Source organism: Sylvia atricapilla, chromosome 5 (genome assembly GCF_009819655.1).
Source record: "Sylvia atricapilla isolate bSylAtr1 chromosome 5, bSylAtr1.pri, whole genome shotgun sequence".
NCBI lineage: Eukaryota > Metazoa > Chordata > Aves > Passeriformes > Sylviidae > Sylvia > Sylvia atricapilla.
The window spans coordinates 60107907-60252085 of NC_089144.1; the positions used below are offsets into that span (position 1 = coordinate 60107907).

The 144179-nt window shown below is 40.5% G+C and overlaps 1 protein-coding gene and 3 long non-coding RNA genes across 4 annotated transcripts; 2 read left to right on the forward strand and 2 right to left on the reverse strand.

The window, feature by feature from the left end:
- The first annotated feature begins 23873 nt into the window (after positions 1–23873).
- LOC136361636 (uncharacterized) lies at positions 23874–25323 on the forward strand. Its single transcript, XR_010743664.1, has 3 exons — positions 23874–23981; positions 24812–25087; positions 25197–25323. It is a non-coding gene; the product is annotated as an uncharacterized lncRNA (long non-coding RNA).
- A 952-nt stretch (positions 25324–26275) lies between these two features.
- Positions 26276–84276, reverse strand: LOC136361635 (transcription intermediary factor 1-alpha-like). Its single transcript, XM_066319684.1, is given in 20 exon segments — positions 26276–27095; positions 27097–27264; positions 28278–28427; positions 29645–29719; positions 30685–30817; positions 33801–34096; positions 34633–34801; positions 36105–36177; positions 37257–37392; positions 39366–39545; positions 41050–41214; positions 41827–42092; positions 43374–43491; positions 46853–46999; positions 47692–47806; positions 48824–48940; positions 50299–50431; positions 53069–53216; positions 61789–61907; positions 83767–84276. Coding segments are annotated over 20 exon segments (3132 nt in total). The 5' UTR covers positions 84149–84276; the 3' UTR covers positions 26276–27053.
- Positions 29140–31043, forward strand: LOC136361637 (uncharacterized). Its single transcript, XR_010743665.1, has 2 exons — positions 29140–29231; positions 30738–31043. It is a non-coding gene; the product is annotated as an uncharacterized lncRNA (long non-coding RNA).
- A 12473-nt stretch (positions 84277–96749) lies between the features above and the next one.
- On the reverse strand, positions 96750–110919 carry LOC136361639 (uncharacterized). Its single transcript, XR_010743666.1, has 3 exons — positions 110794–110919; positions 103627–103739; positions 96750–100044 (listed from the first exon to the last, which is right to left on the reverse strand). It is a non-coding gene; the product is annotated as an uncharacterized lncRNA (long non-coding RNA).
- Positions 110920–144179: the final 33260 nt, after the last annotated feature.

Genomic DNA, 144179 nt, shown 5'->3' on the forward strand with positions numbered 1-144179 from the left:
GTCTGTTGAAGATATCTCTGTTCACTGCAGGGAGATTGGACTAGATGACCTCTGGAGGACCCTTTCAACCCAAACAATCCTATTGTTATATGATTCTATGATTCTATGATTCTATCAACTTGAGTTCTATTGTCCAGGCACTGTAGAAATAGATTTTATTTGTGAAGGAGGACACTGAATTTAAACAGAAAAGACTGAGATCAAGAACAGCCTCAAAGAAAGACCGAAGCACTTCCTTAAATTGTGTAAGATTCAGGAAAGACAATATAACCAAACTCTTTTTCTGTAGATCTCAGAGCAAGATTTTAACAAGCTGAGAACCACAGGAACAGGGACTCAAATTGGAAAAGATGTTTTTATAGCATTTTCAGTCTTAAATATAATCTTGTAACTGGAAATTATTGTAGTCTATAAATCTGGGAATTACAATAAAAATTAGATTCACAAGGTTGTTGGGAATGTAAAACTAGGAGAAGGTATAAAATACAAAAATGTTTTTGTGTCATATCCCTCATAATTTTTAAATAGTTATTAAAAATATATACAAGAATATGCATATTAAGTATGTATTTAATATATAGTACATATAATACATTTGTGTACTACACATATTTTGTATATTTGCATATACTATATATGTATAATATAATCACATGGAATTGTCAAAGCTTTAACTCCCAAACATCATGACATACACATTTCTTAGTAATTTTAAAATTACTATTACTATTAGCTATCTTTACTCTGTATTTTATGTCTTGTCATAAATTAAGAGTTGTTTAAATCCTTATGATAGGTGATTCACACAGTAAACCTTAAATATATATAAACCTGTTATATTTTGAGAATTTCCCATTTGAATCTCCAGCTTTACCAAGGAGAGAGTGATTTCTTTTTTTCTATGGATCCAAAATGAATTTACCCAACTTCAGGGTTCAAAAGCAGTTTTAAGGTGGTACAGTGGAAATATCACAACAAAATAAATTGAATGAGCGTCACTCTGGGGTGACAAAGTCACTGACCTCTGATTGCACATGTCACCTGAACCAGATGAGCAGAAGCTTTCTACTGGAAGTTACAATGTTGTAAGTCTCTCTGATGCCCTGTACTTAGCTGAACACTGGGGATGGCCAATCCCTGCAGAGAATTGCAATTTTGGGGCATTTTCAGGAACTCCTAAAAGGAGGTATAATAGTGGTGTGGTTGAACAAGGTATATGAGGTCTTGTTTTGAAGCTGAATTTCATTTCTGGTATAAGCATGCACCCACATTTGGAAAACTTGAAACTGGGCAATTCCCAGTCAAGCTTTGCTTTCTTCTTGATTTTGTTGGTTTTTCAAATGTTGGTTTGGCAGATTTTAAAGCACAAAACCCCCCTTGATAACAGCTGATGTAATTTGGCATTAATAATTTGAAGCAGGTGCCAGACCTACCTGCACGATGAATAGGGCTGTGGGGGACAATGGTGGCAGCACCTGCCAGTTTTTAGGAAAACAGCCTGACATTCCATTTGTAGGCCCATTTCTTCAGTTCAGTCTGAGACACTGCTCAGTGCCCCATCCAGCCTCATCCCCAGTGGACTGTGGAGCACATTGTCCTGAGGAATCCGAGGGCTCTGGGCAGATGGAGCGGTGATGTCATCCAACTTTTCCATTTCTACTTCCTATGAACGTTTGCCTTATTCTTGCATGCCAGCTCTTTCTCGGCATGTTTTAGACTAGAAACATTTTTTTTTTCTGGGTGTAGAGAAGGAATCACTTCTTTTTGATTTCAGACAAGATCTGGCAAGTGAGCTCTTGTTGCTAGTCAAAGAAAAAGCCTTAAAAAAATTAACACAGAATCTGTGTTTAGCAAAGTGATTTGCATAAGCTGTACACTTGGTTCTTAGAGTTGGAACAGTTCTAACCTATGACAAATTCCTCTGTCTGGGCTGTCTTCCAAAATCATTTTCATCTACCCTGGCAAAAGAACTGAAGTCTGCGTTCTGCACTAATTAAAGGCCTTCAGGAGAAGGGCCCCAGTTGAAATGCTGACACACTTTGTACATGCTTTATTTGTGAAAGGGGATACTGAGCCCATTTGATGGCGCCTCCTGCTCCGTCAGGCTGTGCAAAATTTTAAGTGGGGAAACAAAATGGGCACAGTTATGTCTTGTAAATGTTCTGAGTTACTAAAACACTGCAGTTTTTTCTGTTAAAAAGCATGATATGGAGATTTTTTGATCTTCGAATAACACTAATAAGCAGCAAAAAGGCTAAAACCCATGGCAGTTCCTTAATGAAAATGAACTGACATTCCCAACTTTTATGAAGTACTACGGCCTAATGCAGCTGAGTCTGTGTCTCCCTAAATATCTTCATTTTGGAAACAGCAGAATATACACCCAACATCCCTTTTACATAAAACTGGGAACTGCTGAAAAGGGAAGCCAGGGAGAACAGCTGTCCCAATAACTCTGTGAATTCTTCCGGCAAGACTACCACTCCAGTAGGGATGCTTTCCATGCTAGATCCATGACAAGCTTCTCAGCTTTTTAATATTCCCAAAGTATACAATGGAAGTCAGAATCCTTGACTGAGGAAGGCACCCAGAAAGTCTTTATTTCTGAAGTTGTTGTCCTGAGTATTCACCACCTGTTTTCCAACACACGTGCTTGGGCTGAAGAGAGATTTTAACTACTCTGGATGTTAACTACTTTATCCAAGTGCCCAGCAGGAGGCAAGGAAAGAAACTCCTCCTCTGTGGGGAGTCTCACCTAGCAGGAAGTGTGCTCTGAAAACATGGATTAGACTCAACTCCGCAGCTGAACTACACGGAGAGCTCCTGCAGAGACTAACAGAGCTTAACCAGGGTTCAATGCACTCACCCTGGCCAGGGAGAGGAGGGAAGTACATCTATCCAGCAGCAGATGTTCGGATGCTTAGTGACCTGTGGGAAAACACTTGGGAGAGGCAAGGGCACTTAGGCAGCTGCATGGTGTTTGTGGAATTTAAGGAATCCCAGCCCATGTCCTAGGCTTTTCTCCTTGCTCTTTTGCAATGAGTGAAAAGAAAAAAAAAAAAGGAGGAGCAGGAGGATTTCTCCCTCAGATATTCTTTCAGCATTCCTCAGGCATCACCCTGCTTGTCTGCTGTAGCCCTCACTAAACTATTTTATTGTAAAACAGCAATGCAGTGATTTCATAGCCTCGGAGACATATTCAGGGGTTTTGCTAGCAAATAAACTCATCAACATTCTTTATGAATCCTCACCCTTTCCTTAGGAGGATGAATTTCTAGCCTGTTTTCTGTGAACCTTAAATGCAAAGTTTCCACAAGTGCAAATGCTCCAGTATTTTGCTGCCTTCTTGGGCACAGGGGACAATCCTGTCTTGTTTTTGTCCCTAAAAGTATTGACTGTATTAGACACTGGGCACGTGCTTTTGAAAGAAAAGGACCATGAATGCTTACATGTCCCTGTATTATCGGCCACGTGCTCCATCCCTGGGAGACAAACGGGCCACTGAAATGCGGCTGGCCTGGACGTCCCACATACCAAGCAGATGCAAGCAGAATGCCATAGGGAAATAAGAAACGCATTGTATGTGATTTAAAAGGCTTACAGCTATGGAATATCCCTCTGAAAGCCTAATGAACATCTCCAGCACATAGACAATCAAAGTACCAAATGCGCTCTGCATCAGGATACAAAACCACGGAACTGGAGATAATCTCAGAAGAGACTCACAAAATAAATCTACTGACAGCAGCACCTATAAATCATGCAACTGCAGCACTTGGCTTGTCAAAATGGCTCCAAGCTCAGGATTTTCTGTGGAGAGGAGGCTCCACACAGATCTACACAGATTTTTTTCTTAATTTTATGCCTTCTGTTTGCCTCTCAGGTGAGCTTGTGTCCTGGGGTTGGGGTTTGTCTTTGTTTTGCTTTCTTAGATGCTAATACGACCCAGACTGACTGACAAAGTTAGTGATTAGAAATTCAGATTTCTTACCACAAAGCTGGAAAAAAAATTATACAAACACTTGTTCAAGTGACTGAAAATCACATTTTTAACCTGATGACTGTTGGAGCAATTGGATCAACATTTGGATATAATGGGGAGAATATCTAGGAAAAAGGAAGAGGGAAAGGGGAAAATCTCTCAGAATTAATCTTCTGGAGTTACTTTTTTGCATGGAGCTCTCTACTTATGACACATAGGAGCTCTTGGAAGTACATTTGCAGAGTTTCCACCAAAACATTTGGCAAAGGTGGCAAATGTGGCAAGGGCATGGTGAAAGTGGTTAACAAGATAATGTCATCCCTCATTCTCAAAGGGAAACACAGCTCTGAAACAATTCCTTCTAGAAATGTGTTAATTCCTGATTTTTCCCAGCTGCTGTAACAAGTGGAGGAATAGCTGGTGTTAAACCTGTATTATGAGGTGAGAAGCAGCATTAAGCAGGCCTGGCTCAGTGGCTTTTTATCTACAAGATTAATTGTAACAAGAGCTTAGATTTTCTACTCTGCAGTTTGAATCCAATATATGTAAATAGCCTTGGTTGTGTTATTTTCCTTATCCCTGTGTCCATGCCTTGGACAGAGGAGCTATAACACACCTCAAGGAGCAGAAACTATTCCAACTCTGCTCCTGCATAGACTGCTGAAAGCTTGTAAGACTTTGGAGCACACACAGTGTAACATTTTTGTATGCAAATCCTGGAGGGTGTCTCAACACTGGGGACAAAACTCTGGGAAAACAACACCATAAAAATAGCACAAAAACAACAACATTCCCCAGGCTGGTCCTGCATGGACGGATGATCAAGACTGCCAGGAACAAATTATGCACTTTCACACACACAAAAGAGGAAGAATGATGACAGATAGACAAGGACTAGGCTGAGACTCAGGAGACCAGGCTGAGAGACTTCAGCATTAACTTCTGCTCCGCTACTGAACTGCTGCAGGACCTGGGAAACTCAGATTGCTTCTGTTTTCTTGCCCATTCATAGTATAAACTCCTGAGGGTGATGACTGTCCCTTGCTGTACATTTAAACTACTCAATTGGAGCTCAGTTCAGGCCTGTTGCTGCTACTGCAATTGAAATAATAACTTGTAAACAACTTACACAAACCAACCAAATCAGCTGGTGGAAGAGTGCAGATGGGCATAAAAAGAGATATGGGTAAAAGAATGTGAAGGAGCAGAAAAGACAGCGAGAAAGAATGGCCTGAAATAAAAATTAATAAATAAATAAATAAACGAGAAAATAGTTAACAAATAGCAGAAAAGCACAGACAGAACATGGTCATTCCAAAATGAGCTGATGCCTGCCGTTCCCTACTGTCCACAGGGAGGTTTGAAAGAGGTTTAAACAGAGAAAAAGGTGAGCAGGGAAACCATCCTGCCCTTCACCAGCCCTCTGCTAACCCCAGCTCCCAGTTCATGAACTCCTAAAAAACATTCAGTAATCTGAACTTGTAAAACAATTGGTTTAAGGCAGTGGAATCTCTCCTTAAGGACCCAGCACAACCATATCCCCAGCACACCACTCTGCCAGCATTTATTAGTCCTCCAGGGGTCATCTCTGACCTGTGCTAATGTAATCCTGCTAAAACCTCCTGGCCGTCTTGGGCCTGGCTGTCTTCAGCAACACACCGGTGGGAAATATTTATGGATTAAAATAAAATTAAAATGCCATTTTCAGGCATTTTGAGAGGAAGTTTTTAGCTCTACTTGTGGCTAAGTGATAGACTCTAGAAGGTTGCAAGTAACAGCTCAGAGGCTCAGAGTACTGTGATAGAAGGTGAAATCCATGGAGAGGCCTGAGCTAATGCATTTTCAAGTCAATGGAAAGATTTCTCTGTCTGAGTGTTGAATTGGTCTGCGAGGGACTGGATGAGATCCAATTGAGGCCCATAGTTACCAGAAGTTGCTACCAACCAGTGACTATTCAGGGGGTCACATTAAGCAAAAAGATGGTTGCAGTAACATGTTTAGTGACCAATGGCTGCAGACACAAAATATTTTTCATTCTTCAGAGTGGTCTGGGGTCAGAAGATCAGCGAGGAAAAGGCATGAAGGCAATAATAATGAATTTATCAGTCCACACCTGCTCCCACTGAGGGGTCTGGAGGAACAGTGAGACATAAACCCATTCTGTTTCCCAAAAGATCCAGGGAGCTGCAGGCTGGAGTCGCTGTGCTGGTCAGGCTGACTCTCTTTACCAGCACTGAACTGCTGCTTTAAAATAAACATCCAAGAATTGACCTATAACTACTACACTGCCAAACATAACTGAGATTTCTTAGAATCTGCTCTCACTGTGAGTTTTGTGTAAAATGTTTCCCAAGATGACTTTGTGTGGCTATTAGTTATTGCAGTTGATATGCTGTGAAAGATTTTAAATGGCAAGTCAGAGTGTTTCCTTGAGAACTTTTCTGTTAGGAACATCTCTTAAGTTAAACTGGGAAAACAGAACATCAATAACAAAAAGCAATGATGAGACTGTAAAGGAATGGGAATTATTCCTGGTTTCACTGATAATTAGTCAGAAACACAGACTTTAGGTTCAACCTGAAGGAAGACACTGGAAAGAAAACTGCTTAAGACAATGGATCAAAATGATTCTTCAGCCATTTTAAATCTTTCAGGAGAAAGCAAAACTAAACACTGCAACACTTTTTCAGAATAAATTGTCTAGAGAAATAATGGAATTTTTTATTTTGGAGAATTCTAAGCAAAGACCAGACTAATGCTTGCTAGGAACAATTTAGGTGGTGCTGATGCTGATGGTGGAGAAGGGGAATAGACCAGGAGATCTCTTCAGGTCTCCTGTAAATTTATCTTCTTGGATTCTGTGCCTACAAACAGGAGTGTTAGCCAAGAACATGCTAAACTTGGGAAGGTGTGCAGTAATGTTTTAAATCCATTTATATACAAACTAAAGTTTAAGAAAATATACATATGAGATGAAGAACTGCAAATGAAAGATGACAGAGAAATAACATGGAAGCATTTGAAATGTGGGCCGAAAATAAAACAGGATTCAGCCTGGAAAATGCATGCTAACATACTTGGGGAAATATAATCCTAAATAATATCCTCAGTGGGAAAGCAAAACCTGGAAATCATTTATTTTACAAAGGAATCTTCAGGCTGATTGAGGACAGTGAATCAGATAGATGTGTTTTAAGCACCACTATAACAGCTGGAGCTCAGCTGGGGCTTCCAAATTCAGGTTTGCTGCTGCTGCAACCTGAGGCACACAAATAAATCCTCCAGCACTCATGGTAAAACTCTATCAGCTGATTTATACCTTGGTTGAAAATGTGAGTCTCTGAAGCTTCAGCTGGAGACCATCAGCTGTGCCCAGAGATATGGCCTGATGACAATCAGGCTGAACACTGTTTCCAGCAGAGCAAGGCAGCAAGGCACCCCTTCACCCCTCCTCTATTTACATGTAGTTAGGCAGTTTGAGCAAGGTCTTGACTCCCTGACATTAGTAAAGATTAAAGTTCCTCTTGCTGGCTTCTAGAGACACAGAATTGTACCAATACTGGATATTCAAAATTTTTGAGAGTAGTTGGAAGAAAACACTAGGCAAGTAAGAGGAAAAGAATTCAAGTGATGAGATAAATCACAGAAAGCAGCATGAAGAACTGGCAAAAAACCCCACCACACACACAGATATTGACAATAATTCTTGCAAGTTATTAGAAATAGTCTTTTTTACCTGCCTTGGCTACTAATTCTTTTCCCTACCTGTCTGTTCATAAGGAAATCAAAAGCCATTGAGGAAAAATCCTTCACCACCCAATAAGAGCAATCAATTCCAAGGCCCTTGCAAGGAACCCTAAAATCTGGCACGGGAGAGATGACAGAAATCCTACACCCCACCTGCTATATGGATGGCAGCACTTTTTTACCCAGTTACAGAGAAAAATAACAGTCTAATTTCAGAGACTTATTTCCACAGAGTCCAGGAGCAATAATTTTAGTGTCAATGTTTTCTTTAACACAGTTTTCCATTCTGTCAGTGGCACACTCAGCAGCTCCTGCCATAAGCACAAGTCCAAGCTGCTGATGGCAGCAAAGGGAAAGTCTGTGTTTGCTCTGTGGGAGATCTCTGGATTCCCACAGCGAATGTTCGTACTTTAGGCAGGAGTTCAATGGCCATTACCAGACATTAAAATAAGCTTGGTTCTCTCTGCCTCCAGGACTCTGTGGTTGTTATGCTCTTTCCTAACCACTCCAGCTGGATGTTGCTATGGACTCCTGACAGCTCTTACCTGTCCATGTGGACCCACTACAGTCTCAGGTCTGTCGTGGAGCCCTTTAGGGTGCAGAGGGTCAGTTTGTTTACTGAACTCATTAGAGCCATAGGATCATAGAATGGGTTGGAAGGGACATAAAATCATCTTGTGCCATGGGCAGGGACACCTTCCACTATCCCAGCTTGCTCAGAACCTCATCCAGCCTGGCCTTGGACACTGCCAGGGATGGGGCAGCCACTTCCCAGCTTCTCTGGGAAACCTGTGCCAGGGTCTCACCAATATGATCAGAGGTATGGAACACCTCTGCTACAAGGAAAGGCTGGGATAATTGGGATTGTTCAGCCTGGAGAGAAGGCTTTGGGGTGACCTCAATGTGGCCTTGCAGTGCCTGAAGGGAGCCCACAGGAAAGATGAAAAGAGACTCTTGACAAGGGCCTGGGGTTACAGAAGAAGGGGAATGGCTTCACACTGACAGAGAGGAAAGTTATGAGATATATGGATATGAGGAAGAAATTGTTCCCTGTGAGGGTGGAGAGCCATTCCAGATTTAATGCTAATGGAAACATGTTCAAACAGGGGCAAATACACATTCAGTAGGCTGTAAGGAACAGAAAGGTGTGAACTGTCAATTCAGTGGCCTTCTTTGTAACCTTAACATTTACCTCCTGCCTGTGCAAATGTTCATAAAACCGAACAGATGACTGGCCAGGATCAGTTGCAAACTATACAGATATAAATCTTGATGAAGAGGACAATTATTTACTGCTATTTACTTTACCTGTGTTATTTTACTTATGCTTTCTAGTACATTTCTAAATAAATGCCCTTCTTGCTTTAATATCTAAAGATCTCTTGCACAAGCAGACAGGATTTTATATGTCTATTCATATGAAATCTTGTGGCCTGTAGGTATATTTCTTCATTCAAAAAGATCACGTCCTGTAGACCTCTAACATGTCTTCTAAATTCATTGTTTCAGTATTTCTTGTAAAATAGTTTCTTGGACTAGATTTACTGCTCAAGGAGCAATCTTTGTGATTCAATGACTCTGTGAGTTGGGTACTTGGAACCCATAGCAAATCAGCAACATGGGTAAAAATGTTGATGAACAACTCAGAATATTTAAAATGTGAATATTTCTTTGTTACATGAAATGACTGTTAGAATGTTTCAAAAACGTTTCTGAATGTAAACATCTTAATTAATGCAATAAATGTTAAAAGCAAATATACTTGTTACCTTTAAAATTAGACCCAGTGAATTACATAAAATAATTTTATAATTTTATTCACCTTTGAGCTGATCTAAAGTGATGTATTTTTCTGTACATTTTTCTTCCTGTTAGCTAGGGTGGACATTAGGAAAGAAGCACTGGAACAGGCTTCCCAGTGAAATAGTCACAACCCCAAGGCTACGAGAGCTCAGGAAGTGTTTGCCAACACTCTCAGTCACGGGGTGGGATTGTTGGAGTGTCTGTGCAGGGCCAGGTGTTGGACTTGATGATCCTGACAGGTCCCTTCTAACTCAGGATATTCTATGATTCTCTGATGCTTCACAGGATTACTCAGATAACCCAGTATGTCCCCTAGTGGGTTTTTGCCAGTATTTTGGTTTATTTCATCAGCAACTAGATCTCCAGACCTTCTACTTTGCAAAGAAAAAAACCTCTTCTGACATTACTAATGTGAATTAGAATTAATGCACCACTAGACATGTCTTTTTTGGGCTTCTGCCTTTCAGGTTCTGATTTGTATGAATCTGGTTCTTCAGCTTTTTTTTTTGGTGGATATTGACATAGTTTGGAAAATGTTTGATAAGTGCTGTGATGGGACCCCTGATACAACAACCCGAAGGCAGTGGGACCAGCTTTGTCAGCACAGCAACTTCCTGTTACTTCCTTGCTGGTATTCTTCTGCTAGATTAGTTGACAATCTATGGGCAATAATGAAAACACAATTAAGCCCACCAATCCGGTAACAATATGGCTACATCCCAAATTTCTGAACTCCAGGGCACATCCTTTGGTGATCTTTTTTCAGTTCCCTTCTTGCTTGTGATTTTGAGCACTGGATGCATTGCTTATGGTGTTCAAACCCTTGATTAATAATGTAGTTACCACTGCACCTGCACAGCTCATTTTTTTTATTTTGGCAGCATTTCAGTCTTTGTTGCTGCAGACCTCAGTTCTCAGCCTTTGCATCAGTTCTTGAACCTGTTTTCACAGAGGCATCTCTTAGGTGTTATCTGCTTCTGGGTTTTGCTCTGTCAAGGTAGAATGAAAATGATGCATCATTGCTTGTAAAATTTCTGCAACCCCTTGCCTGGGGGGAATAGAGTTTGCTTTGCTGAAGAAACAAAATCTGAATTACTCAAGAGCTTGTCTGCTATGTCACATAAGTTTTTGGTAAGGGAATCTACAAAGTCTGAAACCACAGCCCTAGTAATGAGTTTTCAGCCCAATACAAACTATAATTGAGTCTTTCCTGACTTCATGGTCTTCCATGAGACCACTGTGAGTGGAAACCTCATTATTTGCATAAATTAGTATCTCTTTGCTTAAATTATTTGCAAAATTCGCCTTGGCCAAAACATATTTGTGATGGCATTTTTCCTTCTCTTGTTGTCCTACCCTTCTCTTGTATAAAAGCTCATTTCTATTGACAGACTGGTTTATTGCTTTATAAAAATGTCTTTTTGGAAGGTGGAGTCTCTTCATATTTAGTCTCTTTTATATTGACACAAGTAACATTTGCTGATGGCCTATTTTTATCTTTATTTGTACCCATTCCAAGAGATTTATGACCAGGCTTTCCAAGAACAGTAAAACATGGGTCAGGGCCATCTGACTTTTCATTAGTCTCTTTATGTGCCATTGCAATGACAAGGTTACAGAGTGTGCTGGCATAAAAGGAAACCTCTTCTAACTCTCACTTGCCTCCAAGCAGTGGCCTCATCCTCTGTGCCCTTTGGCTCCTTTGGATTTGAAGTGATTTCTGTGTTCCAGTGAAAATCTGGTGGCATCCACACTAACATATTCACCACAAACACTGAATACTCCTGGTGACCTGCTGCACTGTTGGAAACTGCCCCTCAGGAAATGGTTGTCCTGAATTTCCATCACTCATATGCTTTTCAATGCTGAACGAACACCTTCCAGGGTGCTTTTGAAAGCAGCTCAAGAATTGGAGTTCATCAGATTCCTGAATCAGTCTCAGAAAAAAATAAAATGGAAATGCATAATTATTCCTTATCCACATCTCTGTGTCTTGGTACAAAGCTCTTTCCATGTTAAGAACGTCTGTGTGAGTTCCAGGTGAAATTCTGATTGGTCTTGGATCAGTGAGATATTCATCTCAGAGATGTGCTGTCAATGATAACAATTAGCCCCACCAGTGGCATAAATTACTTGAATATGAAAATGAATAAAGATTAGGTGGGTTCATCATCATGCCACTAAAGCTCGCCTTGTTTTTTCCTGTTCAGGATTAATAAGCATTGGTTACTGCTACTTGATAGGCTCCAGCAAGGAGCAGTAATCCAGGAATCCAGCAGGGAGCAGGAGAGGATCATTTTCCGTCCACTAGCTCTTGGTGAAATCCTAATAATGAAGGTCGAAGGAAATGATTCATTTGTTATTAGGTTTGGAATGAAAGGTGCTATTCCAGAGGGAAATATTCACCTGTTAAAATTCTGTTGGATCAAGGGAAAGAGGGAGGAAGCAGCTGGGAATGAGCAGGTGGTTTTTTGGTGGATATAGGAGAAAGATGTGGAAGGGGCTCTTAGGTAAAATACACGTCATGGGTATACCACCAGGAAAAGCCCAAACAGCCTATTTTTCCAAGCTCTGACATTCCAGAGGAGTAAGCAGTGGTTAGAACATCCATTTCTGTATTCTTGGATGCCCAGTGCCTTGTTGGGAAGAAATTATATTTGGAAATGAACAAATCCAGGGATGTAATTCCTGATAGTAAAGCTCTGGGGGCCCAGGTTTTGATATTCTTCCAGCAACCAAACTCCAGGGAATACTGGAGGATGTGAAAAATGCTGTCCCTCCATTGGTGGAATTCCTAGGAAATGGAAAGCAGCAGAAGCAGTAAGAACAGATTCCAGCCAGGTAGGGCAGACACCAAATCCTTTTGGAATTAGAACTGGGTAGGGTTGAGAAGAATTAATTGCTAAATTTCTACCTCATGGATTCCTGAGCAGGATTCCAGCAGGGACTTTTCCATAAGAAGATCCAGACTGGGGACTGTTACCAGATGGAAACAGTGAGCCTTGGAATGGTCTGAAGGACAGCACAAGGATCAGCTGACAAACATGGAGATGTTATCAGACAATTACTCAGGAGTGTTTAGTTCCCAAGGCAAGTCAAGTCAATCTCCTGCTTTGTGAAGCTCAGAAATCTGGGAAGACCCCAAGTACTGTAGGGAATGTCCTGGCAAAACTGCTGGGGAATGGTAGGGGGAAACATCCTAACAGAGGGACTCGTTTTGTACAGGAATCATGCAAAAATTGTCCAAAAGAACAGGAATCAAATTGCATTGGCATATTCCTTGGAGACCACAATCCAGTAGGAAAGCTGAGAGAAGGAAACAAAGCCTAAAAAGACAAATGAGCCAAATCTCCCAAAACCCTCAAATGGCCACGTTCCCTGGCATTGCTGAGGAATTCAGCCAAACTCCATGAAAAAGGTGAGCTTGTATGGAATCCTTTATGGGAGACCATATCCAGCTGTGACTCTTCCTGAGGAAAGTCATGGGATAGGTTATCCCAGTTTTGGTGAATATGTTATTTCCTTGGGAAAAATATTTTGCATAACTTTACTGTTTTAGCCTAACCAGTAACCTGAGATATCTAAGTCCATCCTCCCCAGTGGGGAGCCTGGGACATGGTGAATTTCTGGGAGAGCCTTGGAGAAGAAAGAAGGCTTCAGCTTTGCAGGTCTGTGTCATAACCCATTCTGTCAGCCACTCCTGTTTTATCCCAGTGGATTTGTCCTCTTGTATTTAACCTCATCAGCACTAATTGCTTGGAATTAAGCAGCCTTTGGTACTTCTTTTCCATAAAACCTCTCCATCCTACCCTTCAATCCTGTTGTGCACAGAGGAAAAACCCACTCAGCTCAGGGTAGGACTAGAGCAGTTTTGGAACCACCATGGATTCTCCCAAGATTTGGTGTGAGGAGCTGCATCTTAGGAGGGGCTGGGAATTTAATTTGTGCTGTTCTGTTTTGGTGGTTTTTTTTTTTTTTTTTTTTTCCTTTTTTTTGCCCTGTTGGGCCACCTCAGAGGAAAAGCTGGAAACCAAACCAACTGAAGGGGATTCCCAAATTCCCTTCTAGACCTTCAGAGGAGACCCAAATCCACGTGGAGCTGAGAAAACGGATATGAGGAGAATGGAAATAACTGAGCCTCAGGACTCTGCACTTCATTCTTTTACTGTGTTTGGAGGTGCAGGAAATGCCAAATCCCAAAGGAATTCTGTGTCTGTAACATCAAGTGCAACCTCTTTAAAGCCAAGTCCTTGGTGTGGGATTTTCCTCAGGGTAAATCCAGATGTGACATGGAAAAGCCTCAACAAGGATTTCCAACCTAGACTACAGAGCTTTTGGAAAAGTTTAGTAGCCAAACAATATCAAATTTATATCAGATTTGTATCAAGTGTGGTGTTTATATCTGGGACCACTCAGTTCCGTGGGTGTGAAAGTCCTTCAAGTAGCAAAGTTGAGCTGCTTTTGAGAATTCCAAGTCTTGTATCCCTAAGGTTCTTAATACAATATTTAAATGATTAATATTTAATTGAGACAATACAAAGTAGATTTGTTAGAGTGGCAGAAATGTTTTTTCACCTGGAAGCGTGTTGGGATAACCAACATTCTTTATGTCAGAATTAACTTGCCCTCCTTCTTTTCCTTTCTTTTCTTTCTAGATTGTGGATAATTGGGGAGAATATTTAGGATAAAAATTGAAATGTATGAGGGAAGTTTCATGTTCCCAAGGGAATGCTTTAGGAATGTACAGCTTCTGAACTGCGCAAATAAGTCAGGCTCCCACAGAAACCTTCCAAAGTTGGAAGGGACAGGGAAGAAAATTCCAAGAGTAGTGTGGGAAGTGCTTTCTCCCAGGTCTGGACACCGCTGAGGTTGGAATGACTTAAAAATATTCATTGTCCCTCTCTTGTTCCCAGCCCAGGTCTAAGCTGGTGTTCCCTGAGGAGCTGCCATTCCCTGGATGCGGAGGGAGGAGGTCTCTGCTGGAGAGTGGGAGAAATGTCACTGCTGGTTGCTGGGTCCTTGGTGGGCAGAGAAATCTGATCTTGGCAAGATGGGTTTGTCAGTACTGAATCAACCCTACCTCCTTTTTAATGAGTTGTTTTAATTAGTCATCACCAGGGATCACTTTTAGACAGCTTTAGTTAATTTTCTTTTTCACAGATTTCTTGTTGTTTCGAGGATGAAATCACCAAAACTTCAAGTTTGCTAAATTAACCCTGAAAAGGTTCAGTAAACAAATCCTGAGGGAACTGGGGATTGGATATCTTGAATCTTAAGGCCCTTCAAGGACATGCTGGGTTTATCCACTGATTTTGGTTTCAAGGGAAACTCCAAGTTAAAAATAATCAAAATATGAATCCGTTCTCATGAAACTCAGCTTTCCAAAACTTTATTTAGGATAAAAAAAGATGGGAATGCCTTTGGCAGAAAAGCACCTGTGAAGCAAAGCAGACTTGAAATGCCTGTAAGAACATTACAGAAAATCATCATGTGTAGATAGATATATATATGTATACACATATATACACACATATATAGACAGATATGAAGTAGATATTTTATAGCAGTTGCAGGTTCAGTGTCAGGGTTAGATTTTGAAATATTTTTTAAACTGTAAAGTATTCTATAATTATGCATGTGATTTTTAACACTTACTATACAAGAATACTAAATCTCTTGCTGGTTTTAGAATATTGCATTGAAAGCCTATGTGGTTTCTCCTCTTTCCCTGTTCCAGGAGAGCTCTTAAGAAACTTCTGTTGTCTATAAGAAGGTTGTAACACTGTAACTGCTGATTTCGGTACCTTTATCTGAACTTGATGTATTACCTGTATTATTGTTTAGATGCATTGCTTGAGACAGAACTAGGGGGCTGGAAGAGAAAATTGAAGGAAAAGGTTGTAGAGAAGGGGCAGAGAAAGAACGTAGGGAACGTAATTTAGGATAGAAATCTGTCAGACTGCTGGTTCAGTCTCCTGGCAGGACGTGGTGAAGGACACCGGTCGGTGTTGAACACAAGTGTTCTGTGGGTTTGTCCCAGCCAGACAAGGGTGTGGGGGACACTCTTTACCCCAGCCAGGGCAGGCAGGGCTGAGAGGGACAGGGACATGTCCCCAGCCTGCTGGGAGTGGTGTCACACGAGGCAGGTGCCTGCAAATGTGCGTTGTCCTTACAGAGACAGGCCCATGGTGTCGGTTTGCCGTGTACCCGAGACCCTTGGCATGGGTCTGTGTCTCATTTTGTAAAGGGTGAGTGTTGCTCAGAACAATTCTGAATTATAATTTGGGATGTTGCGCGCTGGGGGTTTTGGGGGACGCTTTTTTTGTTTTGAATGGTTCACACTGGAAAGTTTCAAGTATAGGTGACTGATCTGCGGGGTTTTGTGCTGCTTCTCCCACTACAAGCTCTGAGCAAAGAAAGGACATGGCAGCTCTCTCACTGAGTTGGCATCCTTGGCCTGAGCAGTTCTGGAGCAGCAGGCAGGTTTCTTGTCTGCTGAATCACTTCTTGTGGTGTTAAGGCTAACATCCAGTGCTAAAGAAAATTCCTCTCTTTTCATGTGACAGCAGCACTGACAGGAGAGAGAAGGACTGGGGCAGAGTACTAAAAAACTCAGAGTTTCAGATGTGACACAAAAGAAAGCTAAGAGTGCAAAAAAGGGGAATGTGTGCCCAGATTGCCTTGAGGCAGTTTTGCTGTCTGTTCTCATGCAACCGTGTCTTCTGAATATTAGACCATTTTATTCATTGTGCTGTGCAAAACACTTCTCATAGGGACAGGAAACAGATGATACTAAAACTCGAAGGAATTTGGATGTGTAAAAACAAGCTATTCTTTCTTCTCCAGTCTGAGGTGCTTGATGTTAGGAAATACTGAAAAGCAGGGAAAAGGTTATAATTGAGTTGGTATTCTTTATTTATTATTTTTAGTAGTTAAAAACTCTTGAAATGCATTTGTTCATGACCAGTGAAAATGCTGTATGACAGGCAAGGAACAAAGCCAGGAGCAGGTGATGCATTAATTCTTGCATGGAGATCAACCTGTTATCCACAGTGGGGAAATTTCTCTCCCCCTTCAGAGCACAGGGACTGAGTTTGTGTTGATTTGAACCAAGGCAGCCCAGGCTTTCCCTGCCTGCTCAAGTGGGGCGGCCACCAGCTTGTGACACCAAAGCTGGGGAGGAACTTCAACCCTTTTGAGGGCTGCCCCCCTTTATTTTTCCAGCAGAACCCTTTTGGGGGGACGTACACATGTAGATGGCTTTGTTAAAGCAATGAGCTGCTCTCCAGGGCAGTTTGACTCACCCTTCTTTGGGGGTGAGGAAAAAAGTCTGGGGGAGGGTGGTGGAGACTTGGGGGCTCTGATGTCATTCGGGGCACCCCAATGTTCCTGGGAGAGCTGCAGTGCAGGAGCAGGGGAGTGGGGAATGAGGGTGGTCATCCTCAGTGCCCAAAGGGACCCAGAGCTGCTAGAAAATTCACAGGGAGGGGCTGTGTGAATACTAAAACCTGTCAAGTTTTTCATTTTTATGTATATTGACAAGTAATACTAATTTATAGATAAATTCATTTCGAAATAAACCCTATCTAATATATTATATACAGGAACGTCAGAAACTCTGAATAGAGATATATTTGAAAGTCATGACCTAACTTTTTAATATATGGATGAAACAAGTGCCTGAAAACATAGGAAAATACGATGGGGGCGAAGGAAATAGAAGGGCTGTATCCCAACCTTCCTGTCCGCCCTCTCCCCGCCCCGAGCTGCGGCTCAGCTGTGGCTGGGCTGTGCGCTGCTGCCGCTGCCTGGTGACAGAGCGCGGCACTGCCGGCCCCGCCACGGCGCCCTGACCCTCCCCGGCCGGCAACACCGGCGGCCTCCGGGCTGCCGAGCGCGGCAGGGCGAGGGCCGGGACCCAGCGAGGCCATGGCTGCCAACAGAGCGGAGGGATGAACGACAGTTAGGAATGCAAACTCACGGCCAGCAGCGGGGCCATGGCGATAAAAGAAGTGGCCGCCATGCGGGGCGGTGACTGAGAAGCATGACAGCCGTGGCCCCGGTTGTGCCGGGCGGCGGAGGCGCGGCCGCACCGCGACACGGGCCGCGGACATCGGGCGGGCGCAGTCTGCATAGAGCTGCCCGTGTGCCACTCCTAACATGGCGGCGCGAAAAGGGAGCAGCAGCTTGCCACTCCCAAGATGGCGAAAGCACAACAATCACGTGACAGAACACCACATATGGCCAGTCGGGGTTGAGCCACACTCAAAATGGCGGGACCGTGACAGAGGCGTCCCCCTCTCTGCTGCCGCTCGCGCGGCTCCTGCCAGCCCCCGGCGCCATTGACGCCACTACTTGTGTCCCCCACACTGGAAAACGCCCCGAAAAATCCCGCTGAAAGGGCTGGGTTCGCGTCGGAGTTCGGGGGAGAGGGGGCGGGGGCATTTCAGGCAGCCGGAAAGACAGACGCCTGTGGGAGGACGGGGGAGGAGGCCTTTATTGTACCACACCAAAGATGGCGGCTTAGCCGGAAACCAAGCCAGCACCCAAGATGGCGGCAAAGGGCAGCAGTCATGTGATGCCACACAAAAGATGGCGGTATGGCATGCCACTTACTGGCCTTCCAAAGATGGCGGCCTCTTGCGCATGCGCCTTGGGTAGGAAAGAGTGGCTGCCCGAATTGACGGCGCTCCGTGGGAGGTAGGAGATGAGCGAAGGGGAGAAAGGGATTAATGTGAGGGGTTGCTTAGACACAGACAAATGTTCTTCCTCTTTTTGAGGAAGATTTTCAGCCCTTGGTTCAGTGAAATCCCTTGGGGCTGGGAACAAACAAGCAAACCAAAGCTGTGGGGTTTGGGCTGGGGCATTCCTGGGGGCTGTGGGGCAGCTCTGGAAGGGCGGAATGAAGAAATGCTGCTGTGCAGGGCTGGCACAGCGGGACCCAAAGGCTCCAGTGGCAGCTCGGGGGAGGATGAGCTGTGGACCGAACTCTGCCCACTGGAAACAAATGCCCCAGATGCCAGGACAGGGAGAGCCAAGGGAAGGGGAACTGAACATCCAAGCAGGCAAAACTCACTGGAAATATGTGGGGTTTTCATCAGTGTCAAAAACGAGTCCCACTCTCTCTTTTAAAATTTTGTAAGTTTAATTAAAAAACTAAGAAAATAGACAAATTAGGAGACAGAATAAGCGAAGCCTCTCGGCCGAGGGGGCTTGGCACAAGATCCACCTGTTATAAATGCCTATTATAAAATTGGCTTTTCGCAAGATGTGTGCTATATGATTAATAACTTTGTGGTAAGGATATAAGTTTTTATTTTCTGCTGTTAGTAAAGAAAATTAGGCATAGTGGTAGCAGTGATATAGTATGCTTAAACTGTCTGTTTGGCTGGGATAACATCCAGTGAACATGTAAAGAAGACCCTCGTTTTTCACACACCCGAAAGCCCCCTCACCCATTTAAGACTTCTGTCTTTTAGAAGCACTGTGTTGAATATTCAATAGATGTTAATCAAACATTCTTCTTCTGGTCAGTTTTAAGTATTCCCGATCATTTTATCTAATACATTTATTTTGTGGGTGGCTCCACTCAGTCTGGTTACATGGGTGTAATTTTTCTTCTGAGGTTTTCTGGTTCTTTTCAGTTGGATGAGAAAACAGAAAGTTAACAGATTTTTTTATGGAGGGTCACAAGGTGACCCCCCCTCCCATAACTTCTGGCTTGGTGGTTTATATGTTACAAAAAAGAGATTAAAAAAACCCAACCAAAAACCGAGTCTTAACCCTCTGGTATAATCAGAAAATATTCATTCATTACCCTTGTAAACTCTTATTAATAAAACATAATACAGTATAATTATACATATAGTAGTCATGTTAATATTTGTGAAAAGCCAACTATATAATATGCATTTATAACAATCAGGTAATGCTGAGCTGCTGACACAGAATTCGGCAGGTTCCAAGGAAAAGTGAGTTCGGATGTTTCTATTTTAAGATGTATTTGGGGCACAGGGGAAGAGAAATGCATTGATGTGTTAGCTTGGGACACCAGAATATATGGTTCTCAAAGTTGAATTGGCTTTTTGTTTGAAGAGAGACAAAATTAATATGGTAGATTGTTGAAAATGTTGAAAAAGTGGAATGAAGGGTTCTTTTTGACCCAGCCTGAAAAGGTTTTATTTGTTTGTTTTGTGTTGCTTGGCTTAGGGAAATTTAGCAGATCTCACTTTTTTCTTCTCCAGCCAAGTGAGCACTGCAGGGAAAATGTCTGTCCCAGGGCTGTCATCCTGGCAAATTAACAATTCACTTGGATTTTTTTTGTTCTTATATGTTACCCATCAGGAAAATTTGCTGTTGAGGATGTGAAAGGCAGGGAAACAGGGACAACATCTATCCCAGGAGAAGAGAGATCCTCCTCTCCTCGCCTGTGAGCTGTGCTTACACTGGCTACTGTCTGTGGAGATGCCACCTTGGGAAAAAGCACCTGGTAATTTCTGTTGTAAGATTCCTTCCTGCTGTTTATGGTTTGCCTGTGCTTAGAGAAGTGAAAATGTTTCCCTGTGAGTGTTGTCTGCCAGTCACTAAAACCAGACTCCAGTCTTCTCATGTAAACGAAATTCTCCTTATTTTTCCCAACCTCACCAAGAACATTGGAACTGGAATTTGAGAAATGATCCTAATTCTTTCCCTGCTCTACTCTGCATCTGTACCACTTGATGGTCCCACCAGGACCTGTGATGACGTGCATGAGGAAAATAAATTATTTTGCTTATATAATTGGATTCTAAGTATTTTGCTGTGGATTTGAACTCTTTTATAGTAAAGCTTATAAATCCTTTAGATTAGAACAGAAAGCCATGGAAAAACAGCCTGTCTTGAAGGTTGTAGCAGACTAGAGTTTGCTACAGAAAATTGGATGGTCAAGTGCTTTGCTGTCTGTACTTCCAGTTTTGAAAGATTAGAAGCTGAAAACTTCGTGTTTCCTCCAGCAGAGGATTGATTTGGAGTTTGGAAAGAGTTGGTTGGAACTTGGAGATGTGACAATTTCCAAAGTGTGAGCTTGTGTACACAAGGAAGCACGTGGAGCCTCTGAACACTGAACTAAAAGTACTTTGATGAAGGTTTTGTGCCACAGAGTAACTGGTGATGGAAAAGGAGCGTTGAGGCTGTTGAAAGGTCCATCTTTTTCTTGGAAGAACCCCCCCTGAGGCCAAGGTATGGCCTGGTTGGTTCTGGGTCTGGAAGTGAACTTTCCAAGATTTGTGAAGAAAGGATAGGGGTCTTTCCTCATTTTTTAGAATCTGTCTCATTAAGAACAGTTATCTGAACCTGGCACCCTGTCAGTTCCCAGCAGGACTGGAATATATTGTTTTATTCAGCCTCTAATCAGTGGGTTTGCCTTTGGTTGTGCCTAAAGCAAGCAAAGGGGGAGCTGCTGTCTCATTCCTCACCTGAAATGTTTTCCAGCAGCGCTGGGAGCTCGGGCTGCTCTTCCCTGGCCCTGTGTTTCCAACAGGGCAAGGTTTGCGTGTGCCCTTCCCTTAGGGCAGATTCCTCCTGTAGGCAACTTCTGTCTGTGCAACCTGTGGTGGCTTTGGGATGGATGGAGAGAGCCTCAAGGGAATCCAGAGGAGGCCAGGAAGGGCCAGGAAGTGCTCCAAGGGCTGGGGCACTTTTGTTACATAGACAGCTGGGGGAGCTGGGAATATTCAGCCTGGAGAAGAGAAGGCTTTGGAGAGCCCTAAGAGCCCTTTCCAATGCCTAAAGGGGTTCCAAGAGAGTGGGAATGAGACCTGGGGGAAGAGCCTGCACTGACAGGACAAGGGGCAATGGCTTCCCACTGCCAGAGGGTGGGTTTAGATGGGATATTGGGAAGAAATTCTTCCCTGTGTGGGTGGTGAGGCCCTGGCACAGATTGCCCAGAGCAGCTGTGGCTGCCCCATCCCTGGAAGTGTCCAAGGCCAGGTTGGACAGAGCTTGGAACAATCTGGGATAGTGGAAGGTGTCCCTGGTCATGGCAGGGGGTGAAAGTGGATGATCTTTAAGGTCCATTCTATGATTCCGTGATTCCAACATCTCTACACATATGGAGTGCAGCATCTTTGGCACCTGATCCTTAATGTCACTTTGGTGGGCTGATTTTGGAGAACAAGACCTATGGATGGACTGGTGAAGTCAGTCAATATTTTTGCCTCCTGTGGTGGAAAACACCTGGGATTCCTTTCCTTACAGAGGTGCTGGGGCACTTTTGCAGTGCTTATGGGAATAATCCCTGGGTTGATCTTTATCTTCTCTTGGTGGTTATTAATAAGGGCAGGGAGTTGTCTCCAGGATTCCCAGTGTCACTGTATTTGTCCATGGGTTCACAAGGTTCCAAGGTGGTGGGAGCCAAAGCTCTGGGGATGTGGATCCATTCCCTATTTCCATGCAGAGGGATGTTCTGGTGGAAGGCATCCCCAGCCTGTGTCTGCTCAGCTGTCTGGCCATGCTGGAGTGAGGGGTTCCAGTCGGGATATCCAGTGGCTGAGGAGAGCTGGAAAGGCAGACGTGGGGTGAGTGTTACCAGAAGGGGGAAAGCCGATGGGAGAGAAGGAGAGGGACAGTGTAGATGAGTGATGGCCTGGCAGAATTTTGCTCAGAGGTTCTTCAGGGAAGCCTCTGTCCCTGGAGCTCATTGTAGGGCCCTGCTGCCTTGAATCAGGAGAGGCTGATTATTGCTTTTCCAGCCTCATTTGCTTTCCGTATTTAACTGCACTTGGTCCAGTTACAACGGAGTTTTGAGCCAAGTTCTTGTTACACACCACCACACCCCTCACAGCTCCATCTCTCTGGAAAACGGGGAGAGGGAAGAGAGGATCCCCAGGGACACAGGACTGAGCTCCTCTTGCAAGTGGCTGATATCTCTTCCCATGGAGCTGTGACAGGGATTTCTGTGGGCAGTTCCCAGCCACTGTGGAATTTGGGGATGGAAGTGGGGATGTTCATGTCTCGGGGCCACCACTCAGCTCTAGGACTCAGAGTGGGAATATGAGGTGACATTCCCAAGGAATGTGTCCTTGAGGACACATCAGGGAGAAGCAGGAGCATTAGGGCGTCCAAGCATCCCCTCTGCCTGGGGAGATGGCAGCTCTGTCCTCCCCTGGATCTTTTCCATGTCTCCCCCAGGCAATCCTAGAGGTTTCTCTCTTTGGGTCAAGTGTCCTCTTAGGAAATCTGTGGTGTCTTTAGAAGGCAGTGGGCTCAGGACAGACCAGGCCAGCTCGGGGCTGCCACAGCTGTTGATGATCTGGGTCACACACAAATCACATAAAGAGGAGAAAACATGCAGGAAATTATCAAAATGTCAAACCAGGGATACACAGAGAAGCAGGAATCAGAGACAAAGCTGATCCTTGGATCAGCTCTGTCACCTCAGAAATATCAGCCTAAGTCTTTGAAGGAGACTGGACAGTTCAGGGGCATGTGAGAATTTTTTGGATTGGAGTCAAAGCAAAGTCTAATCTACAAATGAATTGTTGTTAGAGACCTTACAAGCTGGCACTTTAGAAAATGGAAAATACCTTGCTATTCCTGTGGGCTTCCTGGCTCCTTTTCCAAGTTGAGATTTGTGCTTCCTATTTTCAGTGCAAATACTGTTCTGTGTTTTCCTGAAGGTAAAACCAGGCAAATTCCCAGTGGGAACCCCAGCTGGCTGCCCCTTTTATTCACAGTAATGCTTTTTGATTGGGTGGAAAGATTCATATATGCTGGGGTTTCTGTATTTACTTCAAGCTGCAAATTGGATCAGAGGCCAGGAACAACCAGCATCGCTTCTGGAAGTTCCTGAGAAAGCTGTGGCCAGACATAAGCAGTTTTCTAACCTTTCTGCACAGTCTGCTTGTGTGAACTAGAAATAAAAAGTGAGTTCCCAATGAGACTCGTGAATAAGATTTCCCAGTTCCAGTGTCCCAAATAGGAAATGCACCAACTCCAAAGTGCGTGGATTCTGGATGTGCTTCCTTAGGTTGGCCTGGAAAAGAGAAAGGAAACACAGTTTAACCCTAACCTGTGTGAGAGGCGGGGCTGCGAGCGATGGATCCGGCCCCATCCCGGGCGGGGCGCGGCTCGGGGGGAGCCCGGGGTGGAGCCGGGGCTTGGTGGGGCGAACCCTTCACACCTGTGCCGGCCCCGCCCTTCACACCTGTGCTGGCCCCGCCTTTTACACCTGTGCGGGCCCCGCCCTCCGCACCTGTGCGGGCCCCGCCCTTCACACCTGTGCCGGCCCCGCCCTTCACACCTGTGCCGGCCCCGCCTTTTACACCTGTGCCGGCCCCACCCTTCGCACCTGTGCCGGCCCCGCCCATAAATCCCGGCCGAGCCGCGCCCGCTCCCTTGGTGCGGTGGATGCTCATCCCGGGGTGCGGCGGGACCGTCGCTCGGAGCGCTGTGCGGAGCCCAAAGCGCTGAGGTGGGGCCGGCACCGGGGGCCGAACCCGGAGATCGGGGCCGGGTCCTGCCGGTGTCTGCTGGGGGTCCCGGGCGGAGCCGCTTGTTTCTCGGCGAGCGGCGTGTGGGATGGGAACCGGGAAGGCCGCGGGCGGGAGGAGCCGCTCCGGGACGGGCGCCGGGGTCGAGCCCAGCACTGCCGCTCCTGCTTCGGCCGGGGCTGGGCTGGGTCCCGCCGGGGCTCCGGGCACGGTCCCGCTGTGGCCGCGGGGAGCCGGGCACGGTCCCGCTGTGGCCGCGGGGCTCCGGGCACGGTCCCGCTGTGGCCGCGGGGAGCCGGGCACGGTCCCGCTGTGGCCGCGGGGAGCCGGGCACGGTCCCGCTGTGGCCGCGGGGAGCCGGGGCGGTGCCGGTGCCGGGCGAGGGCGGCGGGTCCCCGGAGCCGGGGCCGGATCCCGGCTGGAAGCCGTGCGGGGCGCCGCCTGGCGGACACGGAGCGGGGTGTGAGCAGCGCCCCCCGGCGGGCAGGGCCGGCCCCGCGGCCCCGGGGATGGGATGGGAAGCGGCCCCGCGGCCCCGCCGGGAAGAGACACCGGGGACTCCCGCCCGCCGCGGAACGAGCGGGGCTGCATCTGGGCGGGCGCTGGGGCCGAGCCCGCCGCTGCCGCTCCTGCTCTGACTGCGGCCGGTGTGGGACCGGGGCTCAGTCCTGCTCCAGCCTCATCCGGCACCTGCCGGGGGAGACTTGATGCTGTCCCTCTTCTCCCCCGCTTTCCTTGTGGCTCTCAGTCTCTAACGGAAAAACCATTGGGTTTTAAAAGCCAGGGAAAAGTGTTTAATCTTTTTTTGCAGAGCACAGGAGATTCTGAGTTGTAAAGAGCCATGAGGATCATCAGGTCAAAGGGTGGTAAGTGATTTGATTTGCCCATGTGGGGATTGAATTCAGAATCTCGGCCTCCTGATCACCCTTCTCCAAGTACCTGAGCCAGTCTCAGGGCCCTGAGGGGAAGGTCCTGCCTGGGATGGAAACGGCTGCTACCAGCAAGGAAATTCCTATGCAAATGCAGCTCCTTTCCTGCTGATGCCGCCTTACACACCAGCCCCTAGAAAGGCTCTAGAGCAGAACTGGTTGGTACCTGGCATGACAGCACAAAACTCTTCTAATAGCCCTGGTTTCATGCCCTTTCCAGAATTTACCCAACAGCTGTAAAGGTGCTCATTCCATGTCCTTTTCCAGGGAGAAATAAGCAGGACAAGTCCTGAGGGTTCACTTGGTCCATGGTCAAAGTTCTTCTGCAGAGTGTCAGGGCTGGTGCTGCCTGCAGAGGGGCGTTTCCTGCAGGTGAGTGTTCACAGCCCAGAATCACAGCAGGTGCTGAGGCTGGGGCCACTCTCCTGGCCCAGAGCTGCACAGAGCCCTGGGTGACTCCTGCTCACTGCCAGGAGCGTTCCTCGGTGTTGGCTCCGTGTGTCCCAGCTGGCTGGGAACACGGGCTGGGAGGAGGCCGGGAGCCCCAGGAAGGGAACCAGCCCCTCTTGTCCTCGGTATTTGCAGGGGAGGAGATGTGCCTGCAGCGTCCGGCCCGTGGCTCACAGCGTGCCAAACACATCCCGGGGAGGGGCACTGGGATTCCTAGGCAGTGCTCGGATGGACATGGATAAAGGGCTGCCTGCAGCTCCTCAACCTGGGGCTGCTCTGAACAGGCACTTGGAGATGCTTCAGCCTGGACAGGCCCCACCCACACTCCAAAATTACCCCAAGGAACAGCCGGCGTTACACGGGAATGTTGGCACTGTGTGTTGGGAGGGGCTCAGACAGCAATCACCGGTGCTGACCTCCTGGAGCTTCTACACACTCCCAGGTATGTCCCAGCCACCCCAAATCCCTTCCCTTCCAGCCTGGGGACATCATCCATCAGCAGTGTTGAAGCCAAGGGAATCTTCTCTCACAGAAATTAAACCCCAATCAATAGCCCTCAGAGATGCCTTAAAATAAAAGGTTAGAGTCAGGTGAAGTTTTGTTTGGATTAAGTTTGGAGTTTTTTAGGGAGCCAACTAGAACTACAGAACTGATGGAAAACTTTCACAGGTGGGTCCCACTGGAGGTGTATTCTGAGGGCAGAAGCAATTCCAATGTTTTTGTCAGAGCTCCTGGAAAGTAGGTGGAACAAAATAAGGTAACTCATCCTTATTTTGTGGTGATCAGGGAAAGATGGAAGGCTTAAGAGCAATATCTTTCTCTTCAAACTTGTGTACGCCCAAGTGAATACTGATTGTATTCTGACATATTTAGAAATATGAGAAAAGAACAAGAGATTGTAGACAGAAAGGATGCTTTTTCTCTCTTTAAAAATTCACAAAAATGACTGGTTTTGCAAACAAACGTTTTTCCACTCAAGACTTTCCCACCAACTTCATTAAACAGAGGTACATCACACTTGAGATACCTGTTAAACAAAATGGTACAGAAATACATTGTTTCCTGCTGGTGGTGAGAAAAATGGTGCAAACCAAAATATTCTGTCCTTTACTTTATCCATTAGAAACTCTCACACAATTTCCTCTTTTTCCTTTTCTTTTAAGTTATTTTTAATACCCTCTCCCTTACAATTTAAAATTTCCAATATCTTCTTTGGGGGCAACTACACTTTCATTATACCCATCAGTATTGCAGGACAATAACATTACACCATCTTTTTTCATGGCTTGTGTTAAATACAGTACAGAGAGATCAAATTATGGCCAGCCACATGCCTTTGGTAAATTAGAAGTCTGGTGAGATCACATTTTCTTCAAACTCAGCCACATGTTGAACCCATGTCATGTTTTTGAAGTTCAATTCTATACAAACTTCTTCTTCAAAGCCAAGTTAAACAGCTGTCACCCCACGCAAAAGACAATTTCTGAACTGCTCCAGAGAGATGAAAGGTTTGAACTGCAGAGAAGATCTTCACATGCCTTGATCTCCATTAGATTTGTGTGTCAGACGGGGTAGAAAGGCTAGTAAATATTCACAGACCTACAAGTCAAAACAGTGATTCCAGTGATGAATACCCTCAGTTTTTAAAAAACTTTCTGTAGTAACACACATGGCTCATTTAAGCAACTGACGGTCTTCTCCTTTGAGGCGTTTTTTTCCGAGGCTGTACAAAGTCGTCGTCCGACTCATCGGTAAGTTCTGGATTATCTTTGTCACTCTGGCTGTTTGGCTGTGCTGGGAACTTTCTGTCAGGATAAAGGTTCCTCAGAAGGTCTTCAAAGTAGGCTTCGAGTTTCATGCCAGCATCAGCCACTTCTGAATTGGGCTGTTGGGTAAATTAACAACATCAGTGCATCGTGAAATAGCTTTGTACTTGGATCTCATTAGGTCTTTTTAGGTACAAACTACAGAAAACCAACACTCAACAGCAAGAGTGGCTATGGAGCACAGGGCCTCCAAGAGCACAAAAACAGAGTGAGAGCAGACCTTCCAGCCAACCACCCCCAATAATTTTTTTTCTCTGACACAAAGAAGGTGGTGACCACAAAAGCCACACTGCCTGGGTTCTCAAAGCTATATAAGGATTCTGAGAACTCTTAAATCCTGATAGAGGTGGGAGCAGGGGGACAGAGCTGTGCTGTGAAAGACATGGCTATGCCTTCAGGGTGTTGAAACTTCTCTACCTTACAGGATCTTTTTGCTAACAGTGAAAATGTTACTTGGTAGACAATGACTGTAAAGTGAAAGACTGAGCAGTCCTAAAGTCATCCACAGCTCTCAGTTTCCTGAAGCAGAGATCACCAGTGCAGGAATAACTCCTAGCTATTGAGGGTGACTGGATGGGAACCCCTTAGAGAAGCCTTTATTCGCACTGTAATTCTCTCTCATTTTGTGATCCACTCAGAATCTGCATCCCTATTTCACCATATGTTCCCTTACGTGCAGTAGGGGATAATAACAGTTACTTTACATGCAACTTGAAATCATAAGGGTGAGTACAGAGCTCCCAGATGAAAATCCCACTGAATTTAAGATCTGATACATGGAGGACTAAAACAATTTTCAGGTCATAATGCCCACCATTAACCTGTACAATGAAAAACTGTCCTTTACCTGCTGTCCTGCCATTGAGCTATGTTTGTCACCATCCCCCTCCCTTCTATGGAAAGATCTCCACTGCAGAGTTACCTCAGAATACAGCAGTCTCAAATCTGATGTATGTTTTCACTATAGTCTCATAATCAAATTAAGTTTAATACGTTAAGTTCTACCCCCATTTACAACTTTCCTGAAAGCAACTAAACCAACAAAACCTGATAAAATATCAACTTCTCTAACCTCATTAAATTCAGCACAGTTTTGGAAAATCAGTCTGAAATCAGCCACAAAATCTTCTGGCTTGGTGTAGAATGAATTGCTCACTTCAAGTCTTTTCTTGATGGTTGATAAGTCCATAGGCTTTTTGATTATTTTGTAGTAATCAGGGACCTAAGTAGAAAAAAAAAAAAACAAACCTCCAAAATGCAATGTTCAGCATTTATTGTTTTATAAGCCTTTAGATTTGAAGGAGTGGGCAAGATTTAGTCTCATCTTCAAACTACAGCTCAAAGATACAAGAATTGCACTTCTAACACACATGCAGACAGTTTCTGGAGTAAGAGTGATGTATGACAATGTGTTGGCTAGAATATACTCCTTCCAATGCCTATTTTAAAATCAAAGTTTAATTATTTATTATTTATTTATCATTTATTTAAAATCAAATCATAAAACCTCCACTAACTAGATATAATAGAGCCAATGAGTTGGTTTGGAGTTATTTTCAGGTGTAGTCAAATAAGCTATCTATTTATTAAGTTTCATTCTCAAGATCACCATATGAAATAAGTCCTTTGAAATGGTGGCAAATTGCAGAGGTATCAGTGGTTTTCATACCCAACCTTTTGCTGTAGGATTAAAGTGTTTTTTCTTTAGAAAGAATAAGAAAGTAAGAAAGAATGAAAACCAGTGGTAATATATTAGTATTTTTTCCTACTTTTTCCTAAGTAGATGCACATTTTTAATACCTGAATTTAGTAACACATGACCATGATATGAATAATCAATATCTTGTGTCATTTCTTATTAAACTCTCTGGAATGTTCTTCAGAATTCTTATTCAAATGGCATAAAAGCTGCATAAGAACATAGTACTTTCAATTGACTCTTTCCCCACTGACTTGTCTCGAAGAACATCTTTTTATCTGACCACAGTAGTAGCTCTTTGTATCCTTGGACTTCTAATGCATCTAGGTACTGTTTACCATTTTAAACTAACAAATTTCAAGTCAATAAGAAATTCAATTTCATATTAGTATGATGGAGTACACCCCAATTCTCAAAATCAGGTAATGTTTAAAACGCCCAAATATATCCCAATTTACCTTCTCAGTGATGCAACTCAAGATGTGAAGTTAGCAGTGTTAGAACTTAGTTTTGTAACTATTTTTGAAGTATTAAGACCAGTTATTGTGGAATTTTACTTGTAAAGCCCCTGCCAACCCAATGCTTTAACTTTTAACTTCCCTCTTCAGACAGTCTGAATAAAACAAACAGGTTTAATGCACTGAATGTGGAGTTTGACTTACGATAATGGACTTTAGAAAGCCATTAGAAAAATGGCAAATATGATGATAACATAAAATAGAAAGAAGTGAGGTACATACTGTGGGAGAAACTGGATCTTGAAAGGCAGGACTCATTTCATGACAGTAGAGGTAGAGCAGCAGTCTTTCACACTTCTGTGTCAAGAAAAAAACATACTCAAGAAACTCAGGAATCCTACATGGCTTAGTCTAAAATCACAAACTACAAAAAATACAGAATTCAGTCTTCCCCCTTTTTCTTTGTGTATACAAATATATTAAACTGGATCTTGAGCCTTGAAAGAGATTTTAAAATGGTTCTGTGTGATTTTATGCTTGCTGATCCCTTATCAGAATCCTTACAGGGCTTATAACTTCCATTTAATGCAAAATACAAATAGAGCACATGTAAATAATGGTGTAACAGAGTCTGTCCTCCACACACATACACTACTCTTGATGGGCAATATGATCTGGCCTAAGGTAGGATTTGTGGGAATTGCAGGAGGAACTGTCTGGATGCTTGCACAATTAATGCATTCCAGAGATGGGGGAGTTGTGATGGCTGTAATTGATCTTGGTACACGTGGGCCTGCAAAAGGGTACCAAATGCTCCTGGAGACTGGAGCTGATCTCCAGAGGCTGCAGGGCGGCTTCCAGGTGGATCCCACCCCAGCAGGGACACCTGCAGGGTACATCCAGCCTGAGAACACTCAGTTTTGGACAAGTGGAGATAAAATCCTGAAGTAGCTCCATGGCTGCTTTGTTGCTTTGCAATTGTGCTTTCTGCAAGCCTGCACATTTCCAGCTGAACCCATCTATGCTGTAGCCTTTCAGACCTGCTAATATTATACACTGCACTGGTAATATTTAGATACTGTGTTAGCAATAAATCTCATCATCATCACCCACAGAATCAGTCTCATACATCGTGAGCTTGGGAATCTTCTACTACTCTTCGATGAATGGTTCTATATGTAGACTAAGACCCCAAATAAAATATTAACTTCAACATATTTATACGAGTTGCCAACTGAAAACAGGTAAAATACTGACAAAAGTTTCTAACACAGTTCAAAACTGCTTCAGCTTAGAAGTTTTAAATAGTATTTTATCCTTACCCTGCGGTCTATGGGTGCCAAACCCATGGTGTCTTCCAATTTTCTTTTTTCAGAGCTGTGAGCAGGTTTATCGCAGTCATACTCAACTTCTGGCTTGGACAAATCCCGACAGAATGTACAAATCCACTCTCCACTAAAGAAAACAAACAGACACATGGACCTTAGTGAGGGAGCACTCCTTTGCCAGATGGCTTTTCCTCATATTTCTGGGTAAATCCCCCATCTGTGGGGTGGGTTTGCTCTGCATCTCTATTGTTCTCTTGGTGGTACAAAAGGCTGTGACAGCTGACAAAAATGCTTTACTACAACTTTATTTCCTTTTAGTGGCACTGGTGTCATTAATTGTGTCTGTGCAGAAAGGTACAGGTGGTCTCTACTTTTGTCAATGCTGAATTTTTTCACTTGAGCTCACAGGATTTAAGGATAGCACTATGAAGAGCCCTGTACAACCACAACTACAGAGAAGACTGAAGGAGTCATACAGGCTGAAGAGCAGGAAAAGTGTAAACATTATATGGTGAGAACTACAAGCTGGATCTACAGCCCATTACTGATCTACAGAGATTATCATAGACAGGATTCTTTGTAAAACTGAAAGTATTTCACTCCTGAAAACTTTCAGATGTTCATGATTTTACCGGTTTGTATAAGGCAATACTGGAGATTTAAAGGTCAGCATAAGATTGTAAGATAATTAGTTCTGCAAGCTATGTCCACTGTTGAACACAATTTATAAACCTGAAAGTTTAGAAAAAACTATGAAGAGTCTATGTTTTCAATATAGTCCTCTACAAAAAAAAAGAAACCTGCATACTTACAGACAACCACCAGAGGGCTGAATTATCACACAATAGACAGAATCCAGCAATAACAAGTTATAAGATCAACTTCATGTATTTACCCAGAGATATGTTATTATGAACAGTGTCTTCATAAATGGGGAATAGTTTCTGCAGCACCCTTTACTTTATTTCAGTAGTAAGGCAGAAGACTTCACAAATTTAAAAATAAAATCTTACTGTTTTCTATTCAGTGATCCAAAGATTTTCCCCATCTGCTAGTTTTAGCATGCAGTGGTGAATGATGGCATTTTGCTTCAAGAAGTTTTACTTTCTACTGTCTTAACTTCACAGAGTGATTTTTGACAGTGTCACCCATGTGCCTGGACTAGCCTTACAGAAATGATGTGGCAGATACACAAAAAATTGATACAGGCCATCAAAAATAAAAATCTTTAGGGGATACAAGAAAACAAAGAACAAATTAAAGACAGAGGACTGATGCATAAAAATATCCAAGAATCAAGAAGAACGTGGTAGGTTGGAATGAAGGAAAAAAGATGCTGTGGCCTTAGGACTCTATGTGGGAACATAGTTTTAAACTGAAAGAGGGTAGATTCAGACTGGATACAAGGACAAAGTTTTTTACAGTGAGGACTGTGAAACACTCAGCACAGGTTTCCCATAGAGGTGGTGGATCCCCATCCCTGGAAACGTTCAAGGCCGGGTTGGATGGCGCTCTAAGCAATCTGATCTAGTTGAAGATGCCCCTCAGCATTGCAGAGGGATTCAAATTAGAGGCCCTTTAAAGGTCCCTTCCAACCCAAAACACCCTGTGACTCTATGAAACCTGTGAAATTTCACCTGAAACAGGAACAAAAAGCAACCATGAAAGCAGCAGACTGACACAGCTGACACAATAATAATAAAATTATTTTGTGTGTTTGAAGGAACTAATGCTAAGAGACTGAAGTTTGTTTGGCAGACTTCCAGCTGAGGGGGGGAAAAAAAAGGGTAAGTGACCCCACAAAGATGAGAAGTCAGGAGGAAACCTCAAATAACTGTGCTCTGGAGCCTAGGAACACAATGCACCTGAAGTAAAATGCACCTTTACAGATCTAAACACCTGCTATCAAAGTGGCTTTCAGCTCCCTTGCCCTCAGACATCATTACCTCCGTTTCCACTGAATGATCCACTAAAAATGAAGCATTTTAAAGACTTGTTATTGACTATTTAATTTTAATAGAAACCAAGTCCTGTAATGCATAGTTATCTGCCTGCTTCAAGATTACTTTTTGTTTCCTTGCCAGAAAGAATATTCATTAAAAACGTGCTTACTGTAACCTTACTGGGTTTTCCTTATGGCATAAAGCTGTAACATAGCATTGTTTTAATAATAATAAACAACAACCCTGGAATTTGAAGTTTCAAGATGTAAGAGTGACATTTAAAGTAAAAGTGACATTTAAAAGAAAGATAGACTTCCACAAGTATGCATGTTCAGAGTAGCACAGAGATATCAGCATGCTAATCTAAGTTGCTATCCAAATGTTTTACACCAGTAAACTATGCTGATATTTAATCAGAAAACCCAATATTTATAAAAGCATTAACCAGTGAGCATGTTATGACCAATGTTTTTATCCTTTAATACAAACAAGCTTATTGCATGACATTTCCAAGCTGGGGCGTTGCAAAATGCCGTTTATTTTAATCACAGACACTAATTCCAGAAGCAAACACCAGTAATGCTTATAACAATAATCTATTTAAGACTCTATTTTGAAAGTCAAGAAAGTGAGCAATGGTTTTGTAACAGCCAATCAAGAAAGCTTAATGCTTGTTTCAACACTGACTGAAATCTTATAAAAGATGTCAGTCACTACACATCCCATGCTTGGAGTCCAGCCATGTTTAGCACTGAAGTAATATATTTAATGCTATACTAATTCACATTTTTCCTGTAGACATTTCTCAGTTTTGTTTTGTTTTTTTAATCATTATTATTAAAAAATATAACTATTTTCAGTCACCCTTAAAACATTTTATGACAGATTGGTAATTCTGTGTCCCAGTTTAATAACAGATGCCCTAGATGTGATCTTGCTTAACAGTCAAATAAGTGAAGAGTTTTACTAGATTTTGTAGAAAACTATACAATTAAGCTGAAGTTTCATGAAAATTCACATTTTCTTCAACTAATAAAACTCCTGGATACAAGACTTTAAAAAAGACACCTCTCCTCCTCTGACACTGAAACTTCTTACCCTGCGTTTCACAACACAAGTCTAATGTCTTTTAGTGCAGTTTTAGATGGAACTGAAATAGTCAATTACCTTGGAAAGCTCATCAGTGTAGGGACATGACAAGAAAGATGGAATACTTTAGGACACTTCTCACAGCAAAGGAGCTTCCCTCCATTTTGACACACAGCACACCAATCTTCATTGGGATCATCCTCTTTTCTGCCCTCGCCGGCATGGGAGGATCCCATCCATCCTGTTTTCCCAGGGAATGTGCTCTGCAGTACCCCTGGCTGGTCATCTGTGCTGTCTGGTGCATCTGTTCTTAGCATAGCTTCATCAGAAGTCGAACTGTGATTGGTATCCAGCAGCAAGGAAGTAAGTATTGACTGCAGGAAGAAACAAAGGAAGTCAGATGACAGCATTTATGTGAATTTACATGACCCTGACAATGTGCAAACTGACCTGAATAACAGATTTACATGCCAGCAGCCATACAGCTTGCAACATGCATGCAGAAATCACTAACACACTCTAACACAGGGAAATGAACACAAGAAATTAGCTATGAAAGGCTATTTACTGCTCCACCAATAAAAAACCTAATCTCTGATGGCCCAAAAATCTAGTACATTGTTTATGGATATTCCTGGAAACACTTCCTAGTAGCACTTGAGAATTTCATCTCTGCAAGCTATTTCTGAATTTCCCAGGTTTTCAATGGATAAAAGCAGTCTGATCACACCCATTAATTTAACTGGCAGTAGGGCTAGTTTGATTTTGAGTTTCACCTCTTCCTTTTATTTAGCTTTTTTAGTTTTCCCCTCTAATAGTTCCCAACGGAATACAAGTAAATTATTTTAGTCCCCATAAATACAAAATGCCCCCCAAAGAGAAAGGAGATGTCTGTAGCTGTAACTATTACATTCCGAGGCCGGGGTTCCTCCTCCATCTCTTGCTTCACTACAACAATCGGGAAATCAAAGTTCTCGTTTGATGCGCTTGGCTCCTGTTTAATCCTGATTGGTTCCAACATAACAACAGGGACTTTGTGTGTAGAATCAGCTCCTGGTGGCCTGCTGGAGGAGCCAGAACTGTAAGTGACAGGAAGAGGCAGGAAAAAAAAGGAAATTAGGATTCAGAACTGGACACCTTTCGTACACTGATGCTTTCCAAGACCTCACGATGTTAGTCTGCTTTGTTTCTTTGAATCCTGAGTAGTATTCCCTTTATGGAATGCAACACTCAGGTTTATTTCCTTTGATGATAAAACTGAAAAAGCATTACCAAATGGGAAAATTTTAATGGTGTAACCCCAAAACACTCATGGTTTGACCCATTAGTGCAGAATTTGCCAATAATTTCTGTTTCAGATCATACACAAAAAAAGCACCTCCACTGAACATTGTGGAGTTCTGAATATAGCAGATAAAACACATATTCACATTATCTTGGAAAACTTTCTTAGAGCCTTGCAGTTCTACCAAAACCCGGACCCTACTTTTAGAACTAGATCTGTCTTTTTTTATGTATTTAGTCCTAAGAGGATGAGAGTGGATAATCAAACTTTAAAAATACCTGCTTATATTTTTAAATAAAAATGAAGATTTTAAATCTAACAAAATTAATTCAAGCAGCAGCATACCAAATCACATTTTTAAATGCAAATAAAAACTCTTCAAACAACCATTTAAACTGTTCATTTAAACTGTTTATAAGAGTCCTTCAGAGAATTTGCCATGTAAATGGAATAGAGCAAAAGGTATTTCAGATTAAAAAGCACCTGCATTTCCAACTCAAGTAGGATGAATGTAATCTGATTTTTCTCTGCATGAAAAATTAATCTCATGTCAGACGTATACTATAATTTATTGCAACGCATTAATGGATCTGCACTCTTCAAACAACACTGTGTAAATATATTTGTTCATTAATATTCCATCAGTAAGGGATAAAAACATTTGTGTAGACTCTCAGTAGATATCCAGTGCTCAGTTAACTGTACTGCAGCAGAAAATTCTTAGTAACCCTCTTTGTAACATGAGTTCCTTAAATCTGAAGTAATTTACAGTTCCACAAGGGCTTTCAATACACAGCATTTTACTTTAGCTGATTTTTCTGAACTTAAAATCTAATTTATAAATGGTATTCTTTTAATAATGCCAACCCAGTCATCATTTACAGAGTTAATACATCTTCAGATGTTCTATTAATACATTACAAATTAAATTACTGCTTTTAGAATGCAAGGAGTGCTGTAACAACCATCGGGCCTGACCTGTTAACAGAGAAGGTGAGACAAATCGACATCTTTATGCATTAAAAAGAGAAGAAGAGACTGAGGCAGGTTCTGTGGAGGTGGAAGTTACATTTTCTTCTCTCATACACTTTCCTTACCTCTCTCTGCTCCCGACACTGGAGGCACTGGGTGAACGAATTGGAGGGTGTACATTTGTCACACTGATTCCTCCTAGGACAGAACAATCAGATTAGAACAGAACACAGGTCTGTGCCAAGTCTGAGATACAACTCAGAGAAGTACAGACGTTTTGGGGAAAATTTCTCTTGAAGTGATAAATACCTCATTAAATACACTTCCATGAAAGGATGAGAGGCATGAGGTAACAGAGGGAAAGAGAGCACTAAGAACAGGCCCATTACATGCAAGCAGGCTGATGGGTGAGTACCTCTGCCTGGCTGACCTCTCCACCTGATACTGCAGCCTGCTCTGTCTTACTACATTCAAGTGCATCTCTCAGAACTGCCAGGAAACTTTGAGCTGGTGAGCAGGAAGAAGTCTGGGGCCCAGACATGAGAGAGACCAAAGGTCTGGGGCCCAGAGAGCCGAAAGCCTTGTGAAGCAGACTGCTGAGCAGCAGCCCTGAGCAGCCTAAATGGGCTGTTTGTGCTGCCTGTGAAGGCTGCCTGCTGTCTCTGCTATCCCACAGGAATGTGGGACCACCATGCGAGCACATGAACATTGCCTGAGTGCTCCCTGGGAATTCCCATCTCACACAGCCTTCCCACAGAGCAGGTCAGAAACCGGGAACAAGAAGAGCTGCTGTGGGCCACCAACATGGTGACAGCAATCCCCTGGATCCTCCAGGTCCACCACATTCAGCCACCCTTCACAGTAACATCTCTAGTCATGCTGTGTCAGTGCTGCACTACCCACCCAAGGCACCATTCTAGTCTTCTGTTACATCCTATCTCACTTTCTCAAATACTTGTCCCTTACCACAGCTGCCAGGTCATAATCTGGTTGTACACTTGGGAGTGTCACTTTCCTATGGATTTCTATCCAATTTGCTAAAATCTACCCATTCCCCCTTCCCTGTTTTTAAGAACTGGATGCTTAACTTTTGATCACAATGCTAAAATATTATCTCAACTCTACCTCCTCCTAGCAGTTCTACAGCTTTGTCTTCATTTTTTTATTTCTCATCTTTAATATAAAACAGAATTAATTCTGATGTCAGTGTTAACATTGCCACATTAGATTTTTTCAATTGCACCACTTAAACAGAAAATTGCATCACATTCAATTACCTGAGAGGCCTGGTGATGGTACCGAGGAATTTGGTGACTGCACAGTCCTGTTTGAAGGGGGTTTTGGCTGATTCTGCTCTCCAGTGCTATCCTTCCTTACAGCATTATCCAGTGTTATGTTTCCTGAACAATCAATCTAAAAGGGGGGAAGCAAAGGGAAGCAGTTAGTGCTGGGAAGGGAAAAAAGCCCTGTCCAAAACAACAAAAATCAAACAAAACCAAAAAGCCTCTGCCGTGCTGTTATTTTGAAAGTGAAGACCAAAATGGCATTTCACCAAAGTTTACTCATCCAAAAGTGAGATGGTTCCTTTAAAACATATCATCTTAGTTTCCCTAAAAAGAAAATGAAACAGCCAAATCCAAAGAGTGATTTATTTTAAGAGCAGATGATTCTGTGTCAATTTTTCTCCACAGGCTACAGAGAAGGCTTAAATCAAACAGGGAGCTTTCACACACTGAAGTAAGTTTATCTCCCCACTTTCTTTGGACATGCTCACAATAAATACTCCTGAAAAGATGATACACTATACACAAACTACCCCTCAATCCACTGGTGTTTTAACAGGACTGGAAGAAACACACAGGATACTCAATCCCATCTGTCCCACATACCTTCTGGACAGGAGCCATGCATATTGACTCAAAATGGAAACAGCAAACCAACCCTTGTTCTTTCCACCATGGCTCAGACCAGATAACTGAACTTTATTCTAGTGGCTCCCAATGCAGCATTCTAACTTTTCTGTAAAACCTACACGTTCTGGTTTGATAAGGAGAAATGACTTCTTGAAATGTTTGGTTTCTTTCAATATGTAAGATAATGTCTGATAATATGTGTCCAAAGTGGATGCAGCAGCTTTGGCAAGGTGAGCACATTTACAGTGATTTAAGCCATGTACCTTAAAAGTGTAAACTCAATCACACACAAGTAGAAGAGTTCATAATACTGTGCACAGAAATAACTCTGCTAAAATGTCTCACAGACTCAGTAGTTTTATGACCATGCTGTGTAGTTGCCCCTTTAAGTCTGACAGATACTGTGATTCTGTAGTCTATGTACTCCATTTTAATAAAGAGAACACACAGTATATAGGTAAAGACAAAGCACAGTGGGAGATAACAGCAAGCTATTACTAGAAAACATGACACTTTGGATTTCTACAAAACTTAGACCACAAAAACCAGGTTAGGCAGTTATGTGGAAAAATAAAGTCATGTGACTAAAACTCAGTAACTAACCGGTGGCAAACACATACCATTAAGAAGAAACTATGAAAGAGAAGCTTAGAAGGTTAAGAAATTATGATCTTACTATGCTCTTTCTATCACCAGCTCACAGGCATGCTAGAGAATATATGAAGAAAAGAAGTACCAAAAAGAAAAGATATAAGGAATATATCCAGTAGGCTGACCATTAATACCTACCTGAGATAGCTCTTTCAGTAAGTTAAAAATAGATTTCAAAAATGTTATAAATCTAGCAGAAATGCCATCAGCAAACCACGGCTATGTATGGACACTGGTAAACAAACTAAGCTAACACATTTTTGTAAGGATCATGATGAGGGCTACAGAAAAATGGTGTCACTAGACGGACAGGAAAGAACTACACTCACACCGTCAGGGTGTCAGGGCAGAAAGAGAGGTGTTCATTTCTTCTTCTGGGTTTATTTAGACTTTGGACAATGTCCTGAGATTGGGGGATGAGGCTGACTCTTCTTTGACCTCACTGGTTAAAAGTCCATCAAATGTCTCTCCTCCAAAGAGGAATGTGAAAACATCACTTTGTTTATGTTACAATGCGTGAGAAACTCCAATACAAAAATGTAAACATCAGAAAGCTAAAAAAAATCAAAGCAATAATATGGAGCATACAAATAAGTCCAATTACAACTACAACTTGTAATCCTACTTTTCTTAGTTGTCCTAACAGCTATCTCCCAAAACAGTTCTGAGTATTTCCAGCAACCTGCAGGCAACTCTGCATTGTTTGTTTCCTAGAACTCTCATTTTGACAAACAGAATTCCAGTCTAAAAGGTTTCTATTCCTCACAAACATTAAGACTTTAAAATAGAATCCATAAAACATTGCCTCCATGTTACACTTACATCAGGGAGAGATGGCAGATTATAGGAGCTACCCACTGGGGAACTCAAATCTATCACGGGGGGACCATAACTCTTCCCATCACACCCAGCAGCACTGGTGACTGTGGGGCTGGATGGAGTCGATGTCGTGCTGCTTGCAGTTGAAGACGTGGTTGAAGTTTGTCCACTACTGATCTGCCACTAAAAAGAAGAGATGAAAATCCACAATTCAGCGTTTTTTCTTCTTTGCAATAGGTCACATCTACTGAATATACTGACAAAACCAGCAGCTTAGTTCAGGAACCTGAATTCAAACATAAAATCCTGATTGATTCTGAAGTTATCACATTTCAAGAACCAATCTCACAAGACAACGGAAGATGACAAGTACTTGAAAACTATGAATAGAAAAAATGAATGCAAATTCTTAAATTCAAAGCTATAGTGTTAAGTATCTATTAATATTTCATGCTTCACTGACAGTGTTGTGGAAGAAATTTAACAGTTTTTGTGAAATAAAGCATTACAGGTAATAGGCTGAATGAACAACTGTGCCAGTGCTTTACCAAATAAATGGCTACAGTGTCACCTGGATGCCTTGAACTCTTTGATGCTGTGCATCCCTTAACAACACAAGTCATTAAGAATTTGAAAAGCTGACTGGATCTCTATCCACATATACATTTAGCATCATGATATGAAGTGCACAGTCAAGACAAACAAAATTTCTTTCTCATTTAGATGTATGCAGTTTTCAGTGACTTTAATGGAATTTCCTGGCAACTGCAGGCAAAACCTGACTCTTCTCAATTCCTTTTTTAGTCAGTTATTCTATTTACTGGCCTCTAGTTTCAGACAGACATTACTGAATAATAAAGTATCTTGAAAGACAGACTTGTAGACAGGCCAGTCTTCTTTTCAGAAACACAGAATAAAAGTGACTTTTTAATCTCACAAGCTCTCTTAGATATTGTACAGCTTTCTTCCATTTAGCTGAAATTAGTTCTGACATCATAAGCACTGCAAACATAACTGATATTACACCACTTTTCAGCTCAGAGATTTGATTCTTTCCTGCTTACCTGCACCCAGCAACTGATGTGGTAATAATATGCTTTTTAATGAATATGAGCATTCCTAAAAATCCAGAACACGTATGATGTGCTTGCCTCTACCCCAGTTCAGCTGCTGATCAGCTGGGCATTGATCAGTCTCAGCAGAGGTCCCACAGCTGTGGACTCTTTTCTCCCCTCACCTGCAAGAGTTCAGATTCACCATACTCTGGGGAACCATGGCATCTCTAGCTTTTTAGTCAAGGTTTTACCTGGTTCCTGGTGAAGTCACTATCATCAAGCTAAACTGGGATTTTCTGATTTGCCTACTCACTGACTGCAGTGTGCAGACCATGGCCACATTAAGTTTTGCATAAGTGGTCAGAAACCACAGCAACAGCAAGTAAGAGAATGAAACACCTACAGAGCACACACTGTGGCTCACTTCCCTAATGCTTCAGCTGCTTAGAACTGTCAAAATGAAAGCAACTTGACAGTTACCTCATTAAAAAAATTATGAGTACCTTGTCATAGAAAAATAATGCAGTCTGTTTTAATTGAGAAGCACTCGAGAAGTATAGTACAAAATATGATATAAGGCACATTTGATGTTTAATTTCTAAATGGAGTGTGAAAAGGGAAAGATACTCTACCTGTTTTATAGCTTGCTGCGCCAAGAATGCCATTTGCAATGGATTGGGCTTTACTGCTGGCCTTGGTGGGTTCTGGTTTTGGGGAAATCTCATCTGTTGTGCAGGAAGAGCTGAACCATTGGGCTTGGGATTGTGATTCTGAAAATGAATCAAGCGTGGAGGTGTCTGCATAAAAACAATAAAAACAGTTCTGCAAGTCAGCTGAAGTCTGTTCTATATTCCACACATTTTTTACTTCATGGTCCTTTTAAACTTCTGAAACTCCTCATAAATTATATGCAAACCAATAGTACCACACCATTCATCCGAATGATCAAATACATTGAATTTCAGTGTTTAAACCTAGTAGACAGTTTTGAATTATTTCAATATATGAAGAGAGACAGTGAGTGTTTCCGACTTTGAAAGATACAGCAGAGAATCACTGGATATTGTGCAAAATAGATGTAGCAAAAAAAATTAATGACATTAACTTTTTGATCACTTGACGAAACAACAAAAATGTGTTAAACACTTTATACAGACACAAGATTTTATTTGTTTTAAGAATAAATATGGGTTGGGTGCTATCATGCATTTTGCAAGGCAAGTTTAAAATGCCCATTCATTTCTTAGTAAAGAAAATGTCCTCTAACCATCTACATAGCCAGGTGCTGAAGATTAAGATATGTAAAGTTATGTATCTAGATTTAATTTCTTTCCTTTTTTTCCTGTCTTACTTTACTCTCTCCTTCAGTGCTATGGAAAAAAGAGAATCTGAAAACAGTCCTAACTTACCTGATGAGAAGCAGGAGGTTGTTGCATGGCTCCTGGCATTCTTGTGTTTGGTTGAACTACTGGTCCTGCTCTGCGCTGAGCTTGCTGTCTCTGAGCCATGACCTGCTGCTGCATGTGCTGGAGGCGGAGCTGAGCTAAGCTGATCTGCGTTGGGAACTTGGAGAGCTGGTTGGGAGGTAAACTGCCTGGTGGCTGTAAGTTTGGTTCCATCACAGGGCTCTTGGGCATATGTGGTGGAGGTTCCTTATCTTCAATTACCAAAGAACCTATTTTAAACAAATTAAATAAAATCAATACCAAAGTATGGCAGTCAGCAGAAACGCCATCACACTGTCAGCGACATGTGCAGTCTAACTAGAACTCAAACCATTTCCAAAGTAACTTGTTTCTTTACTCAGATTTTATTTTATTTTTCTTCACTGGTTCTTATATCTAGCTTATCTACAGAAATTGAACATGTCTGATCATAAACAAAATGGCCTAAAGGCCACTGTGATTTCTGAAACTAAAAAAACATGATAACATAAACACAAACATGATTTGGTTTTATCGATCACTTAAACTCTTACAAAAACCCCAGTGCTGGTCTATACAGGTACCATTTCTATTCCAGCACTTTTCAGAATGTAAGGGACTGAATTTCAGAAGTTCATTAAAAAAACATACACAAAAAAAAGAGCCCACCAAACATCGGAAAAAGTCAGGTCATGAGAAGCATCTCAGCTGAGCAGCAGCTCAGAAGTTACCACCACACAACCTGACAGCTGGTTTTTGCAAATGCATTTCACTCTCAATTCCTGTCTCTAAGAAAATTATTTATAAAGAAGGAACTTGGAGAATTCCCTTGCTACCATTCAGTGTCCTCATATCTAGGAAAAGGAGCTTGTTTGCCTTAAAGAACTGCCATAACACTTTCTTCCTCTGACATTGCAGAGAATCATACATTTGCATCTCTGTACACAGAGAGAGCACTTTCTGATGAAAGGCAGAAAACGTCCCACAGATATCTCACAAAGCCTTCTGCACATGACAGAAAAACAAAAATGCCCACCAAGATAACAGTGGAGAGAGAAAGGAAGCACAACAACAAACAAAATCCTGAAAGACCTCTAAAACCTTTAAGTTCTCCTGCTAAGGTGTTGAGTTCTAAGGGTGCTTATCATTGTGGCTGAAAGCTGTCCCATGGGAAAGGACCTGGGAGTGCTGGTGGACAGCAGGAACCCTTTCTTTGGATGTGACACGGGGTTAAAAACTGTGTTCCCTGTTCCAGAAGGCGGAAGTTAGAAGAATTGACCATAAAACTGAAAGCTGCTATTTTCACCATCACTTATACCATTCAAACAAGGTAAGTTTGTTAATACTTTATTATAGTATCCATAAATAATACTTTTCCCCATGCACTGCACTGATAATGTTTTTCACAGTCAGGGAAATCAATTTAACAGAGTAAATGAAGATATGAATAGCGCAGAGGCTATCATCACAAAAAGACAGCTGCTTTCAAAATAGGATCAAGACATCAAAGGGCCAATAAAAATTTATCATACCTAGATTGAAAATATTCTGAGCCCAGAAGCTAGGATCACAGTGGAACTGGATGGTATTGTTAGTGACTGGGGAAGGATCACACCTTGCTCGGAGGAGATACCGTAGTCGATATGTAATCTAGAATAAGAACAAAAATAAGGGTTTTTTTCTCCTCTGGGGCCAGAGCCATGTATCTGAACAGCACAAAAAACTCAAAACCACACACTAACACCCCTACCCCCACATCAAACAAAGCAATCAGTCAAAAAAAAACACCAACAAAAACACCCTGAACAAGGTCCTAGAGAACTGAGGTTAAAGATAGAGAAACTTGTCCAAGCTACAAATAAAGAGATATTTTTAGTATCTTTTTCTTAGTCCTAAAGTAGTTTTAAAAGAAGTTAACTACAGCCTAAATAAAAATAACAATTCTTCCCTGTAGAAACACATATTCTTCAAAAAACTTCGCCATTATATTTAATTACTTTAACTACTTGCAAATGAAGTTCAGATTTACAGAGCCATTGATGTTTTTTCCCCCATGAATCTATTTTAGCCCATTCATTTTTCTTTCCAAGTATGCCATTCGTTTGGCAACAAGTATGATCACAGGGAATTTTCTTTTGTACTAAATTTAAGTTTTCTTCAGACAGCCAAAGAACAGATTTTTATAAACTGTCTTTGAAAACTCAGATTCACAGATATTTTCAGATTTTTCTAATGCCTTGGTTCCAAAGAACTGGACTGTGATTACACAAGAGAATATTCTACCAAATGCTCACAATTTATCTAGTTGCTAGAAAGAAAATGTTGTCTTGCAGTTGTTTCACTAGAAATTTCAGGAACTGATACACCAAAATATAACAGGCACTAATTTTAGAATCACACACAGAAGATCCTGGAAAAAAATTTGAGGAGTTCAACCATTGTTGTTGGTTTTTTTTTGTTTGTTTGTTTGGGTTTTTTTTTGGTTTTGTTTTTATTTTTTCTTTGACTGATAGATTATTTCCTGGAAACTAAATAAACTTGGTGAAATCATCCTAACTGTTTAAAATTATAGAAGTTTGGCTTTCCTCCCACCCCTCCCCAAGGAATTTTGTAAGAGCTTCCAGTGTACAAATTTTTTCTTTCAATTTTAGTCAGGTCAGTTTAGGACCCTACTTAAAAAAAACATTTAAGGTGACAAAAGATTTTTAAATGACCATGGAAAAAACTTTAAGTGTGTTATTACCATTTTGGATAGAGATTTCCTTAGGATTTTCATGTACAATACCAGAATCAAGTATATGACTACAGAAATTCTAGACTTTTGCCGTGTTAGCAGTACTGGTCACACACAGTTCCTGTCACAGTTTGCTCCATTATTTTCCTACTATTGTGCACACACATGTATTGCAGATAAACTCTGGCTACCTTGTGTTAGCAGTAGTGAAAAGTACAGCCTGAGAGTACAGCCCCCAACTTCTAATGCTGCCTTTAAGTCTGCTGGGCATTCCTTCCTCTCTCCTGGATACGCTGGAGCAGAAGTGTCACATGCTCCTCTACACAAAACTGCTTGGAAATAGATTTTTCCAAACGCCCACAGACAGGTTATCTACTCAACTCCCAAGCAGCACCAATTTTTTAAAGCTCAATCAGTCCTTTTGAAAAATACATTTCAATTGCTGAGGCTTTTCTGATTTGCTGATGGCCCTTTTTTTCGGCTGCCTAATGTTTATATTATTGAGATGCCTGACACTCAACTTGTTTTCTTACTCATGTAGCAGTGTCTTGATGGCAACACTATGCAACTATAAACAACATGACTCAGTTTGATGTCCTTTTTCTCCATTTAATTAAAAAAAAAAAAAATGACTGGCTGAGGCAGTATAAGGCAGACCAAATGAATTTAACTACTTGAAGTTGATAAAAACAAGCAACATTCTGCTATAGCCTGCAGTATCAATAATGGGTATCAAAAAACCCCCCAAAAAACCCACAAAACCAAAACCACCCCTCCCCCCCAAAAAAACAAAAACAACAAAAACAAAAACCCAAAAAACAACCAACCAACCAACAACAAACCACCACTACCAAAACCCCAAACCTAACACCTTGGTAGGTTCTCAACTAACCAATGAAAAAAAAAAGAAAAAAACTTTGTGAACCAATTTATAGGAATTGAAAAACAAAGCATCTAGCCTCTTTCCTCAACATTGCCTCAGAATTCTGCTATCAGGCAAGTATAGTCTAGTAACCCTTGGAACAATCAAGGTAAGCTTTTGGGTTTTTTTCCTTTCCAATTTTCTAGGATTTCTGTTCATCATGAACAGTCAGCTTAGTGAGACAATATGCACTCAGATCTGCACAGCCATTATAGCAATGAAATATTTAGCTTTGTAATTGTTTGTAAGGACAAACAAAAGCCTTAGTTTAATTATCATTGATTTTGAAAGACTTTCAGTGGGAGATGAACCTGACAGAACAAAGACATACAATAATATTTACATTAAAATGCTAACTATCAGCCACTGATCACATTTATATGATATACAAATACTGTTTTTCATGAACTCAGATGCTGTAGTAAGCATTGTAAAAAAGCACAATGATGACGTGGGACACACAACATTTTTCTCCCAGTGTTTCATGGCTTCATGATTTTCAACCCAGAGATAAGGAGCTGTTCTACATCTGCAGATCTACAACAGTTCTATGGTATTGTAACAGGAGAGAATCATGGCCTGAGAGCTAAATTAATAGAAACATCCTGTGTGATCTATTTTGTGGAATTAATTCGTGTTTTATTGTAAAACGTGGTATAAAATCATTTCATGTGTAAGAAACAAAGGTGTTTGGGAATCGTGCCACCTCTGCCGGGAACAGGGGAAGTGAGCCATTTGCAACAGAAAGAAGGGTGTCTCCACCAGGAGATGGGTCTCCTCCGAAGATAAAGACTGTCAACGACCCAGTGACCAACACCCGATGGAAATCTTATCTGCATCGCCCGGGTGTGCATCCCAATGCAGGGTTCCAGTAAACACAATCAAGTGTCCAGCCCTGCCCGGAAAGCTACTCATCAGACCGGCAGCAAGGAGGAAAAGAAGTAAGAATATGCAACAAGGACAAAAGGATTAGGCAACCTACTTTCCAGTCGAAAAACTGCATAAAACCTGACCCTGCAAAGATGGACTTCGTGAACGACGGGGTGGGGGGGAATACTGTGTGATAGAGGCCAGATCTGAAGTTCACCCCCAGTACCGATCTTTGCTTGTGCCTTTCTTGGACTTTCATTTGGCAAGTTTTCAATAAAATAATTTCCTGATAAAATTGGCTGATCATTTATTACATTCCGTATTCATATTTAAGAGAAAACCACAAAAACTATATATAAATATTCCAGTGAGTAGATAATCATTAGAGATTCTCATACCCTAGTACTCCCGACAAGCATGTGCATGCACATCTGACTTAACTCTAGTCTCTAGGTGAATGGAGAGAGCTGCCTTCCTAACCTTACCAAGCGTTTACTGTACAACAGTGCTGTGCTGCTCCCACTGGAAACTGCCCATTTGGAAAAATTCATGACGTGTTCCAGCTGTTTAGAGAGACCTGCCACTTCCTGTTGTTGCTGCAGAAGCTTCATCCTATGCTCTTTTGCCAGAGTCTGCAAGTAGAAAAGTGGTTTCAGTCAAAAGGCTCAATTCGCAATGAAAAGGCATAGCTTTCATAGTGGTAACTCACAATGATCAAGTGGTTTCACTTAGCTCCTCTAAAAAGGCCTCCTGCCCCTTGATGCAGCTATCAGACAGGAAAGTCAGTACACAAATACTCAAGATGTTGGGACTTTCTGTGCTAATGACACGTATTTACATATATTTATATGTATGTATGTGTGGGCCTCTCTACATACACACAAACAAACACACTTTTTCAAACAAAACTGGAGATAGTATTTTTCCAGGTAGCCATTCTAGACAATTCTCTTCTGTGATATGCTACTGGATTACTGAATTTATGAAAAATTCTGATAAAAGACTTTTCATGCATGATGCGTAGAATTATGAATTGCAAAAGCATGGAGAAAGAAACTAGCCACCACACTTTTCATGCATGATGCGTAGAATTATGAATTGCAAAAGCATGGAGAAAGAAACTAGCCACCCCTCAAAAACCAAACTTTCCTCCACCAAAACCCCACTTGCTCAAATAGATGTCCTTGTACAGGACATGTCTCCACTTTGGAATGTGGAGAGGACATGCATAAGAGACTAATGCTAGAAATTTACTTTAATGTGAATACACAGAAAAAAATATTAAAACTGAAATTTTTCATTCTTATCACAGAAATAAAATTACCTCCAACTGATGCAGCAGAGCTTTTCCCTTTTTATTTATTTCTACCATCAGTGTAAATATGGCAACTTTAATATCCTGTTCCACTTGCTTTTGATTCTGATTCACTTCAAGAATTCTGAAAGCAGACAGTATAGAAAATAATGTTCTTTAACCCATAAACCCATTCTCTAAACAGTATTAAAAAGAAAATCTGTTGCTTAGAGTACAATACTTCTTGGCCATATGCATCAATTTTATACATGTATCATCAGATATTTATAGTCAGGAAAATTACTGGGACAAATAGAGCAAGTAAGAGTGACCAATGATAAAATTAATTAACTAGTGGCAAATTCTAATGTCGTAACTCTGACATCTGTCACTGACAAAAATTAAATGCTGACCGTAATTGAAATTGTCGATTTTCAGAGTTCTGGCACTTTTCTGATCCATGCCAATCAAAACTGCTTAAGTCTAATTTCCACCAAAGTAGAATGGCACTAATTTAGCCATTTCAACAACAGTGCTCAAACTCATCACAGCAAAGCTTGATGTTATATTGGGGAAACCTCTACTGCAAAGATGAAGGAAAAGTTCAAGCCTCACTTTGCTTCCCCAGCTGTGCTGAATCTCCCTGGGTACTGCTGCCCCTAAACTCTGCTGAAGGAACAGCCACAAAGGCTGGCTTCAGATTGCATTTTACAGATTTGTTTTTCTCCCGGGTGTGTAGTATCCAGTGAATAGAGCCCCAAGCATAAAAGTACTACATAAATCTTCAAATACATGTCACAAACATTACGAAAACATGAGTCATAACCTTTCACTTTCTAAGAGGGATCTACACTAAGAAAATTAATCTGCTGATGGTGGGAAGCATTTAAGACTGTCTCTTCTACAGTGTTTTATTGCATAAGTTGTTTTGTTGCACCCAAGCAACTGCTGCCCATTAAGTCCACAGACTGAGCTGAAAAATTACCTAACACAACCAAGCATTACTGAACAGGCAACAATCACTACAGTGAACTTTAGAATTCCTCTTTCTGCAAGAATAAAAGTAGAGAGGTAAAAAATACACTAATTTAAACATTCCAAGAAACTACAGTATATGTAAAGTTGCCTTCTGTCAGTTTTAACCTCCTAATCTGATACAAACCTGTTTTGGATCTGTTTCCCTGTATATTTTATGTACTTAGTCTTCTCCATCAATTTGGTGATTAGTGTCTCAATGATAACTTTCTGGTTCTGAAAAGCTTCTTCTATAAACTGGTACCTGTAATAAAAAGCAGTGAGGATTTACACATGTAAAAGGTGTGACATACTTGCTAAAAAGCAGAGCAACTTACAAAGTAATACTTCTTTAATTAAGAAAGAGGCTGCTCAAACCCTAAATTAAACTGTCATCATGGAAGCATATGTCAGTATATGCTCTGTAACACTTCTTATTAACCCTTAAATTCAATGACATTTTGAAAAACAAAACAAAAAATTAAAAGTATTCTTAATTCTTGGGGAAATATGCTCATGTATTTCATTTATAGTGTATTTAATTTTATAGCCCCTCTCCTGTCATACTGGGAGAAGAATTTAGGATTTTCATAAACACAAAAGGATATTGTGTGACCATAGCCTTATTTTAGCAAATAAAAAAAATAATGTTCAGAGGTACATCACTTTGAATGTGAAAATGCATGTAAGCTACTACTTTGCGCAAGAGATTGCCGAATTGGTAGAAGTTTGCAACATTTAAAATCAAGGAACTGAAACCTTTTAACAATCTGAGGGGAAAAAAAGAGGTGGCACATCATAAAAGGGCTATAAATCCTAAGAGAAGGAGAATAAAAGAGGAAGAATGCAACTCTGCAAGAGCAATGTTTAGCCTGTTCCAAGGAGTAACAGCGGCCAACAATTCTTCACCTGGTCAGGCAAGTAAGCTCTTTGGGTGGTTGCATCAGGTATAGCAAGCACATTTATATTTAACCAGAGTGCATCTGTCCCAAAACACTACTGTTACGTGTTAACCAGCAAGATTTTTGCCTTGCACTCGGAAGTTGTATATAATTCTGCTTTTCAGCTTCAGTGATCAGTAAGAGATGACCAAAAGAACAGCAACACAAAGATCTGAGTGTTCTAGTGCTGTCCAAGTACAGTATTAGCCAAACTGTAGGTCAACTCTTCCTCCGAAAGAGCTCTTCACAGAAAAAAAATCCCCATTTGCTCCATTCTGAAACTGTTTGGTAATGTTGTTATATAATCTTGTTGAAGGACAAATGGAGAAGTTACCCATAAGTGTACAGTTGCGTAACACAGCCCCTGTGTTTTCTAAAGACTCTCTGAAGAGCTGCATAACAACAAATTCCAACCAAATAGCTTGACTGTAAAAAAGGTCTTGTGCTTAGGTCACCAGATTAATAACTGGAAGAACAAGGTTTTATTCTAAATATAACACACACACATCAGTTGCATTCTTTGGGATACAATCTCTGTTTTTTTGTGAGTTTCATGTCTGAGCAGAAAATTTTAGTTTGCACTTTTTCCAGCTGACCGTGTTCCTTACGGCTAGAACTAGAACCTGCTTCAGGCTACCTTCCTGTAATTGAGATGGATAAAACATACACTTTGCTTCAATACCTGTGCTCTTTGTGCTCTAGTAACTGACAGTCTCGGCAGGTCAATTTGTCACAGGTTTCACAATACAACTTCAGCTGCTCCTTTTTGTGGTAAGGGCAGAACACTGGTCGCTGACTGGTCACACCAACTGCCTCTGTTGAAAAAAGGAATGTGTTAGTCCAGCCTACTGAACTTGTTCAAGACTTGCATTCTCCTGTTTTTCCTTAGATGTACAAGCGTGTATCAGGTCATTCACTGAGACTGTAACAGCCACAAGCTCAAACTGCAATGTCTCACTCTTGTTGCAAGCACGAAGCTAGCACCCTCTCTAATGGAAAACGTCTAAAACCTACTTTAACACAATCTCTTATGGCTTCACAAAACTATTCACAAAAGAAGTAGCCAGTACTGTTGCAAAAGACATTAGACAGTCAGCAAGCTCCTTTCTTAAATTGAGATGAAGAGGTGGTTGATTTAATTCATGCTCTGTCTTCTTTCTCAGCTGACTTGGTAGAAAGGGGTTTGAGGATATCAAGACATAGACATTCAAAGTGTAGAACATACAGATTGTAATAACCAGGAGATACAAACTTCCTTTCAGGACCCCATTCTTAATGGGTGAGAAATCTCACTTCATTTTCCACTGCACAAATATCAAAGGGTGCAGGAAACGCCATCAGCTCCCAGAAACTACATCTGCTTCTTCAAACTTAACTGACAAAGCCTGATTTCCTAAGAGTTAGGCTGGACACTGAGTTCACAAGGATTATACAGCCTGTAATGAAAACTGGCTTCACACTGCAGCCCATCCTTCACTGCAGATCAATAAGGCCACCTATTCATACCTATTCATTTCCTTATTTTCAAGAAATCTGGAAGATGTTATTTTCAGATCTGTAGTCTTCAGTCACAATTCTTTCCAACTCACCAACAAACTGCCTCCCAAAGAGGCCTGAGTGCACTGAGACCTTTCCTACCTCCAAGCCTAACAGTCCATCATTTCTACCTGAGATATTAATTTTGAAGAATTAAGGACTTTAGTTAAACTAGATATTGCTGACATAGACTTCCCTTTACATTTTGAAGAATAAAGGACTTTAGTTAAACTAGATATTGCTGACGTAGACTTCCCTTTACTAACTAGATATTGTTGAGGTAAACTTCCCTTTTTTTTAACATAAGCCGGATTTAAGGAACCGATAAATCAGGAGACCTGTCAACTTAAATCAATAGACTCCAAGAACACAATGTGATCATAAATCAGATAGTCTTGAGAAAACAGGATCCAGGTGTCACTAACACTGAAAGGTTAAAAAGTCAAAGCGAGGAAAACCCATCTTACTTCATCAATTTGAGACCCCACCCCATAAGAAGGACCACCGACCCATTTCAGAGAACGAACTATGCATGCTTAATTGCTTTTTGGCTAATTACCATACGAAGCAAGGAATGGGATGGACCAGAGTTATGAATATGCATTTGTGTTTTGGGTATTCAACACTTTTGTACATAAAAAGACCCTGTGAGCATCTGTAAATTGTGGTGTGTATTTGGGAGCTATCCCTCACGCTGCCCGGCGTCATCATAAACAGACACTTTCTAACTTCAAACTGTTAGAGAGTCTTTGTCCATCATAGCTGGATATTGGTATTAGATCAATATCCATATTTTTTTAACAAATCATACCCACTTTAGTCCTCCCTTGAAAGTACACTCAATACAGTACTCTCTTTTGATTAACCACGTGTGACAGTAGGATACAGAACACACTGTATATCTTCAAATATCATGGTGAAAGATACCCTTTAAGCAACAGATTACCTCATAATACTAGATAGGGTGAAATGAAAATAAGTATCTATTCTAATACATATATTTAAAATAACATGCAACATAACAATTGCTAAAAAGCAAATTTAAAAATTCTATATTTACAAGAAAAATCATGCAACTCCAGTGGATGTATTAGAACCAGTAGAATGTTTATCACCATCCTATAATGTTTGTTATTCTCCTACAATGACACTAAAAGACAAGACATAGTGGGGAAAAAACTGAAACGAAAGAGGCTCTCAGTTAATATGAGAACACAGGATAGCCAAGATTTCTTTTCTAACACAGAGTAGTCAAGATTTCTCAGAGACACTGTACTGTACACCACATTCACCACAGTTGGTTCCCAAGGCCAAAATGGATAAAGCCCAGAGAAACTGGAACTCAGAACTGAATGCTTGAAGCAGGAGGCTGGACTAGATCTCCTGAGGTCCCTTCTAGCTTGAATTATCCTAGATCCTACTGAGGAAAAACGCCTGAATTCATATACACTGCCCTTTTTGCCCTAAGGCAAAACATTTCAAGCTCAAAAGACACTTAGTTAAAACATGAATTTTGGCTGGCTTTTTATCAGAATGATGAAAAAAATATCATCTATTAGTGCTCCTTTTCCTGCTGTATACAACAATAAAGCTCATGTTAAAAACTCATGTTTAATTTGTTAGACCTCTTGTAAAACTAGAGGAGCCAAATGCCTAAAGAAGTATTTTCCGCAGCTGATCTCGAAAGTCTAGACAATAATTTGCAATCAATCCATGTGAAAGATAAAGTCTATGTGTATTCACTGTTTTAAAACTTTTAATTAAAAAAACCCCAAACCCATGTATCTCTATTTAGCTTATCAAAGACAAAAAATTGACAGATCACCAGCTTTCAATTTACTACATTTTTTAAAAAGTGTGTTGGTCCCAATATAATTTTCCAATGCAGACACAAATTCTTTGTGAAATTATGTTACCTGGAGATACTTCCTCTTTCTGCCTCACAGTATGATCCTTTGTGAATTTAACCCTCTGGTGAGCTCTGATGCAGGTTTTGCACAACCACTCTACACATTCCACACAAAACCCATGAGCTTCGGCATTGTCATCACAGCTTGTGCAGACCTGACAAGAGGAAGAAAAGGAAGCTGTTAAAGTAAGTTTGGAATATACACACAGGTTATTTTCCACACACCATCACTGCACTTTCATAGTTTTCCGAAAACAGTGAAATGAGAACAGAAAACTGCCTGAGGTACAGGAACATTACAAATAACAGCACAGAAGTAATTGAATGTGACTTTTCAAAGAAGCAGGTCATTTTGTCAGTGTTACCCTAAAATCTTTGCCTGACATGATAGAAGTCAGACCACTACTTTTTGCCATTCCCTGCACAGTTCGAAGCCATACAATGTTTACTGCATACAAGATGCTGTTGTGAAATATTTACTAATGACAGAACACAAGCAGCCCTACTCTGATTTAGAAGCCTCCCTCAGTTCACACAGCAGCTTGAATTTTAGCTTCCAGTCACCTGCTTGGTTTCAAGGACAGACCATACTGAGCAGCCAGGTTCTTCTCAAGAACTTTAGCATCACCTCTTAAAGTATGCCAGTTAAGTCTGTCAAAAAAGCTACCCCAGAACACATGTGCATACAGTGTATAAGAATTTTCCAAGTGTAGCCTGTTAACACCTAGGGCTCTTTTTAGACTATACCAAACAGACCTAGGAAAAAAAAAATAAGTAAGGAAAACAAACATGTCAGCAGACCAAAACCTCTCTGCACAGAGTAAATACATACACAAGAAAAAATTCCTACAGTACCACAATCTAAACAACAGGTTGAAGACTTTGAACAATGGACAACGCCATTTCACATGTTCATCCTATCATTTCATTTTTACCCCTCCTTTACAATGCCTCTGCCTATCTTCAATGGGGTTTTGGTAGTAAAACATAGTGAACATGCAAATGCAGATCCTTGTTTAGATAACTACCACCCATTGCTGGCAATGTTTAGCACTGCAAACCAAAGCCTCCAGTTGTCTGAAGACTGCTACATCCTACAGATCACAGTGATAGATTTCTGCACACAGGAGCAAGAAGGAGAAAATGTTAGATCTTAGTTTTGTTTTCAGTTTGATTAAAAAAAACATCAACCAAACGACTTCTGCACCCACACAAGGTAAATATAGATTAAGTAAAAGAGGAAGGAAGTATTTTTATCTTATGCAGATAAAGAATATATACATAGAGCTCTGTTCCAGTTTCGCCTTCAGGAAAGAGAGGAAAATTAGCACAAGACTTGCCTTAGGCCAGATAGCAAGTTACTGACAGAACTGGAATTTGAACATAAGTTCCAGATTCCCAATGCTGTGCTTATTCTTCTGGATCATGTTACCTCTCAAAGCAAGTATCTTCTGAGAAATGAAGTTACAACACAAGGGCTATTGACCCCATTTTTTGTCACTTAGAGTTTTGAACCAATTTCTTTTCATTAAAGGTGACCTGCAAAGGAGGAAAAATTGGGCTTGTGCCCCTTTTCCTGTTTCTTTACAAAAATGAGACCAGTTTTTTCTTTTTCTTCCCTTTCCTCTCTTAACAATAAAAATTCTTATTCCTATCTAGACCAGTAGACTGGGGAGAAATACCAGGACACCATAAAAAAAGTCGAGAAAATGGAAATGAAGCAATTATTTCCATTAGCAAAGGAAGTGAACTGAAATCAGGAAACTGGAAATTTTACTTTCTGTCCTGATTGCAGCTGGGATAGAGTGAGGGTTTTCCCTATTAGCTGGCACAGAGCTGTGCTTTCGAATTTAGTATGAAAATAATGATAACAACAACCAGAACATCATGATGTTAAGCAGTGCTCATACAAAGTCAAGGACTTTTCAGCTTCCCATGCTCTCTGCCAGTCAAGGACACGCAAAAGGAGAGAGTGTGGCCAGGATAGCTGGCCTGAACTTCCCACGGGGATATTCCATACCACAGAATATCAGGCTCAGCACACAAACTGTGGGGAGTTGGGTGGGAGGCACCAATCTCTGTTCAGGGACAGGCTGGACATCTGTCAGTGGGAAGTGAGCAAAAATTTATTTGGCATCACCTGTTTGTCTTCAGCTTTATTCCTCCCTCCCTCTCTCTCTTGTTACTACTACTATTGTAATTATTTAATATTACTTTATTTCATTTATTAAACTGTCCTTAGCTCACTCTTACCTTTTTTCCCCCTTGATTCTCCTACCCATCCCACTGGAGGTGGGGAGGAAGTAAACTGAAAGGAGGAAGTAAAAAAGGCTGCAGGGTGCTTGGTTACCAGCTGGGGTTAAAGCATAACACTTCTTATTAACCCTTAAATTCAATTACATTTTGAAAAACAAAACAAAAAATTAAAAGTATTCTTAATTCTTGGGGAAATCCTCTCCCTCCTTTCTCTTTAGCCCTTCTTGTGCCAGTGCAACCCTCTGCAAGACTGTGATGCAAACCAGGACTGATGACACCAGTGTAGCCCAAGGCTCAGTTACATCAGCAATGCTGACTGGAGAGTGAACTGAATAGGCAGGACAAGAAAGTTTTCACATCAGTCTTGTTGCCAGAGAGGTGTTATTGTGCTATGCCCCCAAATACCCAGATATGTTTTTAAAAGTCAGAGTGTAGAGTAACATACTGGATGTTTGGTTTTCTAGTGTAAAACAAAACAGCAGTAAAAATAAAATAAGCAGAGGAAAAGAACAGAAAAAGTCTTTCAGGCATTCTGTAAGTCAAAGAAGCAAAAAAAAGAACAAAGGCAGGAACCAAATTAAAAGCAAACCCAACGAACCAAACTCCTCACAACAGCATTTCCAAATCACTTTTAGCAAACTCAGGCAGATGAACATGCCAGGGCATTTAGGTAAGTTCAAAGAATTTTTGAAGTTAATAATTTTCCCTAAATTCCAAGAGCTTCATCTATTTTCTTTTTTCAATATGATTTTGTTGGGTTTTTTCCGACTGCTTTGACCTCTGTGTGGAATGACATGTGAATTGTGATTCAACAACCAATAATCAGGTGCTGCCAAACGAATCAAAACTCCAGCTTTGTAGTATCAAAAATATGTATCCCACCTTTACAGTCTTCAAATCCACCAAGTGGACATGAGCCATAAAGTTGTTCATAGACATCATAACTCAAGCTGTCAAAACAGCAATGCCTTCTAGGTAGCATCAGATTTACTCCTATTTCTGATTTCAAACATACATTTTCAGACATAGGTTAGATTTTACTAGAATTCCTAGTTGTTAGAGTAAGCCAACAACTACAGTACATGGAAGTATAATTACAGCAAATATTTTTTATGCACTTACAAAACCTTAAACTCATTTCATTCTTATTTTTGTGACTCACACAAGCAGCGTTTCACTGATTTTAAAGAAAACTCTCCCTAGTTAACCTATAAGCCTTTATTCTGGTCAGACAGACATTTATTTTTAATTGAGTTTTCCTTGTAATTACATTTAATTCAGTTACGAGTTCTAGTATTTATAACCCCAGGAAGTGTTCATTCAAGCTTCAGTCAAATTTAATGAAAGCAGAAATTACTCAGCATGTTGCAGGTAAGTGATATTTTAAGTAAATACACAAGCTTTTATGGCAGAAAAACACATTTACTTGCAACAGTTGAGGTAATAGACCTGTCTTCTCAGCTACTGTAGTAAGTAATCACTCTTCGAATTAAATACACTTTGAGTATTAAAAAGACTAAATAAGCAAGCAAAGATTTTAAAGGAAGAGAGCAAAGCAGTCTAGATGAATTGTCAGGGAACTCCAAACTTCTCCAATGTACATTAGGTGCAATGCCTTCCCCACTAGATCCAAACCTCACTGATGCTAATTGTTAGGTAACTATCTCTGAGCACACACAAAATCACTGAAGATGGCGACTCTGTTTAATTCTAAATACAAACCATGTACTACCGACAGCTCAAAATGCATAAAATTGATCAACACATGCTTCTTCTTACCCCACCATTCCACCAATACCCACATCTCTTCAAAGCATACAAGAGCACATTGTGACTCTTCCTGCATCTATTACCGCTGGCTTTCAAAGATGTTTTGGTCACAGGTACAGCTTTAATCAGCTGTTTAAGCATAATAGTTCTTCTTTGGAAGAACACACAGTGGTTCCTCTGGCACTGTACAAATTTAAAGAAACTTATTGTTCTAAATTCTCCTCATTAATCACCTCATTATGGCAGTCAGACTTGCTTTCCTAATATCTGGTCTAGTATCAGATCTAAGTTAATACCTTGTTTTGTTAGTACATTCCCCAACATCTCACATACAACAGCTGTTCTTCATTCCAAATACAGTATTTTAAACTCTCACGTCAGCAACTGGTAAAGTTACAGAAAGTTACTCTTACCATCAAAAATATTTTTTACACACATTCTGTTTTGGAGACAGAAGCTATGAGAGTTAGAATCTAGACTAAAATGCACTAGAGGCTCAATATGCTGCACTAACATCCATGTTATCACTAAGGTCTTCTCTCATGCATCAATCTCACATTCCTCATTTTTATTTTCATGGCTTTGCATACACCATTTTCTTCTGTTAAAGTCCCTAAATTTCCCTCACTTGTCCACCCTTTAGTCTTATTCAAACCTAGCCCTTGCTTCAGCTACATCTCTTAAGTTTGAAGCCCTCCCTGCCCACCCTTACAAATGAAGTATAATTAATTTCTATTTTCAAACCTCTCTTTAGGAGTCAATAATTTTGCCAAGTCTTTCAATAAATCACAATGCAAAAAAAATAAATTATAAAACATCTGATCTTTTTAACTATTTATGTCCTAGCTGCCCACAACCTACAACAATTACTTTCAGGAAGATCTCAGCTGCATTTCCTGTGACATTCTTCTCTTTTGCAAAATTTCCTATGCTAATAGCCAGCACAAAACCTTTAATGCTACCCAGGAAAGCTCTTGTGGAACATATACTAGAGAGTTCTGGACTTTCTTCATGCTCACTTCTTGTGCTCCTGAAGTTTTCAGCAGTAATTGCTAAAAAGCACACTATGCCAGCAGCGTACTGAAGTGCCCAAATCAGGCTCAGGTAAGATAAACACAATTATAGACAGATGGATAGCACTTTCATGGGTTCCAGTTATTTCGGTCTTCCCACAGTGCCAGGCTTCATGATACACCATTTGCCCCTGCAGTTTTAATTCAGTATGCTAAAAATTGTTTTAGCAATTTTGAATCTGAAAACCATTTACCATTTTGAATCTGAAACATTCAAACATTTCATTTGCAAGAGGTCTTTTGCGGTCTCTCTTGGATTGAAATAAAGCAGTCCTTCCTGACAACACACATATAAGGCTAATCACAGATACAGACCAGTAGTTCAAAGCCACAACGTTAATTGCACAAAACCCATGCCCTGCTTCTAATTCTAATTTCTTAAGTGTTCAAATAAAGCTGCAAAACTATTGAAGACAAATAACCTGTCTCAGTAGAAAAATCGTATAAAACAGCTGCAGTTTTGGATGATCTTTGATGCAATATTTCCTGCAAGTGTCTGTATCTTTTCTACTTTAATTTCTCTGATCTGTTGCCTATGCTAATGGAATTTTTTTTTGCTTTTTCTTTGCTCCTTCAAAGGCAAAACAAGACAGACTGATTAGAGGGCTGTATCATCCTTAAACCTCATAATATTCCCCCCTGGACAGTACACTAATCTGTTTAACTATTATTGATTTAACTTTGCTGTTCCACAACAGAGACGTTTACAGAACAGTGTAGCTTTTTCCTTATGTCAAGGTACAAAGGAATGTACAAAAAGCTGCATTATCATACCAAAATAAATCATTCAAACAAAGAGAACTGCACATCATTCGTTTCCAAGAGGTAAGGTACACACTCACTTAGCAGGCATCTAACAAAACATCTAGCTCCTTTTTAGAAAAAATCACAAGAATGTCCTGTTCTGCTAGTTCAGCAAAGTCTGCTGGTGTGTCTTCAGCAGCTACAGAAAGCGTGCTGAGTTCAGCCACAGACCTTAGCTGAAGAACAGAGTTGCCTTCAAAGTGCAAACCTGCTGGTTTGTGTCAGGGAGAGGGAGAAACAAACACGGAATGGAAGAGTAAGACCGAAGTCTAGAAGGGATCTTATGGAAACAAATGCTTTCAAGAACCTCCCTGACATCTATCTGCTCACACCACTGAATGAATGGAATCCCCCACTTAACTTTCACAGGAAGCAAAAAAATATTGAGGGGAAAGGGGGTGATCAGACACTTAAAAAAAAATGTTTAGTACTCCCAAGGCAAAAAAAATTAATTTCTATCACCACTCACCAAACACCATCTTTGAGGACTTATTATGTAACTAGGCAGAAGCTAAGGGACAGCCCCACCGTCTCAAAAAACCCCCAAACAAACATCATTTAGGACTGCTTCTGCATAACATTATTTGTTATCTTGCTTCTCTTCCTAATTTAAAGTGACTATAGAAGTTGTGATGAAATTTTCAACAGGGACAATTCATTTTGTCAATCTTACTGGTACAGTATTGAGAGACTGTAAATCTCACAACCATCTGCAAAATTCATATATTATCCTGCAATTCCCAGGGGACAAACAAAAACCAAACATTTTATTTCCCCTTGCCAAATCCGAAAAAAGCCAAGTTCAAACAGTCCTACATTGCAAGAACACAGCTTGTACTTCCAGCAACTCACAATTCAATTTCAGTTTCTGGTAAATCCTACAATTTCTCAGAAATCCAGTTTCAAAATTCCTTCAAACCTGAACAGTTTAATGGCTTGCAAGACACAAGTCCTCTTCCTCAGAGATGATGACACCACTTCTACCTTCAATAGTCATTGAGTTGGTATCACAAACCTGACTGGATCCTGTTATCTGTTCCTGAGAGATGTGGCTGTTCACACATGCAAACACAAATTCCTGCCAAGCCTTGAAATGAGCAGAACACACAATAAAGGACCTCTAAGACATTGCCCCTGAAGCAATGGGGCAATGAAACAGTTCAAGAGCCAATTATACAGGCCCCTTAAAATGCAAAAGTGAAAAAGAGAAATTTTCAAAATAAAAGGAGACCACAATCTAAATATTCGGGAATGAGTTTAAATGCAAGCCATAGTGGTACAGCAGCCTTCCTGTACTACTCTTGTGAAGAATGCAGCAACATACAAAGAGGCCAAATTATTTACAGTAAGTTCCTGGAGTTTAATAAAAAGTTCATGACTAAAAAGATGCATGAGACACTCCCTTACTAGCTAAAACTGACGACATGCAAAATTTTGCTAACAGAGATTGTTCAATTGTGATCCTACACAGACGTGACTATTCATTTGGTATTGCTTCCACACCAGCTAGTACTTGCCTCCTGAAAAAAACATGAGAAGAAAACCTTCAGTATTACTTTTCTTCCTGTTATAAATGAAATTCTGTATGTCCAGTTCAATAAACAACAAAGTTAAATTTTAGCAGCATTCTAACTGAGATGAAATACGCCTGGATATATATGACATTTGACAGTGATTAAGTATAATTAAGGTTCTGATAAGGCATAAGCAAAACTGATTTGGTACAGAGAAGGAATATCTCCCTCCTCACGTATGTACAATACATTTTAAGCTATACTTATATACTATATGCCAATACATATTCATCAATGTTTCCTGTAAATTCCCTCCTATTTCTGATCCTAAAATCTACGTTACTATACTTCACGGTGCACGCTTCACTTGCTGCTGAGGATCTTCTGTCGTCTTTTGGTGGTCTTTGATGAAGACTTACACTCTTCCTCCTTTTGTCCTCTAGTTAACCTTACAGTTGTGTGTGCGTACTAAGCACTGTGTTATGTAAGTAAGCACTGTGTTCCAAAAAAATTAGCCTTGTAAAACCACAGCTTCAGATCTTTTATTTGAAACTGTCCCAACTTTGTCCATCTCTCAAGGTCATTTCTGTCTTGGGACAATACTTATCTCAAAACTACATCCTGTATCCTATTTTTACATGTAACATCTGCAAAAGGGGCCCATCTGCTTCTTGACACTATCTTACTTTATTACTTTGTAACAATTATTTTCTAAAATATTGATGTAGTTATAATTTAGTTAGCAGGAGTCATATCCATTTATTGCATTCCACGTAAGCAATTTCCATGAGATGGCTATTGCTTGACTGCGAAAGAAAGAACAGGCAGTCCACATAAGGAAAACAAACAAGAAACCCCTACAATATACCATCCTCCCCAGTTAGCATTTTGAGCCTCTTCCTTGGGAACAGGACTCCAGCTATTTAATGCCATGGTTTGTCAGTAATGGGATAAAGTTCATTTAGGTCTCCTGATGTAGCGTTATTCAAGTCTCTGCTCTCAAGTGTGTTTCAAGTACCCTGTCCGAAGTACAGAAATTGCCATTCTAATGCCTATTCCTTACTTTTATCTTTTGCTATTAAGATGCACGTTTATATCAACAATTAAAATAGTTTAGGGTAAGATAACCACCTTCTGCACATGCATTTTCATACATTTTAACGGATTTTCTAGAGTAGCTACCCCATGTGATGTCTAAGTACTTGAAGTTCTGTCTGCATATGAAGAGCAAAAAGGCCACACAGTAAGAAGCCAAGGATATGCACACACATCCAAAAGGTGTTAACTTGATTACATGTTAATGCACTTACCTGATTTGATTTCTCTACTGTGCTACTGGGAACCTCTGTGGTATCCTTCACAAAAAAGTTATCTATGATGTGTCTCTCTGCACATTCCTGACCACAAATTGGACAGCGGATAACACCGACTGGGGGGAAAAAAAAATAACTGATTATGCTTGCACAAACTAAGATATATTAAACAACTTCAAAGACAACTTGACAAGGATATATATATTTTTGAAAGGATGTTTTAATGCTTTCCTGTCAATAAGGTGTGAGGAAGGAAAAGCAAATTCTCATTTATCACTGAAGATGTTTACCCATTCTTCCCTGATGACATATTTTATCAGCCAAGGTCAAACACTTTCTTGTTTCAATGCCATAAGGAATTTGCTTTAATCTCATAAAAAAAATTATTTTACTATAAAGGGAATGTATTCCCATTGATGATGTGTTGTTATAGAATGGATTCAAGTAAACACTTACTAGTGTGGAATATTAAGAAGTGACACTGAGTGGTATTACATACACACACCAGCAGTGTGACGTGACTGACCTTCATCCATGTCATATGAGAACACAAATGTAGCACATTCAAAATTAATGAGGTGAGTCGTAGAGAGGAAGAACAGACCTGTATTAATAACATTACTACCTTCATATTAAGCAAGGGAAAGCAACAAGAATTTAGGAATAAGTAAGCAAGGCTCTCTTCTCTTCTCTGCAAGATACAATGGGGTACAATTCTAAGACAGAAACATACTTAGGCTCCAGGTTGAAGAAAACTGAGAACCAGTAACACAAAGGGTTAAAACAATTAGTCTTCTCAACAGAATGGAAAGGACAATGTAAAGTTCAAAACTTGGGGTTGAGCTGTGAGTAGACTAGGTTGAAATGGAAACTATCTATACAAACATTTTTGAGCAGACACCTTTTCTAGCTACAGAAAATAAGAACGTCTTATTAGCACTGAGGCTTGTTTTTAACATCCAAGAAAAATCTCTAAAATGCTAGGCACTGACATCTTGCTTGAAGAAAATTACCATAGTCATTACAAGCAGAAAAGGAAGCAATTGAAACTAAGTTAAGCTGAAATAATCACGTAGGACTTTTTGCATGGAAGTCACATGCAAAAAGCCTACAGTAGGATAGTCATGCAAGTCTATACTGACACAGATTCTAGACCTTCAGCTCCCATTTGAGAGGAGACATAGACATAGGGCCTTAAAAAAAAATCTGTTTAACTCAATGAATTCAACACCAGTATATAACTCAATATCTGCATATTTAACTAAACCAGTATGGGCTTAAATCTGTTCCTGTTTCGTTTTTACAATAAAATGAAGAAGTACAGAAACTATTAAATATTTCATTTTCTGCAGAAGAACTTAATTCTTTACTCTAAGTGCTTCATACAAGATTAAGGTAACTTTTTCACAAGATTCCTCCAACAGATGCTCAAGATTTAACTTGAGTTAAATTAGAGTAAGACATACAAATCAGTATGAAGCAGTGCTCTAACAAAAGTCCACCCATTTTACTAAAGCAATTCTTCATTCCGGAAAATCAGCCAGCGGTTTTTCACTTGTTATCAAGGCATTTTAATTTCATCTGAACAGCTATGGTGTTATGCCTGATTTTACTCTAAGTGCCATTTTCAATACACATTTGTGCAGCTTCCTTTGATATACAAATTCCATTTTTTGGCTACAACTTCTCTAACATTTTTTATACCATCATCTTCAAGGATAATTGAGAAATTCAGTTTTGGTAAGTCAAGTAGCTAGCAGAATTGCAAGTACTGAATTTCTCCTGCAATTAAGCAAATCAATTTACCACCGTCAAGAGTGTACACATCTCCTAATACTCAAGCTACACACTTTCCAAAAAATACTATTTTTTACGTTTTTCAACAGCACCAATTACAAACCACTCTCTCCCTGTTCCCTCACTGCTTATTTTTGACCCTGACAAAGCACGATGCTCTGGGTTGATACCAAAATCAGCTAGGGAGGAAACTTTCTAACCCAATTTGAAGTATTGAAAAGCAGGCATTTTTTTTTTATTGCAGCACACAGGACACACAGAGGCTATCTCCCCCAATCTGATGAGTTGTGAAACCTTACAAAAAGATATTTATTCCATCATAATCATAAATATTGATTACAGTTTACATCCTGGCTAATACATCCACATCACTTTTCCTAGAATTACTTTGCATGCATCCACATCTTAGCAGAAGTCCTTTTGTGTTCCTACAGTGTCCTCTGATGGGGTCTCTGGTGATCACTCACTAGGAGCCCCCAGTGTTACACATGACCTTTCCTTGAATTTCTCTTAAGCCATGCACTGTTGCCTCTTGTCACAACTACCACAAAACCCACTGTATTCCTCATTATCTGTTTATCCAATGGTTCCAGCTACATGGAGCATCCTGTGTGTCTAGTTATACATTCTTTTATCTACTTCTTTAAAACACACTGTTCCTTTATTTGGACAAGTAAGGCATCATTATGTTCTCTTCCTTTTCTTATAAATGAAAAGCTAGACTTGACCATACATCAAGCAATATAGCCAATTTGTTAACTTGTTCAGTCAGCATACATTTTGCAAGCCTCCTCTCAGTCATTACACAACTTAAAGCTAGCATGCTTCAATACCTGTCTGCTTAGGGCCCCCCTCTCAGTTATCATAAAACCCAAATTCAGCATGTTTCAAAATATCTTAGTAGAGCCTCTCAGCCTTATGCTGGTCTTACTTCCCCTTGTCAAGCGATTACAAATTCTTCCATACTCAAAAAAATAACTTGCACAAAGGATAGTTTGGAACTTATACTACAAGGTAGTTTAAAGCTTATATTAATTACTTGCAAACAATTACAATTTTGTTGTTAAACTGTTAGCTAAAAGCCTACTGATGTATAGTTGCCCTGTTAAACCCCACTTCCCATGCCTTACTTAGTTGATTTTTTTTTTAACTCTTCTTTATACTAATCCCACGGTCTCTGTCCACATTGCCCACAGACACACATACATAGGTGAGTGCCACTTGATTGACACAAATCACAACCTGATTTCTCACATCTTTATCAAGGTCAGTGCAGGTGTCTGAGTCAGTCTTTGCATGTGTTTGGGAGACGGGTATTGACACAGAATGAGTGGCAAACCAATTCAGACATGGATGTATTTTTCCTGCTCTCCCAAGCTTCACTTTCACCCCGTTTTGCTTCACTGACCAAATGCACTACTGAGTACAGTGAAGCAACATGAGAAGCAGCTCAAGGATGAGAAGAGGACAACACCGCCACTGAAGATTAGACCGGGAGTGACTGAACCAGATCAGCAGCATTAACCAGGGTCTGTGAGTCAGCTCGAGTTGAAAATATGGAACACATGGAAGGGGAGGCAAGAAATTAGGAAACATACTAACATAAAACAAATGTCTGATGTGCCTTTTCACCAACAGAGTATTGCCAACTACCTGTTCAAGAAATCACTTAGAATTTCTAGTGTGAAATGGGAAGAGGAGGGAAAAAAAAAAAAAAAAAAAAAGGAAAATTTGCCTACAACTCTCAAAATCTTCATGAATTTTCTCTTCTATAATTCCTTATGCTGTCCAACCTTATGTCAGGGGTTTCTTCTACCACTGTGTGAGGGTAAACTTGCTTTTGTTACAATTCTGGATTGATGAATGCTACACAAATCAGTTTTAATCCAGATTTAGTCAATCTCAGGATCATAAATTTAAGCAAAAGTTCTCAAGTATCAGGGTTTATATTCATCAAAGTAAGTCTATAAAATTCTTATTTCTTTTTAACGTAGCAAGCATGGGAAGGTGAAAATACATGACTTAATAAACTGGGAGGAGTTTCATAATCATCATCATAATAATTGTGAAGATAGTGAGTGAGCAGATCTCACATTTTTAGCGGCTCCTTTGTTCCAGGTGTAAGGAGTTAAAGAACACAGTCGCCTGTCTCAAACATTGTTACAGCAACAGAAGGACTTTGCCATAAGATAAGCAAAGAGTGACAGGACAGCGCTGTCCCCAGGCCTGGCAGAGGTGAGACCTGGTTAGCTCAGTCTGGGTAGCACATCCAGACAAAAATTCCCACTGTGGGAATGTGCGTAAAGAAGCAACTGCTCATATGAGTATCACTGGTCAAGCAGAGATCACCAAGTTCTGGGACAGCTGAAATCTGCAACCACCATCAACCACTGAAGCTGCCTGAAAATGCCTCCCGGGATACCTGGAACTTGGACTGTAAGATAAGCCACCACAGCAGGCACATGAGATAAGATAAAAGGGGTGCTGTTGTCTGAGTGTTATCTCAGATCTAAGGGGAGGTTAACAAAACTGGGGGAGAACAATGTATCACTGATAATGGACACAACCACAGAATTTATGGGCCACAAGGAAAGCCAGCTCAGCAACTGTGCTGAAACCAGCTTGGACTTGGTAAAACTTAATTCCGACAGCATGAGACCACAACCACCAACTCAAAAAAAAAAAAAAAAAGGAAGACTTAGTACAAGGACTAATTACCCTTAGAAGCAAGGGAATAAATTAACCAATAGAACAGTAGAACTCTGTAGCCAATAACCAGTAATTTGTTTCTTTGCTAATATGTATGAACAGTGAAAAAACCTGGAGATTCCCACTACCAAGAAGCCCAGGGTGAAGAAGGATCAGAAGGATGCCACTGGATCTACAGGTGGTGACTATCTTCTGCCTGATCTCTCTCTTTTCTGCTCTCTTTTCAATTTCTTTCTACCTTTCTCACTGACATTCCACATTAAATAAAATCTTTATCGACTTCAGCATATGATCTTGTTTGAACCTTAATTTGGGCAGAGGCACATCTCAATAGCTGGATCTTAGCATCAGGTGCATTGCTTTTTCAGCTGTAAAGGGAGCTGGATCAAGTGCATGTGGCTCTTGAGCAGGAGGAGCGAAAGAGAAGACCTCCATCCTTCTTAGCAGCATTCTTACAAAAACTAAGCCATTGTGGAATCTCACGTTCAGATTTTGCTTGAACCAGGCCAAGACACCATAATGCTAACAAAAGTAGCAATGCTGGCTCTCTTGCTCATTTATTTCTGTCCTATGACAACAGAAAGATTTGTGCTGCCACGCAGTGAGCCGGATTAGGGACTGCAATATGGATTCAGTGGGGCTGTGCTAGGAGAGAAGAGTGTTTCCTCCCACTGGCTACAGGCTCATAACACACGCCCCTCTTTCAAGGAATTCAAGGTAGGAATTTAAAGTAGGAAAAATCATGGCCCATTCTTATTCTTCTTCACAAGTTACATGCTGCATCCACAAGGGCATCTCAAGCCATGCAGCAGAATGGATTCATAGCTTAAACAGTATTATTTCCAACTTGAAACTCAGTTTCCTGGGAGTACATTCAAGACCACTGACACATCATCCCCATGACAATAGGAGGAGACTGCTCTAGTTTGCCCCAATTTTGACTCATTTGTGTCTTCACTGTTGCAAACAGGTTTCAGAGCCAATTTAATAAAGCCACTGGATGATCATTTGTAGATCCAAGAGGGTATTTTTGTTAGTAGATGCAAAGTGCTTTACTAAAAAAAGAAGGACTTAATAGTTCCCTTTGTTCAGATTAAATCAGTCAAAAAACCCACTGCTTTTTTGAAAGAGAGCTCTCTTTATTAAATAGAGTGCTTAGAAGCAACTGGCAATTTTACCTGCAATGACACAGTCATTGCAAAAAAAATAATTAGGGTTTTGTACAGCAATCTTTCCCAGTTTTACAGATGTTCTTCCTTGAAATTCTAACTATACAGATTCCAGAACAAAAAATATTAACAGCAAGTTACACACGCAGTTAAAATGTTTACAGCGTGGACACACTAATTAAAACTAATAAAAAGTATGCCAGAGGTTGAAGGCAGCACCAAGTGTAAGATTTTTAATATAACCACACACAGTAGTGTGTTTCAACTGTGAGCTACAGATTCTTTTCTCCTCTTGTTCCTTCTGTAGATACCATTAATACTTGCAAGCCTCTTCATTAAAATGCATGGGTTTGAGGGTAAGCTGGTTATATTTACACAGGTCATGTTTCCCAGTTAAGAACAAACACTTAGAAAACTTAATTTGAGAGGCAGTATCATGTGCAATAACGTCTGAATCAATTTTTAAAATAATTACTGCTTTCCTCTTGCTTCTCATTAAGCCACTACTGGTGCTGCAAAATTGGCAACTTCTTCAAACCAGTTTGTTCCAGAAAAAGCTGCTCCCATCTAGTTGTGACAGCCTGCTGCTGCTAGTAGAGGGGAGATAGGTTAAACCAATAAGCAGACACATCTCAAGGGAAAACCGGCACCTACTGCCAAGATATAAACATTCCGACCACCCACCAATCTAGCAAAAAGGTTATTAAAATTATAATTAATTGTTAATTGAAATGATTTTATATCCTTTAAAATGCAAATAAATGAAAACCAGACAAAGACTATTAGCTGTAATCCCCCCTTTGGAAGAGTGTTACAGGCCAGTTTTTATGCTGCAGTACATTGACTTTCTTGGAAAGCACTGCAGAGCTGAACTAAAATATTTCAGCTACTCTGTGAAATGGTTCACTGTTTTTGCTATACATACCCAATCTTCAAACATTTTAGATTGCAGATATTAGACTTCAAAAATTGTAAATTTTTCAAGGATTGACTCTTCAGCCACTTCTGAATACCTTAAGAAATTCTGATGGCAGAGTTTACATTCACATCCAAGGCTGTCCAATGCATTTTCCTCAACAACACAATTATAAGAAGTGTCATGGTGCTAACAAAGGGAAACACTGTTATTGTGGGACAGACAATGTTTAAGTACAAGATGATGAACAAAAAGTCTCACTGTCTTGCAATGAATGTGCTTAAATGACGATGCAGAAGCTGCCAACAATTAAGCCAATTGTCACTGCTGACTCTGATGAGCATCTCTTTCATCAAAATTAAAATACATTCTTTCCAGTCCTGAAATTGTCAAGTATTTCCAAATGGTATATAATGAATTCAGACATATGACATGCAAGGATTTGTAAGATTCTGTGATATTCTTGCATAATTTTCTCTGATCAGCCAAGTATTTCATTTTGAAATAACATTTTGAAAGTGGGTTTAATGCTGCTTAGATTTATACATTTTACTGAAATACCATTTCACAGATACTCCAAGATCTGCCAACAGTGCTTAAGTCCATTGTATCCATGTGTTTCGGGAATAACGAAATTAGTACCTTTCTCCATAATAGGTGCATGTTAACATGTTATAATTAATTTTTAAAAAATGACTGGGATAAAAAAAAATTGTTATCAAAATCTCTAGTATGAAGATCAAGCCTGCCTTAGAGCACAACACAGCTAATACTAATTTCTTTGTTGCACTACATTTCATATTCTGATCTTCATCTTTTTGAGTTCTCATCTACCACCAGTTGCTAGATCAGCAGTTGCAGTACAATGCATCTATTCCCATAAATCATAGTTATAAAAATAGCAGGGTAGCAGAGTATAATTTGGACAGTTACAGCCAGTCACAACCCAAAGAACAAAGCCCTTCTCAGGCACTGAAAGAGTTGGTTCTTTTCAATTCTTTGTTGAAAGGATGAAAACTACACTCCAACATGACACTCTTGAGTGTTTCATCCACTACTTCTGTTTAGCCCCAGCTACCTTAATGTTCCCATCAACACTGAGCAGATGTGAAGGTAAAAAAAGGCTCAAAAAATAACTTCTAAGTATCTGGATCATATTAAGGGAACCAAATCAGAACCAGCAGTGATAAGAGCAGGTAACAGGCTTTAGACAGAATATTTCAGGATAAATGTCATCCAAACAGGAATGATAACACAACAAAGGCTTTTGACTATAGCTCGTGTTACTCTCTCTCTCCTTCAAGTGCTCCAATGAATCCTTGCAACCCGCTCCTCCACAAGACTCCTTCCATTCTTGATCACTCAGTAACTGGAAACTACCTAAGAGACTTGGCAAACTACCCTCTTGGCCTTCATTTTTCCAGCCACTAGCCTCAGGGGAGCAATTCAGGTACCTAAACAGACATACCTAATTTGAAGGTAATATCATGCCTGACTTCCAGCTACTATTCCAGAAGGAATAGGCTCCTGTGGATTGTGCAGTTCATCTACCATCCCTTTTTAAAATAGTACAGGCATCCCAAAAATTCAGAAATGGCGGAAGATATTCTACTTCAGACAGCTGAATTTCAACTTACCTGCCTATTCCATGCCATGTATTTTTGATACTGTGATTTTAAATTCCAGTCAGAGAACAACTGATGCACACAGCTCTTTACACCCTAACAAACTGCAGTCTGGAGCTCCAAAGCAAAACCTGGTTTAAAATGCTGAATTGTCAATATTCAGAGCCATCAACTTGTTAACTGCAGCATTCATGGCATCTGTCCATATCCTGCTACATGGATCTTTATTTTGAGGTTCCCCTCAAGGACAGAGTTCAGAAGTCATCAAGACCTCTATTATGTTTCCTTCAAGCTATCTCAAAATACAGATAACAGTGATGTGAAATATAATGGAAAACTCCATCACTTGACCTGTAAAATATTTGTGCAGAGAATGAATGTTTAAAAGTACACAGAAATAACATGCTGATTTAAAACAATAGGTTTTGCCTTTGTTTAGGTTATTTAGTTTGGTGAGAGGGTGCGGGAAAAAAAGGGCTGATTGTTACTAAGAAGATTTTTTTTTACTAATTAATGTCTCTTTAATATATTCTTCAACAATACTATGGTAATAGCAGATTTACCATCCAAGTACACTGCCCAACACTGAGATACCCAACAGCAAGAAAGAGGAATTTATGTATTTATCAATAAATTGAGTATTTTTAAAGGTACATTTTCAATCTGTGCTGCAACTAAATCAGTTATATAACAAACATTTTGAACTGGCAGTATTTTAAAATTTTCTAGATTTATTTTTTAAAAGCTTACTGTTGACAGGGACAGAGAAAATGAAAAGTACAACAAATGTCTAATGGAAATTCCCACTCTAATAAGAGAAAACAATATGGATAACTCTTTCCTCCAGTTTACATCAAATAAGTCTGAGTACTCTGCAAGACATTATTAATGGAAGAAAAAGGAAAGCTCCAAGCCATTCAATTTATTTAAGTAATATAACCCAAGACTCCCAATTTCAGTCTATTCTGACTACACATTATATTTAAAAGTTGTTCAATAATAAAGCTAGTCACAGGCAGGATTTTTTCATCTATGAAAAAGCAACTCTTAATAGTATCACAAAACAAATACTGATTTGACTCCATAGAATAAAATTTTGCACCTGAAAGATGGATAAAGTTTCCTTGCAGTGTTGCCAAAGTTTTAATACCTTCTCTGGGATTCATCTAAACGTTACATGAAGTTCCCTTCATAGTCATTGCAGATATAGGTACCAGTTAGGTCATGAGTGATTAAAGCAGATGTTTACAGTTGATCAGATGAATTACACCTTGAAAACATCCACTTCTTTCCAGTAACTACACTAATATCATTATGCATTTCAATTGCAAGAATTCCTCCAATATTCTAAAACCAGTCATTAAGAGAGGAGAATATCCTCCAAGTATACTGCAAGTTACAGGGATTGCACTTTTGGATGCAGATGGCAGGAATAAAAAGCCAGCTCACTTTGTATTCTTCTCTTTCATGTGCCTTGTTTGCCACAGCACCATTGTAAGGGTCCAAAAAATAAAGTGCCCACCTTTTTCCACTTCCCTCATAGCTTTAAGACTACCAAGCTGAATATATGCATTGTGAGATTTACACATGGCTATGCAGCCTGCAAGAGCCTGCATTAATTAAGAAGCAGTGTTATTATCTCCTCTGACATTGCATTAATATGAAAATTATTGAATGTAACTAATAAAACATCTTCCTTCTGGGTTGAAGAGATGCACTAATTGATCAAATAAGAACAACAGGGATTTCTAACAGCTGCCCTACAGCTTCCAGAAAACAGCAGGTTACGGAGCCAGCAGTGATACTGCTTATGTTCCCATGGTGTATCTCCTTCTGTTGCTGTAATCTAAAGTAGGTAACTGAACCATGAGCCAGAGCCTGCTGGCTGATGTGAATGAACATACACACCCACTGAAGAAATCTAGTCTTCCCATGCTTTCCTCCATTTTCTCAGAGCTAAAGAACTCCCTCAGAGGCGCTTTCTCAGCACAACACTCTCAGCACTAAGAATGAAGCTTAAGAAAATTCATCTTTTACCAAAATTGGTCCTCATAAGTGCCATTTACATACCTTCTGTCCTTTAGACTCACTCACTCTCTCTCCACCTTCTTGCACCACACTGCCTCAAAGAATTGATAATGAAGTTCTGGAAATACTACATTTGGCATCCAGCATCAGCTTGGAAATGAACTAGGACTGTCCTTCTGTTCCTTCTTTATTTTCAAGGAATAATCACAAGGGTTCCACCACAGCATTGTGGTTCTTAATCTACTTGTCTGGCACAATGACAAATAAAAAGCAAAAACAACCAGCTGCAAGTTTAAGCCAGAACAACAGCAATTCTGCCAAAAGTTTAAAGCCAGACATCCTGCAGCTTACAACACCTACACTATAGTCTCAAAAATTTAAATCAGTTAAAAAGGTAGCCAAAGAAACCATTTTAGATCTGACTTCACCTCAATGGAACTGGGAGCAGGTAGAAGGGAAAATAAAAAAACCCCAAACAATATACACAATCAGACTGGAATACAATACAATAATACAATACAACAATGCTAAATGGTCTTTTAAAGGATGCTAGATTAGCATTCAGATTCTTAAAGATTCCAGACTACATTTAACTCTTGCACAAAGGGTGGAAAGCAGCAAAGAAGACTGTCAGTTGAATCCATCTGGGTGGGATACCCATAAACAAAGTCATCTTCATTTTGCCAAAACAGCTTCTGGAATCATTATTTTGAAGACAGATCTTTGGCCCTGTTGAGTGTCAATGGCTGTGATGATAATCTAGAAGACACATGAGCTACCACAAATCATGGCTTTGCTTCTAACTCGTATCTAGTCCAGCTATAAAGCCATTTCTGAAAAGCAAAAGGCAAGAGAGTACTGTCTCCCTGCACAACCCATAAAGATGCACACTGCTGGTGCCAGTGCCAATAGTCTATATATCAAATACTTATTTACTGAGTGATAAAAGCAATATTTGCAAGTCATTTTTATGGTACAGACAGGAGTTATGACAAACAATGTTTTCTTTCATTATTTGTTTAAAATTCACTGCTAGATGTGGGAAGACCATAGGTCTTCCCACACGTTCCATTCCAGAAACTTCTGAACACTCTTTCACAAGACTGGACTCTGCCTTTGCTGTGAAGCAGAGAATCAACACTGTATTTAACAACTTGGAGTGCAGTATCTGAAAAAGGAGCTGCTAGCATTTCTGAACTCCCATTTGGATAAACTATCAGAATGCCTGTGTTTATCCAAGCAAAGAATTCTGTGTGTCTGTTTTGAGGGAATACTCAGGCAACATGTAACACATGAGCTCTGAAACCACATTTGAGTTTCCTGCATACAGAAGGGACTGAAGAAAAGTTTAGGACTCCTCCAAAGAGATAAAGTTCCTTTAACAGTTGATTAAACTAACCAATCTAAGTACTCTAAGTCCAGTGATTTCCAAGACATGCTAGCCAGCAGGTTATACCCCCACAGTCCCTTCTCCCTACTCGGGAAGATAAAACTGAACTATTGAAGGCCAAGCAATCTGTAGCTAGTAAGCTCAACAGTCCATACATTAAAACAAGTGCAAACAGTAGCTGCTAATGTGTGGTGAACGGTCACCAAACAAGACAAAAGCAAATAATGAACAGAACTATTGAGTGCTGAAAACCAACTGCATGAGCAAGAAAAGGTAGGAATCCATAAACACACAAAAGAGTGTGTGTTTACATATAATACAGACATATGATACCCTTAAGGATTCAAAGTTCCCAGACATTTAATCATTACTGAGGTCCTGCTATAGGACACTCACTACCCATCATTATACAGCTCCACATTCATTTAACAAAGCTTGTCTGCTAAACAGATTGTCTTTATCTCAGTGCCGAAATGATGAGCTACCTGCTACTTTAATTTATTACTTTGGGGCTGTGATACTGAAATCAGCCAGACAGAAACTAACAAGTTTTGAGTATTAGAAGGCAGGCACTCTTCATTGCAATGAACTGGTCACTTGGAGGATTCCTTACTCTAATTAAGTATCCTGAGCATTGGGTGAACAGGTTTTCATTATACACACACCAATAACAACAGCTATTCCCCCCTTATACTTGATGTATATGTATTATTTATTTGACATAGTCACACCCCTTATTGGGAGTCCTTACAGGGTTCTTTGGGGGGTCTCTTTAATTGGTCAATGTCCAGTGTCCTTTTCAGATGGCTGTTCCTTGACCCCCACTTTTGAGTAAGCACAATATCATTGTTTTCTGCAACTTCTGCTGCGTCAGCCTCGCAAAGCTGAGCTGGCATCCTGCCTGCCTTTTGTGGGACTTCTGTTTGCCTAAGTTACATCCTTTATCTGTTTCTCCATGGCTGTGCTGTTCTGCTCTACTGTCCTCAGACTGAAATGGTGTTCTATTCTACTGTCAGTTGGGCAATGCTATGAATTCCAACTTTTACTTGAAAACTGTTGAAACAATAGTTACAAGTCATCGAAGTTTTTCCAAAGGCAAAGAATATTTAAAATTGCTACTCCTTCTCCTTAAACCAACTGTAATTTATATTCCTACATTATTCCAGCAACTAGTTTACTCATTTTAAAGCAAAGTCCAGGTTAAAAAAAAATATGCATTTCAATTCAGACTTTTGCTGTTTGTTGCAGTAGCTCTTTGTTAGAGGGTAGAAATGAGCCAAGACACAGACTTCTTGTTTATCACAGCATGGAAAGGGTCCTGGTTTATTCCCCTTTACAGCTCAGCCATCCTGACTCCAACTATTCCCAGACTCTGGCTGCACCAAGCTCCTGCTGTAGGTTTTCCTTGCAGCCTCTGACTGCTGGTGATTCCCTGCTGAACTATGACTGCAGGTATGAGTTTGCAGACTGTGACTGCAGGCTTTTACCCAGCTAGACTGTGACTGCAGGTTCAACAACAGGCTCTGACTGCAGACCCAGACTGACCTCACAGCAATGATTCTCTCCCCTCAGGATCCTTTTTTTTTTTCCATGATCCTCTCATTACCTCTTCTCCAACGCTCCTCCTGCTTCATGATTCTCCATGATGATCCCTCCACCAGCTGACCCACTCCCTTTTATCACTCTTCTCTTTATTGGATAGCTGTGACTCATCAGGGGTGAGGCTGTATTGGGTAATTAACACATGTTATCAGGGACAAGGTCACCTGTATTCCCCTCTCCTACAGCTGTTGAGAATTTTGCACACTGCTTATTTCTAGTAACTGACTTGTTGGTGCTGGGCTGTTTTGTTGAGGCACTGCACCTTGCATTTAAAATCAGAACCTTGTTGCCATTTTAAAACATCTCATTCTCCAGTCCCATCAGTGCTGCAGCTCTCTCCCTCTTTCTTTCCACCTACTCATTCCCTGTGCAGCTGCCAGTATTCCCTCCCCTAAGAGCATCAGTGTTATAAGTACCCTGACATAGCAAGCTCAGTAGCAGCCACCTAAAGCACAACATGAACTTGTGTGAGGGCTGGATTATGGCATTAGTTCAACAAACTTCAGCTCACGCATCCTTGACCAGGTGTAGACTCTAGAGCACATGCCTAGAAACAAACAAAGCCCTTTAAGTAAGTTTTATTCTATGCTTTCTGACCTCATGTACACATGCTAAAAAATACAGGGGGATTTCCACGTAAACGTGTATGTTAAAATAATCCTATCTCTTTTTTTACAAGCTACAGTCCAGACAGATGTGTTAGCTCATTGGGAAAATTACACAGTCACTTTTCAAATTAGGCAATCATTTTAGTTCAAAGGGTATTTGCACTACAGTCTTGTTTTATTCAAATTGCACTATATTCACTTGAGGGACTACAGTTGAAAGGGAAACTCTCCATTTTAACAGTAAGTTGCCACAGGCAACTTAGTTATTAATCAGAAGCAGAAATCTTTCCACATTCAGAAGGCAAATAGCTTCGTTCCCCTGTCCATGTACTCCCACTTACAGAGGATTCAGCACTAGAGCTGCAGATTTCTTTTCTGAAATGAGGATGCCTCCATGACCCAAATCCACATTACAAACAAGGGCCCTCAAAACCCATGAGTACAGTTCAAAGAGCTGAGTCTTGCTTACTTGTCACCCTTTTCCCACAGCCAACTGATAAACCTCAAAAATAACTAGAAACCTTGTTTAACATCAGTCCTCTATCATGTTAGTAATGTATGTAAGGTAATACCCAATTTTCTCCCACATGAAATCTTCAAATAATCATTTACTTGAATCACTGGAGAGACAGTATCAAGTATTTAGGGATGTTTCTCAGCTAAACCTTCAGTTTCATAGCTGATTTTACAAGACTGCTTCCTGTTAAAAATAGTCTCATTTGCTTAGTTACTTCACACAACTGTTTCATGCTTTCTTTGATGGTAAATATTTATGGTTTTATAAATATTCTCTGGCCAGTAGGCAAAAAAGTAGATAATTTGGTCAGTTCAACTGTAGCACTGACACCTTCAAAGCACATTTGAACAGCAAGTACATACTCTAAACATACACAACTCCATAGCTACCTAATTGCCGAGGTAAATTTTAAATGTATCACTGGAATTTTTCTATGAAAACATTTTTTCTGTGACCTTTAAATTTTCTAAAGAAAAAAGAATGCATCAGAAAACTGTTACAGCACATAAAAGTTAGATATAAAACAGTAAGTCCAATAGAAGATTTTCATAGTATTAACAGTTCAGAGGGATCATCTGCACTGGCGCACAACCCACATTTCAGGCCACATGCACCTGAAGAACCCTGCCTGACCAGTGTGTTATGGAGACCACGTGGAACAGATAACCATCTTCAGCCCTTGGGGAACCCTGTGCTGGAGCACATGGATGCCTGAAGGAGGCCGTGACCCCATGGGAACCCTGTGCTGGAGCAGGCTCCTGGCAGGACCTGCGGATCCGTGGAGAGAGGAAACTGGAGCAGGTTTGCTGGCAGGACTTGTGATTCCCTGGGGGACCCACATTGGAGCAGTCTGTTCCTGAAGGACTGCAGCCCACAGAAATGACCCATGCTGAACCTGTGCGTGAACAACTGCGGCCCGTGGGAAGGATTCACATTGGCAAGGTTTGTGGAAAGCTGTCTCCCATCAGAGGGACCCCACAGTGGAGCAGCAGAAACATCATGTGCCAAAGTGAACACAGCCCCCATTCCTGTCTCCCTGAGCCACTGAGAGGGGAGGAGATCATGAACTGGGCATAAAGTTAAGCCTGGGAATGAGGGAGGGGTGGGGGAAAGGTTTTTCTGAAGTTTGCTTTCACTTCTCAATATCCTACTCAGATTATGATTGGTCATAAATTCAATAACTTCCCCAAACTGAGTCTGTTCTGCCCATGATGATAATTGCTGAGTGATTCCCCCATCCTTATCTTGACCCCCAAACCTTTTGCTACATTTTCTCTCCCCTTTCCAGTTGTGAAGGGTAGTGACAGAACAGCTTTGATGGGCATCTGGCATCCATCCAAGGTCAAACCACTGCACTACTGTATGAAAGTATTTCATTTTACTGCAAAAACCTTTTAAAGTCTAAATTTCCAATTTCAGAAATAATGAATTTTTTAATCTAGCCAGTTACTCATCCTGAAATACAATCCTATTTAGAATTCAGTTAAAGCTCCTTTTGGTTTTCCCCTGACTTGTTTTTAGATTAGATACAACAGGCAAAATACCAGCTTTACAAGTCTACCGTTACTGGGAAATCCCACTAAATAATATGGAAATTCCTCCTACAGCATCTTAGCAAACACACACAATACTGGCATAAAGATTTTCCTGTACAAAAGATAAATTTCTTTAACAACACTACATTCACAATCAGAAGTTTCAACAAAATGTCTTTCTCAAATTTAACAAATGGGTGAAGTTCAGAGAACACGGTCACTTTGCAGTACTCATGGAATTCACCAGACCAAGCTAAAAGCCTGCTGCAAGTTCTTCAGGACATTCTTCCTAAGAATAAGCTAGCCCACAAAAACATTTTTCCACTTGCCTCTTCATAAACATATGCACCTTTATTTTTCCTTGCTCTTCAGACAAGACATTTTCTTAAGAGATATCTCAATTATAAGCATTAAAACAACCCAATATGCTTTCAATTAGACACCTGACAAATTTTAATACAGTAGTATATATTTGCTTCCCTTATGATCCTTTCACCTTATATTTGCTTCCCTTATGATCTTTTCACTTTATGATCTAGAATTCCTTTCCACTGCTGAAAGTGCTAATTGCTTACCAGAGACATTATAAGCTGATTTTGTATTGAAACAGAGCTAGGCTGGCTTCTGAGGACAGAAATTTTTATCTGAAAAGAAGTTTCACACAATGATACAGCTATTTTGATAACTTGTACAGCCAAATTTTTCTAAGGCTTCCAATTGGAATGAGCTTGGCAACTGCAGTTGTTGTAACACTCATCTGATGTTCCTAACGGCTTCAGTTTTTCAATCTCCCACTTTGTACAGGTGAAAGAAGCAAGAACATGAATGCATCCAAAGTACCCTAGAAATACTATTCTGAATACATAAGACAAGAAACATCTATTACATACTTATATTAATCATATATCAGAGCAAGCAAGATTCAAGCCTATTTCCACAACATGCAGCTGCCTGCCTTTAAGGCTGCATGGGCATGCCTCCAGATTTTTATGGAATTCCTGGTAGAAGAGAAAGCAGTAACTTTTGGCAAATATATCCCTACTCCAAATTACATTTGTACAATAAGTAGCATATCCCATTGTACGTATCTTGAGAGCACACTTTTCTCTAAAAGAAGGGCATTATAACTAGAAAAATAAGAACTTGTTCTAGGTAGTTCATTTATTAATATTTTAAGCTTTTACTGGCTTTGTAACTTTCTAACCAAGAGATTTGTCCATTACAGGCTACGAAAGCAGTAATATTGTATTTCATCTGAAATACTAAATGCATTTCTAAATGCAATCTCTGGGGCTCTGGGAAATTTCAATTCAAAGTAAACACAAATCCAAAAGAGAATGAAAACTAGATATGTCTTTCCTATACATGTTCCTATAACATACACTATTTCCAAATATTAGCACTCCCAAATCTCCTTTATGTGCGAGGTTAAACAATTCACTTCTTGATGCACCACAGCAGAAACAAGATGCTCCTTGTGAAAATGATGCATCAATGCAACTATGTTTATCAAAGTGTGAGTATATAGCCACACAAATAAAACATGGGCTCTTTGTAAGGGCAAAGATGGAGAGAATTCACCTTAAGCAAGTGGCAGCATCAAGGATGAAATGGAAATAATCATTTGTAGCAGCAGATTGAGAACAAGAATCTTAAGTCCTCTTAGACTACCAAGATGTGGAAGAAAAATTGAAAAAAAAATTCATCATAAGAAACATTAAATGAAGCTATAATATCCTTCAAACTCACTAATAAGAGTCTCAATCATTATCCAACTAAAGGAGGGAAGAAAGAAAAGAGACGAGTAATAAAATTTAGGTTGATGTCAAAAGCTGTATATTCTCAAGGTCAAATGAAGTGATGACATCGGAAAATCAAGATATAAAGATCAGATGAGGATCTGAAAGAATTTTAAGTTATCTGTAAAAGGACTGACTGTGGGATATAATAAAAAAGCAGATGCCATCCACACATGTGAGGGGAAGTCAAGGATAAGGTCTTCATCCCATCATTAGGGAACTTTAAACTGTATTGCCAAGCAAGTGCTTCTGGGAAGTAATAACCTGAAATACTAACATCTCTGAATCCTTGTTTAGTAACTCTGAAGTATTTATTCCTTACTTTGCATGTATTGAACAGATTTGAAATGTTACTCCAGACACTCTCCAAGAATTTAGATCATGGGATTATCCAAACATTAAATGCTTCTAACAGCTTCATATAAATTTGTTTGCTAGTGGGTTTGCTACAGAGGAGTTACAGAAAAAAATAAGTTTCTGCTTACTGTTTTGGCATTGACACTCGTAAGACTTCCTTATACCTGCATAAAACTTTGCTATGCAGTTCCATTTACAAGCATTTCCCTGCACCAGTTCCAAGTCTGTTTCATGTACAGATTTATGATGAAGAACAAACAAAGCTACTTGCAGCTTTAAAAGTTTTGAGAAGAGTAGAAATTCAATCTCTCACTTTGCAGTTTTCATGTACCTATTTCACGTTTGAAAATTTCAGAAGAGCAGCACTATGAGGGTCTGCACATTACAAACACTATCCTTTAAGTACAGGCTACTACTCACTCACTGAAGTGCAACCCAGACAAAATTTGGGCAAATGGCAGACTTGAAATAACAGCCCTTTTTTGTGTAACTCGCACAACCGGACAGTAAAGAATGGCCATTGGAAAAACAAAAAGAAAACCCATGTGAACTTTGCCAAATAGCAGAGATGGCTGTAGAGATTTGCTCACAAAAGAGTGTCACGTTTACAGAGCTGCTCTTGCATCACTCCCTGCAGTTCATAATGTTCTGTCTGACAACCCATTTTTTGGCAATGCAACATCAAAATTCTCACTTATAGCCAACAAGCTACCACTGAACATTGAGAAAGCAGTGAACTAACTCTCCAGTGCTAAAACCACTGGTGTCTGACACACTGGTGATTCTTCAGCACCTCCAACTTCAGGAAAGGTAATCAGAAACTCCAGGTTTTCTTTTCTGCAGAAGTCATTCTACTCCAAAACTGAGTGCATGTAGCACTATAGAATATATCCATGCTAACTGGCCTCTCCACCAGTTTGCTTTTGCAAGAGGAATACTAGTTAACATTTATCACATGAAACTCCACTGCACATCTTGCCACTTGTCTGCTGTTATCCATGTTGAATCTTGTATTCAAGTGAGCAACTCCAGAATTCTTAATTCACTTTAAGCTCGAAGTCTTTTCTTTCACAGCTCCTTAATTAGTTGTTCGAATCTTCACAGGAAGAGAGCCAACAAATAACTCGTCAGTATGTTGGAAGCTGAAGGCACACTTTATTCTAGTAAAGTGAACAAACGTTTCTTCCTGGAAACAGTTTAACGAAGACAAAAAGCATCTCCAGATTATACATGAAACTTGGCCTTTTCAGCTACCTGTTTCTCAGCTAATTCCAGAATGATTTCAGTATTTCATACAACACACAAGCCTGGTTTGTTAAAGAACTTTTCAAATCACACCCTCTCTTTTGTTCAAGACAGATTCCATTCTACCAATCTTTCTTCAGGCTGCTTTTTGTGCAACTCAAGTGCTCAGCACAGGTGCAGAAGCAACCTGTCTGCTTGTTTCTCAGGACATTTTCATAGTTTGCAATTCTATTGTGCCCATACCTGGGACATTTCTTCCAGAAAAACAGCTTCCTTGATGTTTACTTCTTCAGTTTAGTCCCAGTAATTAATAATTTACATCATAAGAGTCGTTTATTATCCATCTTTCTGGGATTATACTCTTCGGTTTATTTCTTCATGTCATTCATCATAAGCATTTTGCACAACAGATTACCAGAAGAGGTGACAGTTTCACACCAGTTTGGTCCTTCCTACTATCTTGTGAAAAATTAATAACTCCTCCAGCTGTAACAAATTTCCTCTATATAATCCATTTTGGACAACAATAGGTGGGGTTTTTTTCCCCGATACCAACTTTAAATTCACAGGTGTTTTTGTACCAGCTGGAAAACAGAAAGTAGACAATGCACTTCAAGTTTGGCCATAGCTAGCTAATATACAGGCCCTGTGATTTTGACCAAAGCAAACATATGACAAGTAAAGATATAAAAATGCCTCAAGGTGAGTGTGAGTTTCTCCTTCCCACTGGACAATGAACTCTAGTATGGATGTATGAAAGCACCTTGGGAGTAAAGTCAACAGGGTAAAAATAATTGTCACCAAAAATACAGTATCTCCGTAAATCTGTAGATTGAGGAGGAGTATGTACTGTGAGAGTCATTCATACAGAACCAACTTAGAACCGAAAGGAGGGAACAGAGCCACAAGTTTACTGTTGCTGTGAGTCATTATCAAAGCAGATGTTTGAATAGCACTAATCTTTTAATTTTTATGATGCATGTCATATCTCATTCAGCTACAGATCCCTATTTCTGCTATATTTATATAGAACATCTGGGAATGGACCTGTGCTGTTCATGACCTCAAATCTCAGATGACAATGATGATATTGCCTCTTACACTACCTTGCAAACTCCCGAGCTTGTATCAATGCCCTCTTTCCTATTTCCAAGTATCTCTTCTTAAAATATCTCATCATACTCCAGTCTGTGTTTTTCTGTTCCTCTCGTGCAGAATTTCCCATTTCTACCCACAGACACATAAGCAATAACATGTCCTGAATTAATCAAGCTTAAGTATACAGGCTTTGGGTCTCACAGATTTTCCCATTCTGTAACTTTTGATTAGGCAGTCTGACTACGACATACTTTACATGCTAAAATTAAAGTCTGAATGAGTATACTAACACAGACATTCACACAGAAGAGGCTCAGCATACCCTGTTAAAATACTTGGGAGTTTCTCAAGAGATTCTGAAGCAAATCTCTAACTGTTCCAAATATTTCTTTCTGCGAAGAGGGTGTTTCCTTTAGGAATTGCTGCAAACACTTTACATATTCAAGTGGTAATCTTTGGTCAGAACTCCGGCAGGGTGGTGAAGTTTTCCCAAGTCCACTTAAAGGACTTAAAAAGGGTCAACCTGGAGCTACTACTTTTCACTTGAGCCCCCACTACACACACCAACAAGCACAACCTCCACTAATACCTATGGGTTAGCTCCATTTCCACCACACTTCCTCTTTCCTATACAAGTTTTTTCAAAACCCTGACCAGCTTCCACGACAGGATGCTTGGTCGCACTTTTTTTCTAAGACAAAATTGCCTTTCACAAAACTAAGTGATCCATTAGAGCTAGCCCCAAGAGGGCAAGGGGGAAAAAAATAAATTATGAAAATAGTTTCAAATTGGAGGAGTTTATTCCACATCTTCTACAGCGGTATGTACTTTTCAAACACATTGACACAGGCTACTGTGTCAGTAGACGAGCTCAACAAAACTTCCTCGCGGCATTCTCCCTCCGGCACGGCAATTAGTAAGTAAGTGGTGCATGAATGCATTAGCAGAGCCACGCAGGCTGCCCGTGGTGCGGACAAGTCTCATTATCATTGCTCGGCCGCCCCGGTCCCCGCCCAGGCGCGGGGTCGCTCCCGGCCGAACGCCGCGCACGGCGGCTGACACCTACAGGATCCCCTCCGGCCGCGCTCCGCACTCCAAAAAAAAAAAAAAAAAAAAAAAAGTCTGTTCTCTCGCTACGTTTTTGTGCCTTGTTATCAACCTGCGTTCAGGCTGTCCGCCGGCCAGGGGCCAAAGCCTCCCGGCACCCCCGAGAAGGGCTGCCTGGCCCCGCACCCACGGCGCGGAGCGCCAGGCCGGCTCTCACCGCCCCTCTCCATCCACACAGAGAGGTCCTGGGAAAGCACAACAGCTCTGCCTTCCCTCCGAGGTGGGAAATTTAAAAAATAGCGATTAAAACAAACCAAGCCAAAGCACAACCCCGCCGCCAGCCCTGGCGCTGGCGAGCAGCGCCCGTCCCGACGGCTCCGTGCCCCGGCAGCTCCGCGGCCGGGCACCCGCACCCCGCCCACGGCACCGGGTCCCGACAGCTCCCGGCCCCCCGAAGGCGACCCGCAGGCCCCGGGTGGCGGGGGCAGCACCCCGAGGCGGGGCAAGGAGGGTACGGCAGAAGGGACACTTACTGGGCGTGCAGTGCAGGGCTGAGGCTTGCGAAGAGACGGGCGAGGAGGGAGGCGCCGCCGGCGGCGGTTCCTTGAGGGCGGCGGCGGCCGCGGGGGTCAGGACGGGGGGCAGCATGAGGTAGCGGTCGGGCTGCGGCAGGCAGCGCTGGCACACCGAGTGCAGGCAGGGCAGCAGCTTGGGCCGCCGGCTCTGGATGGGCTGCCCGCACACGCCGCAAGTGTCCAACAGGTTGAGCGGGGCCGCGTCCCCGCCGCGCTCCGCCGGGCCCTGCCGGCTCTCGGCCTCGTTCTCCCCGCTCAGCGCCGTCGCCGCTGCCGCTGTCCCCGGTCGGTCCGCCGGGCACGGCGCCCCCGCCGCCGCCGCCGCTGCCTCCTCTTCCATTGTCCTACGCCGGCCGCCGCCGGAGAGCCGAAGAAAGGCGGGGCAGCCCCACCGCTTCCCGCCCGCGCCGCCGCCGCCTCCCGACCCCCGCCCCGCTGCTGTTTGTGCGCCCGCCCCGCCGGCGGCTGCCCCGCCGCTCCGCCAACGGCCGCCCCGCCCCGCGCCCCGCCCCGCGCCCCGCCCCCTCCGGGCCGCGCCCCCGCCCCCGCTACGTGCGGTGAGCGCTGCCCCGCCCGCCCCGCGGGAACCGGCCCGGCCGCCGCGGAGCCACGCCCCCTCCCGGGAGCCACGCCCCCTCCCGGGAGCCACGCCCCTCCCGGCACCGGCGGCCGCTCGGTGTCGTCTGGGTGCTTACCTGGCTGTGTCCGGATGAGAGGAAGGACGGGAAGTTCCTCTTGAATATGAGGAAAAAGTTCTTTACTGTGTGCATGACCATGCTCTGAACAGGTAGCCCAGAGAGGGTGTGGAATCTCCCTCGCTGGAGATGCTCAAGAACCGTCTGGACACAGCCCTGTGCCGTGTGCTCTAGAATGACCATGCTTGAGAAGGGAGGCCGGGCCAGATGAGCCATTGTGGGCCCTTCCAGCCTGACCCATTCTGTGATTCTGTGAGAGGTCTTTGTCCCTCGGACGGGGCATTAAAAGAGGTCACTCTTCTCTTGCCGGATGTGAGAGTGAGTCTGTAAGTTTTGGCTTGTGTTTGTCTTGGCAGATCACAGCAATGCCGTCACATGCAGCCATGTTACCTGACTGAAGGCTAACTGGTGATTGGTACAATTAAGAAGATACAACAGAAAAGTACAGTTCTTGTTTGGACACAACACTTTATTGCATCAAAGGCCTTAAGTATTGTGCTGGTGAGACATTGGAACAGGCTGCCTGAGAACTGTGGATGCCCCAACCCTGGAAGTGCTCAAGGCAATGTTGGACTTACACTGAAATCAGACAGACAACAAACTTTCTAATTTTGAAATTTTGAGTATCAGGCAGCAAGCATTCTTTACTACAGTGCTGGGCATATCAGAAGGATAGCTCTATTAATCTGATGTGTTTCCAGAAGGTACAACAAGGCATTTATTCCATCGTGATCACACATACAGATTACAGTGTGCTTCTGGCTAATACATACACATCACTTTTCATAGAACTAATTTGCATGCAACTGCCTCCTACTGGAAGTCCTTCAGTGTTCCTGGAAGGTTGTCTGATGGGATCTTTGGTGGCTGTACTCACCAAGTGTTCCTATGTTACAGATGACCCTCCCTCTTAGGGCATGCACTGTTGCTTCTTTTTACAGAACTGCCCAGAAAGCCAGTATATTCCTCATTATCTGTTTATCTACTGGTTCCAGCTATATTTATCATCCTGTGTGCACACTTTTTCATTCTTTTATCTCTTTTTGTTACTTGGTCTTTAAGTTCTATCCAGCAGCTTCAGGGGAACTGAACTACTGAACTACAGTCTGCGTTATCTATCAGGTCAGGACTTTGAGCAACCTGGTGTAGTGGAAAGTGACCTGCCCATGGTAGGGTAGAGTGGAAGCAAATAATAGTTAAGGTCTCTTCCAACCCAAACTGTTCTATGATCCTGTGAGCTTCCATGAAGTATGTGTGCAGACACAAAGCATTGATTACATGTTGGTTGCTGATCAATCATAAACTGATCCAAACTCCTCAGAATATTCCAGAAGTCTGTGCTTTAATTCCCAGAGCAGCTAGTAAACTTCTCACTTCCTAACAATTTCATCAAGATCCTAACATTGGTTCCATAATAAATAGGACCATAAAAAAGCCGTACATGACAAAATACAAATTTCTCCAGCACAAGGAACAACTGGAACTACAGGAGCATTGTCATGATTCAGCATGTGTCACATGCATAATTTATCATGGTAACAGCAGAACAGTACTACACGTTGTTTTGGGGAGGAGGACGGATTTGGCTTTACAAGAGGGGAATGTAATTCTCTGATTATCAGTGGAGGGGACTAGCCATACATTCTCAACCCCTGACCTGCCAACACCTAAGGAAAAAATGCCTCCAGAAGCAGTCTCCTGAAGTACACCTTCTGCCTCCCAGTCCAGCTGCCCCTGTCCCTTTACTGAGTCACCAAATGGTAGAAGAGAGCCCTACAGTCCTCCATTCTCCCCCCCTCTCCAGTTTGGCTATCCAACGCCCTATGATGATGTGCTAACAACCCGTTGTGACAAGAGCTAGCAGGCTGAGAGCATGCCAAGTGTGAATGATAAAATAGGTTCTGGAATTAAAGTTAAGGAGGATGGTACCGGTTCTGCAAGGTGAAAATTACCAAAAATGCCATTAGGAAAGGGTCTGTTGAGAAACAGGCAATAACTGAAGAATGGTTGATTAGTACTGAGAGTGATTTATTAAAAATATGGATATTGGTCTAATACCGATATCCAACTATGACGGACAAAGACTCTCTAACAGTTTGAAGTTAGAAAGTGTCTGTTTATGATGACGCCGGGCAGCGTGTGGGATAGCTCCCAAATACACACCACAATTTACAGATGCTCACAGGGTCTTTTTATGTACAAAAGTGTTGAATACCCAAAACACAAATGCATATTAATAACTCTGGTCCATCCCATTCCTTGCTTCGTATGGTAACTAGCCAAAAAGCAATTAAGCATGCATAGTTTGCTCTCTGAAATGGGTCAGTGGTCCTTCTTATATGATGAAGTAAGATGGGTTTTCCTCGCTTTGATTTTTTAACCTTTCAGTGTTGGTGACACCTGAATCCTGCTTTCTCAAGACTATCTGATTTATGATCACATTGTGTTCTTGGAGTCTATTGATTAAGTTGACAGGCCTCCTGATTTATCAGTTCCTTAAATCTGGCTCCTGTTAACAAAGGGAAGTTTACCTCAACAATGTGTAGTTAACAAAGGGAAGTTTACCTCAGCAATATCTAATTTAACTAAAGTCCTTAATTCTTCAAAATTAATGTCTCAAGAGCAAACATGATCAGAAACTCAGTAAATAATAAATATTTGAGGAATAATAGCAAGTCATAAGATCATCAAACCAGGTAGTTTCTGTAACTAATGTGAACTATTTCTCTAACAGATGTCAACAGAGGAAAATAGCAATACTGTGTAATTGTACAAAGATCACCCTGTGAAGGAACTGAGTAGAGGCTTTGTTTCAAATTATGATCCCCATGAGGCAGTGTCCCAAAGATTAGTAAAATAATAGGATTATGTTTCCTGCAAAGTTTGTTTGCTTGGGATGTTTGCAAAGCTTGCTCAAATTGTGCTGTAAAATCTGTAGTTGCATGGAATATGAACAGCATCTGATTTAAAATGAAAGTTTGAACTTGCATAATTTGAATTTGAATGTAGAACCTTCCTGTTTGTGTTAGTATCATATTAGGAGTACCTGGCCACCACAGGGCCATATGTGCTGTACTCTCTTCTGTCTGAAAACAGCTGATGGTTTTGTCTAGTTTCTGATGAAAGACAACTTGTTGGGCTCTCCAGTGTTTCACTGGAATGAGTCAAACCGATGAAGGAAGAATGATAGTGGTGGCAGGCTGATAGCTGGAAATCAAGATGAATAGCTACAGGAATCATCAAGAAGCTGAGGCTACTTCTCTCTTCCCTTGCTGTGCTTCTCATCATTTCTGTTCGCAATTTGTTCTACTGCCTCCCCTGCTTCTTCTGGACATCCCATTTAAAGCAAATTCCAGAAGCATTTTGTCTTCTGTTCAGATATATGCTTTGTGGCTGCAATCTAAATATCTGCAATTTGTAATCTACACTCGTGTGATATACTCCATAAAAAGCTGTCATTCAGAGACTTCAGCTGCAGAAAGAAATGGCTACCAGCTGCACTGAAGAAATTGATGGAGATCTCATAACTAGAAGTTCCTTGCACTTAGAATTTACTTGCTGGCTCTAATTTCATCCTTTTGTCCCTGGTTCAGTTTGTCTCTTTCCTGTATTTCTAGATTTTCTAGCAGTCACTTGGCCTTGCAAATACAACAGATGCAAATCTTCCTAGATTACCACTAAACACCAGTATGTGCATTTCCTCCTCTTAAAACAGCCACGTGACACTAAACAGTCTCTTTCCAAAGTTTTTTTTACAGACCAGAATAAAGCCATGGGGCTCTGCAGTGAGCCAGCCCAGTTTAACCTTTATGTGGCAACAGTGAAGGAAGTGGGGAGGAGACTCAGCACTCCACCTGGGTCATTAAAAAATGCTTTTGACACAGTAGTCATCCAAGACGTAGATCTGGCAGCTTTTTGGCCGGACTTTATTACAGCAACACAAAGCAGTCACTGGGAGGATGTGTCACAGAATATACAGCCTTTACAAGTCTATGTCCTTTTGAGAAATGGGCATCTTAATATGTGGTTGGTTTTCGAAACCTGCAAAATATAAGATATGTTCACTAAAAGCAAGATGAATGCATTAGAAATTCATGGTTAGGGAGATGTAATATATTAACCTTTCCAGAAACAGTGAAGTAGAACTTTACATACTAAAACATCTGGAACAACAATGAATGAGCATAGTGCCTCCCAAGATTTGAAGGCTGAATTAGGAATTGATCTAGAGTATAGCTTAGATATGTAGGCTACTTTTTGGAACTCCACGATGAAGAACCCATCAAGCTATAGTAAACTATTTACTTGTCCTTTCAGTAAGGAGAGAGTGAGAAAAACCTTGTTCAGATAATTTTCTTAGTATTTTCAACTTTCTGTTTTCTATGCTTCGCTCACCTAACATACAGACACACACATAAAACTTTTCTTCCAGATTAGAGGATGGTTTCTTGGAAACCTTTTTTATGTCCTATTATATATGCTCTTTACCCAAGTAAAATATTTGTCCAGCACCTGGCAAATAACAACTGACACTTTCACAATTGAGAAGAGATTCGCTTGACCAGTTTCAGCAGGGAGGTCACCACAGGTAAGGCTGGGTGCAGCACTCTGGAGTGGGCCAGCTGCCATGTAATGTTTCCAGTTCTCCATGCAACATGCCTCCACTGTAAACGATGGAATAATGCCACCTCTGCACGGTTTCCTATTGGTTTCATGGTTGCAGAAGACACTCTGCTTTTGTAAATTAATCCTAGCTTCATCCTGTTAGATTCCCTTTCAGGGAAAAGGAGCTTGCCTAAGGTGAGAGGCAACATGCCAGTTCTGAACACCCAGTATTAGGTGAAAACTGATGGAAAATACTGTGATATTCACAACCCTTTTCTCTAACAAAGGCATTTTTTTAAGGTTCACTTTTATTGATTCCACAAACACGTGGAAACAGCCTAGATATACAGGAACATATCCCCGTTAATGTCTCCTAACAATGCTCTATCCACTTGTCTTATGTGACACTTAGAGGTCCCATCTCTAATTCCCAATGGACTTTTGGAACCCTCTCTCTCTCTCCTAGGGGTGAGTAGGGTGCAGGCTTGCCCATATATAGATGCTGTGGTTCAAAACTGAATGTCTTCCCCTTCCAAATCCCTGTGCTCCCTGGCTGTGCAGCATCAATGGAAGTGGGGCATCCCAGGGTAATGAGTACAGATCAGCCCTGATAATTTAAGAATGCAACTGCAAGCTAATCTCTGATGAGTTAAACCCAGATATTCAACGAAATAATCAGGCCAACAGACCATATTCCTAAATTATCACAGGCCAGCTCCAAATCTGTCACATCCAGTTTCTTTTCTGACATGTAAAAGGTTAGAAATATCTTTCTGCAGCAGCACAAGTAACCTCACTGGGTATTAGACTCATTTCAAGGAACTTGGGAATTGCCCAGTGGGGGCCACAGCTCCTGCTGATGAATCTCAGTAATTATAAAGCAGGGGGTATAGTTATATCGCCTGTGGGTTTGAAATTCAGTAATAACTGATTACTTAGCTCCCTACCTGCCTAAGCTCTTCCTGGGCCCCTCCCAACTCAGCATATTCTGTGATTCTTTATCTCATGAGGGTTTCCTACACAGGTTCTTGTCAGTATTGTTGCTAGAGCAAGATGAAGCACTGCCAACTCCTGGCAATATATGAAAAAACCAGCGTTTCCTCAAGTCACCTGGCTCTACTGGGGGACTGTAATCTACCAGGATGAGATTCTGCCCTGACTTCATTCCTGGAAAGGGGAATTCCTAGTCTTCTTCTGAGGGAGGGTGGAGGGGAAAATGTTGCTTTAACAGTCAGGTTGTAGGTAAATGTACATGGGAAAGAAGCGCTGCATATCCTTTCACTTCCCTAGCATGAGTCTTCAGGCTGCAAGGAGAATCAAAGGTTCACTTAACAAAAAGGATCCCAGGTTTCAAAATGTGCTTCCATTCAGATTGGAAAAGAGTTTCCCCAAATTTAAAATAACTTTTTAAAGGAAAGTATTGCAACATCATCTGAATTTGATTAAAACTATGCTTTCAATACATATATTCTATTTGATTTTGATATTTCATTTATTATTATACAAATTATATACTGCCACATGAAGCATTTGAACTTTTTTCATCCAAAACACCTAAAAGACACTTACAAAATTACTAAAACTTTTATTTTAAATTCACAGTTGGCTGAAGCATTTTATAAGAAGAAAGAAAGAAAGAAAGAAAGAAAGAAAGAAAGAAAGAAAGAAAGAAAGAAAGAAAGAAAGAAAGAAAGAAAGAAAGAAAGAAAGAAAAGAAAGAAAGAAAGAAAGAAAGAAAGAAAGAAGAAAGAAAGAAAGAAAGATAGAAAGAAAGAAAGAAAGAAAAGAAAGAAAGAAAGAAAGAAAGAAAGAAAGAAAGAAAGAAAGAAAGAAAGAAAGGAAGGAAGAAAGAAAGAAAGAAAGAAAGAAAGAAAGAAAGAAAGAAAGAAAGAAAAGAAAGAAAAGAAAGAAAGAAAGAAAGAAAGAAAGAAAGAAAGAAAGAAAGAAAGAAAGAGAAAGAGAGAGAGAAAGAGAGAGAGAAAGAGAAAGAGAGAGAAAGAGAGAGAAAGAGAGAGAGAGAGAGAGAAAGAAAGAAAGAAAGAAAGAGAGAAAGAGAGAAAGAGAGAGAAAGAGAGAGAGAGAGAGAGAGAGAGAGAGAAAGAGAGAGAGAGAGAGAGAGAGAAAGAGAGAGAGAAAGAGAGAGAGAAAGAGAGAGAGAGAGAAAGAAAGAAAGAGAGAAAGAAAGAGATTCCCCAAACCTCTTCACACTGCAAAGAAGATGGTCATTACCTCATTACTGGAATTCCTACTGTCACCCCTCTTGCTGACCCCACTTGTTTTTCAATAATGCCTTCACAGGCTGTGCCATTTTTTGCCCGTAGAACTTTAACTGAATACCCACAGTAAGGTACATTTTGTTCTCTTAGTTTTATTGAGCATCAGAGGTTTATTTTGCCTCTTGTTGACAGCTGATCACATTAAATTACTAAAAACAGCCCAAGACCAAAACCACATTAATTTTCACTTCTATTCTGAAAATTAACCATATAATGGAGTTATGCAATCACATATTTCTTTTCCTAGTGATTTTAAGGTCAAATATCCTCAGTTTAAAGGTAAAAGTTTTTTTTTTTTTTTTTTTAAGTATTATTCTATCACTCAAGCTACTGCAACCTGCAATTTAAAGGTCATCATATTCCTTCCCAATCAACAGTGGTCCTAATGAACCCTTATTTTTGACCAGAAAGTTGCTTTCTTTTAACTTAGGCTTTCAGAGGCATCTATATGAATCACATTAAGGAATCAGTTGGGAGGAATAGCATCTCTCTCTTCCACTTCATTTTAAATACTGTGTACATTCAGAAATGCCCTACTTTGCACACAGGCATTACATCTGTGTGAGGGATTTGCATCAGTGTGACTAAATTGATTTTGCTGCATCATTGCACATTTGCCTAATGTCAACAAGGCCTTTACTGTTGGCTATGCTGAACTAACAAGAATAGAAAAGTAGCATCGAAAACTTTCTTTAAGGTTGTTCGGAGATGGGATTCTGACTATAGCTACAGGGAAAATAAGAAAGGCTGGTTTGCTTTCACATGTTGCTGTTTTTAGACAGTTGGTTTTCAAAGAAGCAAAGCTTATTATAAAATTCAGAGTCTATCAATTTAAGTCAAAGGAACAGGCTACAAATTTCCTAGCAGAAAGATAAAACTGATCTTATCTTGGGTACTAAAATTTTTATTTGCAGTGGTAACTAGCTTGTAAATAAAATGTTCAGCTCTTCAAAAGCCTCTGAGTATTTTGAGTTTCTCTCTCATTGTGTCCCAAGTGTTGTCCCCACAAATAAACCAAACCCACATTGGACAACAGGCACCAGGAGCAGTTGGAGCCAAACCAACTCTTCTGTTTCATTACGCAACTCTGAACAGCTCTGAATAGAGGGTGGGACAACAAAACAGAGGTTAAACAAGTCACAATCCTGGTGAAAAGCCACAGTGGATAGACATTAGACTGTGTCACTTGGAATAGCACCTTCTGAACCCTTCAACCATCTGTGTCTGAACTGACCTCAAGGCTGCTGCACAGAAATTTCAAGGCTCTTTCCTGGTCTCTCAGCAATGAAAGTCTTCTTTGAAGAAATGGCAATATGACTTATTTCAGCCCCAAGACATAAGGGATGAGATATCCCAAGCTTCTCTCCATTTTTTTCATTCTGCCATCACTATTTTTGGTATTAATTCTGAGGAGATTACATGATAATGGAACTATTTATGGTAATAATTCTTTGGGTATTATAATGAAACTAAAGGGAGTAGATTATATATATATATAGGAACTTTGAATACATAATATCTAAACCCCACACATTTTGCTCTCAGTTACCTTAAGACATTTATGGATCTAGGTAAATGCTGAACATCTAAGACAACTTCCATTTTTAAAATCTTTTTGTTTGGTTAATATCTGGGGGAGAAGGGTGGAGATAGGCAAGGTTCACTTTGCCTTTACTTTTCCACGTGCAGCTTCCAGCTGTACAGAAATTCCTTCCTGGGGTTACAACGTGATACACAACCCTTCTGGCAACAGTGCCAGAGGTGACATGGTGCCACTTCAGCTGCTCAAATGTTCAGTCATGCCTTGAACACAGCGCTGCTTTGTGATCCAGTTTTTTTGGTGGAGGAAGGGTTTATCATATTTAGGTTGGCTGCAGGAAAGAAAATCTTCAAAAATCAATGACTATGCCAGAAGCAGCTCTACTGTGCCCCATTGCACAAGACTTACAGGGCACTGATGGTACCATGATGCCCACTTTTCAGCTTCTCAGTCATGCTCTCTTCTGGATTTAAAATGAAGGAGTGATTCTCAATTGCATTTATGGTCAGAAATCGAAGGCGTTAAGGCTGATACCAGCTTTTATATCTGTTGATTCATTTTATTTAAAATTTCTAATATTAATAGAGGAGTCAAAATGAGGCTTCAGCTGTGGACCATCAGAAGTTCTGGTTGGGAGGGATAAATAGTCATAAATCAGGCATATTTTACTTGGATTTCCTATGAAATCATGAACATGCTGATAAACCCCTTAGTAATTTTTCTACCAAATATTGTCATATTCTGGCCCTCTTAGATTGCAACCTTAGTACTTTTTTTGCTCATGTTTGCAGCAGTCAGCACTGTGTAGCCGTACAGTACTCTGACAAAACCTGTTCCTTCACTCATTTGTATTTCCATCCTAAATCAAACGTGAGAAAAGCAAGCAGAGTTTGACCCTAAATTGGAGAGCTTTGCCCAAAGAAGATATGTATTACAGTCACAGGAACCTGACCTCTAGATCTGTGGAGCTGCATATTTATGATTTTCCAGTGCTTGAATAGATTTTAAAATGAGCCAGTCTGTAAATACAAGGGAAAATGTAACTGCAGTGTTATGAAGTTGTGCAATGCAGCACTCCAGATTTGTTTTCTTCATAAATCTATAAACCTGTGGGCAATATGTAAGTAAATAACTACCTAATCTATTTCTTGTACTTCTATTCAAACAAGTCATACCCCAAAGGAATATTTTAGTTATATGTCTAGAGTATAATGAATTTTAATTTTTAATATATTTTGAGGGTATCATTTGACATTTCAGGATATAGGATCAAGGATTATGGTCTGTGCATCAGAGACATATCCTGGACTTGAACACAACTGGATTGAGTTATAGATATGCACACACAAATATATAACATATCTATATAACATGTCTATATTTAATATGTATATACATGTATCAATCACATACTTTCCTGGGGAAAACAGTCTGTAGCTCTGTTTGCATTTACACAGAAATTGCATTTTCCTGTCCCATGGGGCTGCTGTGAGGGACCTCAAATACTGAGATATCTCACGTATTATTGTAATTGGAAATCATATTAAATGTGCAGCAGGCAGATATCCTAAATGTTAAAATGAAGTTAGAACTCAGAAGTAATTTCTAATTTGCCATTATCATCATCTAGTAAAGATAAAAATAAGGAGAATATTGCAATTTTTTTCCTGGTCTCAAGTAATAACTGGGTATATTTTTGCCCTGGGAGACAGCTCACAGCTAATGACATAATTTTCATTTCAGATATTGACCGAAGCAAAATTTTCCCAAGTTATTACTCCTACAGAGATTATACTGTATTATGAAGAACATAGCAAGAATACTTAAAATTCAGATTCTCAGAAAATACGGTTCAACATAACTCCACCAAAGTAGCTAGAACTAGACCAAGTTGGAATTCCTGACAGTCTGTCATAGTGTTCCTACCCACAGTTTCAGAGTTACTGAAACCTTAATTCACCTTTACAAAATACATAATTTTATTTCTTGTTTTCTGCTTGATTAATCACAGGTGAGTGACAAACTGAGAAGAATTAATGTAAAACCAGATCTGAATAGCAGCAGTATCAAGCAATGAACATGACAACTCTTTTTCTCTAGAAAAAATTGAACAACCAAAATAGGAATGGTCAAAGAAACGTACATTAGCTTAAAAACCCCCACCATTTTTTGATAAAAGGAGGTAGCTATGATGAAACTACATAACAGCCTAATCAGTTGTCCACTGCTTTGTAAAAGATAAGATAGAAGTTGCTTTAAATTATTTATAGTTATCCAGAAGAGCAGTGCAGATTTTTTTCTATTCTGTAGCTTTCTTCAGTTTTGCTCTGATATGAATGCTAAATAGCTCAAGTTAATGATTCCCACTCTTGCCACTGGAATTATGCCAGTCCAATACTTTTCAGAGTTTCAGGTGCATTTGTTAATCTGTTCCTTTCATTTTCCTACCTCATTTTTCTTACGTACATTCTTTTGTATTACAAAAGAAAAAAACTATTATCTATTATCATTGTCAGTATCTATTTCCAGTGTCTGCAGAGAGTAGGAGCCTTCACCCTCTGATATTTTTTCCCTGAGTGCATTTACTGTTAATATTCCACTTCAGCGCTTCCATTCCTTTACTCACATTTTGCCACAATTCACTGCCTTCATCCCAATGTTGCTGCATTCTTGTTGCAGCCTCTAAGATCTCCCCCCAGTGTTGTGCTAGCTTGGTGCTGCCTGCTGTGTAGCAATCACATCCCAACAGCATTGTAGAGCTGTGTCAGATCAGAGTCACACAGGAGTCGTATCAGATATACCACACTCTTCTTATATGGTTACCTGTGAGGTGCACTAGCTGAGGCACAGAGTTATATTAAGAAAAATGCCTAAGGACTTTTAGAGGTAATATAGGGAGCTGAAGAAAACCGATGTTTCAAATAAAAGAGTCTCTTCCATTTAACAAGGTAGTGGGAAAAAGAAACTGTGTTAGTGATATTGCAAGCCCCTGAAAATTGAGTGACTCAGACTTGGAAGCAACCAGCAATTACCTCTCACATACACCTTGGTGAAATCAGTATTTCAGTCTTTCCCTCTTCAGGCTGCTGTGGCCATCACCAGCTCAGCAGAGGCTGGAAATACAATCAGGCAGTGCAGGAAAATGAGCAGATGCATACCTATGCTTTGGGGTCCATAGGAGCTGGTGCATTGGGCCTGAAGAGTACTGAGAACTTTCTGTGATCTGCTCAGCAAGTCCCAGTGCTGTGTGTCGGGTTAAAAGTCCTTCCTCTTGGGTTGCGTAGGCAGCATGGCTTAGCTCAAAGGGGAGGAGAGGAAAAGAAAATAATAGCCCAGGTAGAAACACGCCATCTGTTTGCCCAGACTGGGAGCCTGGAGATCAAAAAGACTGCGCACATTTCAAGTAGATTTCTCTGAAAGAGGGAAAGAATTGCTTTATGGCTTACAGTAATAGGCTGCTTTTCATGGATTCTAATGTTTAACACAAAATGGAGGTGGGGAAAGAAAATAAAAAAAGAGAAGGAAATCCTTATTTGACCAACCCCTAATTCTTTTTGAATGGACTTAAATTTTTTTAAGTGGAAAGAGATATCCCTGGCTAGCCTTCCATAGCCTGAATAAATAAATGAATAAATAAAACTTTCCTGTAATGGTTTGCTCCAGCACATCCTTAAACAACTGATTGCTCTGTTTCGTTTGATAATAAGTAGATATAAATACTGATAATGAATCAGAGACAAAATGAAAGCTGTAGATGATTGTATAGCAAGAGGGATGAGAAAACCATGTTGATGGAACAATATGGAATAAAAAGATAATAGATATTTCCGTAATTTTATTTGCAGTCATATGGAGAAATCTTTCAAATACAGAAAATGCCCTGACTTTCACATTTTGTTCCAGAGCTTTTCATTACAGAAGAGTTTTCCAAATATCAAGTAAAAATAGATTGGGGGAAAAAAAAATACTTCATGGTATCCACTCAAGAATTCTGCACAGTAAAATGACAGTAGATTGCCAACCCCTTACATAAATATATAAACTATGCCAAGGGAAAGGAATGTTGGTAAACACAGTAGTTAATACATGATCTATTGTCCTGATATTCACTGAGCAGCCCACAGAAATTAGATGCATTTCTATACAACCATCACCATTTCTTTTTCCATTCAGCCCTACGAGTACTAACTGGAATGGCAGGGCAAGAGTTGATTATGCAGCTTTGGTGGTGATTGGTTTGTACCCAAACATAAAATGAGTTGTCTTGCTGAATGATAGAAGGGGATTTAACTTTGCTGAGTCAAATTTCAGCAAAGCAAACAGACCCAGAGGGTCAAGTGAATTAAAGGTCCTGTGTCACTGTAACAAAACAATATTGCTAAACAAGTTTTGGATAGGGTTTGAGGTTTCGAATGCTTGTTTATTCCTGTGGCAGTATGGATCACACAAAATCTTTTAAACTCTTTGTTAATGATAGAAAAATATAAGGGGAAAAGGAAGAATAAAAATATTTAGAATCCAGAAAAGTCAGGCTTTAATTTTAAAACTCCGGTTTGTTTTAACTGTTTAAAGTCTATGAGAGAAAAACACCATTGTTTAATAGACTTTGATATAGTAAAAAAGACAAAGTATTGGGTTTTCTATATCAGAAAAGAGAGCCATTCATTTCACTAAGATGGACTCGAAATTCTACTGGAGCTCTTGACAGAGTCCAGTCCTTCCCTGGAGAGGCAGGGCTGTATGGGAGAGGGACAAGGACAGCTTAAGAGCTGCAGAGGAAGGGAACTCAGGCTCTCTCCCTGGTGTTGGCACTGAACAGCAAATTCATTGCTAGAAAACTTCAGGACAGCATATTGTCTGTTGGTCACACAGAAACATGGAAATTGCAGCAATGCCCTGCTGTCTCTAACACAGCTTTTTGGATGTTTATTAACAACATCACAGCAGCCCTCCAAAGGACAGCTTTAGTATCTCAAGCAGATTTTTCTCAAACAGAAATCAAAGGGAAACACATGTGAAAAAGGAAAGAACCAGAGAGGGAAGGAAAAGTATGAACCAGGCTGTTGTGCTTCTGCTGCCTACGTATCTTTCTGCAGTTTGGGTCAAATTAAGCATCTTTGCAGCTCAAGTTTTGGCTCACCAGGGAGTCAGAATGGCCCACCACTCATGATTTTGCTCAATAGCAAGGTTTAATCTACCATATCAATTTTGCCCCAGTGATGGTGACAAAAAATAGTTGGGTGTTGGGGTGTGTCCTCCACACATGCCAACTCCCTCTCCCATGCAGTCTTTGAATACGATTTCTCCAAAGATAAGAACACAGGGTGGGAATTGCAGGAGGAACTGTCTGGATGCTTGCACAATTAATGCATTCCAGAGATGGGGGAGTTGTAATGGCTGTGATTGATCTTGGTACACGTGGGCCTGCAAAAGGGTACAAAATGCTCCTGGAGACTGGAGCTGATCTCCAGAGGCTGCAGGGTGGCTTCCAGGTGGATCCCACCCCAGCAGGGACACCTGCAGGGTACATCCAGCCCGAGGATGGGAACGCTCAGTTTTGGAAGGGTGGAGATAAAATCCTGAAGTAGCTCCATGGCTGCTGTTGCTTTGCAATTGTGCTTTCTGCAAGCCTGCACATTTCCAGCTGAACCCATCTATGCTGTAGCCTTTCAGACCTGCTGATATTATACACTGCACTGGTAATATTTAGATACTGTGTTAGCAATAAACCTCATCATCATCACCCACAGAATCAGTGTCATGGTTCTAGCACCTGATTGAGACTCTTCTCTCAACTAATCTGCAAGAGTACTATTGAGTCTAGTCTCACTTTTTTCTTAATCTTTACTGGGCATGATTTCAGCATAGTCCTTGGGCCTTTTCACCAGGGCTTGTTTTCTTAAAGTACCTGTCATTTTGTGTTTAATTTTCACTGATCTTTGCAAATTGTTTTATGTAACAGTCTGAGCTGTACACTGGTCACCTTGAACTACTTACAGAACAGGCCTTGGCACTACAGGATCTAATTTTTCTTGTTTGCAAGGACACTCCATATCTTCTCTAAGGGAAAAAAGTCTGTATAGTGGTCACTAAAGACATTAGAATGCTTTTTATAAGATTAAATGCATTACTACTGCTGTCCTGTCTAAACAATATGAAATTGTGTCATCCAGGACTTTTTACTTGACACACATTCTCAAGGGGAACTAGTGTAAAACAACTCAGACATCTCTGACATGTCTGACAGGCTGTAGGGGGAAATGTGCTGTGGTTAAAAATTCTGGTGTCTTCTGTGACAAACCTACATTTGCAAATTTGGTGTAAGGACTTATAGCTGTTAGAAGACAGCTTTTGTGTCAGTGACAGGTACATGAAAAGTCATGGTGCATGTTTAATAAAGATAACTTTGATCTCAACAGAACGCTTTCCTAAAAGGTCCCATTTTGCTAAGGATGGACATGAGCTGTAAGAGGTTTAGTCAACAAAAGAAAAGCAGGGGTTTGCCTTCCTTGGGTCCCAGCAACACAGATGTTCAAATCAAGAGCACAGAGGACAGAGTTATTCAAATGCACTGTGAAGAATATCTCAGACAGAGGTACTGGATACCAAACCTATTATAGATGAGAAATGAGATCATAAGAAGGAATTGGGGAATTAGGGCAGTCCAGCCAAGTAGATTGGAAGCAAAGAGTGTCATACTGAGGAGTGAGCAAAGAGCTAATCAGATTGGGAGAACAGGAGCTGGGATCCACTGTCACTTCCTGTAGGAGAAGATGAGGTCTGGAATGAAGTGGGGAAAGAAAAAGGACAAGGATGGCAAGAGGCTGGAGGGGACACAGGAGGCTGGGTTACCTTATGTCTGGAATATACCTCTAGCTAATTACTTGCCATCCCAGCCAACAAGCATATCCTCAGTTCATGTTTCTCACCAGTGCTCATCAGCAATCCTCTTCTGGGAGTGCTTTACTCAGAGGATGACAACCCGTGACTGGTAGTGGCACTCCATTAACTCAAGTAGCAGAAATCTGTGCTGATGCTGCAGTTGTTCATCTGCTGAGGAGAACGAGGAACCAGGATAAAATTAATCTCTTTCCAGCTTGTTTCATTTTTCTTTTTTTTTCTTTTTTTTTCCTGTTTAAGAAAATAAACAAAGAATTTGTTAAAGAACACTACTGAGATTGCTAAAGAAAGCAACTGAAATAGGAAAGAGATCAATCAAACAAATTATGTTTATTCTGCTTAATTAATTTTTCCTAATGTCATATTAAGAGCTTATCTCCCCTGCTTATCCCATTTTGGTCTGATAAGTAATTAGCCCAAACTCATTTAGAGCAGAGAATATGCTAATACAACATAAATATTTCTTCCAGTATGTGTTTTTTCATGTATTTTCTATACAGGCTTATTTTGCCCTCTCTGATAGTACAGTTGAAAAACAAGAATGCAACTATGCAGTCACCCTGATTTATCTCTTTTGGACATTGTGCCTGCTGCCCTTGCATTTAATCTCAGTTGTTTCTAGGCTGTGCAGTCTGGTCACAGACTCTTTCCACCTCTGTGTGAGATCTAGAATATTTTGGAAGTGACTTATGGAACAATAATGCCATTGTAATTTCCCCAAATATCTCCAAAATATAAAGGACCCTTTGCTCACTCAGAGGAGTAGCTTATTGCTGCCTAAGAGGAAAATGGAAACCTAATAATATTTTTCAAAGGAAAATAGGGGCCCATATTTGTGTCTTGGCTTGCATTCTCTCTTTTTTTGAAAAAAGCCTCAATGTTCCAGTTTATGTAAGCTGTGGCGGAACCTGCCAGATCAGCCTAGAGAAACAAGGTCTCCTATCAAAACTTATTGTTTTCAGAGACAAAATTAGTCCAGTATTAATCCAAGAAAACTACTGAAATGGTTGAAGAGTCTTAGCTGTTCCCACTGCTTGTGGCTCCACCCAACTGATGCCCTGCACAAGGGCAGAGCTGCAGCTGGAACCCAAAGGAGAAATCATTTATTAGCAGATTACAACAAAAGGTGGACATCTCCCAGTTGTTCTCTGTGGCAGGCGCTCTCAGTGTGGAGCTGGCTCTCATGGCCATAGGACCAGAGCACAGAAGGAGGCGAGGCAGGGCAGGGCAGGCAAGAATGCCACTTGCTTAATTTTGTCCCCAGTTAGTGCTGGCAGCTTATCTCCACCTCTTGTCACTGCCCGGCTTATTAAGGAATTAACCCAACCTCATTTACATCAGAGAATATTCTAATACAGTCTAAGTGTGTCTTTAAGTCTATAATTGAATGCTCTAATTATATAACAAATTTGAATGTCACAATGTAGATTTGCTTCATCACAGCTGTGTTCTGGGACCCACGACCTTCATCTTGATGCTCCCACTGCATAAAGACGGGTTACTAAAGCACATGGTCTCACCTGAGGAACAACATGTTGTATGATTACATGCCATGTGTCCTTATATATTACTGGTGAGTTATGGTTTATATCCCTTGCTGCTATCAGTAGCAAGTGATCCAGGCAGTGATATTTCAGCCAAGGTTTTGATTCCAGAAAATAAGCCTGTTCTTTGATGCACTCCCACTCAGAAAAGTGTGTAAACACACAAGAAACTTCTCTTCAGTAGGTGCTTAAAAAGCAGGCATGCCTTTAAGAGTTCTTCCTAAATAAAGGTCTTTACTTGAACCACTATATACAAATAAATGGATCTTGATGGACAGACTCCCAACATTTTATACAGACACACACGCTCACACTCACATATACACACATCCACACACATATCTGTACTTAGTTATTTAACCTGGAGAACAAGAACAACCTCATTTTGGAAATGAGGTTAAGCCTCTGAAAAAGGTGAAAGTAATGAAAAAATTCTCATTATGAAGACGTGTAAGAAGCACTGATGCTCCTTTATGGAGGCAGGTATCAAAAATAACAGCAGTCTGTACTCAAAACACAGACACAGGCTGCTGCTCAGGACATAGGAATATATATATATAGCATGAGAAAGTGGAAAAATTTCACCAGCTACCATTGAGGAATCTGGGCTATGTGTGGGCTTGGTATTATGAGAAATGTAGAAGAAAGATGAGAACAGACTGTAGAGATTTACTTTTCTAAAGAAGCATAGATTTAGTGCTTTTGTGTTAAAACTTGGCTAAGAAAAGGACTGGGAATTGTAGCAGAAACAATATATCCTGAATGTATTCAATGTGCCCCCTTATTTCAACAAGGAATCACCTCAAAAAGTACACTGAGGTCTAAGTTCAAACTTAATAAGCAAAAACAACTTGGTAGATAATGCAAGTAAAAAACCAACTACTTTTATAGATATTACTAACCTTGCAGATCAACACCAGATTGCACACCAAATATTTATGATTAAACAGCAGAACTGTCCCTAATAAAATACAGTTTGATTAAAGATCTTTCGTTCAGTCTAGGTAATGAAAATTAATGAAAATAGCCATCATTGCTAATGATACCAGTAGATTCTAGAAACTTTTGAAGATACATGAAAGGCAAAGCCCCTATAATCAGGGATCAAGTAATTTCCACAGGCATGACTACCTGAGTCCCACAACTGCCAACTCTTCTTGACAAAGGGCTTTCTCCCCAGTCCACCATGGCTGCAGCAATTACACAGTGATGCCTTAGCAAAGAGGTTTTCCCTGGCTCCTTGAATTATTTGGTACAGTGCTTTCACCACTGCAGCAGCTACTCTTTGCATCTCTGGAGCAAGAGCATTAATTTCCTCCCCTTCGGTAAGGTTCACAACTATTACCTCCAGTGACAAGCTAGCTAATGCAAGTTTTGCTTTGCAGAGCAAACAAAACACTTATGGAGAACATATTGGATCCTCTTTGCAGCCCTTATGTTATTCTTGCTGTGGAAGGTAGCATCTTCCATTTCTTACTGTCATTCCTTGTTTCTAGCACACATGGTTGGGATTGATCACCATCATTCCCATCAGATGGGTCTTCTTCACACACACTGGATCATCGCTGGGGGAATTCTTTTGGGGGTTGCCATTCAGAGAATGCACAGTTATATCCCATGCTCCCTGCTGACTGTGGTGGGAAGATCAACTCTATGCTGAGACAGAGACCAACATTCAGACTTTTTCACAGGCACTTTCTTTTTCTCAAGGCATCTAGTTTTCCTAGCATCTTTGATGTCTCTGTTTTCCAGGATCTATTTCAGCATTGTAACTACATGTAAATAATAATTCTAAAAAACCTTTTTTTCATCTGGAACTGAGTGTCTTGAATTTCCATATGCTGAAATGAGTATGAGTGGTGGAAGACTGACTTATTTTTACTGTCAGTTCTTCCCTAATTAGTTAGAAGTGGGATATGGACAAGACTGGCAAGATCTGCTTTCCCAGAATTTGTGTTTTCTAGCATGACTTTGATGCTTGGTATTAAGCTCTCAGTGATGTTTGCTTTGATAACTGATTTTGAATTCTGTCTGGCTTACTTATTTTGCTAGGTTATGTATCTTCACAGGTTTTTTCAGGTCTGTGGCTCAGTAATGCAGTGCTACTAGCACAATTTACACTTCCAAAATATGTGCAATCCACCCTACAGAATGCTGCTTCTGCCTACACAGTAACTATGTATGATAATGCTAAACAGCCCCAGAAAGCGAGTGTAGCCTTGCTTCACACCAGTGCTCAAAGTGAACCAGCTTCTTACCTAGATGGAATCCCAGATGCAGCCATCCACCCCTCTCTGTGAGGATGTGATGATGGAGTGAGAGCTGGGTGCTCAAGTTCCGCAGGGCATTCCTGAGGCCCGTGTCAAGCAACCTGAGAGAATAATCAATGAAGATGATGATGAGCAAAGCGTGTCATTGCATGTACTCTTTCAGGATGCTCTTTTGTATGAATATCTGGTTTTCTGGGCCTGAATCCAGAGGCTGCTCTCCTCCAGTTCTGTGCCATCTTGCTCAGGATTCCACTGCAAAAGACCTCCTCTACAGCATAGGGCAGAGAGACACAGTTTCACATTTTAAAATTTAAAAAACTCCAAGTTTCCTCTTGCAAAAAATTGGCATTTTTTCCTGGTTTTTTTTCCAACAACTTTTAAAATTTTGGTTCTGCAGTGACATCATGGTCTCTTAGCATTTCTATTACAACCAAAATGTCTTTCATCATGGTTTTGCTGCTACCTACTGGACTACAACTTGCTTTTTTGATGTCATCACCACACCAACAGCATTTTCTTTTTAAAGAGATTCACATCATCTCATGTTACAGAATCTCATGTCAAAGCAGGGCTAACTTTCTGCTGCTGACTTCTTTAAAATGCTTTGCTAATCCATATTATCTCTGTTGTACATATTTCCCTATCTTTGCTTTTGATCAGCCCATTTCCTGTTTAAACTACCCACACAGGATCTTTGTAACTTGGTAAACAATATCTGTGGTTTCCTAGCAGGGCAGGAGTTTCAATTTCAGGTGTAAGGTATTTGATACATCTCTGTTCATCTTTCTTTTGCATCCTTACAAAGAACATTATTTGTTACTGATTTCTTTACTCTCACATTCCTTCCTGTAATTCCCCACTTTCCATTGTCTCAGGACTATAGAATTTTTATTTCTGGGTTTTTATCTTCTTTATGATGGACCCTTTTTGGGCTTACCCTATTTCTTCTCCCCATCCTTCCCAGACTTTTCTGCTTGGCTTTACAAAGACCATCAATGATAGCAGCAGTTATATAGAACATCTGACCCCGAAGGGTGTTTGTGGCACTATCTATTTCTGAGATATATCTTATCCATCTGGCAACACCCACATGTTTAAGCCAGCAAGGTGCTTAAAATTACATCAAAAAACAAGTATATATCAGTCTGTCTCCCACCATATTGCTAGATCTTTCACACTCATACTATTTTAACACAAGGCCTAGGTGAGCCATGTGACCCCAAGTCTGACTAAAAAAAGTTGGTGAACCTGTAAGTGACAATACAAGCACTTAAGCTAAGAAAGATATATATATATATATATATCTTAAAGAAAGCTGAATCAAGAACAGAAGTTAAATTGTTGAGTTTGCAGCAGTCACTTGAGGACTCAAGGAAAAATTAACAACTGAAATAGTTCTAAAACTGAGGGGAAAAATCAGAATATAGCAATTCAGCAGAACTGAGGCTCATCCTATTGCAAAGAGCAATGGAGTCTGGCACTTCCCCATGTGATTACCATCTGCCTGACCAGCAGAAATCCAGTGGTTATCTGCATCAGAGGTGGTGAGGGTATTAATGCTTAGGCTAATAGCACATTACTCACAGCCATTTATTGTGTGTACAATGCAACAAATAGCGTAATTGCTCCATACTCATAAATCGTGTTTCTGATCCTGCTTTTGAGCCTCCATGCAGACAGCCAAAGTAAACAAAAATGCTGAGACACCATTGCTCTATTCTTGATTGCTATATTCATCTTTGTTATTAAAGTGGTCCATGAAAAAAAAAACAGGCTGAGTTTTGGTATTTCTTCATTCCTACCATGAAGGCCATTTTGGAGATGCATTCTTGTCTTGTGTCCTTCTCCACATTTTTCCGTCATTGCCAACATTGCGCAACCTCTGTTTTGGCATGTGGGGTGACCTTCCATTGCTCAGATCACCTGTTTGGTTGGCACACTTCCTCCTTCTCCATCCTGGTTTCCAGATGACAGTCTGCCTTGCTGGAGTGACTCAGCCTGGGGTGACAGGCTGGCTGACCTGTCACTGCCTGTCATCCACACGTGGATGTGTGTCAAGGCAGGATGTGGGTGGAGATGGAAGCACAGCCCAATTACAGAATGAAGAATGCAGATGGGAATGCCTGAAATTAATATTGGTGGAGTGCAAACTCTGGCTTTCCTCCTAAAATCTTAATCTCTATCTACCTTTTAAGATGACTTCCAGCGGAGCAAAGGGCTGGTCTTAAAATCTAGGAATTTGGTGTTCACAGACAGGTAATAGATTCAGGCAATTCTCTGTGTCATCCATTAGTTGAAGAAGCTAGCCACCAAAGCTGGAAAAAAGAAAAAAAAAATAGCTAGGAACAAGTGTAAATAGGAATTATTCTCTGAAGTTGAAATAAGATGTTGTTTTACTTCAGTTCAACAAGATTTTAAAAAAATATATATTAAACAGTAGTGGGAGTATCAAGGTTTGGGAGAAAATGGAGGAATGAGAAAAATTGACCGTTTGGCTTATAGAAGCCCCATCCTTTCCTGCAGCAAGATCAGCTGTAATCCTACAGACTTATCAAGGAGACAGTCATCTTGACTTTGGGGAAGGAAGGAAGGAAGGAAGGCTGAGTCTGCTGTCCTCTACATTTTTGCTGTGTGAGCAGCCCTCAGTGACTGGCCAACACCTGATGATCTGCCCAGCAACACGACTCTGGCAGTCTGCCAACACTGGGAGATTTAGTCCAGCAGCAGCACTGAAAACTTTCTTTCTCCATTGGCGAATGGATCAGAACGGTTGTGTGACCTCACCAGGCTTAACAGAGTCAACAAAATACTTCTGGTGCACACGCAGTTGTCTGTCAAGCCATGCAAACATGCAGTGCTGCTGTCACCTCAAAACAGCAGAGTTAATTTTAACATACCCTGATGTTTCCTGGAAGTCAAGGGAAATCAAGTTCCAGTTGAAATTTGGGCATGAGTGTAAATGTCTGCCAAACCCTGGCCTGTATACGTGACCTGATGCCTGGTTTCTATTTTCTGGTTTACAAATGCTAAAAAACTGCTTCAGTTGTGCAACTACCCAAACTCTCTTGCGACATGAATAGGACCTTTGTTTCCTCAGATGTAATAAAATATATGGTAAAGAAAATGCGTGAGTTGTGAGTAGATGACTACATATAGCTTTCAGGGTTAGAAAAGATGACTTTTCCATGGTCACAATTAACCTTACCCTCTTCAATTCCCATCATTAATTGTTGCTGCAAACGAGCAGCTTCCTAGAGAAGAACAAGACCCAAATTACTGTTGGAGCTGAAGGAATGGGGATTACAACTCACCTTCTCCAGCCTGAGAGCTGCATGGACACCAAGCAGGTAACACTGATCCACTAATCACAAAGCCCACAGCTACTCCAGACAACCTGCCCCTTTTCCTACAAAACTGGCTGGAGCTGGAGAAGGAGCTGGGACAACTAGGAGGATGATGTAGACACAAGTCGTGAACTCAAGGAAACCATGTTCCCATGGCAATGGGAGTTCCAACATTCCACTACAAATATAACTGTTAACTACCAGTGGTGTCGCCTGATGGGGGCATATCAAACCAATAAAAAAAAAAATTCAAAATTCAATTCAAAAATTCAATTCAATTCACCAAGCGAGTGAATTCTATTGACATCATATGTGGGTGTTTCAAACACATTTTCAAGGAAGTGATTATTGATAGGTGGATAAATGGGAGATTAAAATTCACTGATGACTTGAAAACAATAGATCATGCTACAAATTATCTTCTTTGGTAAAAATAGAGACAAACATGCTTTCAGGATACTGGAAAAAATAACATTTGGTATAAATCAAGCCCTAATGAAAGTGTAAATGATGCTTGTATAATTATGTCACATTCAACATGGTGTGCATTCAATACACACCATGGTGATAGGTAGTGTCATTTAGGGATGCATAACATAGATAATCAGCAAAAAATAGATCAGTAAGTAGGGCTGACCATTATCCCTCTTCCTGCTCATGCTCTTAAGTCTTTCAAAATCACTGATTGAGTATAATAAACTTTATAGTTACATTTCTTAGCTAAACTGCGATTGAAGCATGTGATGTATATGAAGGCCCATGTGATGGGACTCCATAAGTCTGTGAAAAATATGGGCCCAGTTAAGTTGAGAGAGTTACGGAGAGAGAACATCTGAGAGGTTAGGATACAGCCCCAGGAAATGGGTGAAGGATATGAGAAAGGAGAATGTTCCTGGAAACAACAAGAGAAATGTTCTTCAATTCAAACACAAGAAAAATGGGATTTTGCAGGCCTGAGAGGATCCTCTGCAGCAAGGATATCACATCCAACTCAAGTGCTTGCTCCAGTATATCATCACCACTGCCCTGAGTTATTAGCATGGGAGCTCAAAGTGAATTGTCAGTAAACCAAACCGAACCTACACTCAGCTGCTGTCTTCTGTGTAAGGGGGAGGGGGTGTTACATCCTTTGGTAAGAACAACACGGCTTGTGGTTTGCGCAGCATACCCCAAATTCAGACAGATGGAGTAAAAACTGAAAACAAAGCCCTTTCAGCCCTGAGAGATTCAGTGTAGGAACATAAATTTACCCATTTTTCTGGACAGCTGTCCCCAGACTTTCTACTCCTGCATCCTTTATGAAATGTCCAAAACATCAGAAACTGTGACACAGATTCAGTGCATTGTATTCCTTCTTCTGAACAATGCTCTCCCATCTGGTTTCCTGATTTTTGTGGGTGATAACTTAATGACTGCTGCTGGTACTTCCTGGGATTACATGGTTGGGTTTTTCCACAATGCTGCTATCAACTCAGGCCCTTCTTCTGAGAACAAAGTTCTAGATTTAGGTTAAACCATCATGATACAAATGAACAGTTACCCCCAGCACGGCTCTGTGGACTGAATAGGCTGAATTGAGACGTGTTTTCTTCATAAAAGTATATCACAGCAGTAAGAGAAGCCCACTGATCTCTTTAGGAAGAATTAATTAGACAGAAAGGAGATACTTGAAAGAGCCTGAGCTAAATGGCGAAAATAGAAAAAACAGACACAGTGGTGGCTTGGGAAGTGAGGCAGCTAAAAGAAAGGAAAGTCACAATGAGTTATCCAAGGGGAGATAGTATATGATGCATTATTTCATACCACATCATTGACAAAGTATGTCAATATCAGCAGATTCCTTGCTAGATCTGTGGCAGCCCTGCAGCTCCATCGTTCCAGCCCATGGCGAGGGAGCTGCAGCTGGCTTTGTTTCACTCACCAGGCGAGGAGCAGCATTGTAGGGCCCTTGTTAAAGTCCTAGAGTGGTTTAAGCAGCTTAAACTGCTTTATAAGCTTACAGTATCTAAGTCTTCAAAGCTGCTTAAAGGTATTTAAGCCGCTTAAGACACTTTAGTCTGTTGGCATGTGCAGTGGGGCTGTACCAACACCCTGGCCTGCAAAGCAAAGAGTCCACCTTCACATTTACAGGTCCCAGCAAGGAAATCGCCTCATCAGGGCTGCCCTGAGGGAGCTCAGCTGAGCTGAGTTCTCTTCTCTTGGGTCACAGAATCACAGAAGAGCTCGGATTGGAAGAGACCTTTAAAAGTCATCTACCCCAATCCCCATTGTTCAATTGTCCCTCCCTATGTTTTGGGATTAAGGCTGCCCTTGACACCTGACATTTTTGTCCCAGGGTCTCTGAAATTCTGGATGTTTTTTACTGTGGCTAATCCAAAGGTGGGGTGTCTAATGATATACCCTGATGCAAGCCAGATGTATTTTGTCAGTATTTATCCATTTGCACAGCAAAAATCACAAGCTCCAATGGTTTTCTTATAAGAGAGAAAGTTCTTGTGCAGTATAAAATCCTTATTATAAATTATAAATGTATAGTTTTAAAAGAACAAAAGAGCCAGTCAACATTCACTGAAATATAGCCTATAAACACCAAAAATAAATATTTATAAATTTCTTGAAAGTCATAAACCTGATCCTATCTTTGAGGATCGTTTTTTACTAGATCAAAATAGCAGTGGTGACTGAAAACACTTCCAGTTTACAGTCATATTTCGGTCAACACTACGGTCCACTCTGATGAGCAAGGATTTCTCTATAAAACATTTTGAGCCAGTTATTTTCATATTAAGTAGTTACTAGAATTTGTCAGAAGTTTTATATGGGTTTGAATTTCTAACAAAAAGCATATCTTCTGAAAAAAACTTAGTTTTAAATAGTATAAAAATGAAATAGAAAAATAAATGGGTTTGCTCAGTTTTCCTTTGTGAGTATGATTTTAAAGAGATTTATTTTGAGGTAACACAAAAAATATCATATTGCAGAATGCTATTTTACTTGCACAGTAATTCTGGTTGGCATTTTCTTGTGTATACGAGGGCTCTGTGCTCCCCCAGCTAAGATAGATATATATAGAGAGATATATGGGTACACCATGACTGCAACATTTTGGGTTTTGAATGTTGAAATGTTCAGTTGTAATTTGAGCCCTCAAAACTTTCCAACCTTTTCAAAACCCTTACATTTTTTTTCTCATTCCCATTCTTCTAATTTTCCAAGATAGAAAAATGTCCTAAAACTTCGAATAAAAAGAATTACTAAAACAGAATTTCTCACGGGTTGAGGAGTCTGCACTTGTTAGTTTTACTGACATCTATATCTATGCTGTTGTTTTGCAGATCCACTGGCATTAAAACAAGATTTTGTCCTTTTCCATTGGCAAAGATTATTTGATCTGTGTTTATTCTGGATATGTTTGTTTAATTCCCCATTTGATCACTATCATAAATGATTAAGTCATTACTGCCCTGGGAAAAGAACTAGTTTAATAATTAACCTGTGCTTGCAAAGCTCTTCAACGGCTTAGAAAAATACAGTAGCTTGCACATGAATCATAGAAGTATAGATTTGAATGGAATCTCAAGGGGTTATGTAGTTTGTTACTCCTCAATATTTTTAATCAAAGGTGTACCAAACCTTCCTGAGGTAAAACAAAAACAAACCAAAAATCTCACAACACAAAATCAAGGTAAAGATGTTTTAAAAAAATAGCAAATAACAACCTGGGCAATATTCCATAACAGCAACAGAATATGCTCAGAACCACACATGGAATTTTCAAATGCTTTCTTAGTGTAAGTATGTTATGGATTACCTTGTAATAATTTGTATGCTCTATCACAGTTCCAGTGATCTCAGCCACCTGTGACAAAACATACGCCTGTCCCATCTCCTAGCTTCAAAGAAAGTCCACAACTCTCTTGATAAGTGCAGATGGCAGTCCCTCTGATTTGTATCTAAAATCAATAATGGCAAGTATTATACAACCTTCTTGGGTAATATATTCCAGCAGTAATCTTTTCTTCTAGTTAGAGTATGTTACTGTCACACTTATTGTAGTATAGCTGGGAAAGGTTTCCTTGACATTCTGTCATTAAGTGGGAATGAAAAAACATAAAATTATCCTCTTTGTAATAGCCTTTTATGTACTTAAAGACTGTTGAACTTTTACAAGATCATATAACTTGTTGGGGATTTTTTTTGTTTTGTTTTTGTTTTGGGTTGGTTTGGTTTTTTTTAAGACTAAACAAAACTAGAATTTCAACCTTGCTGTACGGATCCAATTTTCCAATCTTCATCCCTGTTGATCTCTGGATTGCTTCCAGCTGATCTACATGTTTTTGAAATTATGGTGCTTCAGATTAAAACAGTATTTTAGCTGAGGCCTCACCAATGCCAAGAAGAGCGTGCTAATTATCTCATCTTACATACACTGTCTTGAGCAGACAATTCATGAAAACCTAGAATTACATTTTTCTCTTTACCTCAACAGCATCATGCTGTCGGCTCATTCTTGGCCCCTATTAATCATTAGATCTTTATCTGCAGTGGCATTTTGTGGTTACGCTTTTGATTTCATCCTCTCAAATGTAGCCCTCTGCAATTGCCTTTGTTCAAAATTTTCATGTTGGATTTCACAACCTATGAGGATATTTTTGAATTCCCAATCAGTCCTCAAGCACATTCTGCAAATCTTTACATATTGTCACCTACCAAGCTTATGGGTATAAAATTATTTCTAATTCTGTCATCTAAATCATTATTGAAACATTAACAGAAGCCTATCCTTAGGAGCTGTGCAAGACATGCAGCTACCAGCCACCATGTATTAGGTTTACTTTTGACAGTGGATTGAATTAGGAGTGATTTCAAATGGAACAGCTTTCCCTAGTTCATTTATGAACATGCAGGACAATGTCAAAAGCCTTACTCGGGTCAAGATACATCTCGGGTCTTACGTACAGTCATTTGAACTGCTTTTCCTTATCTTTTGGACCAGTTGCCTTATTCAAGAAGGAAATTAGATTAGTTGGACAAATTCATATTGGATGTTTCTTATCACCTTCTTCTCATGGTGCGTATGAATTTACTTCTCAATAATTTGTCTCATAATCTTTCCCAGTATTGACGTTAGGCAGTACTCTGTAATTCCCTAGGTTCTTCCTTTCCCATTTTCAAAAGCAGTAATGGCTATAACCCTGCAGACAGCCAACAACTTCTTAATAGCGTCAAAATCTAATGCCAAATTTAAGAAACAAAAACCTTACTAAATTTTTCTTTTCTGTCTTTAAAACCAAGGTGCCATGATGGGAAGAATTAAGGAAGAGCAAAGCTTTAAACCAAGTGTGTGTTCGGTTTAAAATAATTTACAAAATGTATATTGTAATGTCAGATTTCTGCTAATTACCAAAAATTGTCGGTATGGTGCTGATTTTATTTCCTTTCCAGGCTACACAGTTGCTGTAGGCCCTGGTGATTTATCCACTCCTTCTGGAATTTTCAGAGATGAATCAAGAGCCCAGTAGGTATTAAGAGAATTTCAGCAAGCAACAGAGACTTGTGTTATGTGTGACTTATTCAAGCATTCTTTTACTTGTTTTTCTCCCTACTCTGGCATATGTCATTCTGTTAAAAAAATAGCATTATCATAACCTATCATTAATGTTTATGTGCCTGTGAAGGAAGTAGCAAAATTAATAAAACATTACCCTCAACTCTGAGTATCTGTTATTTGAGCCTCTGCCTTTCTCTTCCTCTAACTTCTTGGTATTTATAGAATCTCTCTTTCTTCCATTTTATGCTCCAGGAAAGTTGTAACTTATTTTGTGACTGATTCTTCTTAGTTTTATCCCTAGATGTTTGTGCCACTGCTTTATCACCCATCTCACTTATATGCTTTGAGATTGAGAGTAACAGACCACCACTTTGTCATCAAGCAGGATTGTCTTTAGAAAAAGCACTTGAGTATTTACCTATTTCTTCTGTGTACAAGTTTGAGGATCAATTACACAGCCAGTAGGAGAGAGGAAGTAACCGCACAAAACCAAGAAAAGTAGAGCTCTTATCATTCTCTCCAACTGTTATCATTCATCCCACACACATTCACAGGCCAGTTTTCTGGGCTGTAGTGAAAACACAGGTATTTATGGCTGGACTTTTCTTTTGGTGTGTGCTTTCCATGGGAGAAGAGCTGTTAATCAAGTCAGGATTGCCTCAGCAGGCCACTACTTCTACAATATTCCCTTGATTTCACTCTTCGTAGGATTTCCTTTCTGATCTTCAAGTCACTGGAGAATTCCTGATGCAGATATACTGATCTCTTACTACTTACCTGCCTTCCATGGCAGGATGGTTTGCAGGAGCACTTACAGCATGGTTTCACTTACTCACAGGTTTGTTTTCCTTATAATTTCTTCACATGGGGCAGTTCCTAGCAGCACCCTGAATTGCTGCTAGGTTCACTGCTAGATGAACAGTGGTCAGGTGTTTTATTAGCTTCATTTAAAACCAAAACCAAACCAGTGTGTTTCATCTGACAGTTTTCACATGAGAAAAATAATAGGTTTAAAATAGATAATATGTGGCTCTAAGCAACTTAATTATATCCCATTTTAAAAAATTACTTTGCCAATGAAAAAAGGCATGTCAGGGTTTCAGCATGATGATTTATGATTCTGTCATAATGACAGATGTTCTTCATGCATCTCTAACATTGTAATCTGGAATCAATGTGCTTTTTTTCGTGTTTGCTGGTAAAAAGAAATGCACTATATAAATATATCATTATTTGTCTTCAAGGCCTTGCTCTGCATTAGCTTGGGAAACAGGTTTGGTTTTGAGACAAGTTCTATCGTAAAGCCACTGTAATAGTGATAGTGTACCAAAAAAGCAGCACTGCAGTTTGGGCCCCCTTACTGGACACTTACCAAGCTGATGTGCTCAAATCCACGGAGGATCTGGCATGCTGCTGTGTTCCCCTGAGCCTTGGCAGACTTCAGCCAGGGTATCCAGCCTCTCAGTTCATCCTGCAGACTGAGATTCCTCCTCTTAAGCACTCCCTGTCTGCATTCAGGATTTATTCCCCATACCCCTTGGCTGCTGAGAGGCAGAATTTGAGCCTAGTGGGAGAGAGAATCAGTGAAGCATGAACAAAGAAAGGCATTAACTCACAGAGGAAGAGCGAAGTGACAACCTGTACCAAAAAGGAGCTTCTTTCTGCCACTCCCGACCTCACACACTGTAGTATGATAATCCTCCATCTATAGCCCTATCTTAGGTAGAATTGCTCTTAGATCCCATGTTTCTGCTTAGAGAAGCTGAAGGGCCACAACTTTAGTTCAATAAAGTAGTGAAGTGACGGAGACAAGGGAATATCTGTACACATATTTTTTAAGTTTTGACGTTGCAGTGAAATTACAGTATAGCTCTCTAGCAGTCCATCTTAGGGATTGTGCTTCTTTACAGCGCGGCCACACTGGTGACAGCTTGTGGGATAAACACAACTGAGATCCAGAGCTTCTGCAAACCTCATCTCATATTGCTGCAACTGCTTCTATGGGTTTCTTAGTGTGAGGGTATTTCTCTGCAGTCCAGATCTCTACTACAGTTGCATTTATTGTTTAGTCTTGTTCAGCTCTGGGTTCTCAGAAAAAGGTGCAAAGAACCACCTTCCACAAAATGAAGAAGTTACAGAAAAACCTCTTCTGTTAGATATGGCTTTACAGCCTGTCTTCACTAGGAAAAAAATGTGTGATCAGCTATAGATTCACCCTTAAAAACATAGTGAAATACAGCATCAAAGAATATTCATTAAAAGTGAACTCTCTTGGCTAGTGCCATTTTTATGAGCTTTTTCATAAGATAGGCTAGGGGAGGAATCAAATACAGAGAATGGTTCTGCACCAGGAGAAAAAAGGTGTTAATTCATCTTTCAGATCTCCACTTTTCACAAATGAGGTAACAAACAGGTGTAATCATCAACACACAAGCCAAACCCTGCATTTAATACTGCCTTCATGATTATTACCAACAGAGGAGGGCATTGCTATATTCTGGGGTTTTCTGAAAGCTGCATCATGTATTAAACTAACCCAAGTCTGCCCTGCTAGTTTTACTACATGAGTAGCAGTAGGATGCATGGTGAGTAAAAGGAGCTCTACTGTAGAAGATGTCTGAAGCCTTCACCAAGATGAAATCTCTTTAACACAGGGTGTAGTTTGGACAGGGTCCCAACAGAAACAAAATGAACTGTGTGTGCTAAGGGGTGCTGAGATTCAGGCTAGTGTGGGAGCTAGAGAGGCACAAGAGTAGATCTCCACTGCTCCTGAAAAGCCCTGACTCTCATCTCAACCAGCTCCCCAGATTCCAGATGACAGCTGGTGCACAGGACACAGGTACGGTGCAAGGGCAGGAAGTCTCTTTCCAGCCCTAGCTGCTCATCTGGCCACAGTTTGAGATACCCAGCCACAAGCTAAACTTATGAATACTAGTACATGAAAGAAAATTGCTCACATCAAGGCTAAGAAAGGGCTTATTTTCACAATGATATGACCTATCAATGTCAGTTCTGCAGAGTTTCAGACACTGCAAAGATGAGGGCTCAGACTATTCTTTAGGGTTTAGGAAATCAACAAAAGTTAATTTTTAGACAAAGGATATGCAAATAATTCACCATTATGGTGCAAATACAGAAAGTTTCACAGATGATTACTATTTCCTTCCTTTCTCAGGGCTGTAGATCTTTCAATTAATTTGGTCTTAAAACAAAAAAGAAGCATATGACATTTCTCAAAGATATATACTTGCAAAATCAGTACATTTCTCATCTATTACACAAAGTTATTTGGGGTTGAAAATTTTACAACATGGCAGAAAAGCAAAGTATGAATGCAGTTTTTTTGTATTATTGCAAAGCTGTCCTGTTAACAAAATGTTCTTTTTAGTTTTCTCCATTTTGCAGAAAGCCAGAAACAATAAGCAGTAATCATATTATTTCTTTTTAATCATATGCCTTTCAATGGAACCCTAAAGGAAAAAAAATATTCCTGATCATAGCCATGAAGAGACAGAATCATGCTCTTATAAGGCATAGTCATTCTGTTAACTTTAGTAATTCATAGCAATAGGGTAGCTTTGAAGCAAATACCCAGACTGTACCTGTTTGTCACATATTGACTGGTTTTTCAAATTTATGTTGATGTGCACAAAGCAGATTCCTGTTGCATGAAACCAGAACTCTCCAGCATTCCAACATTCAACAGAGTAATTGGTCAGAAATCCTCATGTGGACTTGCCATAGCAAGAACCTCCAGTATGTAGTTAGGGTGCAGGCATTCCCCAAAGCTGTCAGACCCTGAAGTGTGTCCTCAAAGCCTGAAGGAGGCTGCACAGTCACATACTGCATATATCTTCCTATTTGCTGCCAACTGCCCTTCCTCAATCAATTCAGCAGTGTCTATCCCTCCTGCTTTATCCTCAGTTATTTGAGTTTTAGATCTGAAGCCTTTCCTTTCTCATTTTTCCTGCCTTTTGCTGCTGAAGCCATCTCTTCTGTAATATCATTCTTTTCCCCACACTTCAGTCTCCTCTGCCACACTAGAAGTACCCTCTTACACCTGCAAAAACACTCAGGTAATTGTAGTCTGCAGCTCCAAAGAAATTACATTTCCAACAAACAGATAGAAAGAGGAATTTTTCTACCACGATAGAAAGAGGAATTTTTCAAGGGGCACGACAACCCAGTGGCTTGACTGCTCAGAGGTTGAGCAAAGCCTTATGTGTGTAGTTGTAGCTGCAGTAGGCTGGAAGGAGAAGAATAAGATAAGAATCTTATCAAGGCTTCTCTCTCAGCATCCTTGGAGATCAAAGCCATGAAGAGCTTCTCAGATGTTACCCACAGCACTGCTGAGGACAATATCTCCAGACCCTCTTGACCTGTGGTGTACCTGCTCACCTCAAAGGAATTAGTGACCAAGAAGTAATGGTCAGAGGCTGCAAGACTAAAGGATGGCAGTCAGTTACCTGGATATGGCTCTGGGTTCTGAAATCTCAGGTGAGGATGGTGAAGGTATGGCATCAACTTACAGAAGAGGGCCTTGATGATGCTCTTCAGCATCCAAAAATCCTCCACCCACCTCTGGTTATCCTGTCACATCAGCATGGTCCCAACTGTTATATTTATTTTAAAATTTGTATCATTCAGAAAACATTGCAACATTTGAGTCTCAACAAAGTATTATGGAAGGACAGTGGCATTTTTATGCTCTTCCAGACCAACATTCAACTGCTCAAACATGATCTTCACAAAGCATTGCAAACACTCCTAGAAAAACAGTCGCTACCATACTTGGTCAGACCCATGACAGATCTGGTCTAATAGATAGTCTCAGAGGAGAGTAATGCCAAATATCCATGAGTAAGTCTCGTGACTCAACTCTTACTTCAATAATTGGGGGTGGCTGAATATATATTATTGGAATTTTGTCAGGCAATGATGATGATCTAGCATTTCCCCACGAAGTTGTTAGCTCTGACACAACCAAAAATGTTAACTATGTGTGCATTCCTTTTTGATTATGTGTTAAACCCACCAACAACTTACTGAAACAACAAAAACTGAGAAAATAGCTTAAATTTTTAAAAATTTTTTGAACTCTAAGGATGCTAATCTAAGAAGATTACTCACCATCTTCTTTAATCATTTCTATGTTTGCTTGTTTTCTGGAGAAGTTTATGTAAACACTCACTGGAGATGCTACAGCCTACTTCAGTCCTGCTCTAAGACAATCCTCCAATGACACTTTGCTACAAATGCAAAAAATTCAGACAGAAGTTGTGTAACTGTGAGGCAATATTGTAATTCTTTTCACCACTCTGAATTGATGAGAAATCGGGTGCCTTTTATTTTCAATTCATCCCAAATACTGGATATAGGAAAAAGAGTTGTTGTAATTTTTGAAATATTAAATGCACCTCATCACATTTTGCCACCTTCAGAATTTTTTGATTGTGAAGAACGGCTCATTGCATACAAGTGGAAATGAAAACACTTTGGTTTTGAGCTAATTAGTTTAATTTTCCAGACTGGCTTCCTTTTGAGGTCTCTTCATTACCCCACCAGCCACAGCCAGCCTCTGCACATCCTGTGCCCCTCATCAAAATGCGTTTTCCTCAGCCCACAGCCCAGCACCTATAGCTCATTCTCGTGGGGTATTATGCATCTCCTCAGCAGCCTCTTCTGTATGCGCTGTCCATATCTACATCAAGCCGCTCCCTCTGTACCCTTTTCTTTCTCATCTTTTGTTGAAGCCTGCATTTATTTTCAAAGACTCCTCTACTGAGCCTTTTATGTGCTGTGCTTTAAATCCTTTTATTCCCCTGAGCATTCCCAGCTATCCATTCTTTCCCGGAGAGGGAGGTGGATCTTCCTTGAAGTCATTATTCAGGGAAAGAAGACTAGGCTCCATTATTTGATTGATTTCACGAGATTTAAATGAATGGTATGTAGGCACAACTAGCAAATGCTTGTTAAAATGGTTAATTTGATCATTTCTTTTCAGTGATAGTGGGAGAACAAAAAAAATCACAGAATGAGTAGCTGAGCAAAACGGCAAGAATTATGTTTTGTCCTTTGAAATAATATTAAATGACAACATAAATCCTGTAGAAATACTTATGGGATATTACTATATCTACCAAGAGTTCATTATGTCTTACATTATTAGAATGAAAGGCAAAGAAACGAGTGAATATATTGTGATGTTAAAGCTGCACCAATTTTTATTTAAGTAATCACATTACCAGCAGTGCAGTGTGCCAGAAAAATGACTGGTTCAGTGACAAAAATCCTTTTCTATTATAAACCCTCTTTTAAGATAATTAGCAACAAGACAGAAAATAAGATACAAAATATCTTTAAATGTAGGAAAATGGGAAATTATTCTGATGATCTAAATTTCCCTTAAGTACTAGCTTGTATGACAAAATCACTACAGTGATTTGTCTAACAGTGGTCTTCATGCAGAAAAGGTTAACACTTAAGTAGAGTAATAGGACAGGAAAACAAGGATCTTGAAACAAAATCTTGCCATGATCTGCCTCACTTATGTATTGTTTCAGTCAATACCAGAAATTTTGTAATTACTGAGAGAAAAAAAAAGAAAAAAAGAAGAAAAAAAAAAAAAAGAAAAAAAAAAAAAAAAAAGAAGGAAAAAGGAAAAAAAGAAAAAAAAAAGAAGAATAAAAAAGAAGAAAAAAAGAAGAAAAAAAAGAAGAAAAAAAGAAGAATAAAAAAGAAGAAAAAAAAAGAAGAAAAAAAAGAAGAAAAAAAAAGAAGAAAAAAAAAAAGAAGAAAAAAAAAAGAAGAAAAAAAAAAGAAGAAAAAAGTTTTTTTTTCCTTAAAAATAAAACTGTCTACCATCAACTTATTAAAAACATAAACATCTTCCTGATTATAGCTGAAAGATCTTGGGAAAAGGTTACATTGGCTTCAAGTGATCAAGCTAAGTTTCTGTCCCCAAATATCATTGGGTGTGATTTCCGATGGCTCTGTCAGGGGTTGCACCTGTAATCTGTGAATGGAGAGAAAAATACGGACATGGAAATAGACACTCCAAAGTGATGCCTGAGGGTGTCTGCAAACGAGCTCATGACAGTTGCTGAAAGTATGGCTGGAACCTGCACCATTAAATTTTGCCAGGCAAACGCACTGATGACAGAGGTGTCCTGTGTGTGGGACCTCATTTAGGCATAAATGTGTTCCTCAATAGCAGAGCCTTAGTCTTAATGCTGGAATTTCCTGTGGGCTCAGCATTTGTTAACCTCTAGCCCTGGTCCCTAGCTTGCCTCTCTTTTCTCAAACAGAGCAAAGGAGCTGCAGTACCTCACCGCTCCTCCCCGGCCAAGGACTTCTCCTCAGCACATCCCCAGATGCTTTACAGCCAGCAGTGCCAAACCCTGAGCCATCACCTTTGGCAGCTCCAGTCTGAGGGCTGCCACAGGGGTGGCTTCTGTGCAGAAATCCCCAGCTGCCAAAGGCCTCTAGAAGCCATAGGAAAAGGCACAACATTGCTTTAAGGACTTCACTAAAATGTTTTTCAGGTCTTATTGCTGTTGCCATTGGACTAAATTGCCATAAGTTGCTCCCTTTAGTAGCACAAGCATGGTTCCCATGAGGGATTGTTTCTCCTTGGTGGTTAATCCTTCAATTATGTATTCTCTCTGGCAATAACTTTACTATACTCTGAACAAGAACAAAGTCATATTTCATGCATCTCTTTCTAGCAGTGATTGGGAGGCACCTTGAAGCTGGTTGTCATTATTAAGCTTGCCTATGTTGGCCAGCAGTTTGCTAACTCTTCCCAAACCAGACAGCACTGACCCTTTGTTCCATGTTAAGCCCTGAGTTTATCAGAGTTGTGGCAGTGGGTCTATCTTTATGAGAGATGTGCTCATTTCTTGACTGAAATTCCTTAGATCTTTCTGAAGTCATCTGGGAATAGTACCTGAAATGAAAGGTCACTCTTACTGAAGTCTATGCAAAGCAGTGATTGCAGCAAGTTATCCTTTAGGATGTATAGTGCCTACCATACTCAGTCTCTCATATGCATGCACAGATATGTTTACATAACTTTTATTATTGATGCTCTAGACTTCATCAGTTTTCCATATTAAAATGTAATGATTTCTTAGTCACTGTGTGGCAACACATGCTGATCGTTCTGAAAAATATTAATAATTTTTCCATGGTTTCTATTCTATACAGCCATTGTTCCATCATTTCTATCTTTGCAGTGGATGAAAACTTACACACTGGTGTCATTGTAAGATGATAGTCCGCTACCCGGGCCTTACTAGCAGCATAAAGCATGTATTTAAAGAATTAATTTAATAAAGAAATAGGATCTCAATGGCAGGAAATAGAATTATAAACTTCAGAACTGCAGGATCATAATTAGTACTGTGACATAATTATGAAAGAAGGCAATAAAATAATTTTACTTCACTCTGTAATTCTTAAAGCACTGAAAATTAGCTTGTCAGCAGGGAAGGGTTGGTTTCTTTCCTTTCAATTTCGTCTGTATGCTGTCTTAATATTATTTTCTTTTTAAAACAACACAGAACACAGTGAATATTCTCTATACAAAAGAATTTTGAATTCACAAATTAATGCTTTTTTTCAGGCTGAGAATCTCACATTTAAAGAGTTTTTAGTGTCTGGACAATCACTGGTTCTGTGTTCCCAAGAAAAATCGCAGGATGTGACCATTTGATCTGTCATCTCTGCCCAGCCACGGAGGCTGAGAAGGGTGGAGATAACAGCATCACTGTACCAGCCTTATCCAAAGCAGAGAGAGATCATATGGTGGCAGTTTGACAAATTCAGAGTGACAAGAAAAACCAACGTGCCAATATTTTAAATTTAGTGTAAAACAAAATAACCTAATATATCTTATAAAGTAATTGTGGATAAATGATGTAAAGGAACAGAACAGTAGAACAATTAGAGTAAAAACATATTAGAAAGAAAAGATCAAAGGACACCAAGTGCCGTCTCCACTTTCTGTGGGTGCTCATGTCAAAACATCCCCTGCACTACTTGTTACTTCTGCCCTATATCAGAAAGCCATTATTTATGTGCTGATCAGAGACATCATTGTGCCACAGTTGTGGAAAGATGACTGGGGACCCCACAGAGAGAAGACTGAGGGTACAACTGGAGGAAACTGAGGAGTCGTATTCACATCCTAACAGGGGTGATAAGAGTACAGAAATTAAAGGGTAAAATACAGTGGCTGCTCCCTGGATGGAATGAGGCTGGCATGTTCAGAGACCTATTCCACAGTGATTCCCCATACACGATCTGCAACTGCAAGCACCAAGGTAAGGGGGGTGGGATGAAATGGAGGGTGGAGCAGTGTGGAGAAACTGTGGCCAGGCACTGTTGAAATCTTTGCAGGGAGGGGTACTCTGTGGTGAAATCAGTCTCCTTGGATGAACTTGGTTCATGATATAATTGTAGTATTAACACACACCTCCACCCCTCATTGGGCATGTGCTCTAATACTTTTTGGCTGCATCTTTAAAAGTGAAGTGAGAGAATTTTACACCAATCGGTAACAAAGGTATATATGATTAGAGTCACTCAACCTCCACCTAAAGATAAAGAAATGGTATAAGCTGAGCATGAGGGAAAGTTAGTTATGAACTTGATTAATATCCATTTTACTATTGGATATTTATTTCCTGTTGACTCTATTTATAATACAGCTACAATGCCAAATGGAAACATATTGGATGATATCCAATTCTGAATGCAATCTGATTCTCTGCTTTTCATTTACCTTTATCTTCAACAGAGTACTGGAATTCAGATTTCTTTAGAAAGAGAACAGTCAGTCTGAGCTTCCATACATAGTCACTTTTCTGCTATTTCATTAAAACACAATTTAGACTGAACTAAACACTTCTCTGAACTAATTAATCTGATGTGGAAATCAGATGGTCTCATTTAGTATTAATAAATGTAGGCAGATGGATTGACATCTTATAGATGCATGTCTCTGTGGTATAAAAACACAGCAGAGGAAAAAAGGCAAGACCTGACAGAGCTCTAAGTTTAATGGAGCCAAGTTTGGTCAAGAAATGGGACTGAGTTCTCTTATGAGAAAGAGGGACAGGAATTATAGGCCCACAAGACGGGATTTGGTGATGGGATTTAAGGCAACTCAGAAAGCCATTTAGTCTGTTCCAGATGGCGAAGGCAGCATGGGAGAAGGAGCTCAGTGCCAACTGTGGCAGAACAAGCAGGGGAAACACAATATTTAAACAATTTTTGCTGAATTCCACAAAAAGTCTCTATTCAAGAAGTGTGAGGGTTGCAAAGTTGTGTTTCTGATGACAGGAAATGCCTGATTTAACATTTCCCAGACAAATTAAATTTGTAACTCTTATATGCACTGCAAAATCTTTAATTACAGGATAACATATACCTTTTTACATATAGCACCTTTAGCCTTTCTGTGTACATGGATGGCATACATTTAATGAGCAATGATTCACTAGCCTCATTGCTAAGTGCATGGCCTCATGCCTCATTTACTATATCCTATTCAAACTCTGGCCTGAATTCACAATTAGTAACATTCTCACAGGATCACCCATGTAATTGATTGCTACACTACTTAGTGCTTCACAAACATTAATTAATACCTCTAACCTCCTTATAAGATCAGGTCATTTTTCTTATTTTTGTTTTAGAATAGCGTGGGATGACAAGAGACTGATTTTTTATTTATTTATTTATTTTTTAATTTGGAAGGCCCACATTCACCTGTCATGGGTTCCTTTGTGGGTCTCCTCTAGCTAACTGTTCAGCATTTCCTTTTTCTATCCCTGTGTGAAGCTGGAACCCCTGCCTCTTCAAGAACACCATATCATTTGGTAAGCCAGTGAATCCCTATCTTTGATTGTTTGGGGGCAAGTCGATCCCACTGGGCCTGAGCTCTGACCAGGGAACTCCTTGGGTAAGGGGGTGAGAAAGTGAGCAACCACCCTTCCAAACCTACTGTTTGAAGGAGAGAAGACAACTGTGTAACCAGAGTCAGAGCACAGGTATACTGATCTTCTTTTATCATGATTCTGCACATTCACATGGGCTACCTTTAATTTTAGAAATTGATATTTGCTTGCTCCCTGTGAAGCTGATACAAGCCTGAGCTGCTGTCATAATCAGCAGGTATTTTTCCAATAGAAAGTAACATCAAGCACGTTACTCAGTCCTCTGCCTTCCCAGACCCATCAGATCCCAAGTTTAGCAGAAGAGCACAGAACTCTGTGATGAGCTTTAGTAGAAATATCAACCTTGGTATGGATAGAGCAAAAGTAGAAAACTGTGGATGTGGGAGAACAGGAAGAAGTGGGAGAAAAAGGGATGAAAGAAAAGCACGTGGCAATGGCATCTAAATTAGTAGATTATAAAGTTTCACAACTATCTGCAGTCTCTATTTATAGAAACATCTAGATTGAGAAAAACAAAGGACAAGCTAAATACAACAGCCTACACCCAGAAAGAGACAAAAGAACAATGAGTTAATCAGCAGTTTTACCTAATGACTCACAGAGGTGGGACAAAAGGAGAGACAAACGATTCACAGTCACTGGAAACTTTTGAAAGGTGTAAAAGACACATTCAGAAGCCAACCACATAGCTGCCTTTAGGAAGAACAATCCAGAAGACACCAGGACAACTAAACAGCTAGCTTCCCTAATTCTTTGTGCTCACAAATATTTTTGGACAGACCACATGCAGACACACATTCTTCCTTATTGGGAAGCTTGAATGAGTAAAACTACAAGAGAATGCCTGTGCCAGAGTGATACCTGGTTTGTACAAAATAAAATTACTTCTTCTAATGTTGCCTATGGTCAGGGGCTGCTCTGTTAGTTAAGAGGTTTGCAGAACAGCTCTAGATGCTGGGTGCCTCTCCATGTCTCCCCTCCCACCAAGTGAAGCATCAATAAGCAAATCAGCTGCGCTGGCTAAGCAGCAGCACATGCTCACAGGTGTGATTTCCTTGCAGACCTCGAGTTTGATCTGAGCCCCAGGGCAAATGATGGAGAAGAATCAGCACATGGTGAAGGGATTTGGGTGTACGCCTCTGGCTCTTGTGCAGGGACACAGCTGCAAGCCAGCGTCTGAGCATTGCACAAGGAATGCTATGGAGATTTCAAAAGATGACCTCAGCCATCCAGCATCACTCCTTGGCCCTTCATTTGGTCCTCTGTAATCACTGATAAGCTGTGTCAGTTGCTTCTACTTCTACAGAAAGATGACATCCATCTCAACTCCCAGATGCCTGCAAAGTTTTAGGTCATCAATCCACAGAGGCACCAGCTAAACTTCATAGGTTGGGGAGCAGATTCTAAATACCAAACCCTGCAGAGTCTTTGCAAACAGTTGCTCCTCCCTTGCCTGTTAATGACTTGGCAAACTCCTGTTGCGTGTAACTATAGACACGCCTTTAAATGTTTTACAGGATTGTAGTAGTCACCCATTCATCATTCATGGTTGAGCACTAAAATATTTTGCAGGTAACTGTAACACTAGAAAGTGTTAATAAATATCATTCACATAGTGAGAATTTATGTGTTATAAGAAAGAAGTGACATCAGCTTAAGTAGCATTTTAATTTTCAAAGCACTTTTAACAAAAATTGATCCATATAGGATCACTGTGGCAGAGGTAGTCATTGGAAAGAGATTCAAACTATTTGATTTCCACACAGCACTGCAGATAAAAGCCTGGGTTACAGCCTTATGCCATCAGGGAAAAAAAATTCTGCTTAAATGTGAATAAGCACTACATACTGTAGTTGTATTTTCCTGTATACCATACTCTGAGATATTAATTTTAAAGAATTAAGGACTTTAGTTAAAGAATTAGACGTGGACTTGCTGACGTAGACTTCCCTTTACATTTTGAAGAATAAAAGACTTTAGCACGTAGACTCCCCTTTTACTAACTAGACATTGCTGAGGTAAACTTCCTTTTTTTAACATAAGCCGGATTTAAGGAACCGATAAATCAGGAGACCTGTCAACTTAATCAATAGACTCCAAGAACACAATGTGATCATAAATCAGATAGTCTTGAGAAAACAGGATCCAGGTGTCACCAACACTAAAAGGTTAAAAAGGCAAAGCGAGGAAAACCCATCTTACTTCATCATTTTGAGACTCCACCCCCTAAAAAGGACCACCGACCCATTTCAAAGAACAAACTACGCATGCTTAATTGCTTTTTGGCTAATTACCATACGAAGCAAGGAATGGGATGGACCAGAGTCATGAATATGCATTTGTGTTTTGGGTATTCAACACTTTTGTACATAAAAAGACCCTGTGAGCATCTGTAAATTGTGGTGTGTATTTGGGAGCTATCCCGCACGCTGCCCGGCGTCGTAATAAACATACACTTTCTAACTTCAAACTGTTAGAGAGTCTTTGTCCGTCATAGTTGGATATTGGTATTAGATCAATATCCATATTTTTTTAACAGATCACTTACAGGTGAACTTTTAGTTTGGGCTCAATTAAATTCCTGCAGAACAGGCTACAATCAAACACAGCAATCTGATTATTGCCAGGCAAAATAAACTGCTTCAGTACATGGCTAGCTACAAATATAATATAACTTGGTCACAATCAACATTCCCAGAGATTTAGGTTATTTTCTGTGAAAAACGGGTTTCACTTTTGTGGTGAAATTTAAAAAAGTTTAATTAAAAAAAAAAAAAAAAAAAAAAAAAAAAAGAGACAATTAGGAGACAGAAAAGCAAAATAGTTAAACTACCAGGTGCCTGGCATTTAGTCAAGAGCACCCTTTACCATCTAAGAGCACTTCTTTAAAAGCACCAACATGTTGCATATTAATAGACTTTCAGGTGTTATTCAAACATTTTTTTGCTTTGTTTCGACCCCCAACCTGCCCCCATTCCATTTCTCCTCCATTCTGTCCCTGACTCCCTGATAACAGAGTGGCAATAAATTATTCCTTTGGAGTTTTGGTATCTGTCCCTGTTATCTTCATCCAGATAGGATAATGTGAAGAATTTCCTGATTAACTTAACCATTCTCTGAGCTGGCTACAAAAAGCATTTTTACATCACATGGGTTCTATTTTAATATTATGCTATAGCCTAAGAAATATATATACATTCATCACACCATCATTTCTAAGTTTTGTCAATAGCAGACATAAAAGAAACTACATTCATACAGCAAAGTTTTCAAACATTATACATATAGCATTTGTTTTAATATTTGCCAAAAGCTAATAATATAATATGTACTGTATACAATATAATAATATAATAACATTTTCTATTTGAAAAGCTAATATTTTATAGTAAAACAGGTCCCTGCCATTGTAAGAAAATAGAAAAGAACAGTAAAGTAAGTGTTATGAGGGAGGCTGAGAATTAATTCATGCCTATAATAATATTTTATATAAAGTGCTAAAAGTTATATGAAGCACCCCTTTTGTAAAATTCAGACTGCAAACTCAGGGAGAGACTTCATTTGCATTCGAAGGCACAGAGCAAAGTTCAGAACCAAGGTGGTAGACTTCATTTGCACTTGAAGGCACAGGGTGAAATAACATTTTCTTGAAACGAGACAAGGAGCGATCATCATCTGACTACCACACCCAAGCCACCTGGCACCCACTTCACCTGGACCCCCGTGGGGCCAGAGGGAAGAGACGAAAAGACTGCAGTAAACAACTATGCAATGCAAGAGATAACACCATATCGGGACGACTGAGGAGATTTACATCCTGGATCTAGCCTGAGGGCACAAAAACTGTATAAAAATTAAGATCCAGCAGCAGTTTCTCGTGAACAAGAGATGGACTGTTTTACCAGATAGATCGTTAGTCCAACCTTGTCTCACCAGGTGCCGAGTCCCGGGGCTCGACATCTACAACAAACAATTGTATTTTTGGTGGTGGGCTTTTTATTTCTTTGTAACCAAATTGACTTTAATAAATGTCTTTATATAAAATAATTCGGCTATTTCGCTTATAACATAAGTAACAAAAGTAAGTAAGAAAAGACTAGTTTGATTCCTCTGCTTCACTTCAGCAGTGCAAGGGGATGCCAGAGAGAATGATAAACATTGGGCAAAGACATTACATAGTAGCATTAGTCTAAGAGCCTGAGGCAACAGTTATCCATTAGGCTCAACCCTCCTTAAATGTTTTCCAGCCCAATCAAGTCCCTCATCCGGTTCATTGCACAAATAACTATGCTGTAAGAGAGGGTGGAAAAGAGCAACAGAAAATTGCGTGGCAAAATACTGAAGGGCAAAGTGCCCCTTGTGCCCTCACCACTGGCAGTCAAAGGAGACTGAAGCTGCGCAGTGCAAACACTCCCATGGAGTTCATCATCACGTCCTCTAAGAGCATGGTAGCCTGGTTCAGTGGTGGGTTTGGTGTTAGCTTTATGGTTGGACTTGATAACCTTGAAAGTCTTTTCCAACAGAAACCATTCGATGGTTTTGTGATCTTTTTATGATCTGTGTCGTGTCCTTCCTCGAGGTCATTAGGACATGATATTTTAGAGCTGAGCATGAGAGGTTTGTGGCAGCACATTCAGGACAAAGTCCAATCTTACGAAATGGTCAATAAAGTGTAAACACTAGGTGACAGCCGATCAAATAGCAAGTCTACAGAAATTTTGCAGCAATTTATATGTAATGTGATAAAATAATACAGGAACAGCTTTAGAGCAGTAAATCAACACATCACAGCCATGAATTAGCTTCTGTTTACAATAAATGCATACAAATCCCCAAAACTGCTCCTGATATTCAGACTTTAAGTGAAAAAGCCAGAGGTCTTTTTTTCTAGTCCTGGATGTGGTAATAGTAATAATGACTTCAAAATGGACTTTCAGGTATTGTGAAATGGTGGCTCTCATTGTCCTTGACAGAACTGTGGTCTGGCTGGAAGACAGGGAATTATCCTCTTTGATTCCAAACCTGTATGAAATCCAGTTAATGCTTTTTTGAGAGTTTGGAAACTCACAAACCTGACTGTTCCTGCCAAAGTTTAATAGACTCTTAGAATCATTTAGGTTGAAAAGAGCTCTCAGACCATCAAGTCCAATACTTAAGCCTCAACTGCCAAGTCCATTACTAAATCATATCCTTAAGTGCCAAGTCTACACATCTATTAAACACCACCAAGGGTGGTTATTCCCCACTTTTCTAGGCAGCCTTCCCAGTGCTTGACAACCCTTTGGGTGAATATTTTCTTTTCCTAATTTGGAATCTGAACCTCCTGGTGCAACTTAAGGCCTTTTCCTCTTTTCACTTTACCTGTGAGAAAAGGCGAAGCCCCATATCACTATAATCTCCTTTCAGGTACTTGAGAGAGTGTGATAAGGTCAGGTTTTTTGGCTAACAGCTCATGCCTCATGTATATGGGAGCTGTGTCCCTAGTTCAAAGGAAGAACATCAAATAGGTAGGATGGAAGGACAGGAAGAGATAAAGGGCCATTACCCAGGCATTATCACCTGCAGATTGCTGTCTCCTGCAGCCACTTTGCATGGTGATTGTCTGGCAGTTTCCTCAGAATCTGCTAAGTCATGGAAATGGCACAGATAAAACTTCCATGCTGGAAGGTATAAAAATGTCTGTTTAAGCAAAAAGATTTGGAAGCTGATCCAAGAGCACTTGCACTGGGGCTGTTGTTCTTCCTGGTGTGATACCAATGATACCTGTGCAGTGACAGAGTAGGAAGGATGAGCATCTCCCCACCAGTTAGGCAAATGTTCTGTACACTGGTGCATGGGTTGAGTTACAAGTTGTCAATTACAAGTTATGAATTAAAATTCATAATTTATATGATGAATTAGTGAATTCACATGGCAGACTAGTCTATGCAAAGGCAATTGGGCCCTTGTTTGTTGCGTTTCTTCCTTTCTCAATAAGCTTGTAAAATAAAACTGAATTTACAGAGTACATTGTCCTGTAAATCTGAAATACCCAAATAGACCATGACAGCTGGCCTCAAAAGTTCATTTTATTTCAATATTACTAGGTCTATCACAGCACAGAAGAGTTAATTTTGAATTAATTTACTTCAACTTATTGTGAAAATGTAAATAATTACAGAAACCCCAACAGCTGAGCCTAATACAAAAAGTTTGCCCACAGCTAGACAGACAGGTGAGTCTGGGAAGTCATATTCACTCCTTTAGTCACCTAAGATGCCCGTGCAATCAGAAAGATGCACACATTCATTATCTTGATTACATTAGATACCCTTGAAACCAAAGAATTACAAACCCCAAACAAACTTATTTCAAAACCAGACTGGACTAGATATTTTGTTTTCTACTACACATCTGCCACTGAAGCCTGTAATCTAATGATTTCTGGTCTAAGTTTCACTGCATTGTTTCCTGTGTGACATTAGCAAAGTTCTATCATGTATTTCTAGAGACATCACAACTTGTAGAGCACAACACTGGTGCTTGTGGAAACTCTGTATTTAATTATATCACTTTGTGCTTCATAGAGTTAACCATCTCGATTAACCTCTTCCCCAGCCTTTCCAGACAGCTTCATTTGTCTGTAACTGCTTCCCTTATGATCACAATCATTATCATTGCAACACCCTGCGAGCACTTTTTAAGTTCTTCATCTGTGATTTATTTACAAGCACGAACTCAGGCCAAGAATTTGTTGATAACTTTAAGGTCTTTCTCTTGGAATATAGCCTATGAATATTACTAATTCTCTGTAAAATGCTTGAGAAAAATACCCTGAATTTGAGCTAATTCAGTGAATTCTTCCAAGAGTAAAAAAAAAGGGAGGGAACGGAACTGGGATCTGTCCCACTGGTACTCTGTCATGGAATAGACTTCTCTTACATCAAGTGGTCCCTGAGAGCTACCAGAGAAGGTTCAGATGCCAGGATAGGATGCTTTTCCTTTTAATGCTGTGTCGGTATCCCTGATTGTTTATGACATTCCTTGTGACAATTCTCAGCAATGGACCAATGCAGGAGGTGCTGTGTTGCCAGAGAAGATCCTGGCCCTCAAAGCTTCCTGTATCCCTAAGCAATGCAGGCAGGGCAAGAGGGAAACCCTAGCCAGGCACACCAGTGCCAACAGCCACAGCCATGGATCCATGGCTGGAACATTGGTGTTCTGCTGTGCTCCCAGTCTGCCTTGGGGTGGAAGAAGAGTGTTGTCAGGCCTGCTGCAGTGAGACAGCCAAGGAAGTGACAGCCAATGTGGTACTGTGTGGCACAGAGGCAGAGGTTTACAGAAGGCACTGGGGATGACAACCACACTGCTTGTGGACACACTGCCTGCTTGCACATGAATGGAGCTGAAGAAATGTGGCGAGAGAAAACTAAACAGAAGGTCTGTCTCGTGACTTGCGATAGTAAATATCTGGTTGCATAATCCCATGCCAGGTCTGCTTCTGGTGGGCAACAGAAGTAAATAGTCACTGACAGGGTAAGGCAGACATGAACAGACACGCTGAATGCAGACCAGAAACTGCTCCCTGTCTAGAGCTGTTAATAACCTTTACCCTGGACAAACAAGAAGCAAACTCTGCAAATTGCGCTTGGCATTGGTGAGGCTCCTCGAGTGCACCTCGAGTGCTGTGTCCAGTTCTGGCCCCTCAGTTCAGGAAGGATGTTGAGACACTTGAGTGTGCTGAGAGGAGACAAAGAGGCTGGTGAGGGGCTGGAACACAAACCCTGTGAGGAATGGCTGAGGGAGCTGGGGTTGTTCAGTCTGGAGAAAAGGAGAATCCGAGGTGCCCTTATCACTCTCTACAACTCCCTGAAAGGTGACTGTGGTCAGGTGGGAGTTGGTCTCTTTCTCCAGGCAGAAACTGACAGAAGGAGAGGACAGAGTCTTAAAGCTGCACCAAGGGAAATAAAGGCTGGATATTAGGAGGAAGTTTTTTACAGTAAGGGTAATAAAATATTGGAATGGTCTACCTAGGGAAGTGTTGGATTCACCATCCCTGGACGTATTTAAAGAAAGAGTGGTTTTGGCACTTGGTGCCATGGTTTAGTTGAGGTTAGGGTTGAGTTGGACTTGATGATCTTGGAAGTCTCTTCCAACCTAGTGATTCTGTGAAATTCACACACACACAAATAAATGTACATATTACAATTGCCCTATAGCTCTTAAGATGCTCCACCTCTGGAAGGAATTTGTTGTTGTGCAGACTTTTGTTTAAAACAAGCAGAAGACACAGCCTAAATACAATCTGTTGACAATGTATGCACACTCTTGGTTAGATAGGATGTGCCATGCCATGCTCCTGGAGCAGCACAGAGATGGGGCTTACAGGTTTCTGAGCACCACCATGGGAGAGGCTGGCCAGAGCTTGTCTTCTTACACTTCACATGTAATATTTCCTGCTCCACAGAATAAGATACGATCTCCCCTAATTTAGCGGCATCTTTATTGAGGTTCTACTACTAAATATCCTATCTGGGAAAGTATGGCTATTTTTGTCTATTCAAAAAAGCAAGTCAACAGCAAATGTTACCTTCTTGGTTAAAAAAAAAAAAATGTCACTCAGTAGGCATCTCTAGCTCTCAGTCTGTGTTTTCATTTGGGCTGTAATATTCTTTCCCTGTTGCAGCTTTTAATATTACATTCTCCACTATAGGTAGCTTACATCTCCCTAGCAGCCAAAAATCAAAGGATACATTTCCCAAATAGGTATCAAGTCTTGAGCATCTGTTGATGCTGACCCCGTTCCTCATCTGAGAAAATTAGTCCCAATTTATGTTCTTTGAGAAAAGTCTCACGTCACTGCAAAATCCCAGAGCAATTTGTCTAACAACTGTCTGCTACATCCAACATGTATTACTGGCAATTGTACCCTCAAAGGGAGAGGAGAGCCACAACCCAGGCAACACAAAACCTCTGCCATAAACTCAGTTGGGACCCCTTATTCTGTAGTGGGTCTCATGGGTCTCAGTCACCTCAGGCCAGAATTTACTGACCAGTGAAAGCCCATGCCATGGTTCCACCTGATTTCAGCTCTAATCTGTATGTACTCCTTGTCAAAATCTCAGTTTCCAAAATTGCTGGCTGCCCAACGCATTTTCAAATTTCACGTAATCCTCAGGAATTCATGGCAAACATCAATCAGGGCACTGTTTCGATCCTTCTAACCCAAGGAGATGCACAATTCATCTCAGCATCCCTAGTTGTAGAGAGAAGCTGCTGTTGTCCTATGAAAGCCCCCCAGCATCCTGCTGGCACTTTCCCTGCCTCCTGCAGACTTTTAATTACACTCCTGTCTCGCTCCTTGCATTGCTGCTCCTGAGCTCCACAGCTCAAGATCTGTCCCTTTCCAACTATGGATTTGTTCTGGTTGACATCCAGTCCTGGTTGAAGTCCAGGGCAGGGCTCCCCACTGCTGACAAGCAATGAGATCTGCATAGCCAGGGGGCTCAGCCAGCCTCTCCCATATGGCTGTCTGCATCCCTGGACAGGCTTTCACTGCTCATCAGGCTGACCCGATTCCCAGTCTCTGCTTCTCCATGGGGTTTCTTCCTAAGGGCAATCGCCCAGGCTGGGAGAGCTCACACTGCAGCTCCAGTGCATGGTTTGGAGCACACTAACCCATTGGGGGCCCACAGGCACATACAGGTTTGAAATCCCTCCCTTTGAAAGGATGGCAGTAACCCAAAATCTGCCTTCTCTCCTTTCTGAAAGGCTCCTCTTTGCAGCTTCATAACAGTGCATTTTCTAGGAGATTTTACTACTTCAACCACTGCAAGTGTTTTTGCTGTAGAAAGCAAGCAGAGAGGTCTGCAGCTTCCCTGGGCCTTGTAGCAGGTCAGGTCACAAAGACACAGGCCCATGCTCAGCCCAGGATGTGTGGGGCTGTTGGAAGTGCACAGTAATGACTTTGAAACAAAGGTTGAAAAAAATCCTTGGGATATTGGGTTTTAAAGATATCTGAGACACCTGCAGGTTGTTCAGTAAAAGGATCTACAAGAGGTGAATCTGCCAATCTCATCAGGCTGAGATCTGCAGGAGGCATGCTGGCACATTTAAGCTGGACATAAACAGAGATGGAAGGAAATTGCCATAAAAACCCCAAAGATGAAAAGATGAAAAGTCAAATGATGCAATCTAAAATACGTTAGAGATGAGGCAAACTTTAGGTTTGTTAAGCTACAGAGGAAGATTTCATCCAATCAAAAAGCCCTGCAATGAAGTTCTGAGAGGCCCAGCAGGTAGCCCCAGGCCAGCCACATGGTGCTGGAAATGGTACAAAGTTTAAAGTTCATTTATATAACTTTAGTCAGGGGTTTTGTTCACCTTTGCCCGGAGGGGAAGAAATTGAAGCTTCTTTTCAAAGGGCTGTTTCACTATTCGAGGCCTGATGAGCTTAACATCTCAATAGACTGGGAGTAGCACAGAAGATATGAAAAAGATAATGACTATTATCAAACATCAACTCTAAATATCACCCTGGCATGGCTGGAGACACCTGGTTGTGAAACATGGGGTTAGAAACTAAAGGATATTAATCACAGAAATGAGAAGGCACTGAATAAGAATAGGCATTTAGATGATGTTTATTTCTTAATATTTGCTGTGTCTTTTACTGTATTAGTTGTTTGAGAAGGAAAAGGATAGGACTACATGCAAGAAAAGGATAGGACTACATGCAAGAACAGGAAGAAGGAATGCAAGGATGCCTGTTAAGGGGAAGGATGCTCACCAGAATAGGACACAAGTTTGCAAGACTACCAAGGATGTTGAGATAACAAGCCTCCTGGGGCCCCTGGAACCAGATGACACTGGCCTCATGACTGGGACTGTAAGGATGAGTAAGCATGTGGAAGGGAACGGGATGAGAAGGTCAACACTGACAAAGACCACTTTACTTCATCCTCTGTGACCCCTGAGATGAGCACCAGAGACAACTGCAAAGGACTGATAAGATGATTAGCATACGAAAGGGAAGGGGTGGAGCCAGGGAATGCATATGCATAGGTGTATTGCAAAACTTGATGTACGTGTAACATTCTAGAGGATAAAAGAAAACGCAAGTGGAAATATCCCCATGCACCCGGCTGCCAAATAAACTACATACCTACTTTAAAACTCACTTTGTCTTTGAGTTCTAAAGTCTTCCTTGTATCAGCTGGGGAAAAGATAGATAAGAGAAGGAAGAATGAGAAGCTAATTAACATAGAAGGTGAAGGGATCAATAACCAATAGGAAACCAAATACTAAGAAAAGCATAACTTGGGACCAATGAACATTGAACCAATGAGTTTTTTTGGTTTTGACAGTATGAGTATGTGAAAAAAATCTACTAAACAGTCCTGTGTGATGGAATGATTTTCTCTGCACAACCTAAACAATGTATGGATGAAATGACTTCTGTTGTACATCCTGGTCAGAATAAAGTAATGCCTTCATTCTCAAATTCTAAGAATGTTGTTGGAGAGTTTTTATTTTTCCTGCCGTTTCAGTGACAATGGGACAAGCCATCCTGATCCTGCTTCTCTTCTGCTGAGCTGCCAGGAAGGGCCCAGACAGCAGACAGAAGTGGAGATCCTCAGTCCAGTGTGAGGTTTCATCCCCAGCAGCAACAACTGTTTGGAGGTGAGCTCAAATCTCAGTGCCCAGTACAGCCACCAGAAGGACGTGCCAGCTGTGATTTGTATTCCTGTTGCCTCTGAGAATAACAGTGCAACCAGAAATAGGATCAGTGGGGACAATCTCCTCATCAGCAGGAAAGCATTAGCCACAGAAATGAAAATGAACCTATAAAAGAATCTCACTATCGAGGGACCCATCTGGTTCTCACCAGAGAGAATTTGCATGGCTCCCAAGCATTTACAAGCAGAATTAATAAGAATCTCTTTATTTCATCAGTTCCAGGCAGTAGGAGGACCAGTTGATTAGTTTCCTTGTTAAAGTATTACTGACATTCTATCGTACAGCTCTCAAACAATCAGATCTTGATTATTTTTGGTCGTGTAAATAACGCCCTTTAAAGGATTATTTCCAAGCCTATTTAACTCTCTATATAAATGCAGGATTATTTTCAAACCTCAAATTCCCAACAAACTAAACAGTATGTTTTCAGGCACATGGCACAGGAAATGAAGAGGTTTTATGGGAATATTTAAAACTCACTTTTGCAGACGGAGCAGACTAAGAAAACCTCTTTCAAAAAGGTGATGTTTTCCAAGTTGAAAGGGGCTGACTATGAGCCTTTGAAACAACATTCATCCTCCAAAAATAATAACACTTATCACATGCAGAAGATTAAAGCTAAATGGGTGGAAGGATATAAGTGCAGAGCTTGGAAATAAACCCGGATTCCAGCTTTGTAAAGAAGTCCACTGGAAATTCTTGCTGAGAATTCTTATTTCCATAATAAAACCATAAAACAGACATCTTCCAAATGCACTGGACTCACTACAGTGGCCTATGCCACAAGTACATATACTTTGGGAAAAGCCCAGATTACCAGGCTTCTGGGCCAAGGAGCAAACAAACAGGAACATGAACATTTTTGGGCAGAGATGGACTTTGGCCTGGAGGACTGTGGGCTTCCCTGGCAGAGCCAAGATCCTCAAGGCAAGAGGTGTTTAAAGAGCATGCAACGTGCCAAGCTAAATATGAACCTTTGATTCCTCTCTCCTTGCACAGTTTCACAATTGTGTTTTAACTGAATGTCCCTGTTTGGGGGGAAAAAAAAACCCAAAAGTAAAATCAAAGCAAGTCAAGGAAGAAAGTGTATTGACAGCAACATCTGCTCTAAAATGGCACAGGCAGAATTTACCTTACTCCTCGTTAGCTTGTAACTCTATTACAGAATAAGCAGGGGAAGGCCAAGGCACAGCTGATGATGAATCTTAACAGTTTCACACACCAAATGACAGGAACTTTCAGATCATTAAGAAACAAAACCGAAATGTTCTTCATGATGAAAAAGCAAAGTCAAAAGAAACCCTGTGAAAGTAGGAGAATAGCTCACTGACAGGGCAGGAGAAAAATTCCAGAATAAATTCAATAGCAAGAAGAAAAGTTCTGGGGAATATTTTTCCATTAACATTCAACACAAAGAAAAAGTAAAATATTGAAACAATGAGTAAATTTAGGTTCAATTCAGCTAAATCCTTAGCTGAAAGAAAGATTAAGTTATAGATTTCTGGAGATGGAAAATATTTCCATTCCAATCATTTGCAAGTAAAATTACATGACCTATTTGTTCAAAGTGTTATTCAATTAAAAAAAAAAAAAAGCAAGCAAGAGTAATCAGAACACAAACATTCAATTTTGGTGGAATGAAATATTTTGGTTCATTCAAGGTTTTGATACATGATACATTTGGCATGATACATTTTTTTGATTTCGTTTTGCCAAAGAAAACTTCAGAAAACTGACTTAAGATATTATTTCCTGTTTTTTCTATTTGGTTTCTGAATAAAAAAAAAAAAAAAAAAAAAAAAAATCCCAAACCAGCATTTGCCTGGATCTATGAGAGTCCCTGAATGAATCCATGCTAAGGTAACATCTTTTGAAAGTAGCCAAAATGAAGATGCTAAAGTATCCATTTTGTCCAAAGCAGCTCTGTGCTGTCTTATGCTTGCTGACTGCTGAACGAAATACAAAAGGAACGAGGCAATGCTACATGTGATGGATTTTGGAATACAAGTATGTGTTTGGAGCCCAAAGCTGGTGGAGGATCTCTCCCTCTGTCCTTTGCTTTTTCTCACTAAGCTTCTGGCCAAACACACCAGTAATATACTGCTGCTGAGACAGAGAGTGCTGCCCAAAACTTTTTTAAAAATGGACTTTACAGATATACAGTGGCTGCCTTTTACTAGCACAAGTGTTGTCTTGGCCTTCACAGGTTATTTACTGGTGCTGTGCTGTAACATTTTTCATTTCAAAAGACATAAGCCAATTTAGCTGTAAAGTCCTTTAAATTTTTGTGTGCCCTCACCTGTAATGCTGGATGTTCTCTGGTAGCAAGATGTGATGGTTCATGAGACAGGCACAGCCTCCTGCTGCTCTCTGTGCTCCCATTCCTGCAGCTCCTCTGGTCATTCCTGTCACCACTGAGGCCACCACTGGGATCACTGAACTGCTGCCAGAATCAGGAAAGGCAGCATGTTTCAATTCCTTTCATGCATATTTGGCAAAACTAAGTTTTCAGAGCTCATTTCTCAGTGGGGGAAAAACCCCTCAAAACAACATATTTTCTTCACCAGAAAACTTATATAGAGAGAGCAGAGATAAGGAATACTGAATGGGAGCTAACAGAGCAGTAAATGCAGGAGTCCTCATAGCACTCAGCTTCCAGCGGCAGTGATGTGTCCCTAAATCTTAATGATGGTCCATGTCTGGGGCTTGGGGGATTGAAGGCAGCATTTGCTGCCAGGTGAAGAGTTGTTTCATGCCTCTTTTACACTTTTTGCTATGGCTCCATCAGGGAATACCTCTATCTTATGTGGAATTAATAAACGAAAACATCAATAAAAGAGACCCCTTTTGGCTAGTATCCCCACTAAACCTGCTCATTAATTGTTTTATGAAAAAACAAGTAAGACACAGTGTTTTCTACAGCCAAAACACAAATAGTCTTCCTGACAGAATAGTAGACAAGAGAATTTGTTTCTAATGGAGGAATAACAGAAATGACAAAGTAAAGACAGGGAGCAGAGCACTTTGATATGCATGCAAGAGCTTAAGAGCATAATTTTTGTACTGTCATGAAAACTGTAAGTAGAGTAATGTAATAAGGAGTGATACTTTCAGTGTTTATTAGCACGTTCAACAGCACACTTGACAGCAAAGAACCTCGTCAATGATATAAAAACTTGCTTAAGACCATGAAGAGGGAGATAAAGTGATTTAAAACATTTAATAGTCTGGTGAAGCTCAAATTACTATGCCACAGAAAGGTCCAAATATACAACGAGGAGAAAGAGAACCTAAAAGGTAAACATCTGCTTTTTCGTATCTAGGATAGTGGCAGACTAACTTTCAAAAATATAATGGTACAATTTATGTTTACTCATATTTTATAAAAACACTCCATGTGATACATGGTAAGGCAGTATTAAAACACAAATATCACTGGCAAAAGGCAAAGACACTGTGGGCATTGGCTCAAACAAGTTCCTAAGAAAAGATTTTACGCAAACCTAGGTAATGTGCATGCACTGGCATCCTCACACCTATTCCCACATTGCTATAAGCAGTATCTGAAAGAACAAATTCAGATTTAGAAACATGATATTGTGGCAAGTTACTATTCAGCACGTGGCACAAACAACAGGTGAGGGTTTCACTTTGTGTATTTCAGGTTTAGAGTGGAAGCACAAGTCCAAACTCTACAGTCAAAGCTATATCTCAGATTCACTCACTGCAGTCTGGTACCCTCAGCAGCTGCTTCTCAACAAATCCTAAATAAGAATATAAAGCTTTCTATATCTACTGAACTTTTCTCTTTTGAAGCTGAGGAGTCAGTCAGTATCCTTGATATGGTACTGAAAGAGAAAGACAACTGCACTTGTTCAGAGAACATAATATCTGAATATCTATTTTCAAAGACACTTACATTCTTTGGTAATTAACAGATTAAAGTCTTAAGTGCCTTATCACCAGAACTAGCAGTGATTCCCAATGTTGCCATGAGTGAAACAGCATGAGAAGAAAGTCTGGAGACCCTCTCTTTAGACAGCAGGCTTGTCAAACCTAAATTACCTCTGCATCCTTCAGCCTGCAAACAGTTTTTTGTCTGCCAGGTTCATTTTGCCCACAGTATTTGCTCCACATAGCTTAAAAGATGTCACTGCAAGGGTCATGATACTATCTATGCAGGATAGCATCCTTCACCCCAAGGAGGACTTGCCTCCTCACCTGGCTGCATGCTGTGTGAGCCCCAATGCTACAGCAATGGGCTGCATTTAAACTGCATCACAGAAGCCTTGAAAATAGTTATTAAGGTAATTTACACTCCCATTCATGCCATTGGTTACTTGGATCGGGCAGACCAGATTTCTGAAGAGTGCATCCCATAAAAGTAGATGGAACCTGCAGGCTTGGGGTACTGCTGCTGGAGCTGCAGAGGGACATGACTTCAGCAGATACAGAGCAGATGCTGCCCAAGCCAAGCACATAAATTGCTATCTGTGGTACAAAGATTGGATTTTAAGCCTTTTGATCCAGGAAAAGCATCTTCCCCTTTGTAGAGCCAAGGTAAAAAAGCTACAAGTTCCAAACGTGACACAAAAAACGTCTATGATAAATTATGCATTAGCTTTCCGTGCAAAGTCTTTCAGGTGACAGAAAGGCAGATGGTTTTTGAGTCATGTGTACATATGTTTCCCAGCAGAGTTTCCTATGGAAGTTTCTAGGCACAAACAACAGTGAAAAGATCAGATAAAATCCTTTCAAAGAGGAAGAGGAAAAGATACCATTCCAGTGACAACTTCAAATATATTAATCAAATACTGGAAATGTTGTTTCAGCATATACTTAAAGCTGAGTGGAAGTTTCCTGGATTGAGATACAAATGAATATGAGGTGCCATGTCTTTTCTTTCTAGGGGTTCTTAAGCAGGTTGTCACCTGCTCATAGAGTGACAGCAAAGACCTAAAAGCTACAGGCAGAGGATGACTTCAGAGGGAAAAGCACAAATATGAATCGTCAAGGATGGTCAGTGAAGGATTGTAACCTGAGAGCTGGGCAGGGTTTACTTCAGGGTGCAACAAAGAAGCCGCAATAAAAGGCAACAAAGAACTTATATGGAACAGATATAAATCATCTCCTATATAGTGTTATTGGAAAAGGAAAAATAAAAAGGTAGAATAGGAAAAAAAAAAAACCAACCCTCTGCAAGATAGTGATTGCAGGAAGAGGAGAGTGAAAGGAGCACTCTGCACTGTGCCACTGCTCATCCCAGCAGTAACAGCATTGTGCCCAGTCAATACTTTTCCACAGCAGGTCCTCCCTCCCCTTCTTTGGAGAAGGAACGCTGCTCTTCTAAAACTATCCCCCAAGTGTTATCTTTTGGTTCATGGGTTAAATAAACTACAATTATAACATGTGCATGCATGGGTTTTCTGCTCTACCTTTCCAAAGCAAGGTAAAGACCACAGCACCTGATCAAATTAAAGGTGGACATAATCAATTTTTTAAAATTAATTAAAAAGATGGAATATCAAAAAATTAAAAAAACTACAAAACCTGTAAGTAGTTAAAGGTTTATAAATTCTCTAAAGCTTCAGATAATGAATAAATAATTCATTACACAGTAATTCTTAAGGGTGCATTTCCTCGCTTGAGGAATTCCTGAAATGAAGCTTGGCAAATGCAAAGAACCCATAAAAAAAAAAAAAAAAAAAAAAAAAAAAGGCATTAATTCCAGAAGGCTCTGAATTTAACAAGTTTCTATCTTAACATGAGATGAGAATTATTATTCTGTCACTCCTTCTGAATGATACCAAGATGCAGACGCCGAGCACGGCGCGGGAGCGCGAAGGTTTGCTGTACCCAGAGCAGCTCCTCCCTGCACCTGTTTACCATCGATTGCCTCATTATCATTTCGCTCAGCAGGAGGGAACACAGCTAAATTCACATTCAGGGAAAACTGAAAATTCCCTGGGACGTTATTAATGTCCCTTTCCTATGCAGCCCTGCATGCCACTCCCTGAGCACCGGGAGCTTTGTTGTCTGGGTGCTGCATGGCAAAGGATTGCACCACAAAATTCTCCAGGTTGTGGGGGTGGCAACTGGACATGACAAAGCACAAAAACAAGAAGCCATGCCCATATGATGTGTTGGTGTTTTGGGGGTTTTCTTCAGGGTTTTTCTTTCTCCCCAAAATAAATAAGATACATCTAACCAAGAGCAAGGATAGAATAATACACAGAGAGGAAGGAAGCAGGAAAAATCAATGTGTTTTCCACATGTTTTCATAAAATACAACAAACCACCATTGCTGACTATTTTCATCCCTGCAGCCAGGTGGGCTCTGTGCTGCAGTGCAGAGATCCAGTTTGGGTTTCACACCGTGGCTTTCTGCTTCCTGGGCTGGCAAGGGCGAGAGACCCAGCCCTGCTGGAAACATGCAAGGTCAGATTGGAGAGGGCTCTGAGCAACCTGACCTAGATGAGTATGTCCCTGCTCACTGCTGGGGGCTGGACTAAAGGATCCTTAAATGTCCCTTCCACCCCAACTGTCCTATTAGTTTATGATTCAGAGCTGCTAGGAGGCCTCCAGGCAACCCCCCAAACTGACCAGGGGTGTAGCCTTTAGGGTAGACTCCTAAACCCTTGGAAATGCAGTTTTTGCAACCAGAGCATCATAACATTGAAAATTGCTGTAGAGTTGAATTTCATTGGTACTTATGTTCCTTCTCAAATATTTGCAACCCTTCATCTCCGCTTGGTTTTTGTTCTCTCTTTTTTTTTTTCCCCTGTACGCTGCTGAAAGCAAAATTTATTTGCGCATAGGGAAAGCTCAGCAAATAGTTAAATATATTCACCCTAAAGAGCCACATGTAAGAATCACACATGCAGAAAGTGGTAACTGTCACATGGAAATAGCTGACCAACCACAAGTCCCAAAATAGCAAATACTCACTCAAACGGTTGTACCACTGGAATATTTTTGCATAAATTATTCACAGAATAATTCTGAATATTGAATGTGTACAATGTTAAGGCAGTCTGGGAAAGTGGGCACAGATGCATTTTTCTTCTTTGCATTGATTTGTATCACGTCATGATAAGATTGGTCATGCGGTCTGCTTAATTGTCTCTCCCCTCACAGTCTTGCAGACAAAGGTGTAACTGAGTGTCCCTGTCTCACAGAACCCCCTGTAAGTCAGAGTCTGATCAACTCTGAGCTCTAAGAGCATTAAGTTTAATATGAGCAAAGTGGTTAAATCAAGATTTCTTCATTAGAACTGCTGCCTGTCTGTTATTAGCAGATTCTATTTGTTTGCTGCTGAAAAATCTTACAATAAAAATGAACTCAGAGAGTTGACTTGTTGTATTTGCTGCCATTAGACTGTGCTATCCTTTTGGGTACCTGGATCCTATTCTGACCAGCTTGGAGCAATCTGTCACTTGCCCAAAAACTACTCACATCTGTAAGGTGAGATAAAGTACCAAAGGGTCTTTAAGAGGCAGTTTGACACCACTATTTATTTCCTGTGATTGATACAGCACAATGCAAAGGAACAATTGCAGTTCTTTCCTAGACTGAAGGTACACAAGAAAAATAAATATTCCTTTCTTAAAATTCATGGAAGATGAAATTGAAGATCCTCTTGGTTCATTGTGACCAGGAATTTAATTCTAGTCTGAGAAGTGCATTAATTTAAGTCAATGCATATTGGGTGGAAGAGGCAGGAATCAACTTTTTTTTTTTTTTTTTTAATACTCAGTAGAAAAACTCCCAAAAATATATAGGGGGAAAAACCCTTATACCACTTTTCCTGTACTGATTCTCCAGCAGACAGTAAAGAATAAGAAGTGTTTTGCACACTGTTGTAAATTCTCATACTAATGATGTTCCCTGTTGTACTTACATACTGGGAAATGAAAAAAAATAATGGAGGTTTGTGCCAAAAAATTGGCATCTGACAGGTAGAAGATGAAGAAAGGCAGCAGAAGAAGAAGGCAGCAAAAAGCAGAGGTCAAATGAATAAAGCAGCCAACACTTTCTGAGGTGTTTCAGAGGCAGAAGCTCTCAGTTAAGCTCCAAGATTAGCTCATGGCCATGTGCAATCCTTATTTTCACCTCTGAACTCTGTCCAGTGTCTCCAGATACCTCTTTGTGGCACAATATCAGGCCACACAGAGACCCTGAATGAACTTGCTCAAAGAACTAAAGTAACTAAAGCCCTTCTAAGAACTGTATTAAGAACATCACTTTATCCTAGTTAGTCTGCATCTAGTCCTGAGAGGATGACTGAATATAAATCTCTCAAGCTCTAGAGAAAAATGTGGCTGCTTGTGTGCCGGCTGCAAGGTACAGTATTTTTTCCATCTAGACAAATTCTTAATTGTCTTGACTGATGCTGAATGTTTCTTTTGTATGGCTAATTTACAGATCTAGTGATGAAGGTATTTTTTCAATTATCATGGGAAAAGAAATATACATAAGAATAAAATGCCTTGAAAAGTTGGTGGATTTACACAAGCAAATAATAAAATTTACCACTGATCTGAATATTACAAGAAGTTTATCTTATAGCCTAAAAATCCTTTTAAACAAGATGGAAAGGTCAAATTAGCATTTGGAACTATGTAGCTCTACCCTCAGTAAATTTATGATTCCTGTAGCTATTAGGTATAAGAACTTCACAACTGTTAGTACAGTGATCAAGTATATGAATCATCCCATCACCTTTTTTCAGGTACAAATTCAAAGGCACCACATAGAACATCAAGGTGCTTAGCATCTAATCTTAACCAATTTCCATGGAAAGCAAATGGGCATCATGCCTTGAAGAATCTGACACAAAATTATTTCCCTCAGATCTTATAAGTAATCTGCTGGAGAAGAGAAAACTGAACCAAATTTTCCAAGTTCAAGGCTGGCAACCTAATCTCTAGACAGGTTCCCTCTCCTGTGTGTTAAAACAGCAGC